This window comes from Bidens hawaiensis, unplaced genomic scaffold, assembly GCF_021521415.1.
Source record: "Bidens hawaiensis isolate Kalapana, Puna unplaced genomic scaffold, B.hawaiensis_p1.1 tig00021504_1, whole genome shotgun sequence".
In the NCBI taxonomy this organism is placed as follows: domain Eukaryota; kingdom Viridiplantae; phylum Streptophyta; class Magnoliopsida; order Asterales; family Asteraceae; genus Bidens; species Bidens hawaiensis.
The window spans coordinates 66,277-210,455 of record NW_027493340.1 but is presented as its reverse complement, the minus strand read 5'-3'; the positions used below and the strand labels follow the sequence as shown (position 1 = coordinate 210,455).

At 36.4% G+C, this 144,179-nt stretch overlaps 10 protein-coding genes, 1 long non-coding RNA gene and 2 pseudogenes across 12 annotated transcripts; 6 read left to right on the top strand and 7 right to left on the bottom strand.

Moving 5' to 3' along the window:
* Positions 1-4,527: 4,527 nt before the first annotated feature.
* LOC143563654 (auxin-induced protein 15A-like) lies at positions 4,528-4,884 on the top strand. Its single transcript, XM_077051149.1, has one exon. The coding sequence runs from the start codon at positions 4,528-4,530 to the stop codon at positions 4,882-4,884; it is 357 nt and encodes a 118-aa protein (XP_076907264.1).
* Positions 4,885-11,160: 6,276 nt separating this feature from the next.
* On the top strand, positions 11,161-19,255 carry LOC143563663 (kinesin-like protein KIN-5C). The gene is made up of 23 exons (XM_077051158.1): positions 11,161-11,238; positions 11,332-11,461; positions 12,341-12,499; positions 12,595-12,941; positions 13,020-13,158; positions 13,238-13,335; positions 13,408-13,564; positions 13,798-13,867; positions 13,961-14,037; positions 14,151-14,204; positions 14,282-14,362; positions 14,470-14,581; positions 14,662-14,748; positions 15,569-15,744; positions 15,836-15,997; positions 16,078-16,185; positions 16,880-17,038; positions 17,130-17,213; positions 17,296-17,501; positions 17,586-17,687; positions 17,818-17,927; positions 18,025-18,176; positions 18,834-19,255. Exons 1-23 carry the CDS (start codon positions 11,186-11,188, stop codon positions 19,029-19,031), a joined length of 3,021 nt encoding a protein of 1,006 aa, XP_076907273.1. The 5' UTR covers positions 11,161-11,185; the 3' UTR covers positions 19,032-19,255.
* Positions 19,256-21,981: 2,726 nt separating this feature from the next.
* LOC143563653 (beta-fructofuranosidase, insoluble isoenzyme 3-like) lies at positions 21,982-23,979 on the top strand. Its single transcript, XM_077051148.1, has 4 exons — positions 21,982-22,969; positions 23,109-23,267; positions 23,360-23,619; positions 23,709-23,979. The coding sequence occupies exons 1-4, from the start codon at positions 22,109-22,111 to the stop codon at positions 23,977-23,979; spliced, it is 1,551 nt and encodes a 516-aa protein (XP_076907263.1). The 5' UTR covers positions 21,982-22,108.
* Positions 23,980-25,623: 1,644 nt separating this feature from the next.
* LOC143563648 (uncharacterized) lies at positions 25,624-27,630 on the bottom strand. The gene is made up of 3 exons (XR_013140706.1): positions 26,728-27,630; positions 25,860-26,076; positions 25,624-25,821 (listed from the first exon to the last, which is right to left on the bottom strand). It is a non-coding gene; the product is annotated as an uncharacterized LOC143563648 (long non-coding RNA).
* An 8,616-nt stretch (positions 27,631-36,246) lies between these two features.
* LOC143563647 (protein ORANGE-LIKE, chloroplastic-like) lies at positions 36,247-40,392 on the bottom strand. Its single transcript, XM_077051145.1, has 8 exons — positions 40,203-40,392; positions 39,022-39,139; positions 38,829-38,942; positions 37,863-37,949; positions 37,702-37,778; positions 37,495-37,622; positions 36,631-36,767; positions 36,247-36,539 (listed from the first exon to the last, which is right to left on the bottom strand). Exons 1-8 carry the CDS (start codon positions 40,382-40,384, stop codon positions 36,462-36,464), a joined length of 921 nt encoding a protein of 306 aa, XP_076907260.1. The 5' UTR covers positions 40,385-40,392; the 3' UTR covers positions 36,247-36,461.
* Positions 40,393-61,974: 21,582 nt separating this feature from the next.
* LOC143563652 (uncharacterized) lies at positions 61,975-63,475 on the top strand (annotated as a pseudogene).
* A 6,515-nt stretch (positions 63,476-69,990) lies between these two features.
* LOC143563646 (ATP-dependent zinc metalloprotease FTSH 12, chloroplastic-like) lies at positions 69,991-70,958 on the bottom strand. Its single transcript, XM_077051144.1, has 5 exons — positions 70,845-70,958; positions 70,687-70,761; positions 70,494-70,601; positions 70,321-70,401; positions 69,991-70,225 (listed from the first exon to the last, which is right to left on the bottom strand). The coding sequence occupies exons 1-5, from the start codon at positions 70,950-70,952 to the stop codon at positions 70,148-70,150; spliced, it is 450 nt and encodes a 149-aa protein (XP_076907259.1). The 5' UTR covers positions 70,953-70,958; the 3' UTR covers positions 69,991-70,147.
* A 2,086-nt stretch (positions 70,959-73,044) lies between these two features.
* On the bottom strand, positions 73,045-75,652 carry LOC143563651 (transcription factor MYB64-like). Its single transcript, XM_077051147.1, has 2 exons — positions 74,690-75,652; positions 73,045-74,055 (listed from the first exon to the last, which is right to left on the bottom strand). The coding sequence occupies exons 1-2, from the start codon at positions 74,858-74,860 to the stop codon at positions 73,045-73,047; spliced, it is 1,182 nt and encodes a 393-aa protein (XP_076907262.1). The 5' UTR covers positions 74,861-75,652.
* A 2,493-nt stretch (positions 75,653-78,145) lies between these two features.
* On the bottom strand, positions 78,146-81,460 carry LOC143563662 (uncharacterized). The gene is made up of 4 exons (XM_077051157.1): positions 81,326-81,460; positions 80,729-81,033; positions 79,569-80,650; positions 78,146-78,715 (listed from the first exon to the last, which is right to left on the bottom strand). Exons 2-4 carry the CDS (start codon positions 81,020-81,022, stop codon positions 78,469-78,471), a joined length of 1,623 nt encoding a protein of 540 aa, XP_076907272.1. The 5' UTR covers positions 81,023-81,033; positions 81,326-81,460; the 3' UTR covers positions 78,146-78,468.
* A 15,398-nt stretch (positions 81,461-96,858) lies between these two features.
* On the top strand, positions 96,859-100,749 carry LOC143563645 (cell division control protein 6 homolog B-like). The gene is made up of 16 exons (XM_077051143.1): positions 96,859-97,226; positions 97,310-97,442; positions 97,672-97,892; positions 98,197-98,271; positions 98,352-98,461; positions 98,592-98,698; positions 98,781-98,840; positions 98,958-99,031; positions 99,153-99,203; positions 99,307-99,356; positions 99,472-99,538; positions 99,638-99,727; positions 100,002-100,064; positions 100,155-100,250; positions 100,341-100,430; positions 100,521-100,749. Exons 1-16 carry the CDS (start codon positions 97,056-97,058, stop codon positions 100,551-100,553), a joined length of 1,491 nt encoding a protein of 496 aa, XP_076907258.1. The 5' UTR covers positions 96,859-97,055; the 3' UTR covers positions 100,554-100,749.
* Positions 100,750-106,381: 5,632 nt separating this feature from the next.
* Positions 106,382-111,500, top strand: LOC143563661 (anthranilate synthase alpha subunit 2, chloroplastic-like). Of its 2 annotated transcripts, none has more exons than XM_077051155.1 (11): positions 106,382-106,566; positions 106,708-106,895; positions 107,189-107,378; positions 107,596-107,747; positions 107,844-107,959; positions 108,060-108,306; positions 108,416-108,472; positions 109,159-109,311; positions 109,380-109,460; positions 110,713-110,799; positions 110,871-111,500. In XM_077051155.1, exons 1-11 carry the CDS (start codon positions 106,392-106,394, stop codon positions 111,192-111,194), a joined length of 1,770 nt encoding a protein of 589 aa, XP_076907270.1. In that variant the 5' UTR covers positions 106,382-106,391; the 3' UTR covers positions 111,195-111,500. The 2 variants fall into 2 exon arrangements, with proteins under 2 accessions (XP_076907270.1, XP_076907271.1); XM_077051156.1 differs by having other exon boundaries at positions 106,711-106,895; positions 110,871-111,499.
* An 871-nt stretch (positions 111,501-112,371) lies between these two features.
* LOC143563644 (zinc finger CCCH domain-containing protein 25-like) lies at positions 112,372-115,518 on the bottom strand. The gene is made up of 4 exons (XM_077051142.1): positions 115,322-115,518; positions 114,080-114,189; positions 112,944-113,131; positions 112,372-112,853 (listed from the first exon to the last, which is right to left on the bottom strand). Exons 1-4 carry the CDS (start codon positions 115,492-115,494, stop codon positions 112,461-112,463), a joined length of 864 nt encoding a protein of 287 aa, XP_076907257.1. The 5' UTR covers positions 115,495-115,518; the 3' UTR covers positions 112,372-112,460.
* A 1,076-nt stretch (positions 115,519-116,594) lies between these two features.
* Positions 116,595-120,529, bottom strand: LOC143563643 (cis-prenyltransferase 4, chloroplastic-like; annotated as a pseudogene).
* Positions 120,530-144,179: the final 23,650 nt, after the last annotated feature.

Below are 144,179 nucleotides of genomic sequence, written 5' to 3'. Positions count from 1 at the left end.
TTGATAAAAGGTTCGAGTGTTTAATGTGAAAGTTTAATGATGATAGAGGTAATTAATAGAAGTAGATTATATGCCGTTTAATAATAATAATAACTACATAGGTATAAACGAAAAAAAAGGTTACTTACATAAACCGTCATTAAGTAACATACAACTCAATTAACATTAACATGCATCATATAAGATTAATGAAAACTTTATAAGATATTGTGTATTATTGATTAACTATTTATATGAATAAAATGGTGTTAACCACAAAAACAACAAAATTAAATTGTATTGTCTACCTATTGTAATGCTATAACTATAAACTTTAACTAATGTATTATCTCAAATACTCCATACACTTAGAGAAGGAGGAAATCGAATTCTCAGATCGAAGCGCAAAAACAATGGATATATGGTGTAAAAGAACATATAATTAAAAAAAAAAAGAACATAACAAAAACTCATAAGAAAAAAGTAAATAATTCCACGGCAACAAGAGGCATAACAACGAGGTTACGGCGACAAGAGCTATGAATGCGGTGACAGGAGCTACGACTACAATGACATGATCTACAATACACAATGACAACATGGTAAAGAAAATAAGAAAAGAACCTTGAGACTCTAATATCATATACAAATCAAGTATTCTTGTGAAATATCAAGGATTATTGATCAACTATTTATAGAATGAAATAGGAATAATTATAAAAGAAACATGATCAAATCATATCTTATAATTATGATAATTACAGTATATAACAATAAATCAAACTAATATACTCTAATACACCAAAATTGGTGAAATCACTACGAAAGGTCGCCGTTGAAGAGAGCTTCAATCTTAACATGGGCTAGGTTAGGGATAAGCAAATGGTATTGAGTACCAGTGCCGGACCGTACCTTACCTAGTCATTTTTAGTACCCACTTTTTACGCTTTTCAGGGTCATTACTACAGGTACCAATACAAGTTCGATACACTACCAGTATTTTGAATTTATTTATTTTCGAATACTGAATCATACCGGCACCGTGTCAAACACTTTTGACACTAGTACTGATACCCAACTTTAAAATCGATACGGTACTGTGCTCATTCTTAACCTAGCTAGAGGGAGATGGATTGAGCTACCGAAGTGGGTGACAGTCAAACTAATAATCATAATATTATTATTTATATTAAAGTGGGTTACATACATACCCTACTAATTTTCTTTAAATCTTGTATTTGTACACTTGTAAATTGGCTTTGGAATATTATGACAATGGAAGAAGTCACTTAAAGTACAAAGAGTACCACCCCAAGATTTGTTGGTGGAAGGTTCTTTCACATATTTCTCTTTCAATCATGCACGTTATGGTTGGTTGGAGACGGGACCTCCATTTTCATATATTTATTAATCATGCTTATCTTATTTTGACTTATCATTTAATTAGTTTTGAACAAATAAACAATAATTGAAGTGTTTTGTTTTAATTCCTTATTATTCTTTTTAATTAATTTCTCTCTTTTATAACAGAATAACTCATTAAAAGTTAGTTTTCTGAATCTGATCTAGTTAGGGGTGCAAATAAGCCGAGCTGCTCGCAGGCTACTCAAGATCGCCTCGTTAAAAAGCTCGATCAAGCCGAGCTTTATTGAGCCCAAGCCCGAGCTCGAGCATAAAAATAAGCTCGTTTAATAAACAAGCCCGAGCCCGAGCTTTACTTATCGAGCTCGAGCTGGCTCGCGAGCCTAAACGAGCTTGCCATTTATATAACTTTTTTAATATATATATATATAATAATTATTAATTAATAAATATAATGTTATGAAAAAAATAAAAATAACTAAATAATATATATATATTCTTTTATACATAAAATTATAATAGAAAAAAATACATAAAATAATTATAATTATATAAAAAATAATTGATAAATATTAAACGAGCCGAGCTCGAGTTTTGAAAATAGAGCTTGAAACGAGCCGAGCTCGAGCTCTGTGTAAGTTAAACGAGCCGAGCTCGAGCCTAGTCGAGCTCGGGCTCGGCTCGGCTCGTTTGCACCCCTAGATCTAGCTTTACAAGCACGAGATCAAGTCAAAACTCTTTTAACTAACTAACTCAAGTATGAGCATCATATATGAATTTGATTAGGTTTGCGATCGGTGATTAACATAAGAATGGTATTTATTTTATAAATACGTAATCACATAAAAATTATTATGTAAAATTAAGTAAATAATGTGAATTTTTTTGTATATATATTCAAAAAATAAGTACGTGTGTGTATATATATAATAAACTTGTCAACTTCGAACTAGTAAAATTACTTACAAGCCAAATTATGATCTAGACGACTAGACTTGAAGTTCAAAACGATTCGGACTCCAACTTGGTTGAATTCAAGCTCAACTCGGCTACTTTGCATCGATGACAAAAAGAAGATTGGAATTAAATGAAGATTGTGAAAATATGAACAGATCTTTCAAAAGTTTATTTCTTAAATATAATAATAATATTAATAATTGATTTGATTGATGATAATAAACATATCGGATTCACGTATTTAATGTTTTTATTTGATGATATATTTTGTTGCAATGAGCCAATAATTGTAATGAGATTGAGTGATTGACGGAGTAGTAGATATACCGTTGCGTACACAAAATAAACATAAATAATAACATTATGAACATGTGCTAAATTTATTATGAAGTTTATAGTAATTCAAATATTAAAGAATGAAAATAAACTTAAAAACTAGTATGGGCAAGAGTTTCCCTCCATCACATTCCCTACACGAGAGTCAAGACATGTCGTTTATACGAATTTCACTTCCCCTCTCGTTGTCGCGTCTTCGTTGATCCTTTTACTCTTTTCCATAATAGTCATGGATGCTTCTTCCCCTCTTATTAATAACAAATCTTGTATATATTTAGGTTTTCTTACTAGAGATTTAATAGATGTTTAATGAATTTATATATTCTTTAAATAAGGAAAATTAAATTTTGAAGTTTTTTTTTTCTTGAGCAGCTGTAAATTTTGAAGTTTATAGGTGAGAATAAGTAACATTTATTATGTCATCCACCATTCATGACATTTATATATCATGTTCATTAAGACTGGTCGCTATGGGGCGCTCATGGCTGAGGGGGCGGGCGCCGTTGGGCACCGAACACCGCCGTGGGGCGCTGTGGTGCCCAGCAAGCCAACGGCCGGCGCGGATGGAGAAAATAAGGTGGCCCCCCTACAACGGCTTTAATCCCAAATTTGAAATGTGGCTCGTCACCGGTGGCTTCTTTCTTCTTGTCGGGTTTGTTGGAGAAAATAAACCGGAGATGGTCGGAGGTCGGAGGTGGTCGGAGGTCCAGACAAAACCCTTTTCATCTCAGATTTGCTTCCTTTTCTTGACGAGATTGAGATGGAGATGGTCGGAGGATGAGGATGGTTTGGGTGTTTTGGCAGAGGATGAGGATGGTTTGGGTGTTTGGGTTTTTAGTTAAATAAAAAAATTAAAGGGGCTTCGAAGCCCCCGCACCATAGAGAGGCATTTTTGGGGTGGGGCTTTGAAGCCCCAGTGCACACGTGACGCTGACGTGACACTGGAGAGAGGTTTCGAAGCCCCTCACCATAGTGACCAGTCTAATAAACAGTGTAGATACATACCAACCACGCATCCTCAAGCAACCGTAAAAATTTCACGTCTTTTAATATGATTTTATGAATATTTGAGGAGATTATTATATGTATTTGTAATTCAAACTCAATATGAGTATCTTCGTTTATAAGCAAAGATAAAAGTAATAAAATCTTTGGAGATTATTTATGTATAAATAAAGAAAAATAAGAAAATGATATTTTATATATTTTGATAAATAGCACATTTGAATTTCTACAATAGCTTCAAGTCCTAGAAAAGGCCAACGGTATATTATTATTTGGTGTAAATAGAATAAATATTTTTTGTATAATATTGTTATGCATCGTCTTTTCAAATATTTGGATGGCTAATCAACTTGGTGATTATTTTTTTATTTTTTTATCTTATCATGTGTTAAACCGTATCATCTATATATACATATATCATTTAGAATAATATATACAAAATATGTTTATGTTTTATGTGTTCTTTGCAATTCTACTTTTAAATTGGTTATTTACTAGTGATTTTATACTTCAAATTTACGATGTTTACATGAAACAGCCTAATATAAGATTCACCATACGCGCACATATACGCTAATGAATTTAATTATACATTTAGTTTCTTAAACAAATTGTAGCTAATCAAACAAGTGAAAGCAAGACAAAGAAAGATGATACGTAAAAGTAAGATAAAGAGATTCCCATGACACAAGAATACCAACACAATCATAACTCACAAGGCTCACAAGTCCTTATTATAAAGTCAATAAGTTGACCATACTTGAGCCTCTTGCTCTACTCTACATATAGCATATAACAATATAACATTCTTCCTCATTTTCATTATTCATCTCTCTCTATCCAATTAATCTCTCTTTCAATTCTCCAAATAACAAGATGTTGGGAAAGATGGGTTCGGTCAAGAAACTAGCCAAGAAAGTCAAAGTGAAAGTTAGCAGCGGCACTGATCAGTCGCAGTACCATGAACACTTACTCAAGGACCAAGAAGAAGCATGTTCAACCCCAACAGGGTTTCTTGCACTTTACATAGGTGAAGAGAGGCGTAGGTTCGTGGTTCCAACCGGCTACTTGTCGCACCCTTTGTTCAAGATGTTGTTAGATAAGGCTTCAGACGAGTTCGGGTTCGAGCAAAAACATGGCTTGGTGGTTCCATGTAGTGTCATGGCTTTCCAAGAAGTGGTAAGTGTTGTGGAATGTTGCAATGGCAAATTCGATATTAGTCATCTGGTTGAAGAGTTTATTTAGTGTAAGTGTGTATGTTAAAAAGAGTGAAGTTGTGTTTTGGCAACTCCCTTTCTAGGATTTAAAGATTTATATTAGTATGGGGTTATAAATGAATTAATCCTTCATGTACTTTCCATATTTAATATTTAGAAGATGTGTTTATGCTAGTTTTGATACAAGATCTCTTTGTCAGTCGAATGCGTGGCTGTAATGTGACACTAGTAAAAAAAAAATTATGTGATACTTATACATATTTAACAGTCGAGTGACATCGATGTATCAATTTTTTTTAATTTTAAGAGTAATAAATATGTATTAGATGAACAAGCTTGAAATATTCTTGGTACCAACCCCATAAAACAATATTTTCATTCTTATTCTATAAAATAATTTCACATATATATTGCTAGTAAGTTGGTTTACCTGCTCCTTATTGGGTATCAAGCTACTTATGGATATATGTCTCTTAATCTATGTTAAGAGGCGATTATTAATTAGTTGGCTCTTCCTGTAGCCTTTTTCTGTGTCTTTATATTGGTTGGTCATGAAAGTTACAAAATGTACAACTTGATATATCAATATTATTGTAAATTTATACAATTTACTTTGTGGCTCTAATGATTGATTGTATGTTTGGTTAGTTGTAAGATACTCTCCATAAGGTGTTTGCATCTAAGGATTTTAGTATTTCTTTGCTTCCAACTTAAGAGAGGGTATTGGGTCACAATCTCACTCGTTTTCTCACCACATGGAAATTATTTTTCTTCACAAGATTGCATCCTATAAAAGTAATATACAGAAATTTTTAGAAGTACTATGCAAAAGAAAAAAAGAAGTGCTAGAAAATCAGATGAAAATTAGTTTTATTAACTTTATACATAAATAGTTATATGTAAATATCATATATTGGATTAATATTTTATGAGATTTACGTCAAACTAAGACGTGCATGGTAAAGCTGAGGTGAATGCGATATTGACGCTCAAATTTAAGTATTTGAAATTGAACTTGAAATCAGGAATTTGATTAAGAGTTGTTGAACAAAGTTAGGGTGAACAACAGGGGTGAAGTTTAGTTAGACACCCTTCCGTTTCAAGCCAAGATTTGAGATATTTTCCGTACTAAAGAAATTAAGGGTTTCTCATGAATTTGATATCCTTGAGCATTTGAATTTCAACATTACATATACTCATAATCCAACAAGTTATCATATAATTTATCGTTTTCAAGTTCTATTAAAAATCAAAAAGTCAAAAGTAATGAAAACATATATATTATCATTTAGTTATTTATATACTTTCTAATATATTAATAAATTAATCATGTATGAGAAATCAAAAAACAAAATCAACGAGTCAATCCCAAGACATAAAACAAAACCTGTTTTGACCATACCCATTTGTCACTTACGATTTTGAGTCAAACTTTCAGGTATTAGGTCAAATATTTCAACTAAACCAATTTGAGGATTTGTCAGCATTCGATATTCTAGAATCTCTAGGTCACCCATGTTCTTTGTACGTGCTTTAAGCCTTTTAACTCTCTTGATTTGGTTGTAACCAATGAAATAAAAACACCCTAGGTTACTAAACAAATATCAATTCTATGATATAAAATCTCCCATATATATAGTTAGCAGTATATTTATATGTTGAATTATAAAAATAATTAAATTTGCTATATTTTTTTTCTTATTTTCTTATTTAAATAAACATGGTAGGCAAATTGCTTTAGTAAAATAATAAGTGTTACCAACCAAAACCTGTAGCCACTAGCCCACTAGCCGGTTACGGTCTTCCAATGTGGAAGAATTAGCCTTGGCATGTGGTTTGATATTTGAGATGTTGACTAGCTAGTTGATAATGATTAATGAGAGTAATTTACCAAAATATTCCTTTTGACTTATTGGTTTTAGTAAACTAATCTTTTACAAAAATATTATTTTTGATTCAACTAAAACTATTTTAGTTTCTTTATTATTATTATTATTAATATAATATATTTAAGTTGATCGTCATAAAAATCCGATATCATCTGACGCTGTTAAAACCCTGGTAAACTCCAATTCGAACAAATAGAACTTAGACGACCAAAGGTAAAGTTAGATGTCACCTCGTGTCGTCATAACTTGCACATTTGATTTGATTCGGGGTTAATGTTTACTAGGTAAAAGCAAATCAAATGCATATTACAAATTTACAATTACCGGAAACGCTAACGAATTGAGGGTGAACGACGAATTAGGGCTTACAAATCAAACTCGGAGTCAAAACTGGTCTTGTCGGCTTCATAAATTGAAATTATGTTAGGGCTTATAGCCGTGATGTTGGGAGGAAGGTGTGGTAGGGCTCAATTGCATTATGGACGAGTTTATATAGTGTGATAAGATTGTATAAGACAATACAAAATTAATTAAATTGGCTGTCAATCTGTGATGTTTTACCATGATTAGGGTGTTGGTTAGCGCGTTTTTGATTGCCAATTGATTTGGTATAATCAATCATGTTGATTTAGGCCGAAAAATGAGGAACAGGAAGGGGGGAGGGTAACATAGTCAGTGGTGAATGAGAAGAATGCGAAAAAAATATTTTTACGTTAATTTTGCAATTTGGACTTTGGTCTTTAGTTGTGGATGCAAAAGAGGTTGTAGGTCCTATGGACTAGGGGTAAGCACAGTTCGGTTCGGTTATTGGATGAAACCCAAACCTAAACCTAAGCTATCGGTTATTTTAGAATACCAACCAATCGGTTTTCGGTTATTCGATTATTCGGTTATTCGGTTTTCGGTTGCGGTTTAGGTTATTTTTGGTTTTTTTATTGTGAGTAAACATTACCAAAAAAAAATAGAGTACCTCATATATATATATTCAAAATACAAAAATAAGCACGTGTTATGTGGAACCAAACAAATACAAAGTTGTTTGAGTAGTAGGGTTTAAAATTCAACAACGTTCTTAATAAAAAAAACTAAAGGTTTCCCGAATCTTCATTCATTGTCTTATTCATCAAAGTTTAGACCCAGTCTTGATCATCTTCATAATCTTCATCACCATCAACGGTAGATTCTTTTGGTGTTTTGTTTCTGGTCATAACATCTTAAAAAAACACGTAGAAAACATAGGTTCAATTAATCGGCTCGGTTCGGTTTTTTTAAAATGGATAGCCTAACCTAAACCCAAAAATCGGTTTTTTGAAAAACTAAAAAATTAACCTTCGGTTAATGCTTCGATTTTTTTCGGTTATTCGGTTTCGGTTAATTCAGTTTTATGCCCACCCCTACTATGGACGGACCAAACAACAAACAACTAGTGTTATTGGATCAATCTCACTACTAGCTAGCAAAAATTACTAGTAGGGAACCGAGATCTCGGATCTTATTTGGGTTTATTATTACCCGTTGTTGAAAGGTTAGAGGAGAGAAGATTAGGTGAGAAAATAAGGTTTTCAAAAGGTTGGCGAGTGCATGAAAATGTCTTCCTATTTATAGGAGAGGCATGCCATGCCACTTTGTATTATAAATGGCCCAATGGGCTCGACATTACATGGCCTCGGGCCCATACATACAATAAAGAAACTGACAAGCTAACTAAAATATATCATAAACAGTATAAGTAAATACAAATAAACAAAACAGGGCCCTACAAAGGTTTAAAGTTTGATGGAGGGTATATTATACATTTTCCACATAGTTATTTATCAGTTTATTATACAATACCCAATTACTAATTTAAATTAGAGAATTAATTGAAATAAATATACTAATAAATATGAGATTTTTATTGATGAAATACCTGAATACAAACTGGGTTGGATAAAGATTACAAATATGAGGAATAGAAAACCCGAATGTTACAAATGTTAGTGACGAAACGTAGCTCCACATATGAAAATGTCTCAAAGTGATAAGAAAAGGTAAAGCAGAATCCGCTTAACGTATTCTAATTGACTAAATCATTAAGAAGTTGAAAACATGAATTGTGATAAGATGAGAATCACGGAAAGGTGAAAAGGTCATTTAGTATGCTAATCTAAACACCGCAAAGATTGTGTACGAGAAAAAACAAGTGATGAATGTCAACGAAGGACTATAATGGTGGAGACATGCCGAACTGGAAGGTTGTGATGGTGGTGCATCTTGGTTCGATGTCTGAGACGTCGTTTGAGATATATATTTTAAGTTTTATTATTTTTTAACTAAAAGGCCAACAAGGTCATCTGATACGAATTTAACAGAAAATTCTTATTGTCATAAATACCAAAGACGGTAGGTGTGCAATTTGATTGATCTGTAAGGAATAAAGCCGTGGAAGTCTCATACTTGAAAATGAAAGCTGCACCAGCTACAACAACAAAAAATTAACCCCAAAATACATATTTAGTATAATAGTTTATACACGAACATCAATAATCTAACAAACGACACATGCAACAAAACTCGGCAACCATCCAGCCACCGAGACTGTGAGCCTAAGATTCAAAAACTAAAATATACAACTACAAGATGAGTGAATTGCGAAATATAATTAAGTTACAATGATTAATGCAATCACTACAAGATTATCAAGTTGCTTTAGACTACTACACATTCCAATCGAATCAAATACAAAAACACACATATTACTTATGTGTAAACAATTTCATCTCACCATGAAAAAGAAGGCAATGTTTATGCTCTTCCATGTTGCTGCTTACGAGTTTGAATCTACCTTAACACGCTTCTTTTTACGGTGTTAGTTGAAGAAATGATTTGTCAGGGTTTATGTTTTGTGCAATTTGATTTTTTTATTTTGTGATTCATATTGCAATTTGAGATCATGTGATGATAATCTAATTCGATTTGATATGATTGTTTACAAGGGCGTTTAGTGATGACGAGTTAGCTGAAAGAATTTACGGTTTCACATAATATTGTCGAAAAACAAGTCGATTGGATTTTCAGTGTAACATCCCGACTCTCGTACCACCAATATTGTCCGTCTTGTCCCCAATGGATGACTTATTTAGGAACTCAAAACTTTGTTTTTGTTGCCCCAGAAGAATCTTCCTAAGAGGTCACCCGTGCAAGTACCATTTTCACCTGAGAATGCTTAACTGCGGTGCTCTTCTCCCGTCCACTAGCATTAACCCCATTACGCGTTGATGGTTTAAGAGGCAGAACCATTGCTTATAAACCAAGAATTCCTCTTTTCCACGGCCGACATGAGATTTGCCTATAGTGTTCAATTGGTCCATGTTAATCTTCTTTATCGTTTGTGTATTGTTTCGTTCACATTTTATAAGGTACATGGAAAAAACATAATCTAAATAAAGTTGATTAAACTAAACAATAATCATGCACTTCTTCAGCTTATGATATTCATGTAAACATTACATAAATCAGAAGTTCGTGCCAGCAAACCGAAGATAAACATAACACTTGACATGATAAATCATAACAAATAAAAAAATACTTGTCTTTTCAAACATAAGCACAATGCACAAGGATGCACTTAAAAGATCAGTATCGATTCAATGGTACCCGACACCATTTGCTCATCCCAAATCAATATTTGGTGGCAAATATGCATCACAACATTCTTAAATTGTTTGACGATGTAGCTGTGTTTGGGATTCCTTATTTTCCTCTCCTTATGACTTATGATGGTTGAATAAATCTTTTTTTGTGTTAACAAAGTGTTTGGGAACACATAAGGCATTTTCCATTTCTCCTTATCAACAAAGCTAAAATAAGGGTTTTCAATATATGATTAGAATACTCATTACACCCTTCTAAGTTCCATTTCACCCATTACTAACTTATGTCATTTTTGATCATTTAAATCAATAAATTAAGACAAACACTTTTTAAAAAACAACTTATTTTCTTATATTAATCTAAACACTTTTTAAAAGACTTCTTATTAAAAAACTATAAGACATGTTCAACTTAAAAAAAAAAAAAAAAAAAACTTTTACCTTAGAAATCCCAAACACTCAATTATTTTTTTCAATTAATTGTAACATTAACTTAACATGTAGATGCTTTAATGTGGGAGGAGAGCAACAAAACGCACAACTAAGGGCATTTCCGTCATCTCACAACCACGATCCAGATCTTAACACCACACACACCGTCAGATCAAAACTAACAAATCACCAACCGTCAGATCCATTAACCAAGAGCGGCCTTCAAACAATTCAAATTATCAAACCCCAAATCCATCCCGCTGCTTCCATTTCATATTATCATTATTATTATTTCATTTTTTATAAACTCTTAACGGTTCAATCCAATCAAATTATCAATACACAGTCACTCACACACTAACTGTGTGTAATAATAATGTCTACTCGTCAAGATAAAGGAGTTAATGTTCAGGTTCTTCTTCGTTGCAGGTATATTAATTTATTCGTAGTTTAATTAATAAATGAATAGCTAGGGTTTGTGTTTTGGTATATATAATTAGGTTTGATTTGATTATTAATTAGGCCGTTTAGTGACGATGAGTTACGGAACAACGCTCCGCATGTGGTGACGTGTAATGACCAGCAGCGAGAGGTTGCGGTTTCGCAGAGTATTGCCGGAAAGCAAATTGATAGGGTTTTCACTTTTGATAAGGTACCGGATTGATTTATTTAGTTGTTTGTTGCTTATTGATGTTAACGGCTAGTTTAACTACTATATGTTATAGCTATAAGACAGTTTTGAGTTTCGTGTACCAGTAAGGAGAAAATGATGGAGCCTAACGCGCTAACCTACTAATTTAAGTTATTTAAAAAAAATAAAAAAAATCACATGGCGTACTTTTTTGATTAATAGGTTTTATCGTGTTTTAGATAGGTGGCCGATTGACAGTGTTGTAATTTGTAGCATGGGAAGTTTGTGATTCCATGATGTTTAGATTTTAGAACTAGAGTTTGTTGTTTAGTGTACATTGTTCTGATGATGCATTGATTGATTTGTAACTGTTACATGGAATTAGGTTAATTATGAAGCTTTTGGAGTAGAACTGGCTTACTATGCATCAACTAGTTGTCGTTGATCATATGTTGGTGTTATATTAACAGTATGGTTGTGAAAATCATGCATAGGTCGATATTTGGTCAAAAGCGGTCAAAATCGAAAAAATTATTTATAAATTTTGGTATATATATGGATATGTAAAAAGTTATATATAAATTCCAATCCGATTAATCATGTTTAATCGCTAGTCTCTACCCCACCGCCCGACTAGCGCCTAGTGTGTGATACAACACTGAGTAACAATCAATCATATCATTGTAAATGAGTTATATATGTTTTTGTAGTGAAATGACACTCTTGTGTACTATGTTAGTTCAATTCATGTATGATTTTGGGTGCTAGAGGAGTCATGAACTCATGACTCATGAGTTTTGAGGTTTAGACTTATTAGATATAAGAAGGTATTGATCTTTAATAGTCACATGGTGCTGTACAGTTTTTAGTAATCAACTATGATTGTGTTCTTGTATGCAGGTTTTTGGACCTAGTGCTCATCAAAAGGATCTATACGAGCAAGCAGTCGTTCCTATTGTGAATGAAGTTTTAAAAGGTTTTAATTGTACTATCTTTGCTTACGGACAGACAGGAACGGGAAAAACATACACCATGGAGGGTGATATCAGGAGGTCAAAGGTAGCAGGTCACATATGTTTACAATTAATCTTATAGTTGGTTTTATTACTTTTTTGTTATTAACAGCTGACATTCAATGGTTAATGTGTTAACAGAGTGGGCCAAAAGGAGAGCTGCCTTCAGGAGCAGGAGTAATCCCTAGAGCTGTTAAACAGATATTTGATACCCTGGAGCACCAAAATGCAGAATACAGTGTTAAAGTAACTTTCTTAGAGTTATACAATGAAGAGATAACTGACTTACTAGCACCTGAAGAAATCACTCGAGTCTTTGAAGAAAAACAGAAAAAGCTTTTGCCACTTATGGAAGATGGTAAAGGGGGAGTTCTTGTTAAAGGATTAGAAGAAGAGATTGTGACGAGTGCTAGTGAAATTTTTACTCTACTTGAAAGAGGCTCTGCAAAACGTAAAACTGCAGAAACCTTGTTAAACAAGCAATCAAGGTATTGAGTTATTCTGTATTATCTCTAATGTTAATGTGAAAACTTATTGATATTCTTTAACAATCAATTGTTTTTCAGTCGTTCACATTCCTTGTTTTCGATAACTATCCATATTAAGGAGGCCACACCAGAAGGTGAAGAGTTGATTAAATGTGGCAAACTGAATCTGGTTGATTTAGCTGGTTCTGAAAACATCTCTCGATCCGGAGCTCGGGAGGTAGTTTTTTCACTGAGTTTTTTTTAATAATCAAGGTTGTGAAATACCTTTTATCTTAACGCCATTTTTATATGTTTAGGGCCGTGCAAGAGAAGCAGGTGAAATAAACAAAAGTTTGCTTACTCTAGGACGAGTAATAACCGCTCTAGTTGAACACATTGGGCACATCCCTTATAGGTTTGGATGATTCTTAAAGTTGTTATATTTTTATTCATTCAAGTATTAACTTTCGTGTTTTACTTAATCTAGAGATAGCAAATTGACTCGCCTGCTACGTGATTCATTGGGTGGAAGGACCAAAACGTGTATTATTGCTACTGTATCTCCTGCTGTTCATTGTCTTGAAGAGACCTTGAGTACATTGGACTATGCTCACAGGGCAAAAAATATCAGGAACAAACCAGAGGTTAGCCTCTATTCTCACATATTGATGATCAAATGATTAGTAGTTTAGTTTAAAACCCTTAGTTTATCCTCTTATCTAATAATCTTTATTGTTCTTAACGAGTTTAGATAGAACCATTTGCTTTTGTATTCATACATTGTTGTTCTTGGTTTCATAGTCTAGTTATGCTTTAAAGTGTGAACCATCTCTTATATTTGATATGTTTAATACTTCTTTTCTGACTTCCTCTCCAGGTAAATCAGAAGATGATGAAAACGACTCTCATCAAAGATCTTTATGGTGAAATTGAAAGGCTCAAAGCTGGTAAAACAAATGTTTTCTTTCGATAATGCTATGGCAAGATTAAAAAAATAAACTAGGCAAAAATGACAGTTTGTCTACTTATTTTACTTGCAGAGGTTTACGCTACACGTGAGAAAAATGGTGTTTATGTACCAACAGAGCGATATTATCAAGAGGAGTTGGAACGCAAGGTACATACTAGATAGTTTTTCCGATTTCACTTTGTTTTTTGATGTTAATATTATTATCATATTTTCTTTCATATAAGTTTAAACTGCATGGTTTAAATTTCTGTATTGTTTAGTCAATGGCAGATCAGATTGAACAAATGGGAGTTAAGATAGAAGACCAACAAAAGGTGTTTTATAAACTTTGTACTTTTTTATGCTAAGTAAAATTGTTCTCTTGTTTATTTGTTACTTTCTCTTTCAATAGCAATTTGAAGAGTTGCAAACTAATTATGATGCTCAAGTTCAAGAGTGCTCTGATTTGAGTAACAAGCTTGATTCAACCCAGGTAAATCAAACTAAAATTTAACATTTTAACATGCATTGCTGCTGAACTTCTTATATTATTATATCATACTTATTATTTGCTCTCTTTCTATTATCTATATTCTTTAGAATAAACTTGATAAAACCAGCAAGGAGCTGTCTAATGCTCAGGAAGAAGTAAAGAGATGTCAATATGCTATCAAGGAGCGGGATTTTATAATACGTGAACAGAAAAAAGCAGGTATATGTGGTTGGTTTTAGATGTTAAACTTTATGATTTTTTTATAAAATATATGTATTCTAATAAACAAATTGTTACAGAAAATGCACTGACTAATCAAGCTTGTGTTTTGCGGTCTAAATTAGAAAGATCCCTCAAGGACAATACTTTATTGCTTTCGAAGATCGGTAAGTGTTTTCTCAATCTTTTGTCTTTGACCCTTTTACCAGAGAACTAGTTGTTTTTTTTGTCAAATGGGTCAAATGAAAGATGTACAGGTACATGTCAACTGGTTATAGTTGGGTTGAAAGGTGTCTAAACTCTAGAGTCTATTTTTATTGCATATACACTCTTTTTGTTTAAAATTTCAGATTATTACTGCAAATCTGCAATAACTTTGCTTTTGTAATCATATCTAAAACATTGTCTACAATTTATTTATATTAGAAGTGAGCAGAAAATTAGGCATGTAAACCAACGTTCAGTGAACCGTTTGGTGAAAAAGTTCATTTGTTAACTAAACAAATGAACATTATTTTTTTTGTTTATTTAGTTAAACGAACGGACATGTACACATGTCAAGTTCGTTCATATATGTCCGTGAATGCTTGTTCTTTTACGCTTGTTTGTGTTCAAACAAATTGATGTTCATGTTTACTTTCAATTGGTTTTACCTTGAGTATGTTTGGTCATCTATTTCAGCTAGTCCTTTAGTTTGTGCTCATTTACCTTTTTGAACCGTTCGTTTATACTGTTAACAAATGAACATAAACAAACACTGACACCCTAATTTTCTACAGAATGAACAAGAACAAGAAAACTTTGTTTGTTTAATTGTTCGTCTTATATCGTTTGTTCGGTTAAAGTTGAACGGACATGAACATGCACCATTGTTCGTCTTATTGGATTAGACCTCCTTTTGACATGTTATACAATCTGACATCTTGCCGTTTCTAATAATCAATACAAATCTGATTAAATGCCAATTGTTTTTTGAGTTTTATGCAGCAAGAGAAGATAAAAGGAACGCTAGTAACAGATCTGTCGTGAACAAATTTGAATCCGAGCTTAAACAAGATGTTAAATCTCTTTGCAACACGGTCTCAACATCAATGTTTCAACAAAATGAACAACTTCAATGCATCGAGAAATTCTGTCACACTTTCATGAACCTTAATGATAAGGTACTATTTAAGTTTCATCATTCTATTTTAATAGGTTATATGCTTCAATTTTATCATTAAATTGTTGATTGTCTATGGTTTATGTTTTCAGGGCATGATTGACTTAAAAAAGAAAATCGGTGGTTCAAAAGCATTGTATGTATCTCACATTGAGGAGCTGCAAAATGTTGTACTTTTGCACAAAGCAAATTCCAATGCAAACTTAGAGGAGGTTAAATCCTTGGTTTCTTCAAATGCAGGTTCTGTTGAAGAAGTAAGTAAAACCATATTAATGTTTTAATAATTTTTTTTAACAACATAAGCAGTGTATATATTCACTACTTTTTAAATCAGTTACTAGCTGAAGAAGCTGTTAAAGGACTTTCTATATTTAATGAGCTTCAATCCTCTTTATCAACTCAACAAGGAGAAATGGCACATTTTACTAGAGAGCTTCGACAGGTTGGTGATTTTATCTTTTGTTGAAGGTGACAAAATGGTTCATGTTCATTTATGTTTGTTCGTAAAGAGTATTAACGGACATTTGACGAACGTAAAATGAATGGACATAATAGAAAATAGATGAACAAGTATTACCGAACTAAAACTAGTTAAAAGTAATGTGAAAAACAATATGTTGGGCCTAAAGGTTGTTATAAATAGTCTAAGTTGTTATAATGTAGTGGGCCAAAAAGTTTAATGGAATATAACGTAAACTAACGAACTTAAACAAAATTAATATAATGAACTTGAACGAACAAAAATAAACGCATCTATATAAATGGATTTAATTGAATGAATGTTTACGAACATAAATGAGCAAAGGAGACATGTGTTGATGTTCTTTTGTTTAACTAAATGAACAGCTTTTTTGTTCATGTTAGTTTGTTTATTAAAAGGGATTAAAATTAACAAACTTTCCGCCACACAGTTCACTAAACAACATTTTATCTAAATATTTTTCTTGAAGACAGATAGTATGCCAATTGCAAAATATGATGACTAAAAAATATATAGTTTTAATAATAAACTTGGTTCTAAATTCATTTTATTAGGTGTTTTTAATATCACTGATTTGTCTGTGTTGATTCTTTTAAGGGATAAAACATAAATCAGATGGCCTATTAATATTTTGTTTTGGTTTTTGAATTTTCAGAGATTTAATGCAAGTGTTGGACATACAACAGATATATCCAAATCAATCCATGAATTCTTTAATAAGCTGATGAAAGAATCAAAAGAGTTAGAAAGTCATGCCATTCAAGTTGATGAGACACAAACCAAGAACATTGATGAGTTTAAGAAGGCATACGAGGTATATAATGGACAATGTTAACTGCAATTCCATAAAAGGTTAACACAATCAATATATCATTACATATTATGTTGTATTTTGGTATTTTCAGGAACATTTAAAGTCTGATGCACAGAAACTCATTGATGAAGTTACAAGTTTGGTCTCAAACCATGTTAATCGTCAAAAAGAGATGGTTTGTTTTTTCGTAAAAAGTGAAACTTATGTTTTGTTTTCTTTAGATTGAATACAAATTTATGGTTGAGTCATGCGTACAGGTGGATGCTAGGCTGGCGACTATTAGAGAAACTGCTGCAGGAAGCAAAACAGTTTTGGAACGGCATGTGTCATCTTTTGACAAGATCACATCAGGTGCTAAAAGAAAATGGCAAGATTTCTCTGTGCAAGCAGAAAATGATGCAAAAGAGAGTGCAGATTTTGTTGCATCAAAACACTGTCGTTTTGAGACTGTGCTACAAAAATGGTAAGTAAAAGCTGACTGCAGCTTGCAAGTTGTATTCTCATTTGGTTGATTATTTTATATTCACTCATTATCTCTTTTATTCAGTTTTGATGCTACTGAATCGGCTGTAAATCATTCTAAAACGACACATGAATCTGTGATTGAATTGGGAAAGCAACATGTGACAGCAGTGGACACCCTTATCAGGTTAGTTAATTATCTTAGTTAATGTCAACTTCATGTTCCTTGCACTTACTCTAATGATGAACTTACTCTAATCATAATATAGTGCAAACATGCAATGTTAAATAACTAATTATGATGTTGACTGTTGCAGGAGCGCGTTAGATAGTAATGATGATCATGATCGTGAGGTTAACTCTTTAAAAGAGACCGCTAAAGATGATGTGTTGAAGACTAGTGAAGATTTATCAAAGCACACAGACAGTAAGTTTTTGTGAAACATGTGTTTTTTAACTTTCATTCTTTTAATTTTTAATTATTTTTGTAATGATGTTTTTTGTGTTTTGAATATTCTCTATAGGTGCATCGGAACAAGAAAGAAATGTCATTTCTGCCATTCAGGAAACCACAAAATCTCACATGAAAAATATTGAGAGCCTACATGAAGATCATGCAACACAATCTTCTCTGATAGAGCAGAAGGCTTATGATACTTTCCACCAGAAATACATGGTAATGGGCCGGGTCGGGCTGGGTTGACCTTGGGGTGTGCATGTATCGGTGTTGGGCTCAAATTTAACCAGAAACTGTAAATTCAGTTTTTGAAAACCGTTATTTTTGGTTTCTGGTTTTTTACAGTGGATTTGGTTCGGTCTCGGTTGTCATTTGGGCTCGAAAATTTTGGGTTGAAAAATGACCCAAAATAATGAATTTGGGTCTGAAACTTTGGGTCTAATTTTTATTTTGTAATCAATGATTAATTGATAATTACACATTTATAATCCAAAATTCAATAACAAAAGTCGGTGTTTACAGCTTCATTTAGGTTTTTTTGGCTTTCAGTACATGTGAAAACGAACCGAAATCTTAGGTTTGGGTTGGGTTCGATATTTTGGTTTGGTATGTCAGTTATTTCAATTTATTTCTCTTTCAAAAAGTTGATTATAACTTCTGCATTAAATAAGGTTATATAATAATATGAAACTGCATAAAACGATTTAAGTAGTTGTGTATCAAAAATATATTTTTTGGTTTAATTTCGATCTTTTTACGTGTTTACTTTTAGAATAAGTTTCTCATAACCTGATTTGACTCGTTTGTAAACTGGTCAAAACCATCACTTTTACTGATGTGTAATTATTTTAAATATGTTGTTACTTTGTTATTCAGGATTATGAGCCAACTGGAAGCACCCCTAGAAGAAATGATACTGATGTTCCAAGTATAGTGAGCATAGAATCGCTTAGAGCAATGCCAATGGAGAGTTTATCCAAAGAATTTAGAGAAAATAACTCGCTTGAATCATTTACTGGGAACGAGTCAAAGATTAGTTTGATTCCACGATCACCCTTGTCACAAATAAACTAAAATGGTGTTTGTTTCAATGCAAAGGTGAACTTCATGTACAGAAGTAACGGAATCATGTTTTGTACTCTTGTTATTGTCTGTATATGATTTGATCAATGGTGGATGGATCAACTCAGAACAAACAAATCCATTCTTTGGATTTAATGACAAGCATAGGTGGTGGTGGTGGTGTTGTTTAGTTATATATTAGTCCAGTTTTGTATTATTGATGGTACAGCTTGATATTGTTTAAGATGGGATGGTGTCAAATTGTGTTTTTAAATATTGCATGACCTATTGTTCATTCGTATTTACACTTTGACCAGTGATAATCGTAACTTGTTTTCAAGGGTAGTACCAGTAGCATAATTGTCATAGCTTTATACTTAATACTTTTATGAGAAAAGATCCAATACAATAATAGCTTATCGTACACTAATAGTAAAAAATATATTTGTTTAACTGGTGTCAAAGCAAAGTTAAATAGATTTTTCAAAATTGATATTCTCTAATATATTGGAAATAGCTGTTGATTGTTGTGTTTGGGCAGTCTAATATATTTAAGACCTACAACCATTTGTCTAGGCAATGGTGTATGTTTTACTATCAAATGATTGTGAATTCTAGTCTCAATTAAAGGTGAATGTAAACCGTGTGATAGGTAGAAAAAAAATTATTAGCTGTTAAAAAATGAAAATTATATTTAAGACCTACCTTCGATATGATTTTGATTGAATGAATGAACGCTATAATTTGATTGAATAATTATTTTTGGGTTTAATTTGTTGGTCTAAATATATATTGATTTGGCAAAAAGTATTTTTTAGTTGATTGGGCTAAAAGTTTTATTGTTTTGAAATTTTAAATATAAAAAAATTAATGTTTTAAAGAAGTTTTAAGTCCCCACTAGATTGGGCCCACCCCAGCATAGCAAGCAGGATGTCTCTCTTCAGACATAAAATTATAACTTGAGTGAACAAATTATACATGAAACGAGTCTTCAAAAAAACACATTGAGAGATCTTAAAGTTCCTTATATGATCTGGTTTTGATCATTATACGAAGTTTTCTTTCTATGTATCTAAATACAATGTTTTTAGAAGATGGTTTTCATATTCTTGATCATTGATTTAAAAGGAGGATGTTAGACTAATATATTCACCAAATTACTTAGTGTTTTTGTTTTAACATGCATCGATGTAGTCCCAGTTTTCTAAGAAGTTATGATTAACAACCGTAAGAGGGTTTGGTTTATTAATTATATACAGATGTTAGGAAAAATATTTTAAACCAAAATAATATTAATATATTGACCCAAGTAACTTTAATAAGTAGATATGTGGACATACCCACCATATAGAGTGTTCGGTTATCCTACCCTATAGTTTTTTTTTCTATAACGTATAATATGATTTATTGACATATTGACAGACCCTAAGAAATTTATTTAAAAAAATCACTCTACAATGTTGCATTTAAGAAACAAAGTGAAAACCAATAAATAAATAAATAAATAAAAGAATTGTGTCATTCTAAGTACTTTAATTATACTTTCCAAATACTGCTGAACATATAACTATACTTTGGTGGTAATGCTTGCCTAAAACTCTCACTGTAGTTTGTAGTTTTTGATAGCGACAATATCAAATTATCATTATTATGCGACTCACCAGATAAAAGCTGAAAATTCACGCGTCAAAATTAAGAGAATCAAAGTACACCATGGGTCCACAACTTTGAATTTATTAGAGACATCAAAGTACACCATGGGTCCGCAACTTTAACTGTATGTGTATGTGGGTGTGAGCTGTGGTTAGTTAAATTATAGATGATATAATAAATGTAAAACATCTTATATTGTAAATTTATAATAATACAAAATTTATGACATTTACATTTCGTATTTTATTAATAATTAAAACATACAATGCTTCTAAAAAAATTTACAAATTAAACCAAAAAGTAGTTACAAACTTACAATATAAACCGTATACATAAAAAAAAGTATATATTTATAGACCATATAATTTAACTGCCCTACAAAAAAGGAAATAGTAAATTATTACAGTTTGAAGTTGTAAACCCACTTTGAGAAAAATAAGATCTGGAAGAGTAAATCTATGGAGATTTGTTCTCAATAAATTCCTCCAAAACCTCAACTAATTCTTGCATTCTTTGTATATATATGTTCCTTTGAGTGTTTTGTTCTACCCTCTTGTCACATTTCTATACACAACAACCTTGAATATTATTGTTTGTCATAATGAGTGGTTTCACAAAGATTGCATGGGCTTTAGCATTATTGTTATGTCTAGGCGGTGTCATGGCGGTCGATAGTAATCACCAAACTCAAACGCGTAATCATGTGAGAGTAAAGCAGGTATACCGAACCGGTTTTCACCTTCAACCCAAGAAAAACTGGATTAACGGTATCTCTACTTCTTTTTCTTTTTTCCTCTACATTGTGTCTATGATTAGTTGTAACTTAGTAAGTGATCTTCATTGTATGTATGATATCATACATGCGTACTTTTGTTATTTATCATTCTCAAAATATAAGCTTTGTTAATGAAAATGCAAAGATACCATCAATATTGTTTTAACAAATAGATTATTCCAAAATAAAGATAAATAAAATATTGATATATTATAATTAAAATCTTGATGTAAAATCTTATTTTTTTAGTGTTATTCATATGTTAAAATCTCGATGTAAATAATATTTTTTAAGGTCTTATAAAATAATTACATTGTACTGATTAATTTGTTATAATTTGTACATTATAAGCTTAGTTGTGGTTTTTCATGTACTTCACTATTTTGTAGTGTTAACTGTTAATTAAGCAGGTTGACTCTGTTTATAATATATTGAATTATTCCACTGTGTTTCTAGTTAACTATTTATTATCTATTTAATATGTAACTAACTTAACAACATTTTCATTTTTTTTTTTGCATGAAAATATGAAATCTATGTGGGCACTTATGCTAAATCTGAATATATAGATCCAACTGGTAAGTTTCTCCTTTGAAATTTTATTAATAATTTAATTAAAGTCAGTTACATAAATCTAATAAAATGAAACTAAACAGGACCAATGTATTACAAAGGATATTATCATTTGTTCTACCAATACAATCCCAAAGGTGCAAAATGGGGCAACATTGTGTGGGCGCATTCGGTGTCGAAAGACATGGTTAACTGGATCCACCTCGAGCCAGCAATCGTGCCATCGAAGCCTTACGACAAATACGGGTGTTGGTCTGGATCAGCCACAGTGTTACCAGGCGGTAAACCCGTGATCCAGTACACAGGCATCATTGCACCAAATCCTAAACCCGGTCATCAAGTCCAAGTCTACGCTATACCCGCCAACTACTCAGACCCTTACCTAAGAGAATGGATCAAACCCGACGATAACAACCCGTTCTTAACCCCAACAAGTGAGAACATTTCAGCTTTTCGTGACCCGACAACTGCTTGGTACAACAAGGGTCATTGGAACATGATCATTGGTAGTAGGCATAATAATAGAGGGATCGCTTATTTATACCGAAGCCAAGATTTTGTTACATGGGTTAAGGCAAAACACCCGTTTCATAGTAAGCGTGACACGGGTATGTGGGAATGTCCTGACTTTTACCCGGTAGCGTGTAAAGGAACACACGGGTTGGACACGTCAACACATGGTAAAGGTGTTAAATATGTTCTTAAGAATAGCCTTGAAATGACGAGGTACGATTATTACACCATCGGGAGGTATGACCTCGTTAACGGTAGGTATATTCCTTATAACACGTCTGAAGACGGTTGGGGTGGTTTACGATATGACTATGGTAAACTTTTTGCTTCCAAGTCATTTTATGACCCGAGCACGAAACGTAGGATTGTTTGGGGTTGGGCTAATGAGTCAAGCACAGAAACTGAAGATATTAAAAAGGGTTGGGCTGGAATTCAGGTAACAATTTATATTAATAATTTATAATGTGTATATTCGTATGTATATATATATATATTCATAATTTCATATGATGCAATTTTTGTGATTTTTAAATTTTATTTTTTTAAATGTCTGATTCATCGCTTATCGTATGTAGTTGATTCCACGAAAGGTGTGGTTGGACCCGAGTGGACATTTGTTGGTACAATGGCCAATTTCCGAGTTGGAAACGTTAAGGCGTAAAAAAGTGGAGCTAAACAATGTAATGATTAATAAAGGGAATACCATTGAAGTGAAAGGAGTCACTGCAGGACAGGTTTGTATTTTAGAACAACTATTAAAAGTTTGCAAATATATTGAATATATGAAGTTGATAAGTTATTTATTTGATGTGATGTGTTAACATAGGCGGATGTTGACGTTACGTTTACATTTTCAAGTTTGGAAAAGGCGGAGTTATATGACGAAAAATGGGCGAAATTCCCACAACATGATATTGGTAAAAGTATATGTGAAGTTCGTGGTGCAACGGTTCAAGGTGGGCTCGGGCCATTCGGTCTCTTGACCCTGGCTTCACACAATCTTGAAGAGTACACTCCTGTATTCTTTAGAGTATTTAAAACCGTTCACAAGAAACATAAAGTTCTCATGTGTTCTGATGCCACTCAGTAAGATCCTTAAAATATCAGTGAAAATATATATACGCGGTTTTTTGAATTATATGAACTAATTAACATTGATCTTTTTATGAACGCAGTTCCTCATTGAACCGAAAAGAATACAAGCCATCATATGGAAGCTTTGTGGATGTTAACTTAGCTGAAAAGAAGCTTTCGCTTAGGAGTCTAATTGACCATTCAGTCGTAGAAAGCTTTGCAGAAGGAGGAAAGACGGTTATTACATCAAGGGTCTATCCTACATTAGCTGTTAGTCGTAACATTCATTTGCATGTATTTAACAACGGACATGAGCCCATCACCGTCAAGAAGCTAAACGCGTGGTCTATGAAGACGGCTAGCATTAATTAGACCTTGCAACTTTTATGAAAGTATGTAATAAAATGGTTGTTAGTTAGCTTTTATCATGTTAGTGTTTAAGAGATGTTATTCTAGACTTCTAGTTTTTCACATATTATGAGAAATGGAAATATGTTTAGTGTATTGTTTTGTTACTTCTGTTTTAGATGACATGAAATTAATGAGGATGCTTCATATAACCTAATGGATGAATAATAATAATAATAATAATAATAATAATAATATGAACTTTGCTTAAAAAAGCGATTTTGAAGGTTTTATGCGTTTAGATACATTTTGGACGACTTTCAATGTTTTGACCCATTTGACATGTTTCCTTTTCGGTTAACCCATTTGGCCCGTTAGCGATAAGTCATAACCCAAATCGACCCATTTGTATATAACAGGTTTGTTTATAATAGGATGTCGTTTTCACCTTTAGCACCTCCTCCAGTGACAAGTTTTTGGGCTTGTAAGTATCAACCGGGCCGGTTCTTGAAATCACTCACCTGCCCTGCAATAGATGACTGAGCCCGAGTGCTCCAAACACGGTTAGTGAAATCATGGGAAGGCCGTACCTGATAAACGGGCCTTTTCTTCCCCATCTTTTGACGCCCGAAGCCTTATTTGTGGGTCCAACATTATTAGATTGAGGTTGTTCCAATTGTTGTCATCCTTAAACACCACAAAGTAACAATGCAGTATGCCAAATCACTTTAGTGTGTAACTTATTTGTTCAGTCCATAAATTTATCGTTTTTATAAGTACGCAAAGACGACTAATGCAACTTAAATAAGATGTTTTGAGGATCAAGATCTAATCATAATGAATCAAACACAATGATCAAATTGTTCCAAAACGTGTTGTTCCGGACACGTAAACCGTTCCAGGCCCATCACGTGAGAGGTAAATCAGCCTCACTCAGCTACAAGGCGATTGACGCTTAGGATCGGTTTCGAACCCACGACCTCTAGGTTATTGTTCCAAGTCTTACGTCCCCATAACCAACTGAGCTACACGGCGGGGACCAAATTGTGTTCAGCATGTTTTTTTTCCTTTTTCTTTTTAAGCTGTGAACACAAGGTATTTGATGAAAGTACTTAACCAAATTAGACCAAGTAAACAAACAAACAAAACAATAGTAAGTGCTCCTTGAACGAAATTGGTCTATTATGATTAATTGAATTGAGGTGTGATTTGATTCTGATTTTTTATCATCATAATTTAAGGCTTGGGTTATACACACACCAGGTAGGTTATTCATACACCAGGAGAGCCTATACGAGTCGTATAGGCTCTATACGGCTCGTATAGGTGCATAGTCAAGTCATTTTCAAGCAGAAGTGTCAGGTTTTATTCTTTTGTAATATACGGCTCGTATATGGCTATATGACTCGTATAGGGTCTATTTGACTCGTATAGTTTTTTTTCTTTCAATTTTTAAATTACAAAATATTAAAAATAACACCCTAGTTGGTTACAAAAGAAAACACGTAACTCAAAAGTAAATATTTTGCTTCATACATAACCACCTACGTACAACATGAGCGTTTCGGGGTAACGACTTTTTAGATGTGTTAATACAATCCATTTTGGTTGACACATATATGAGTTATCTAAGCTTTTAAAATATAATTGCTATACAAATAGTTCATTTGTTGGTGTAGATGTTTTGGCTCGTGTTAACTCAGCTTTTGAAATATAGCCTTTATAATTTATAATATTATAGTTGTTTAATGCCTTATAGACACATGACAAATGAAATAGAAGTTGTCGGGTGACGCATTATTTAACGTATTTAAATACTTTATCTTCATTTTTTTACTCTAATTGATTGCGCTTGTAAAAGAAAAACTTTTTAAACATAAATAAGCAAAGTTATAATAATCCACACGTGATAATCAACTAAGCAACGAAACAAACATGTAATCATAAGGACCAAAACATAATATCCAAAACAAAAGGTCCCAAACATAAGGTCCAAAAAATAAAGTTCAAAATACAACATCTAAACACCCGATGATAAAATAATGACTACTGTGGTGGGGGCTCCTGTGTCTCTGGCGGCGGTGAACCAAGTATGCCCGACTGTGTTGGAACTGTACGACCCTCCTCCCTCACCCGCGTAATCATCCACGCGACCCTAGCATCTATAAGGCGAGTGATAGCAACAATATATGATCTAGACCAAAATTTCAGGGGTAACGTTCACTTTTTTTTATCGTATTTCACGTAAATGGAATATTTTTTTGTCGTATTTCATACAATAACTGAAATTCTTTTTATCCTTTTTCATGCAATACATTCCTTTTTTGTTTGAACTTGGTGTTTGACTTATATCGTCATTTTCTTGAAATTTTCGTTCAAAAAAACTGCTAATATGACTTCGTCGTATCATCTTTTAAGTTCCTTAATTTTAAAAGAAGCAAAATTTAAAATGTAAAACCATAATCAATTCTAATTTACACATAAACCATAAATCTCTAGTCAATTACAATATTTCCAATTTACATTATCCAAATATCCAATAAACCATAATCAATCATTCAAATATACAATTGCCTATAAACAATTCCAAATTAATAATTTATATAAAAAAATTAACAATTACAACTATAGATAAAAATAGAGGAGGATTAAAAAATAGGGCTAGAAATTTGAATGTAGTCTGGGCTAGTTGAAAAGTATTTGTTGTGTAATTATTGTTTTTATTTTTTGCCAACCCCTAGGTAGTAACTAGATCAGCTCCTGGGTAGCAACAAGCTCACGTAACGTATCATCCACATGTATTGGGATCGGCGACACTGGTCTAATCACATGATGGTGTGGCGCTGGGTGCTCGAGCTTTGGCTGTGGCTCTTGCACCGCAATGAAACGAGTCTGCCTCCCAACCTTTTTAGTGATCTTCATCAGCCCACATGTCTGCTTACCGATCAGATTCTGCTCGTATTTCTCTGTCATAGAACGCTTGATTCAATTCTGAAAACAATCGAGCCCCATAACAAGGGTCGTGACATAGGCGCTGCACGCAATCGAGGACTCCTCCCTAAACTGGTATCTGGTAGCAAAGTATGAGGCAATGCAATGCGCTAGGTTGCACCTAGCTGGTGCAAAAAGAGAATGCAAGAAGAACAGATCAGTTTGCGTGACCCACTCTTGGCGTAGAACCCAAGTGCAACCGCAAACCGCGGTAGAGTAAGGTCAAACACCCTACCGCATAACCGAAAGGATACAGCAACATCGGTATGAATCGACTCGATCGGCACCGGATTAAAATTGAAAGTGGATAAGAACTCTAGTGTTATTTCTCGATACCTGATTGCGTTACCGGCATCAAACATGCGCCTTCGAGGAGTGTTTACCCAGATAATACCCTCAACATGGCTTCTTTGAGCCACTTCCTCCAAGAAAGGCCACTCAATAGTGCGGGGATCAACAAAAGAGTAAAGACATACGATAAAACCTAAAAAGTCTATCACGTTCTTCGGTGTTACGGGGGAACTGGAGAAATACATGACTATCCAGAAAGTCAGGTTGATCCTCCGGGTCTGGAGTGGGTGAACGCTCTCTTCAGGGTGGCATAATCTGCAAATAAGCGAAATATTATAATGTTAGGCATATAATGCAATTAATAATAATTTGAAATAAAGTTGTAGAATTGGTTTTAAAATTCGTCTAAATGTACAAGAATGATTCTGGGATATCAACTGGAAATGGAAACTGATGACTCATTGTTATAAAGATGAATGAAGCATATTATGTTTGTGGTAATTTTTTGTTTTGTTTTGTTTTGTTGTGCAGAGGCTTCACCATTGCACACAACTACATTTATAGATAGCATTTGTTCTTGTATTTTCATTTTCATAAACGTGAGCTCTGTAGGCAACCAACTTTCCATCTATCCATTTTACTTTGATAAGCATCTAGTCTTAAATTTCTCACTTGGCATATCTCTAGATTGTTACAAAATACTTGAAGGCAAAGACAAAATCACACAATAGAAAATCCCAGTGAATTTCAATTCATAAGTCATAATAATCCGACTAAAAAGTTCCAAATTGGATAGATGTCAAAGTGTCAAACTATGTTAGATGCATACAAATGTTTAAACACATTCAAGAAAACAATCCCACTAAAAAGGTCTTTGCCATCCCCACAATTTAAACTATTAATCGGGTTAACCCAAAACCCGATTTTTTTCTAAAACGGACCCGAAACCCGACCCTAATAATTATTTGGGTTAACCTGATTAATACTATTTGGGTTAACCCAATTAATACTCTTTGACCCGACTAACCCGACCCTAATAAGTCAATAACTATAGAAACCTACTCTTATTACATATTAAAAGATGTTGATAACTATAGAAACAAAAACTAGCATTTGTTTATTAATATAGTTATTATAAGTGTACATCTAAAATAAAAATCTAACAGCTCTATTATTTTTTTACTTTATGCATTTTATATAACTATATGAGCCCAAAAAAGCCTAAACCATAACACTAAAACGTTAGTTACGGTTCGGTTTAGTGCGGTTTAAAATTTCAAACCGAAATGAACAACAAAATCTTGTTTGTTTCGATTCACTTACAGGCTTACGACACTACATAATCATTTGCTTATCTTACCTCAGAATATTCCATAACCCGCGTCTAAAAACCTCCGCAATAGACGTGAATAGCATTACATGCGCAACGCAGATTGTTTTGGAGTGTGCGGAAAAAGATTGTCTATCCATAACAATCGTAAAATGAGGTTTATAAACCTAGATATAAAGTATACGTCATAATATATATATATAGGATGTGAACTCTTGTTATTAGATTTTTTTTCAATAAAAGATAGTACTTTTCATTTTTTAAAGAAAAAAAAAATCATAGCTAAAAAGTCCATGTATAAAATGGTAATATGCAAAATTGTAAATAACTTTTTTAGTTTTATCAAATAATTAATAAATATATATGGGCAAAACATTTCCTTCCCTTTCCTTTCCTTTCCTTTCCTTTCCTTTCTTATCCTTCCCTCTCTTTTCCTTTTCTTTCCTTGGTTAAAAAACTCAAGAACAAGGCGTAAGTCTACAGACAGCTGTAGCACGTAGCAGGAAAGTAACGTAATAGTTGTCCTAGTACAGTGACGTGTGAAAGGGTTGGATGTGTCAACGAAACACTTTCACCTTGATGGGATAGGCTAGAAAACAAGTGCGGTGCTCTAGCTCCAAACACTCGAAATTTCGCAGTATGCCTCAAGTGTGACTTGTAGTAGGATTGGCATAAACTATTGGTTTTAAATTGAGATTAATTTTAGAATTACCGAATATAGTAAAAGTCAAATTTTACTGTATTTATTATCGGGACAAATTGATGAACCCTTTCATCTCTCATGACACTTAGTTTTAAATAACCTATTAAAACTAAGTTTGTCGCGATACGACTAACCAATTTTAAGTTAATAGAAAAACTATTAAGTTATTAGTTTTGGAAATCAAAACGCTTTTAATTTGCAAAACATAATTGGTTAATAGAAAATGTTTATTTTCAAATTTATTTGGTATTTATCGGTGATATTATAATCCTATTATAAACAATCCAAGCAACCACAATAGAAAATAATAATATGTAAATCCTTATGGCCAAAAAGGTGATCGGTCTCGCTAGAGCCAATTAGGGAGACCGATCGAGTTAAGGGGTTCACAGCACAAAACAACCACAAGGATGGACTTCTTCGTGCATCCTGTCATCTTGTCCGAACTCCCACTAACTCCAAGAAATCCTTGAGCTCGTCCTCGGTTATCTTCGCGTAATCTTTATTACAAATTTATAATACTAACATAATTTGCCCTATTACAAATTTGAACCATCCAAATGGCCAAAAGAAAACCGAAAAATAAAATAAGAACCGTTTACAATTTTGAACCATCCACATGGCCAAATAACAAGCTCAACAACCAAACACAACCAAACAAACATAGGTCGGGGCCGAATTTAGACATTCAAAATAAATAAATTTCTGGTCGTTTTAACTTGGTCAAATAAAATAAACAAAACTTTGACCAAATCTAAAATCACCCGAAAATGAATCTAGATCAAGAAACTTTAAACGATTTTTAGTTTGTGATGTAGATCCGGTTTAAACGAACCGGGATCGACTCGTACGTTGTAACCACGGCTCTGATACCACAGTTGGGTTTCAACGGTGGTTCGGAACAAAACGTTTAAACAATTTTAACCCGTTTTAACATATTATATTCGTTTAAGTAATTATTAGTCATTTAATAATCAAAACGAACCAAATAAAAGCAGCGGATAATATCGAGTAAACACGAACCATTGAACCGAAACCCGAACTCAGATCCGATTACAACATATACGAGTACGGTTAATAAATCAAACCATAGATTAAAGGTTAGTTTTATACCCCGGTTATTAAAACCGGGAAGAACACCGAGATCTAACGAACCGAAGCTAGATGAACGACACAATCGATGAACTCAAGTACTTACGGTGATGGTTGCAACTCACGACGGCGGCGGCACAGCAAAATGAATAGGGAGAGGCTAGTCTCCATTGAAAATTCCCACAAAAACGAACCTCCGTATACCACAATATCTCTCAATCGTCGCTCGGAGCCATTTACCAACAACAGAGACAACATCCTTAACAAACATAGACTAGCATGTTTGTTAAACTGGGCACAAGGATCAAGGTGGGTGTAATAATAATAATAATATATGAATGGAAAAGTATATTTTTAAAAACTTTAGTAAGTACTAAGTAATAAGATATTAATATTATAACTACTTTCATCAATCTTCACCTCAACCCTAGCCTGGCCAAATTGTTTATGCAAAATATTAGTTATTCAAATTATATAAATATTTTTTGAAAAAAAAGGTTTTACGTAATTGCTAATACCCATTTGTCAATTACATATTGCAAGTCAAGAATTTTAATCAAAAACCTTTATACCATATTTGTTTTATCATGTGGGGCCATGTTTGTTTGGGGAGAGGGAGGGTGGGTCCCGGCTGACGTTATAACAGAATCGCGATACCGTACGACAAAAATAAAATAAGGAATTCGATTCAATATCATCATCAACATCAACAAAGATACAGAAGCAATATTCATATTATCAAGAAACGATATATTCATCATCAAGAAACGATACAGCAGCCTCATACACAAAAGTAAGGTACCAAAGATTCAACATAAACATAAAAACATAAACATAAAATTAAAATTACGAATTCAATTCAATATCATCAACATCGATACAGCAGCAATATTCATATTATCAATCATCAAGAAACGATAGTCTTTCATACACAAAAGTAATTAAGGTCCCAAAGGATTCAACATAAACATAAACTTAACTATTTAACCTGATTATTAAATAGAAACTTAGCAAGCTGCCGGTATGGCGGTGGTGAGTCAGCAGCAGCAGGTGGCGGCGGTGGTGGGTCAGCAACAGCAGGTGGTGGCGGCGGGATAGCATGCGGTGAGATAGCAGCAGCAGGTGGCGACGGTGGGTTCTCCGGGTACTCACGGATGTGCTGCCGGAACAAGGAAATCCGGCCATACATTTCCGAGCAAAAACGGCACTCAAAATACGGTATCGGTAAATGCGGATGGCCGAAGGCTGGTATGGCTGGTGGTGGAAGTGGTGGTATCGGACCGACATCACCGGGATCCATGGAGGATTCTGGTTAAAGGTGACTGGGGGAGGAATCTTTGAAAGGTGCTGGAAAACCGGGTCGCCGGAAAATGGTGATGTTAGGGTCTAGGTTATAAGGTTATCTTCTCTTGGACATATATTATTATAATATATATATATATATGAGGATAATTAGGGTTTAATTTTGGGCTCATTGATCAACCAAAAGCCTTGACCACCATTCTTACTTGTTAATTAATTGTGTCGGCCAGTTAATGATTAAGTGAGCATATAGTACGTTAATCTCTGTGTAACTCATACCGGGTCATATTCGGGTCGGTCCGCGTTGACTTCACCTGAACCGACCATATATTCCAACATGGCCAAGTTTTATACATACGATAAGAGTAGTGAGATTTTAACCTATTCCGAGACCACCTATTCTAACGAACAGAGATAATAGCAGCCATGGAATCTTATAACAAAAGAGTCTTCCACAGCAACACAGCTTCATCGGATCCAATGGCTAGCGACTACTCAGATCTAGCTTGCACAAAGACACACACAGATCTAGCATCGAACCCTAGAAAATAGAAAAAGAAAATGGTGAAAACTAAAATGGTGGATTAACTGAGGGGAGATGCTTCAAGTTGGGAGATGGCCAAGGCTCTTTTATATAGTCGAACTAAAAGGGTGAAAACGACGGATCAATGGCTCTCGGCTTGATCTTTGGGATTTCCTGAGAGTAAACATTTGTTTTTCTTGTTGGTTGTAATGATGAATTGAATAACTTTCATTTAAGGCTCAACCTATTACATTCCACGTCATTACAACATTATAAGCATTGATGGATCTAGACGTTAATTTAGGGGTAACGTTTCAAATTCTTTTTACAGTATTTCACACAATGTAAACCAGGGTCGTCTCCGAGAATCGTGAAAAATTTTAGGTCAATTGGGTCTTAAATTAGTTGAGTAGTTGAGTTTAAATATTAAAAATACATATATTATTATTTCATGAAAATATATATAATTAAAAAAATAAAAAGTTCAGGCCTATCGGGGTGTCGGGCCGGAGTCGGTCGACTACCGGGCCTTGCTTCATAGCCGACCTTGATGTAAATGGAACAAAAATAGAAACACAATAATAAATGAATGTAAACACCTGAGGTGCAAATTTTTCATATTCGGTTTCGAAATGATATCGAGTCATTACATCCTCTTATTTTACTTAATCAAACGTTTTAACTTTCGACCACACAACTTAAAAGCATTGTTCAAATACTCATCACCCATTCGGTTGCACAAATCCGTCTCAATAAGCTTCATTTTAGAAAAACATCTTTCAACGGTTGCGGTTGCAACCGGTAAAACCAACGCTAGTTTCAATATTCTATTAACCAAAGAAAAGGTGGCGTGCTTTCCAGTTTTCACCATCATACGAGTAAGGTCACAAATAACACCCAAATTTGCAAATTTATCATATTCCTTTAAAGTGTAATAAACAGTCGTAAGATCATCGCCCAAAATACAACGTATTTCTTAATACTAAAATCATTCGGATGCATCTCATATAATGTCACTATCTTAAATATATCAAAACTTAGAAATTGAATCGCAAGGATTTAAACCAGACATACTTTCTAACAAACTAGTTTTGTATTAAAGTTAAATCTAAAAAGTCAAAATATACAGTTGTATCTGTTTTACTAAGATTTCGAATATCGAACAATTGCAATTTACTCCCTCTATTATTTAATACCTACCTAACATATACGTAGTATGAGTTCTCAAAACAGATATTAGTTTACTCGGCTAGAAAACTTGCCTTGATTTGCTCATTTGTTAACCTCCTAAAATGCCCTCAACATCCAATTATCCAAACAAGCGAACCCTAGTTTCTCACTTTTCCATTTTTTATATTCATCCGTCAATTTTTGACTACTCTGTCTAGTCTTGAGAAATAATTTCAACACACAAAATTAATATTACTTTTAAAAACGTTTTTTAGAGAGAATTATATATTAAAAATTCTTTGATAACCCCTTTTGGAATCTAAATGAACTCTATAAAAACTCTTAACTAAAAACTCTTAACATATTACAGGTTAATCCATTTATAAATATAATGTGTTTGTGTTAACCTATTTATTAAATTTGGGTCTACCTGTTCTATAAAATGTTTCGTGTTAACCGATCAAAAACCTATTTTTTTTATTGTTTTCAGGTTAGGTCAAGAACTGACAAACAAACATGCAGACACAAACATATATAAAAGGTTCTCACAATTCCAATCATGAAAAAAAAAATAAGTATCTAACCACAACGACTGTCAAGTGACAGTCGACGATATGATTTACCGGGAGAACGTCCACGTCAAATTCGAAAGACAGTGTGAGCTCGGTTAAGACAACATAATCTGGCCATAGTGGGGCAGCGGACCTCTTCAAATTAGAGCGTGTGATGGCCTAACGGCCCTAACACATAAAATAGTCGCCGTTAAAAAAAGAAAAAAAAACTATCAATGAATATTTAAACATTTAATGTAAGTGGAAATTTAGTTGGAAATTCAACCCTAAAAATTTGGTGTGAACCAAAATTAACATGGAGACTTGTAGAGTTGACTTCTTGACTTTTAAGTTTTAAGTCATGTACACCACAATTTAGGAGTGTTATCCGGGTACGTGGGTAATTAAGCTTAAGGTTCTCGGGTTTCTTTTTTGTTGCTGTAGATAAAAATCGGCTAATTGGTATTCGGGTTTATAGGGGCCGATTATAATTGGTTATCGGATTTTATACTTACTTTAGATGAGCATCAAAACTTGGCATAGAAACATTAATAAAGTCAACTCGAAAATTATATCACTTATTCATTCTCAATAATAAATTAATGCTTGGGTTATACATACAACAAGTAGGTTATTCATATACCAGGAGAGTCTATACGAGTCGTATAGGGTCTATACGACTCGTATAGGTGCATAGTCAAGTCATTTTCAATCAGGAAGTGTCAGGTTTTATTCCTTTGTATCGTATAGACCCTATACGAGCCGGCCCTATACGACTCGTATAAGGTCTGTTTGACTAGTACAATTATTTTTTAAAACTTTAAAATTACAAAATATTAAAACTTAAAACTTAAAACTTAAAACATCTCTTTATATTATTTTCACTAGATTCTTAAATCCCAATATTACAATTAGTCAAACAATTTTTCTATAGAAAATCATAAATCATTAGACAAATCTATCATGTTTTAGGCTTATTATCATGTTTTAGGCTTATATCCTAATGTTACAATCAGCCATACAACTTTTGGTATTATCTTACAAAGCAATACACATATCTTACATGGTTGGAGAAAAAAAAGCTGATACCTGGTCTATACGGGTCGTATACCACCTATACGAGTCGTATAGACCAGAAAATAATTATAAATCTCGTCATAGTACATGCTGACTATACGGCTCGTATAGGTCAGACACATTACGTGGGCTATACGAGCTAGAAAATCTATACGGCTCGTATAGACTGTATAAAGCTTTTGCACGCATGTCAATAAATTAGGGCTATACGACTCGTATAGGCCCTATACGAGCCGTATAGCCTTAATCACACACCAGGGGGCTAGTGTTTGTATATAGCCACCCTAATTTAATTGTTTCGCACACCAACTGTTTGTTAATATGCCAACATTATTATTTATTTAGCATATAATATAATTTGTGTATCAAATAAACGAAGAAATACGAAGTTCGAATCCAAACGTACGCGCTGGGCTGAAACGGCCAGTAATATCACAAGACAAATATCATCAATATTATATTTAAATAAATTATTATATAGTATTTCTTTTTTCTACAAGTAACGGTAGTTTTACAACTAAGTTGAAATTGTAGTATTTACAAATAAGTGAAATTGTAGGTGTGTAAGAGACGGATTATGGAACGTAGATTTGCGATTAAGTTTGTCTCCCCCAGGGCGCCACCTAAGTGTGCCATTTCCATGGGCGATTAAACGATAATCGGTTAAGGTAGTGTCGATTAAGGGCTTTTCACTGGAGGGGCATTAAGCAATTAACATCAAATCGTTCACATGATTCTTTAATTGAATACAGATGCCCATTTATGTGAAGGTTATCATAGCAAAATAAGAAAGCAAGTGTGCGATCAAATCATCACGTATGCATGCCTAGGCATCTGTATTCAGCCTTCACATGATGATTTGATCTAATAGTGGCATCACGTGATGCTTATTTTGCAACTACAAACGTTTGATCAAATTTTCACATTTAGCCATAACGTTTGATCAAATTTTCACGGTTGATCTTTTATTCGCAACCATCCTTTTTATAAAGGTTAAAAGTTGTTTATAAAATGTATATTTTACCCACAAAATTTACGCCAATAAGCAAAGCAAGAGTCAAAACTCCAAATCGTAGAAAATGAAAATAAGCATTAATTTTTCAAAAAATAACTGAAGAATAAACAAATCAGGTTATTTGAACTTTTAGTTTAAACTTTTTTAAAAACATGAACCAGGCCCGATCGTTTTAAAATATATTCATACCCGGTTAAATGAACAGGAAATTATATCGATATTAAAACCAAATACAAACAAGACAAGTTGCAAGTCTGACCGTATAATCATATATCAGAAGTTGCTATATAGTATCAAGAGCGTATAGACACCAAGTATACAAGCTGGTATACATATAACCGAAAGTAATTTGACCGCTGAATATACTTAAAACGCATATTTGTTTTACTATAAACCTCGGTTTACCAATATAAGTTACATCATTTCCCTATAACCGGGCTGCAATGGTTCGAGTCAGCAATTTAGTCAAATGGGTCTATTCGATGATCATGCTCACTTGCCATTACCATTCCCGTGCAAAGACACGTGGGGCACATTACCTGAATCAATGTAGTCGCAATAAACAATAAAAGACCAAACAAAAAAATGGACCACCAGAATGAAGTTTCATGCATATATAGTTTTTGGTACCTTTCCTGCCCCAGAACAATTAAGACACCTTCGGGTAGTTGGAGCGCGTAATGGACTATCAGAAGCATTAGCTACAGAAATTGGCTCTACGTTTAAGCACACACCGCTAGAAGAACAACGCGCACATGTCAAGTATCCTGTGTTTTAGTACATCAACACCCCTAATTAATGTGCGTATAATTGAGATTAGAAATTTTACCCGTTTACTGATGAATGAGTCGATTTGGGTTGTGTACTTGTTCATTATCTCAAATAGGTCTTAAAAACAAGAATAACAAACAGCCAACTTAACCAAACGCAATAAGAAGTCGCTTTGATTTAATGATTTTTGAAAAACCAAATTTTCGGTTCGGTTTTCGTTTCTAACCAAAAAAGCCGAACCAGTTGAAACCAAACCAAACAGTAAAAACCAAAAAAAGAACGATTTTAAATAATTTATAAAAATTAATAAATGTTCTAGTAAAAAATTTTTAGGTCCAAATGTGTAATAATAGATAAACAGTTAACTAACAAAAAAATCAGGCCAAAAGTTTCAAACCCAAATTCATTATTTTGGGCCAATATTTTCCCGGCCCTATATTTTAAAGCTCAAACGATAAAGCCAAAAAACCGAAACTGTTTTCAAAAACCTACAAATTGCATTTTCCGTTTATGATTCTGCTGAAGCCCAAAATCGGGGACTCAAACCAACTCATGCACACACCTAGCCCAGAGTCTATTAATGCATACAACCTTCTGAATCATTTTATTCAAAGAAACTGATTGTTATGGTAACGATATTTCACTTTGTAACAATAATTAAAACATTTTTAATTCATAGTTAAAGAAAAGAACAAACAACAAAGTGTTTGCAAGACTACTTACCAGTTCCATGACAGTATCTGCACCTTTTCTTCTCTTGTTGCATGACATTATTAGCTTCAAGCAACATCAGAGTTGAAATTACACCAACTGCCCCACCCGAAAAGGATGCCACTATTGGATCAACCTCACTGAAACAAATGCAGAAATATTATGTGTTAACATTTGCTTAAATGAACTGCATACATTAACCGGTTTTGTATATCACACCTCAGTTGCATAGGCAGATGCATATTGGTTATAAAATCTTTATATGATGTGCCACCCAAACCAAGTTTTAGTTCCAACTGACATAAAAATAAGTTTCCATGTTACAAACATATATATGACAACTCAAAAAAAAGGTATAGTCATTAAAAAAATGAACTTACGACTGGTGCAAGAAGGCCACCGAAGACTATAATTCCTGATATGAATGAAAAACTTGTCAAGTAGAGTTGCTTCAATGTCTTTGGTGTCTATCTCAAATAGAAAGAAAAATAAACATTAGTAAGAAAAGTTTTTGCCAATAGGAAGATACACATATTGAAAAGTAGGCCTGTAAATGAACCAAATGATCAGTGAACCGTTCGACAGGCAGTTCATTTATGTTTGTTTGATTTGTAAACGGATGAACATGAACTAAACTTTTTGTTCATTTATGTTCTTGAACGTTCGTTTATTGCACTCCTGTATGTTTGTTCATATAGGTTCATTAGTTATGTGTGCTGAAGTCCGTTCATTTACGTTCATTTATATATTCAACTTTTTAGACCCATTACCATTTAATCTAGTTTAATGACTTTTTTAGGTCTGACAGACTCATGTTCACTTTTAATTTTAATTTGTGTTCGCTTGGTTATGCTTGTTCATGTAGGTTCAGCTATGGCCGTTCGTTTATGTTCATGAACCATTCATTTATACTATTAAAAACGAACATAAACAAACACGCTCATTTTCCTAACAAACGAACATGGACAAGAAAACCCTGTTCGCTTAATTGTTCATGTTCGGTCATTTGTTCAGTTAAATATAAACAAATGAACACCAACATGTTCCGTTTGGTTTGTTTACAAGCCTATTGAAAGGCAATCAAAATACTAGCTTTTGTGTACATATAGAGTAACATGCGGCTTCAATACTTCACTAATGTTGTGATATATATTACTATTGTTATCTCATTACAATGTTTGGTGAATCTCTATAATAATAGTATCATGTTTTCAGAATAAAAAAGATAAGTATCAAATGAATTAACTACTGTAAATGTGTCATACATTTTCTGAAAAATTAACACTAAAGCCTGCTTTAAACAAGCTTTTGACATCAAATTATAAGCAGAAGATAATATAACTTACCACTGAAGGTAGAAAGGGAATTGAAGATGGAATATCAGGCATTTCATTGTCCTCAACACTGCCCTCATTAACTTTAATGTTTTTTAATCGTTGTTGCACTCTTAACCTCCTCACCTGTGAATACGAACAAATGTCAAAACAACATGATATTCATATGTGTGCAGTTGACAAAGCATTAAGGTGAAGGCGTTACCTCTTCCATTAGGAGAAAGATTTTATTTCGCCTACTCCTTATATTATCTTGGATCTCCTTTGTCTGCATCTTAACAAAATCCTGACCAGTCTCCGGTCCTTCAATAATACAGAAGTTGCTGCATTCATAACAAAACTTAAAATCAGCATGTGTTCACCTTCTTTAATACTTTTGGAAGCACGGTTTGCTATATTAATGTATTTGCTTTAACAAATACTAATTTACTCAACCACAACTAACTTGTATCTACGATCATTCTTGCTTTTTTCAAACTCCGAGTATCTTAACACCTACATATCTACATAGCCCCAGTGTCGTAAAAATCACAATTTGGCGCCGATTAATCGGAAATCGGAGGGTTAGCGATTCAATTTCACCTAATTGGCCCCGAAAACGGGTGAAAATCAATCAAACTTTTGGTCAAAATTGGTCACAATCTTTGAAGTGTTTGAAAATTTATATTTATTTTTAGAATTATAAATAATTTTTTGTGTCTATATGTATACATAATTTTAAAAAATTAAATATATATTATTAGGCTATGTGTAGTGGAGGGGCTACAAAATGGGGCGACTTGCGCCATGTGGCGCCCAGTCAGCAAATGATGGGTTTTTGTTTTAGGGGTGTAATGGTGTTGTAGCCCCATATATATACACATGTGTATATATATATATATATATCACATACACACAAATATAATAATAAACACACACACAAACAGGAGACAAATAGTCCTCCCCCCCTCCTCTCTTATCGCCCCTATTGTCGCCTGTGGGGGGGGGGGGGGGGTCACCGCAAATATTGCCCCTTTTTTCTTGTTTTGTCGCCCCACTACGGACAGCCTTTAAGGTGTGCAAACGGACTGCAGAACAAAAGTTCACCAACAACTGGATCTCATATATGCATACATCAATTATTACCAGTTTAAAACTTTAAATCCAACAAAATAAAATGAATAATCCTTAAATCCTTATGTATACAACAAGCACAATTTCTTCATTTCAATTTTCAATTGATGAATACTAGTTTCTACGTTTCTAATTACTCAGCTAAAATACACAAATAACATCAACAGGCTAATAATAATCTCTACGATGTGAATATTAATTCATATAAACTAATAAACATAATTAAGAAACAAAAGCTAAATTAAAACAAGCGTGAATAATACATAAGCAGACCTAGATATATTATAAACGGAACCGGATGCAGCCGCGTCATCTGAGGAGATAACGAGATGACGTCGGTTAGGGTTTGGAGAATTGAAACGAACAGTGGATTTGGATGAGGAGGCGTTAATAGAGTTAGTGTTGTTGATAGAATAATAAGGAAGATGATAGCATTTGAGAGTAACAGACGCCATGTTTAGTTGCAGGTTAGAAAATGGGATCTTTTGATGGATGAGTTGAAAGCATCTGTTTCTTTCATCAACTCTACAAAGCGTTTTCGTCGTTATTCCGCTTTTGCTTAATCGATTGACTGAGTCGGTTTTAATTATTTTTAACCTATTTTCATGATTACTACGTTAGGTGAGCTACATAACATTTTCGTATACATAGGTATACTATAGTGTGTATGTGTATACATATTTTTTTTATTATTCATCGAAGAAACAACCTGATTCAACCTAAATGTTAAGCCGGTTTAAATTGCAAAACAAAACAAAACAACGTGAGCTCATTACAACCATTGGTCGGGGCACAAATTTTGTTTATACATATTACATATATATGTTTTTTTGTGTTAAAAATAAGGTTATTTGCAATGCATGGTTTATGAGATAATGACATGCTCAGAATAGTTTCTACTTATAATAAATCGGTCGATAAAAGTTTTATCCATGTACTGGTTGTCGCCTTTTAAAGAATCTTGGATTGTGATTTATCTGAGTATCATTTGTTATGTGTTGTTTGTCTCCTTTGTAGGTGGCAGGTCTTTTGCCACGACTGGAGTTCACAGATGCCTTGTTTGTCTCCTTTGTAGGTGATAGGGTTAGGTCTACGGTTGCAATTCAAGACCATCTTATGGTTTACTTGGGCCCGTGGGTTAGTCTAGTACCCTATCTCTTCAACCTTTTAAGTGGTGTTAAATATACTATAGTCTAAACTCCATATATCTAACACCCTAAGTCATATACACAAAATTTTCATAATTTCTATACTTAATTTGATTTGGATGCAAACATTTGTAACACTAGTACACTACAAGTATACTTTTTTTTTAATAATTGATTATTTAGGTAACCAATCAATTCAAATTACTATTTCCGTTACTTTCCCCCTCTAGAAGATTATGCAAATAATTCATACACTCTGACTTACAAGTTACATATTAATTCCAAAACACAAGCTAATTAACTAGCCCTGCTTGCGGTGCGCACGTATGATGTATATATGTGTGAACCCTCGGGTGGGCAAAAGTGAAATTGCACTAATTTTGACGTTATTTTACTAATCTCGTGAAAATAACGTTAAAAGTGACGGACGGTTAATCAGGCATCATGTAGTGGCGTTGATAGCTGAAAGATAAGGGTACATGCACCGATCAGCCGGTGTCCCGATGATTGAGTGCTATGTGCCTTATGTCCAAGGCTTGATGCAAAACTACTATCGAGCCGGGGGTCTCACCGGAAGCAGCCTCTCTATCCCTATGGGGTAGAGGTAAGGCTGCCTACATCTTACCCTCCTCAGACCCTACCATAGCTTTGCTATTGGTGGGATATACTGAGTACGATGATGATGATGATGATGAAGCTAATTAACAAACACCATACATCAACACCACCTTGAATTTAACAAGTGAAAAGACCCACATACCTAACATGATACAATCAAGTATTCGTGGGGTACAAGGATCTCCACATTATTGTGTAAACCACAGACAATGTTCAACCAATAGGCCAAACATTCTCCAACCAACTTGGGTACAGAACACATGAAAAAAAAAACCGTACATGCATAACATTGTGTCCTAAAATACCCAAAACACGGCTTCATCATATCCTAAAAAACACCAAGAATTACAAAATCTAGCGACTACCCGTCATCCACATTGGAATAAACACAAACCGGATGATCTTATTGTTGGATTTGAACAAGAATTTAACAAGAAACGGAATTTGATCTTGTTAAGGTAGATGAAGAGTTTATAAACTCGATACAATCATCGATAGCTTCTGCTTGTTGAGAATCAATTGGAGCTACCGTCGGTTGTTGTGGTGTTATAGAGGAAGTAACCTTGGTGGAAGCTCGTTTCGACCATAAATAACACGAAAAACTATTATCATCTTGTCACCCATATGTTTAATGTATTTAACGGGCGATATTGCGGATCTTTGAGGTAGAAATCTACAAGTTCTTGTAAACTTTGTTCCATTGAAATCAACCCTTTTGGTTGAATCTTGTTCACTAGACATTGTGGTGTGGGTGGTGGTGGTGGTGGTGGTGGTGGGTGGGGGGGGGGAGTTAAATTGTTAGTATGTAGTGAAATGAACTAAATGGTGTACATATAAGAGTGGGAATGTGAAAGAATGATTACCTTTGGGCCCTAATGCATTGTTGACTTGTACGGTACTAAACATATTTGACAAAGCACATAGAATTCAAGATTCAAAGATGCAATCTAATATTTTCCTAATGTGTAATGGGAATCAAGCAAACTAAAGCAGATAAAGACACTTTTAGCCTTTTCCTCTTGCTTAGATTAATGAGGTACTCAAGTTGATGCATTTTAGATTAGTGACTAATGAGATAATAATTACTATTCTCTTGAAATAATTCTAATGTTTGATTAGTTTAAAAACATATCTAGAAGCTATCTCGTCTATTTGATGTAAGAAAGAACGAGAAATGGTCCTTAAACTGATAAAGCTCGTCTCGGAATATTATTACTGCTACCGAGAAGATATTGAGAATGAAACACTTACAAGAAAACAGAAATTATTCTATGAGCGTCGTGCGTGAAACATATTATTAAAGTCCTTTGGTACTATAGCGATACACTCTATTTAGATTTATGGGAACCCTAGTAATGGATTGAAAGGTCTCAACGAGCTGGATGCCATAGGCAATTTGCTCGACTGTCATGTCCCAATTTCTTCATCTGGAGCCCTAATTTCGATTTCAACATATTTTCCCTGATTTTAGTTTTTTTTTATATAAAAACACGTAAATTTTGTATTTATCAAAATTATCTAGATACTTAATGTCATTCCTAGACAGTCAAGTTAAGAATTTCCGGAGTTTGATGTATTGATTTGGGCACATGTATCAATTTTCCTCCCAACTATTTTCACATGTTTTTATGCTTCCGCTCTGCGTCAGACTGCCATACATATGTTCATATGTTTGTAGAAAGCATTGGGCACGATTGCAGGAGGCAAGATGTGGATTTAAATACTCGATCTATCACCGAAATCATTCATTGAATCATAGAAAGCATATGCTAAGTAGTGAATATTAAAGAATGTTAGAAAGAAGTGTAGTAGGGCTAAAGAAGCATTTATTTTGAAGTGACATTAAAAGGGAGGAGAATGTGGAAGCGTGGGGAGGTTGGAAGAAAATATATATACAGAAAAAGCTTCAATTTTATATAAATAATGTACGAAGACGAACCTTTCGGTTAGTCTAACTTTCTATAAGTCTATACAAAGATATGTGAATGCTAGTGCAAAGTTTTCTTATATGTATGCATATGTTATAAACTAAGTGGGACCCGGCCAGTGTTGTTATCCTTTGGTAGTCTAGACGTCTTGAAACAAGAGAGCACTAAAGAGATTACATTAAGGATTTAAACTTTAAAATGTAATCGAACTGAGTTGTTTGCAGTGACGGATCTAGGAATTTTGTTCAGTGGGTTCACTGTTCGGTTCGGTTTAACGGTTTCGGGTGGTTAAGGTTTATCACATGATAAAAATACAATACAATAACAAAAAACAAACATCATTATTAGAGCATTCACATATTATTGAATTATAGATTAAGATGAATTGTTAGTTTGTTACTCTATTAATAATGTTTAGCAAGCTCTTAGTAGTTTATCAAGTATTTTACTACAAATAATTGTTATATGTATATTAGATATTCATTATACATTTATACATGCACATTGTTCTATACTTCTATCCAATTACCACAAAATAACTTTATAACTTACACATTTAGAATCCCCACCTACATGTACACTAATTAAATGTAAAAAAGGAAGAAACGGTGTGCAACTAATAATCGAGCCTAGGTTATTAGATTAGCAAGACGGATTGTTTACCACTAGGCCAAAGTTCCACTTTGTTTATGCGTTCACTCATAAAATATACGTGGGTTCACTTTCATATTTTATATAAACGTTCTATATAAAATCCGAAACTCAGTGAGTTCTCGTGAACCCGGTCTCGTACACGTAGATCCGCCCATGGTTTTGTAATATACTCGAGATCGACTTGATAAAAGTTTGAAGCGTATTGAAATAAAGTGAGTTTCATTCTAAAATAAACTCGTTTAATAAATGAGCCCGGATTTTATATTCACTTGTTAGCTTGCAAGCCGAAACTAGTTTATTATTTATGTGTTTTTATTTAAGATATATCAACTATATTTACGTGATTGTGATTATATAAAGAGTAATATGTAAATGGACATTGATAGATTAAGAAAGTTACAAAATGCATATAACATTTGTGTTATGACTCTTAACTCAGTTTAGATCATATTTATATTTATGTCATCGCATGAATTTATTATTTATGTATGGTAAAAAAAAAACTTTGCACGATAAAGGATTATTGCATGGTATCCTCACCCATTATTTTTAATATAGATAATTTATTTTGGCAATTGGGCCGGTGATGATAAATGATATTGGGTCGATGGTATTAATAAGGATTTTTGATTAAAAATGAAATGGGCCGGTTGTATATTGAACGACCTCATGATGAAACCATATAATCTGTTAAAGCCCGTTTAACATGTTTGCTAGTTAGTTATCAAGCTTCTTTTGAACCAATTATTGATCACAACTCACACCAGTTTTGTTATGCAAATATTATATGATGTATTAAAGTTTCAACATTTAAATATTTGTAAAATTACCGTAAACAAAAGCAAGACTCCTGCTACGTATTTTTCCAAAATATTAGAAATGCTTGCAATATATAGAAAATAATTAAGAAAAAGGGAATGAATAATAAAAAAAGTAATATAGACGTATGGATGGAGAATAAGATGTGAGAGGTTAAAAAAATCTAGAGATAAATGTGAAATTTTAAAAATAGAGATGGAGATTCAAATGAGTATGCTTTTAAGACAGAGTTGCAATACTCGTGTATCGCATGAGATGAAATTTAAAAAAAAAAAAGAAAAAAAAGAAGGCCAACATGATGAATTCTCAAGGGAAGTAGTATATCACTGAAAACATTATATTATATTATTCTTCGGGAAATTAAGAAATACCTTAAATACAATAGCTAAAATAGAATAAGTTATGTGAATATATGACTTCAAATATATTAAACATTAGTAACTTATACACAAATTCAATCATATCTTAATTCAAAAAAGATCGTGTTATAATTCTTAATTCTTTATTTTGCTAACTATTTAATATTTATTAATTCAATCCATGTAATACACGGGTTTCTAACATATTAACCTAAATAAACGTGTAAATTAAGACAATCAATGATTTACGTATGTTACACTAAGGCTATGTGTAGTGGAGGGGCTACAATTGGGGGGCGAATTGTGACACGTGTCGCCCAGTCAGCAAAGGGGGCGAATTTGTTTTTTGGGTGTAATGGTGTAGGGGCTACAAGTTGGGTCCACAGTATCTTTTTTTATTATTTTCTTTTTATAATTAAACTAATCAAATAAAAACCAATTTATTCATTAATAAAATAAAAATGCATTAAAATTAAAAAATATATAAAAAAATACATAACTAAAAAAAATAAATAACTAAAAAAAATACATCACTAAAAATATAAAAAAAACATATAGCTCGGTTGGCGTACATGTTTAGTTTCGGGTCAGGAAATTGAAACGGATAGCTCGGTTGGTTTAGGTTCATCGGGTTCCATTGTAAGTTCACGTTCGGTTGGTTTTGCGAACCATGATGTTGACCGAAAGGAGGGAATGGGTGGTTCGGTTGGTTTGGGTTGTTTCTATAATTCATTTTGCATATACATATATATACGCACACACAACATATATACATATACATATACATATATATATCACACACACAACATATATACATATACATATACATATACATATACATATACATATACATATATACACACACACAACATATATACATATACATATACACACACAACATATATACATATACATATATATACACACACATACATATAATATAATAATAATATTTATTCTTCTTCCACGGCGATAAAAACACCCCGCCCCTGCCCCTTTTCGCCCAAAAATCGCCCGGGAGGGGGTCGGTGTACGCGCTCAAAATCGCCCAAATCTACGCCCCATTACACATAGCCTAAAAATAAAAGATTTAGACATGACTAAAGTTATTGCAAAGTATCATTGACGAAATCAATGTTATAATTGATGGAATTCAGGTCGACATATGAGAAATTTTCTCCGTTACACATAGCCCAAATCTACGGCTCACTAGACCTTTCACCAATTGCTTATGAGAAGGATTAGGCTTGGGCCGCTTGGCTCAAAGCATGTAACCAACTTTGACCAGTTCTTTTTTAATATTTATGAACACCATCACCATGAATCACAATTCACAATCCTACTACTCCATTATCATTTTATATAATTTTATAAATTATAATAACATTTATGTATAATTGATTCGGTTCAGTTAATTTAACTTAACCGAGTGTTGAAAAATCTCCGATACTATTTTCGGTTAATTTAATTAGTTTCGGTTCGATTTTATTGGTTTTCAGTTCGATTTCAGTTAATAATTCGGTTATTACCACCTCTAATAGAAACTTTAGGTTACAACTAGTTAATGTTTTTGTAGGTAAAATTTATCTCCTACATAAAATCATTAATTATTCAACCATGCGTTCAGAAGTATATCAGAATTGTATATCTTTATCACAGATTTAACACATGGTCGTTTATTTAACTTATGCATGTTGTTTGATTGGATAAGTGGACAAGAATTTGAGTTGTCTGTAATTCCAAGATGTGAACCTTTATTGAACTTTTTTGAAGAAGAAAACAAAACAATAAAGTAGGCCAGTTGAAGAGGTAGGTCCCAGCAGAGCCCAGTTGGACCCGCAAGACTCACCTTAAACAGGAACGTCTGCGCAGAGACCAACTGGATCCGCAGGACCAACCATGCTCAGAGAAGTGACGTCCTTACGCGCAGTATGCAAGCTGGTCCCGCAGGAAATGCCTCCCATGGTGAAGGACTCCGCCTGTTCCCGCAGCCTCGGATACAAGCCATGAGGGAAGGCCACCCGCGCAGCATGGCTACACGCACTAGGTACTTAGCTCTCGATCATTCAGTGTCACCTGAAGGAATGAGCAAAGCCGGGAGCAATCCCGCACAGAGGCGGGAGGGGGAATACTCCCGCCCAAATAAGCCAGTCTATACTGAAGGACCTTTCACTGTACCTGACGAGGTATGGGCGAAAGATCTGATCAGGGATACGACAGCTCACTGATACAGTATGGCGAGCAGCATGCTCCTGTACTGTATCACTATTAAGCCGCTGCCTACTCACCAACTACTGTCATACCACGTGCGTAGCCGGCAGTTGGTGGAAAGGGAATAGTATACAGCAGGCCTGGTCGCTATCAGCCGCTGCCTACCCACCAACTACCAGCAGGGCACGTGCGTAGGCTACTGTTGATGAACAGGAACACTGTTGCAGCCGGCCATACCTCCTTGGAAACCTACCTTCGGCTATAAATACCCCAAATGGTATGATCATCTGGTATTATCCAACAACATATCTTACTACATTATCATCATATTATACCTGATATCTGTTCTAGCAATCTCTTAATATACTTTTATATTTAAAGAGCAATCTAGTCTGATTCTCACGCCGGAGGGTGGTCACAAGGAGGAACCCCCCCCCCTTCTCAGTGACGAGCTCACGGTGTCTGTTTTGCAGGTTATCAGAAGAACCATCTTCCAAGGGTCTAACCCCTCGTGGGAAACAGCTATCCAACCCCCAGGTTACCAGTAATCTGCCCGGGGTCCGGTTAGTGTTTCTTCATTGGCGCCATCCGTGCATAAAGCTAGAACTTTATTTTTCTCCAGTTTTTTCAAACTTCTACAAAGATGGTTAGAGAAATTCCGGTAACCACAACCCCAGCTACTGGGGGGAATACCGGCAACACAGTTTTTACGAACACTACCCCGGCTATGGTAGCCGGGGCAAGTGAAGTAAATTTTACGAACACTACCCCACTTACCAAAGCTGGGGCAAGTGCAGTAAATGAGCGCCTACTGGGATCCACTGATACCCAGGTTGAGAAACGAAGACTCCCCCGCCAGACTCTCGATGAAGTTAAGGCATGGGCGGAGGCACGACAAAAGGAATTCCAGGCTGAGTTGGACGAACGCTTGCGTTCCGTGCAACAGGCCGACGAATTCGAATACTGGGAGGATGACTCGGAGGAATCCGACTCCGACGCGAACCCTCGCCATAGGGCAAAAGGGAAGCGTAAGGAAACGGAATCCCAACCGAAAAGGCATTTTGGACAAGCCTTCAAACCAAAAAGCACAGGTGGAAGTCCACGAGACTTCTCTAAAACGTTCAGACCAAACGTTGCAAATGCAGGAACGTCCAAATTTGCAAGGGACATTGCTGAAGCAATCGCCCCAAATAGTGCCAAACAAATGCCCAACATAGGCACATATGACGGTATATCTGATCCAGACGATCATTTGAACAGGTTCATAGCAGGGGCAACCGTCAGCAATTGGACGGAACCCACGTGGTGTTACATGTTCCAAATGACGCTGGTTGGGGCTGCTAGAGCATGGTTCGATCGTCTACCGGTCAACCACATCTACGACTGGGCAGACTTCCAACAAAAGTTTAGCCAACACTTCAGGCAGCAACGGAAGTATACCGAGGAGCAATGGACAATCCTCAAATGCATACGAGAGGAAGACGAATCTCTGCCAAACTTCATCACTCGCTTCAACTCAAAGAAGCTAAGTTTGGGCAATATCAGTGAAGATCTTGTTCGCGCTGCCTTCATCCAGGGCGCACATGACCCAGAGCTCATCCGCACCCTAACGGGTAAAGATGGCATGCCATCCACATGGGATGGCATCATGACAGCAGCAAAACGCTATGCGGAAACAGAGAAGCAACTGGGTAGAGATCTCCCACAGAGCACAAACCTCTACACCCAGAGGACGAGAGAAGACAACGTCCTCACCGCCCGATTAAATAAAAAACGAAAGCTAGGCATCTGGCAGTCAAGGGTAAACTTTGACACCTCATCCGGCTTGCAAAATCGGTTGGGCGGAAGGGATAATGTACAGTCGCACCGGAACTCCAGATGGACGCCACTCACCAAAAGCGTCACTGAGATATTCGCCACTGAAGGGCTCCCATGGCCAAAACCGCCAATAATCCGACATCGTCACGATGCAGATCGGAGCAAATACTGTGACTTTCACAAGACAAAGGGCCACAACACTGAAGAATGCATAGATGTAAAAGATATGGTCGAAGCATTTGTCAGAGATGGGACGCTCGCGCACCTCGTGGCGTAATAAAGGCTGAGCAGGCGGGTGCGTATAGAACCCCATCTGGGGAAAACACGAATCAATTCCAGCTTCAAAATCGAGACTACATGCTGCGTAAAGAACGAGATCCCGAACCAGGTGCGTATCGGCTCGATGGCACTCCCATCCCAACAAGGAAGGGAGCTCATTTACACATTTTGCATGTAAATCAATTCCAATTTGTAAAGAAAAGGCCAAGAGCCACTTCTAATGGAAATGATTCTCTTAAGAATATCAAAGCTGATGATTTTACATTTAATACTTTTCTGGACACTAATATGCCGGTTTTCACCGCATAATTACGTGAAGTCATTGCATGGGAAGGCGGTCCTACCCGCACGAACCCAATAACGTGACAAACCTTCACGCAGGTCAGTTGAAGGGGAAAAAGTTCAGCACCCAAAAATGAAAGTGCCGGTCTATCCGCATGAATCATTAACGAAACTGAATAACCTATCAACAACCGCGCGTCGAACGGTTAAAACTATCCAACACTGGTGACGGCATTCACATTACGTGAAGTCGTTGCGTGGGAAGGCGGTCTTACCCGCACGAACCCAATAACGTGGCAAACTTTCACGCAGGTCAGTTGAAGGAGTTCAATTATTCCATTAAATGAAAGTGCCGGTCTATCCGCATGAATCATGAAAGGAAAATGAACACTAACCTATCGACAACCGCGCGTCGAACGGTTCAGAACAAAATTCTTATAAAGGTAAGAAAAACCTACACGCAGGTCAGATAAGGGTATAGTTTTGCCATCCTACTAAGTGCAAGTGACGGTTCTACCCGCACAATCACGAAAGAGGAAGCAAAACTTCACACCTATTATCAACCACGTTCAAAGGTTAACTTATCCTCAAAAGGTAAGAAAAACCTACACGCAGGTCAGATAAGGGTAAAGTTTTGCCATCCTACTAAGTGCAAGTGACGGTTCTACCCGCACAATCACGAAAGAGGAAGCAGAACTTCACACCTATTATCAACCACGTTCAAAGGTTAACTTATCCTCAAAAGGCAAAGAAAAACCAGCACGCAGGTTAGATAAAAGTTAAAGTTTAGCCATCCTACCAAGTGCAAGTGACGGTTCTACCCGCACAATCACGAAGGAGGAAGCGAAACTTTAACCCACTATCAACCACGTTCAAAGGTTCTTATTCTAAACACTTGGAAAATTGCTAATTTAAACTAAGTATGCAAGTCATAAGTTTATAAAGCAAGGAACCCAAAGAAGGAAATAACAATCTTATACGCAAAAAGATTAATATTTCAAGAATATATTACAAGAATGGCCGGGTAACTACCCGCCTAAAAGAAAATAAAAAACTATACAAGTCTTAGCAATGGGAAGGGATCTTCAGGATCAAGCCTCAGGGCCGCTACCACTTGGACCCGCTCCGTCAGAACGGGGTGGTTCGAGGAACGCTTTGAGGACAGCTAACCCATCATCAGCAGCAGCTACTTCGTCCACCTTCTCCACCACTGGATGCGGGAAGGCGGCGTATTGGTTCAATGCTTGGTCATAAATGGCTTCAGTATCCACATTGAACAAAGGGAAGTTGGAAGGCGGGACGCCTTTCTCAACAAACCCTAGACCAAGCATGAAGCCGGCCTTTTCCCCATCATCATGAGAAGCGTTGAGGGCTGCGGTCATAGCATCATCGTAAGAGGTCTCTGAAAAGACCCGACGCACAACCTACAAAGAAAACACAAGTATTAGAACCTTTTCTTACAAAAGAAATGCGTGAAGATAAATCTAAACATACCTGAGGCAACGCTTCTCGAAGTAGCCATTGGAGGGTAGCTTGCACTTCGTCACGGGCGCGTTCGGCTTCGCTTTGGTTCAGATTGGCAAGTAATACTTCCTTTGCGGCAGCCTCTTCGACGCCCTTAAGCTTCCGCTCGGTTTGGTCAAGCACCCCCCTCTGGTCAAGAATCTCTTGCAGCTTCTTGGCATCTTCCATTGCCAAGGCGTCATGAGCATGCTGAAGAGCCTTTAATTTGCATTTAAGCTGCTCATTCTCCACACGCAAAGGCTCAGCAACGGCTTCAGCCTTGGCAGCCCTCTCGGTTGCGTTTCGCGCAGTCTCCCTGGCCAACCGAAGCTGTTCATTCACAGCTTGGGCAGCCTTGGAGCGGGCCTCGAGTCGCGCCTGAACTTCAACCTCGAGGGCCTTGAAGGCCTTCTCCTTGTCGGCGGCAGCTGCCGCCAGCTGTTGGTTCTCCTCCCGAAGAGCACGCGCCTCAGATATGTCCTTGGCGTGAGCTGCTTTCAACTTGTCGTTTTCACGACAAAGCAGCTCGACGCGCGGCTGCATCCGGGCCTGGAGAACCCGAAGCTCATTAGTTAGCCTACCCTCCTGGTAGCTAACCATGGCTTCCCCCAACGCGCCCGGAGGAGCAGCGTGGCGAGCCCAGTCCACGCACTCCACGGGTGTGCGAAGGGTTGTTCCTCAGCGTATGTTCCATCGCGGAACATACACTTCATTGGAATCCGACACTGCAAAAGAAACAAAAGCAGTAAGGAAAAGATGATGAAAAACAAGGGAAAAAGAAAGGAACCCTACGCACCTGTAGGGTCAATGACAGGCCGGTAGCCGCCAAACCCATCACCTGAACCTAAAGGAAATCCATCCAACAGGTCAGGCAGACGGGAAGGTGGCAAAGATCGGCGTGAAGCCCTGCGCGTACCTGATGGTCCGGCCATTGGTGCCGGTGGCGCGGGCATGGTGGCAGCCGCCGTGGTCGCCGACGTTGTCTCCGCCGCGGTCGCCGCCTCCTTAAAAGCAGCAGTAACCGCCGGTTCCGTGAAGGATGCTGTAAAAATCGCACTCACGGCCGGCGGTGAAGTCATCCCGGCCGGAACAGTTGGTTCGACGGAGCGACCAACTGGACCAGCGGATGCAAGCGCAGGCGACTGGGTCGACGCCTCAGGAAGGCTGACCGAGCCTACCATCATTGGCGAGGAAGTACTCCCCTGCGTTTCACCCAGGATTGCGTCAACATCCACGCCTGCACAAAGAAAGTGTTAAAAAGAAAATTATTGACAAATCTACAAAGGCATTATGATTATACTTACGGGTTTTCTTGACCCTGAACGTACGGACGGGCGGGGAGGAACCCGATGGAGCCGGCCTCTTGGTACCGGTCACCGTCGTCTTCGTTGGTTCTCCGGAGGTAACGGTCGTAGCCTCCGGAGCAGTGGTCTTCTCACCACCGGGCTTCCCCGCCACCTCTTCACTATCTGACTCCGTGTCAGATAGAACCACTGGATCAGCTGTGGCTTTCTCCTTCCCCTTCACGCCGGCAGCAGCCTTTTTCTTCCGCACCAACGGAGGACCTTCTGCGGATTCCTCAGAAGAAGAAATGTCAAGAACTCCAGCAGCAGGCACAGCATTGAGGGGTTCAGGGTAGAAGATAGGCTTACCAGGCCGTCGGTGGCTCAGGATCTCTTGACTCGGCGGGTAAACCTCCACGAACCGACTCGCAGTTTGCTCTAGGATGGGCAACTCGTTCTCGTCCAGAGCACGAGTACCCATCCGTGCGGGACCATCTTCCTCCCGCGGATTCAGGAGCGACTGTAGGTCGTTCCCCTCTGAAATAAACAGGAAAGTTAGAAAAAAGTCAAAATCAACAAAAAGAAACAAGACATACCATAAGGGACAGAGTTCGAACCATATTCAAGGACAATCGGAACCTTCTGCGCATTCGCCGCCTTCCACACTCGGCTCATCCCCAGCATTACCATCGCTGACTCCGGAAAACGAAAAACCGGGGATTGGACCCGGGATATCTTCGAGAACCATTCCGCCTCCTCGTAGTTGAGGGCGTGAAGGCTCTGAAGTGCCTGGCCGTTCTTGAACTTCATGGCAATGGGGATGGCGCGAGCGGATATGAAGAAGAACTCTCTTCTCCACGAGCGAAGACTCCGCTCGGTGGTACAAATCTTTAAACCCTTAATCCGGGTTGTAAGACTGTACCACCCCTGGATGCACCTCCAAGTGTAGAAGGTCATCAGGCGGTCCACATGGGGCTCGATGCCCAGAATCCGGCACACCCACTCAAAATGACGAATCTTGGCGATCGCCATGGGGTGCAGCTCGGTCAAATGAACGCTGTGCCTCTCAAGGACACGGTACACAAACTTTGTCAACGGGAACCTAAGGTTCCCGTAGATAAAGAATGCAGCATAAACCCCGATCTTGCCACTAGGGGCATCGTACACAATATGGTGGGGTTCAGGAAACTCAGGCTCGAGAGACTCGAGCATGAACTTCCTGACGATATACTGGTACAGATCGACAGGAAGAGAACACTGGCACTCGCCAGCAGTCTTCTGATCGTCGGCATCATGAGAAGACATTTTTGCAGAAAGAGAAGTGATTTCGGGAAAATGCTTGCCTGAAAAAGGGGAGTATTTGCCGGAAATCACTAAGAAGAAGAAGAAGAAAGGGGAAAGTGTGAATTACAAATAACCCTCTTCCCCTTTATATAGTAATCGCAATTAATGCGGTGAATTTAATGCGGAGGAGAGAGAAATCAAAGGTGCAATGAAACTATGACACGTGGCAAAAAGCAGGCTGGCAACAGCTGTTGAAAGGACGTGTGCCAGTAATTTCGCGGCCACGCGCCCGAAAAATCACGCCCACGCGCCTGAAAAAGCGACTGGAATGACCATGTTCTGTCACGTCACCATAACTTCCTGCACGTCCTGACACAGTCAGAAGAAACCGTCGCACGACGTTTCAGAGGTTTGGACTGTTCTTATCTTTCCACCAACTCTTCGAATTTCAAAATTCAAAATTTAAAAAATATTAAAAAAGTAAGCGGGAAAATACCCCTTACCCCTTGGCAAACAAGTAACCGTTAGACGGATGCGGGTACAGTGTAAAGGCAAAACCCTTCACATACCTAGCACCCGCAGGGAATTGAAGCCAAGTAAACCTTGGCAAACAAGTAACCGTTAGACGGATGCGGGTACAGTGTAAAGGCAAAACCCTTCACATACCTAGCACCCGCAGGGAATTGAAGCCAAGTAAACCTTGGCGAACAAGTAACCGTTAGACGGATGCGGGTACAGTGTAAAGGCAAAACCCTTCACGTACCTAGCACCCGCAGGGAATTGAAGCCAAATATTCCTCGGCAACCAAGTAACTATAAGACAGGCGCGGATACAGTGTAAAGGCAAAACCCTTCACGTATCTAGCACCTGCAGGGAATTGACGCTAGGAATACCTTGGAAGTAAAGTAACCGTAAGACGAGCGCTGGTACAGTGTTAAGGCAAAACCCTTCACATACCTAGCGCTCCGCTGGGAATTGAAACCAGGAAGGATCTTCTGGGCAATGCTTGCGGAAACGGAAATAACATCCCCGCATAGCGGGAACGTTGAGAACTACGTTGTTTGAAGCGCCAGGATGGAATTGGTGGTTTTAACATAATTGATCACTATGTTCAAAACTACCAAAACCTCATGGAGAATCCACACAACTGGGACTCAATGCTCCTGACTTGCGAGGAGGTTACAGACCTACCCGCATCATACCCAAAGACCAAGCAGGAAACTCGGGCATTTCTGCAAGTGACAAGGACTTCCCATGGAAAACCTTACAAAACCCTTTTCAAAACCCTTTGCTTAAGTCCAAAAGTTCACCTCACTTTATTAAACACGCATGAGAAGAACATTGGACTGGGGGGACTTGAAGAGGTAGGTCCCAGCAGAGCCCAGTTGGACCCGCAAGACTCACCTTAAACAGGAACGTCTGCGCAGAGACCAACTGGATCCGCAGGACCAACCATGCTCAGAGAAGTGACGTCCTTACGCGCAGTATGCAAGCTGGTCCCGCAGGAAATGCCTCCCATGGTGAAGGACTCCGCCTGTTCCCGCAGCCTCGGATACAAGCCATGAGGGAAGGCCACCCGCGCAGCATGGCTACACGCACTAGGTACTTAGCTCTCGATCATTCAGTGTCACCTGAAGGAATGAGCAAAGCCGGGAGCAATCCCGCACAGAGACGGGAGGGGGAATACTCCCGCCCAAATAAGCCAGTCTATACTGAAGGACCTTTCACTGTACCTGACGAGGTATGGGCGAAAGATCTGATCAGGGATACGACAGCTCACTGATACAGTATGGCGAGCAGCATGCTCCTGTACTGTATCACTATTAAGCCGCTGCCTACTCACCAACTACTGTCATACCACGTGCGTAGCCGGCAGTTGGTGGAAAGGGAATAGTATACAGCAGGCCTGGTCGCTATCAGCCGCTGCCTACCCACCAACTACCAGCAGGGCACGTGCGTAGGCTACTGTTGATGAACAGGAACACTGTTGCAGCCGGCCATACCTCCTTGGAAACCTACCTTCGGCTATAAATACCCCAAATGGTATGATCATCTGGTATTATCCAACAACATATCTTACTACATTATCATCATATTATACCTGATATCTGTTCTAGCAATCTCTTAATATACTTTTATATTTAAAGAGCAATCTAGTCTGATTCTCACGCCGGAGGGTGGTCACAAGGAGGAACCCCCCCCCTTCTCAGTGACGAGCTCACGGTGTCTGTTTTGCAGGTTATCAGAAGAACCATCTTCCAAGGGTCTAACCCCTCGTGGGAAACAGCTATCCAACCCCCAGGTTACCAGTAATCTGCCCGGGGTCCGGTTAGTGTTTCTTCACCAGTGCTATCTTAATTTGATTATATTTATTCTTTAAACTTACGGTTGTCCTCCTTGAAGTGTGTTCGATGTGCACATCGTTCATTTATAGTAATTAAAGAAAACTGTTTTTATTAATAACGTTGATCATTTAAATACTATAGAATTTTACTTTCATTTCTTATATTATAAAGTATTTAATTATATATAAATTAAACTTAATTTCGTTACCTTTTAATTATGTTATCTAACATAAACCTTAACTCAGTTATTAACAAATTTAAGTATAATAAAGACTATTAGAAATATTTTTTGATAACTTATACAGTTATACCATTTTGAAGATCTATTTAATACACATTAAACTTAACCATTATTAACAAACATATCTTTGTCATTTATTTTAGTATAATTAGTATATTCTTATAACTCTAGTTTTTAGAATTATTTCATCATACACCATATGAAAACATTATTCAAATTCATTTAATGTTTGTATGAATATACAAGTAATATCAAAGTATCAAACAAATATGTTACATACATTTTCACTTGTATTATAAACATGCAATGATCTAGTTAATAAAATAAACAAATCTTGCTCGGTTGCTCCATAAATAAGAACCTCGAGAAATATTTACATAAGTTTGTTCTAAGACTAGAAAAGATGACATAACTTTTAACGCCCTTAAAAGTCTAATCTTACTCTACCCAACCCAAATAACAAGACTTAAACCAAACACTTTTCATGCAAAGACGAATTCCGGTGTTTATTAGGATGAATTCCACATACATGTTAAGACTAATAAATAGTATGTCCGATATTTAAATGTCTAGCACATGCCTAGGCCCGACTTTGAGAACGGTTAAAAATTTTTGGGTCGAAGGCGAAATTTTTTAGACCTTAATAAAAATGGGTATCTTGTTGGGTTTAAACAATTTAATTTTTAATTAAGCCTTAAATTTTTAGGCCTTATGATTTGGTTGTGTAAAAACTCTTTTTTTTTAATAAAATAAGGTTAAAAATTAAAATGTCTCAAGTGAGGTTAGAACCCACAACCTTTTGGTTGAAAGCCACACCCCTTTGCCACTAAATAAAGCTAGTGATAGTGTAATTATTTTTAAACATTATATATACATATCGTGTTTCATAAAAATATATATATATATAATTTTTTATAAAAAAAATCCGGGCCTATCGGGGTGTCGGGCCGGGGTCCGTCGACCACCCAGCCCTCCCTTATAGCCGGCCCTGCATGCCAACTTTTTACTACTAAACATTGTTTAGATATTTTTTTTTGTGATCTATATAAAGAATATTTTGAGTTAATATATAAAAACCTTACATAAATTTCAGCTATTTTTAATAATCTACTTGCAGAATATTAGAAAAAGTAATATTCTCAAATCTGCATATATTCTTCTGCTATAACCTTTATTCCCCACCCAATTCACCCGAGAGCTCGTCCGTGACCGTGAGTACCAACGCACACCTAAAATCCTCAATTGTATTGGAATGCTATTAATTACAAATGAAGATTTTATATAAATTAACAGTAAATGTTAGTTTTCATATTTAAGGTTTTTATCAACTTTTCCAACATTTTCTGATCTCGTCTCTAATATAAATTTTTTAAGTATATATATTTTAGATACTACGATTTAGGAAAGGGTTATTGTTCAAAAGCTCTTTATCATAAAAAGCATTAAAAGAAAGGATAACTCTTAATTTCACTCGAAACAAAAACGCAATAACATAAATTGTAATTAAAATAAAAAATACGCACGCCGCCTTATTTTCTTCATGTGCAACTACCCCACTTCATGCGTAATTACTTTTATCTCATGCATAGTTATTTTACTCTATATATTACTATGGCATTCACATTCAATCAGCGTAATTACTTTTACCTCATGCATAGTTATTTTACTCTATATATTACTATGGCATTCATTCAATCACTGGCGGAGCCACACTATCACCACCGGGTTCGGCTGAACCCGGTCATTTTTGTTCTATATATAACATATAGTCTTGAATCAACGAGCGAACCCATTCTTTTTCGACGAGCGAACCCATTATCGTTTTAAAAAAGTATATTCAAGCCCATTGATTATAAAAAGTTTAGATAATTAACAAATAAAAACACCGGCCATCGACTCAGCAACCGATCAACTTTTTTCTTCGTCGTTCGCCCAAGGTTTCAACAATCGCCAACAACCAATACATGTTGTGTCACACCCCAACCTAAGGCAGAAATGCCGGGGCGCGAACTGAATGTCACAGCTCACAAGGTACTATCATGCAATTGTAAAGCGACAATATCTAATTAATTTATTAATTGTCAACGAACATTTAAGTACAACAAAAATAGAGAAAATTACAATACAAAACCAACTATTCTTGTTTATGTTTAACATCCTAAGGTTATCTCTACGTGAGCTTCAGTTCGATAATCTATAACCTGCAAATGCGTACAAAATATATATATTTGTCAACAACACATGTTGAGTGAGTAGATTCACCAGTTTTGACACGAACAAAATGATAATATATAATGATATAAATAATAGAGTAAAAATAAGCAAAACTGTTTTCTGTGAGTATAAACAATGAAAGTGTTAAGCAAGTAATGAGTGTCGGTGAAACCATTGCCAATGCGATCGGGCTCCTGCCATTACGACGGTCGTATGATCATACTATAATGAGATTATGTTGGACCACTCCGAATGCGATTCAAGTAAACAAATAAGCAAATAGCAAGTAACAAACAGTCATTCAATTGATACACAACACAAAGATCACAGTTTGCGTTTGAGAAATAATAAGATAAATAATTTGATAAATGGTACGCAAGTGTCCCCAAAACATTTGAAAACAAGAAAAATAGCAGAGTGATTACTCACCTAATAAAGTGGAACAAGCGATAATGAAACGGTGATAGAAACTAAGTTAAATGAGTCCGAGCTTCTCGGGATGCGATGACAAGCGTTCCTAGTTATTAATGATAATAAGATTAATTATAAGAATATAACGTGATTTAATAAATTAAGGTTTCGAGGTGATTAAGTTATGCTTGGGGTTGTAATGTTATGTTTGAACGATTGATCTCTTCGGATTATTTGTTGTTATGAAAACAATATTATTAGTAGTTATTATTTAGTTAAAAGAATTGTTCGTATATCATATAATTTAATTTATGAATAATTAGCTTAAATAAATATGAGTTGCGGTAAACTATATTTGATGTAAGATAATAAAATACTAATGAATAAATAAGTAGATAATAATGCGTAATTATTTAGTTATGATATGTAGTAATGTATAAATAAATATTTTGATAAAATCCATTTAATAAGTTTATTAAATATATATATATATATATATATATATATATAATATAAATATGAGCAAGTTTAAAAGGACGAGAAACATTAAAGTGTCGAGTTTTAAATATAAAGAATATGGTCTACTATAAATACATACTTTTAATTCATACATACATAAATATATAAACAAAAGCTTTTAACGAGATTCGACAAGAAACGATGACTTAATGATGTCGTTTAAAATAAAAAGATGTTTATTTGATAATTAATACTAATTATATTTAAGTTATAAAACATAAAAAAAAATCAATATAGCAATTAAAAACAAAGGAAGTCAAATAAATAGAAAGGTTTTGCGCTGGCCGGGGCTCGAACTCGCGCCCTGGCCGGCTAACAGATGATAGCACCAACACAAGCAACCAGTTGGTCTAGCTGGTCTAATGGTTAAAGATTAAGAACAATCATTTACATCTAACAATCCAGATTAACCCCAAATTGATATAAACCCTAGAGTTCTACATTCGTTCAATCCATTGCTTTTGATCCAATTAACATTAGGGTTAATAATCAGTGATGGAAAACGATCGTGTTACATGTATGTATTACCTGATTAGAGGATGAACTGATGGTGAACAGCGGGTTGAGGACAACGGCCAAACGACGAACAGATTAGATACTTGCAGGCCGATATAACCTAATTGTTTATGAGGGTTTAGGTCACGACTAGTTAAGGGTGGATTCTGCAGCTTTAATTGAAATATAATGATCGTTATGGTTGAAATCTCAATTTCAATTAAGGACGGCCTAATTATAAGCGAAATACGTATAATAACGATGTTGTTGCTTAATTGGTGGAGTCAGTTAGGCCGCGTATAATATACAAATCAAGAATCCCATATAATTTCCAAGTTAGACGCGAGAATTGCGGTTCAAGCTAATTAAGCAGGTTATCGGGTTTTAGTTCCTGGGTTATAAATAAGAGTCTGGATCAGGGAAACGGGTTTGGATCTGGAGCCTGGTTATTATTGTATATATTATTTAACCAAAATTGCAAAAAGGCCCCTTAACTTGATAGATGGGTCCAATGAGAGCTAAAACTAAGGTTTAGGGTAAGAAGTGTAGATCGAAAGTTATTTACATGTATTAAATAATTATAATAAACAATTTATAATTAATAATAATAACTCAATAATTGTAGTGTGTTATTGATTAAAATTTACCCGAAAAATAAAACGGGTCGGGTAAAGAATATAAAATCTGGGGAATCCGAGTTGTTACATGTTGGTCTATCGTTTGAGATGTGTTTTTCTTCAATAAAGTATGTGAAGTCAGATTTGTATAATCATTTGGGTGACGATTATATAAATGATGCTTTTATTTGTTGTATTGAGAATGAGTTCTTTTTCAAAGTTGCGTTTGAAGATTTTTCAAATCATGAAAACACGTAAGGAAAAATTATAATACGCGATATCTTTATATTTAATGACTTGTATTTTACTGAATGTTAAAGATGTATTTTTGTTATGATAGTGATATTGCACTTTATCTATCTAACCGAATGATCAACCCAACCCGACCCGACCTATTCGGGTGCAAAAACTTTGACACAAAAAAAAATTTAAGCATCGAAAATTCCGAACCCATAAAAAAAGTTTATGGCTCCGCCAATGCATTCATTGTTCTATCTCTAAATCTAAAATTACACTAAAATATCATTACATTTTCATTCTTCTTTAGATTAAATAATACTTTTTTTTATATATATTTATCATTACCATTTATCTTTCCTTCAGTCACAACCACTTTCAAAATATATTAAAATTTTATAGAGTGTGAACAGTAACTTTCCAAGTATACAGAAAAATTACTAAATTTCTCTTTTTTTTCTCTCATAACATTCTAAACCACTCCTTACATTATAAAATTTTTACTCACAATTTTTGATGTATTAAATATAATGCTCTTATATAATAAAGAGCCTTTGTATTTAACCACTTCCCTTATAATTTAAAACATTGCATTATTTCTTTTCAACAATTAAAAAAACACTTTATTTTCACTTAGATGTTATATTCAACCTTTATGAAGCTTATAAAAATTTAGGACGACTTGACTAACATAGATTAACTAGAATTCAACTAAAAATACATTTCATAACTTAATATATTTATTTTAATGAGTTCTCATAATATATAATACACCTTTAAATGGTGTAAAGAAAGTGATGGTAGGGCTAACATATACGTACGATATCATGAAGTTGCATTCCACCTAATAATCTTCACTCCCCCTTTATTCCATTCCCTCACTACACACTCCATAATAATAATAATATTATTATTATTATTCCGGCCATCAATGTCCACTTTCCGGCCAGTTTTTACCAAACTCATCACCTTCTTATTCATCCTCTTCCACCTCGGCTGCTTCCTCATCCACCCCACCACCACCACCACCGCCGTAAACCACCATCGTCACCACTCCCACTACTCAAACCCAACAAAACAACACTCTCATCCACATGGTCTTTAATAAAAAAAATATTCTCTTCAAAATTAAAACCCGCTTCACAAACCGAAACCACTTCCATTATCCACTACGTACCCGCATCACCCGCTTCCTCAACCCGAACCCTGACCCGACCCGGATCACTAACCGACTCCGACTTCTTCCCTTTACGTAATGATATCTACCCATGCACCAACTGCGGCGAGATCTTCCAGAAACCCGGGTTGTTGGAGCACCACCAGTCGGTTAAACACGCGGTTTCCGAGCTACCAGAAGACGACCCGGGGAAAAACATAGTCCGGATCATTTTCCAAACGGGTTGGCCCGGCCCGGACCCGGACCCCGGGTCCGACCCGAATGTCTACCGGGTCATGAAGATCCATAACTGCCCGAAGATCCTGACCCGGTTCGAGGAGTACCGTGAGCAAGTGAAGTAGACGGCGGTGCGATTACGGTGGCGGGACGAGCGGTGCGTCGCGGACGGCAACGAGTTACTTCGGTTTTATTGTGCTACGTTTTTATGTGACCTAGGGAAAAATGGTAATTCTAGCGTGTGTAACCATCAGTATTGTAGCGTGTGTAGGATTATTCGGGTCGGGTTTTCAGCTAAGATGGATGGGATATCAACTTATTCTACTAGTTGGAAAGGACACGTGGCGCTGCCAGAAGACATTGAGGAAGAGTTTCGGTTCATGCACGTGAAACGTGCTATGTTGGTGTGTCGGGTCATAGCGGGTCGGGTCGGGTTGTTCTGGTGTGAACCGGGGGATAAGGATGACCCGGGGTATGATTCATTGGTTGGGAGGGCAGGATCTTGTGGGACGGAAACCAGGGTGGACGATGAGGATGAAATAATTGTGTTTAATCCAAGGGCTGTGCTTCCTTGTTTTGTGATTGCGTATGGGTACGGGTACAAATAATCAATGCAGCTTCAACAGCTCCTGGTCAACATAATTTAAAAAAACTCAGTTTCTTTTTGATTTGTCAGTTTCGGGAATATCCCCGTTCATAGATCCGATATCTACATCTATGAATTATTGGAGGTTTTGTAAGGGTAGGGAGAAATGTAGAGGATTAAAGCTTTTGCAACAAGATCCTAAGAACTTAGTTGCTTTATGGGAGGACAATGGAGAAGATGATTGCACCCACGTTGTTGTGTTGTGGAGTTTATGGTATTTGGAGTTATCACTTGTACTTTAATGTTTAAAGGTAAAGGTTATTTATTTTAAATATATATATTTTTTTAATTTTGATTGGGTCTTCAAAAAAAAAGTACTACTTTTAAACTTGTTACATGTTCAATAATAATTTGTATGATCCTATCATGTAAGAAGATATCTTGAGTTTGGTATCATTTTTCTTTTTTGGTTAGTTAGGGAATGGTTGATTTTTATTAGTAGAAAGATTTATATCAAGAAACTAGGAGACATATTTTAACAAGTTCTAGCGATTAATCTCGTTATGTTTTTCACACAAATGTTCGCCTTGATGACTTCGATTAATTTGAAGAGTTAGGGGAATTTGTTGTTGAAGACCCGATCGTTCTTTTCATTTAACACGAACCAGCATACCATACATGTATACACTTGATCCCTCAAACGTAGTCCAGTTGCTGTTTATATTGTTAAAAATCAGTGTTTCACGAACGAGATAAGCACATTGAACTCCCTAGTCATCAATTACACACAAAACTGATTTTTCACGTTGGGGTTGTATGCACCTCCTATTTAAGGGGGTTTTATATGGATTATTAGTTCATCCAAAAGTTGTTTACTCATCCGGATTTGATTTTCAAGTTGGGGTTGGCTCGACTGGTGGCTCGGTCAAGGCTTGGTTTGTTGGTTTGGCTCATTGGGTCGTTTAAAATAAACCCCACATTTTGGTACATAATAATAACATACAAAAACACAAAAAAAAATTGTATATATATAATATACCACTCAATCTTGAAAATTATTAAAAAAAACAACAATAATGCATGTAATGTTATAAATTATCTTGTTTAAAGGCTTTGTAATAATTGTACCTTAAAAATTATATTCATGTCTTTTATATATCTTTATTTAAAAATAATAATAAAAACTAATGAGCTAGCTCGACGAGCCATTAGTTGGCTCTAGCTTTTAAAAAATCAAGCTTGAGTTTTATTTTTCAACTTGTTAAAATAAACTAGCTAAGCCTGAGATGACTCATTTAAGCTCGAGCTCGAGCCTGAGCTCTTGGCACGACTTGTGAACAACACTATCCAGGAGGTCACTATATCCGAAAGTTAGGATGTCGTCCAAATCTTACTAAGTCATCCAAAAGTATCAAGTTCATCCGAAAGATCAAGCTCATTTAAAAGTGACGGACTTCATGATTGTTAGTTTGTGTATATATAGAAAAACAGTTGTAATTTTGTTTTGAATTAATTAAATCAACAAGAACGTAAATATATATTTAGAATTTTAGAAATAAACAAGTCAGCCTTGGAGCATCAACATAACAATGACCATTTAGCTAAACGTGTATGTGGGCTTGATTTGGAACCGTTTAGAATAAAGCCAAACTTATGAATTTCGTGTTAGGTTTGTATCATGTACATATGAAGTAAGTTGTATCATATTTGAACGCAGTTTGGTATGTATGACATCTTTAGAGCAACTTAACCATCCACACACTCGTTTATCAAGCCATCAAGTGGCTAAAAACGGGTATAAGGTAGAGGTGTACAAGGTTATTGCAAAATCAGGCGTAGAAATCCCTTGTCTTGGTCTAAAAACCCAAACCATATAACACATGTACCAAAAAACTGGTCCTTTTGGGTCTCAATGCATGGGTCGAGCCAAGTTTTATAGAAGTTAAATAAATTTTATAAATATTATGCTAGACATTATGAATAACAGCATAATGACAGAATAAACTAAATATAAATGATTATGAAACTTCCAATTTTGTAATTATTTGAATTAGGTTCGAGAATTTGCAATCCTATTTTAGAAAATAAATATAATTTGTAGATCAATTTCTGTTTATATTATTAAAAGTTTTATTTTTAATTTTGAAACATTAGCAACGAACGACCGATGCCCAATCCTTATGTAAATCCACACTTTGGCCAGATAAGTGCCCATAGGTAATCAACCAGTCAATAAAGTATCTGTTTGTGAATTCGTCGAAAATATCTTTGGTGTTCCATCAGAAAGAGCATCATATACAGAGAGATAGCTTAACTAACGGATTCTCATGGGTAATGACTTTCGATACAGTATTAAAACGAAATCATCCTTGGTGAAGCCCCTGTTTTCTAGTTATTGTATGTCGATATGATTGATCCAAACAAAGTTTTTAGTTCACGAGGTGGATGTTACGATACAACTTAGATGACATAGATTATGCAAAAGAAGATATGATATATTACCATTTTAGGATTTATGAGCAAGATCTTGATTATGGTCTAAGGGCTCTTGGAAGTACATTTGATCTTAATTTGTAGAAGTATGTTAAAATATTGAATACTGTTGACATATTCAATGAGCATGAGATAATTGGTTTCAATAATCTCAACTTAGTAGAGTTGTGATTGAACAGCATTTGTTCTTGGCTTGGCTTCATAATTGTTAATGGATCTCAATAGCCAGGTATGCTGTCAACTACTCTTCAACACATTGGAGTCCAACTAACAATTCCACAATTCAATCATGGTTGGTCGTTTTCAAACAATTAGGTAAAAGTTAAAATGGAAAGCAAGAAACACGCTTAAAGATCTAGTGCACAGTGTTGTACAAATCGTTAGTCGCTAGTCGGGCGATGCGTAGAGACTAACGATTAATCCGACACTTTAATGTATAATTTTCAGTAATATACATACACACACATTTTTATATGTAATTTTCTGTTTTATGTATACACAAACACATGTGGCCATAAATTGGTTGGAATCTTGCTAAAAAATGCTGATTTTGGCCGGAATCTCGCCAGAAACCGCCGATTTTGGCCAACACCTCTTTATAATAAGCCGACTAAGTCCGATTAATCTTGATTTTTGCTGGATTTGACCATTGACCGATTAATTGACCGATTAACCCAAAATTAATCAGCGGAGTAGAGACTAGTGATTAATCGGTGATTAATTGACGTATAGTCGGGATTTTTACAACAATGCTAGTGCAACAATAACATTGACACCAATGTGTTAAGGATGTCTAGGAAGTGTGAATTGATGTAGGAGCACCAAAAGATTTTTATGGTTTGAAAATGATTAGGGGGTTTAAAGATTGGCATGTCTGTACCGATGTTAATGGATTTGGATTTGCGCATCGTTGTTTAGAATATAGACTTAGTAGGATTTTAAAAGACTGACCTAAGACTTTTAACTTTAATTAGTAAATAAAAAGATTAAAATGCCCCTCGTGGGAGGGGCACGTGAATGAGAAAAAATTTACATTAGCTATGAATAGCGTTAAAAGCGTAGAGTTGATTGAAACAAGAATGGAACTAATTAATCGACTTACAAAGACAAAATAAAACTTTTTGACTAAACGAGTTATTTTAACAAATCACGGGTATTAAAAATGTAGTTTACTTTTTCTTTAATTGCATTCTTTATAACTTGTATGGTGGTTCTCCTCTAGTAGCTCGAAGCAGAGTCGTAATGGAAAGGTTATTTGTAATCTAAAGTCTTATACATGATTATAAATTGTGTTACAAATTATCGGTAACCCAAATACGTCAGGCATACCCCGATTGTGTTAAATTACCCATTGTAATTTCTATTTACATTTCTTATTATTATATATTTTTTATATTACTCAAATAAATTAGAAACATAAAAAGAAAAAAACTAAAAGTCAATGGAATAATACACTTCTTCATTAGTTAAGGATAAATAAAAATATATATATATATATATATATATATATATATATATATATATATATGTAAAACATATATTAATTCTGGGTTAGACTGAGTAATACTTGTACCATACCGGTCTTATGTCATAAAGATTTAAAACTAGTCATATATTGATACGTGTATTCCCACGTTTTATTCTTCCACTAGTTTAGTTGTTAGTTAGTTTAGTAGTTTGTTTATTATGTTTAGGAGATCATGGGTCGTATAATGGCTTAGTGGATAATCTGGTAGTTTCTTTGTATGCCTATAAAGACTATGTAATTTCTATATGAATTATGAATGGAAATATAATGATTTAAGAATCAAGTCTATGTTCCATCTAAATTTCTAATCTGAATATGCTGGTACATGATGTCAGTAGTTCAGTATCGAGTGTCTGTAATAATGTTAGTTTGGTTTGTATTGGTGTTTAAGCGAAGTTGTCTCACAAGTTCGCCTGTTATAAGCGAACTTGTGGACAAGCGAAGTTATCAACAACTTCGCCTAGTCTGTTAGGCGAAGTTGTCGATAACTTTATATATTAGGTTTACGGCTTATTTTGTATTAAGGATTTGGAAGAACGGGTAATCAGTGATTGTACATCACGTGTTATTAGTTGCAATACAACGTGTTCTTTGTTTATTGTAACGTGTGTTTGCTTGTGTTTAACGTATATCGCTTCTACGCTCGTATCGTCTTACGTAGGGATTCCGCACCTACGTAGAACGAGATATTTCCAAGTAGATCCGGCTGGGAACCTACAGAATACTTTCTATTTTCTTTAGACCATTTGATTAACGAACGATGTTCGTAACAGTGGTATCAGAGCTGCCGTGATCCCCCGGACTTATGGTTGCTCAAACACTATCCAGACCCGAGTTCCGTTAATGGAGAGAATCCTTTGCGCGACTCGAATCCCGGTTTGAAACTGTCTTCGCCGAGCTCCGATCAACCCGACCCGCGTTCGAAGCCCGCCACACCCATGCACCGCCACCACCGGTTTACGCTTCTGCACCCACGACGCCAACACCGGCCACTTCCGCCTCACGACCACTAACTGCCATCAAACCACCTCCACCCTTGCAAACCATGACACAAGTCATAACCTGAATACTTCAGATATCATATTATTTTTCAGTTTTTCAGGTTTGTGATCAATTTGTTTGATTTTTAGGATAAAAATAAAGCTACATATATTTTTGTTTTCATTTTGAAAATAAAATTTACCCATTTGTAGATCTTAGTATCAAAATTGTAATACCATTTTATTAAATCTAAGTATTCAACATCAGTATACAACCTTTAGATACAGTTTAAATTATTCCTTAGTGTACTTATATTTCATGCAATGGATCGTGTTTGTACGCATCTTTGGTTTTTTATATAAAAGGAAAGCTATTTCTTTGCATATCTACCCATATAAAATACACTTCCATTAGTGTCCAAAATAAAAATGATCGATGGTGGTACGTTAATTAATCTCTTTCCATTGTCACATGTTTCCTATGCATACAATTATACATGCGTAGTGATCACTGATCGATCAATAAGTGTCTGATTATTAAAATTAAAATGAAAATTAAAAGAAATAGATTCTACATTGCCAAAAAAAAAAAAAAATAAGACGTACTTTCAGTCAATCCAAAGAATTCAAACAATGAAAGATTAAATGTAAACATAATATATACTTAATCGAAGAACTCGAGTTCTTCGATCAAGTGATGATCAATTAGTAGAAAGCTGAAAAGATAACACCATCTCCATTAGATCCATCTCTTTCTTCACACTTGACGAAGACCCAGAACCCGAACCAGAACCAGAACCAGAACCACCACTTTGTTCGGCTTCAAACACCAACTCACTGCTAGAGTTAGACAATGTAGTCCCTCCTTCCAGGAGATAAGATATGAAAACATCATAAGGGAGTCGGGTTTTCGATGAATCTTGTTGGTTAAAATACATATTTGAGTTTTCATCATGAAGAGTAATTGATGAAGATGAACCATACCCATATTGCAAATTGCCACTAGACCCTATGGGGCTCATGTCGAAATATAGAGAAATGGAAAAGAGAAATGGAATTGCAGAGAAATGGAATAGAGAAATGGAATTGCAGAGAAAGGGAATTGGTCTGGAGAATGAGAATTGACTGTTCTGTTTGGTAGTACAGAGATTTCAGTAGAAAAATATAGCTGAGAATCATTTCTCTTGTTTGGTACATAGAAAATAAACAGAGAATTATATCAACTTTATCATTAGCACAAGTATTTTTTTCATAACAAATATTTATTAAAAAATAAAAAACAGTCAGATGAGAGTGGTGGTGACATTACTTGAACAATAGGTACGTTTACTATGTGCCATGAAGCAGTCAAGTATCTGAAGAAAGGAGGACCTGGAAGAAGCTCAGATGAGAGTGGTGGAATAATATTGAATATCAGTGCTACTCTGCATTACACAGCTGGTTGGTACCAAATTCATGTAGCTGCTGCTAAGGTTATACAAAAAGATTCTAAATTTAAGTAAACATTATGTTTATATACATTCATGTATGTATGTTTCTTTAATGTGTAATATTATAGGCTGCAGTAGATGCTATTACAAGGAATCTGGCATTGGAATGGGGTACTGATTATGACATACGAGTCAACGGGATTGCGCCTGGGCCGATAAATGACACTGCTGGCATGAGAAAACTCGGGTCAGATGAAATAAAAGCCGAGACCAGGGCGAAAAGAGGAAGTGAAAACGCTTTCTAGAATTGTGGAAAAACGTTCTCGAGCTGCACCCACCGGGGTACCTTCTAGCAAACTCTAGCCTACCGGAAATCTGATTAATATGCATATTTGGTGATAACAACTTTTGGTATTGATGTAATTTTCTTGAAAACATTTGTGATCATTCTAGCTGTTTATCGGTCAAAAATACAATAAATATAAGAAAACAAAAAATAGAAAAGCATGTTCCTTTGGTGATACAAATTTGACTTTTTGTTGGTCAACATCTATGAAGAGGTGCAGGGTAAACATCGAGTGGTTGGTATCTCAAACGGTCATTGTGAGGTATCGGTCCTTCCTGTAAAAACAAACAAACCAAACCCGTCAACTACATTTCACAAACTACTGAATTGATATTATTAATATTTTAACTTAAAAATATATAACACGTACGTCATCTGGATTTATTTGGAAGGGCTTAACGAAATCTTCAAACATCTGTGGGGATAATCCGCTTATCTTATCTTTAACTTCCTGAAATCATCCAATCAAACTTTAAAATGTAAACATGACCTAATTTCAACTAATCTGTTAATGATATGTAAAATGTAACATGTAAAACTTACCAGCTCGGTAATTCTTGAGTTCTTTAGTAGTTCATTTGTAATCAAATCCAGTATGTGCCTATTATCCATCAATCCCTTCATTGCAAGCTCTTCAGTCTCTTCGATATACTGGAACCCACATCAGAATAACATTAGGTAACAAATATAAGTCGAGTATATTAACGAATTATATTAAATAAAAAGTTATGCGTACTCTTGTCAATTCACGAGTGAAGAGCTCTGAAACTTCTACTGTCATATCAGCAGGAATTACATGCGGGTCATCCCACTGAAATATAATTCCAAAGCAGATGAATTAATCAACGATAAGAATGGATTAAAGGCGATGATAAATAATTAAATATTATATACCCTATATTTTATAAGTTCTCCATCAGTACTATCTGCTCTATTGGCCAATCCGACTCGGTGTGTCAATGTTGCATACGCTAATCTTGCATTTCTAGGGCTTATCACCATTTTTCGAGCAATCTAACAGATAATAATCAATCACATGTTAAAACCAATGTGATTATTAATTTGAAAGCAAAATAAAACAAGTGAAAACATATACACCTTTGTGATCTTTTCTAGATCATCAGCTCCACCATCCGTTATATCATCACCATAAACAACACGTTCGGCACATCGTCCACCATGTGCAACCACCATTTGCATCATCATGTACCCAAATGTTGTGTAACCTTGGTCCACCATATCTTCTCTAGGGTAAAAAACAGATATTGCAGTTTCCTGCTCAAATATGTTAGATATTAACAAACATAAAAATATAAAATTTAAACGAACACTTTAAAAGTCAAAATTCCGATATTATAACCATACCTTACCACCGGGTAATAACTGAGAAAACGCGTGCCAATCGTATCGAGGAAATAAATGTGCTAACAAAATATGACCGGCTTCATGTACTGCCAACAGCCTCTTCTTTTCAATAGATACCTTTCACGTTTTAACAACATGATTAATGACTATACTACCCTTACAAAGATGTAAGATTCTCAAATGTCAAGAGGGCAAAAAGGGCATACGCTTTCTTCACATTTTTGTTGCTCTTTCTCTGTCAAAAGCACACCCATTCCCTCAAGCAACTACTTATCTAACACATCAACAATATCTTGCTGGTATATTTTTGTATGTCCTTTTCTCACCTTCATAAATTTTATCATTTAACCAATTAATTCATATGAACAATATTAAGTAAATTATATAAAAAGTAATACTTACAGCCATTATTCCAGCTTCATTGACAAGATTTCCTATATCTGTCTATTATCTGTCTATTAATAAACGGAGCTCGAACCGCCACGAATATCCTTTGACACGAAACAACCGTCACCAACAGATAAATTGCCAACGCACCTACTCTTGTGGGATCCCAATTATTAACATCCTGCAAAAAGACAACATATTTCCCAAATGTGGGTAACCCCGAACACCAATAAACTCATTTAAGCACAATGTTATAAATACCCCGACTAGGCACCGATTAATCCCCATTTGTCCAAAATCGGTCAAAATTGAAAATTTTACACAAATTTAAATATATATTCCAATCCGATCAATCTTGACTAATATCTATTAATCCTGATTAATCACTAGTCCCTATCCCACCGTCCGACTAGCGCCTAGCGATTTCTACAACACTGTTTAAGCACAATTTAGGATTACAACTACCTTCCAACGCTCCCATTCATTCCAATTCTTGAATTCAGCTTGAGACTTCAATACAGAATCTTGAAACTCACCCATAAACCCATAAACCTTAGAACTTGCATCTTTCAAATCAACCCCAGTTTCTTTCTTCAACGAATCCCCTAAATAATTAACCAAACCCTCTGAATTGCGACGAATCGACTGCGAGAACCGGGTCCAAGCCGACCCGGGTTCCGACCCATCTGGGTTCACGGAAGCTGAAACACGGAAAATGGGTTTTCTTGATTTGATTCGATTGTAACGATGAAGTGGTAAAAAGACAAGATTTGGGTGGGTTTGATTTAACAAGATGAACCCTTGTCTTGTGGGTTTGAGGTCTAATTTGAGATCCATTTGTTAGTTGCAGGTGGGATGATGAAGAACCCTAAGCCATTGTAGCCTCCGAGAGTGAAGACAGTAGGTTATTGAAGGAATAGGTGAATGTTGCAACCGATTGGTGAGTGACTGTCGAGATAACGATTAACAGGAGGCAATTGGGTTGCGGTGCTATCCTTGCTGAAGGAGGAAAATGGGAGAAATGAAAAGAAGGAAAATGGGAGAAATGAAACCCAATTCTCTCCAATTCTCCGCTTTTTTTAGAGAAACAAAATCAGAGAAATGGAAATGGTTTATTTCCATTTCTCACCTCTTTCTTTCATAAACAAACAAGAGAATTCTTTCCAATTCCATTTCTCACCCCTCAATTCCCTCTACCAAACACCCCCTAGATTCTACATTGCCAAAAAAAAAATAATAAGACGTACTTTCAGTCAATCCAAAGAATTCAAACAATGAAAGATTAAATGTAAACATAATATATACTTAATCGAAGAACTCGAGTTCTTCGATCAAGTGATGATCAATTAGTAGAAAGCTGAAAAGATAACACCATCTCCATTAGATCCATCTCTTTCTTCACACTTGACGAAGACCCAGAACCCGAACCAGAACCAGAACCACCACTTTGTTCGGCTTCAAACACCAACTCACTGCTAGAGTTAGACAATGTAGTCCCTCCTTCCAGGAGATAAGATATGAAAACATCATAAGGGAGTCGGGTTTTCGATGAATCTTGTTGTTTAAAATACATATTTGAGTTTTCATCATGAAGAGTAATTGATGAAGATGAACCATACCCATATTGCAAATTGCCACTAGACCCTATGGGGCTCATGTCGAAATACGGATCTTTGATGTGGAGCGACTCATTGGAGATTGATGAAGATGAAGCTAGCCCATGTTGTGAATTGCCACTAAAAGATAAGGGTTTCATGTCTAATAAAGAGGATTCTGAACCTTTGATGTGAGGTGACTCATTGGACATTGATGTGTATGATGCAAACTCATAGTGTGTTTTGCCATTAAAACCTATGGGATTAGTGTCTAAAGAGGATTTCGGATATTCGACGTGGATTAAGGAATCATTGAAGGAAGAGTTTGATACTTGTCGAATGTTGCTGTCTCCAAAGAAGCTTTGCATGAAAGTTAACTCGTCATCACACGATTGGGTGATGATGTCGAATTTCATAGAAGCCTCGTTGGATATGGTGGCGGAGCTGCACTGAGTTATATTAAGGTTGGTGGTGGCGTTGACGGTAGTGGTGGAAGCAACAACCTTATGGCCACTAGGATTTGTAGTAACTTTGCTTCTGATGTAATCCTGTAAAATAGAACACCGTGACTTCTTGTTTTTGCCATCATCATTCTTGCTATTACGACGTGATTGCCTTCTTTTTGTTGCATTCCAATGGTTCTTGACCGCGTTCTCTGTCCTCCCGGGTATTCGTTTCGCAATTTCAGCCCACTTGTTACCAATCTTCTGATGACTTTCTACCAGCATTCTCTCTTCATCTTCATTCCAAGTATCTTTCTGAAAACACAAGAAAACTACAATTATATGTACCTTAATAAAAACAAAACAATTATGAAATGAACATAAGATTCATAATCTAGACACCATTTGCAACCATGGATGATGTTGAGTTGGTGATACTCAGTTTTAGTGAGTCTTGAGCAACTACCATTTGTCATATAATTAACTTAAAAGTAAACAATAGCAATGGGCAAACATACAAAGCTAGATATGTTTCACAAAGTTGATTAAAATAAAACCTAATTAGAAGAGTATTTTCCGACCAAAACGACTAACAAGGTACATTTCTTAGAACCCCCTTCAAGATTCAAGACAATAACTTATCACTTAACAAAATGAGAGTAGGGGTTAAAAGAAGAAACAAATATGTGGGATGAAATTAGGGTTTGATAATTAGAAACAAATTGTTGTATAAAATTAGGGTTTGTTGGGGAAAAAAAGTTGAATAAGACAATTAGGGTTTTTTAGATAACCTAATGAGTCATAATCCCACAATATCTTCACCAAATCCATTGTTGGTAGATCATATAATATTGTCATGTCAGAACTTAGGGTTTTGACAGTGTTTTAATTTTAGAAACTTGTTGACTTGAACTCCAATAAACAAAAAGAAATTAGATAAAATGAGAACCTTGATATCAGGGCGCAAATGATTATGCCATCGCTCACGACACTGTTTTCCAGCCCTACCGATCATTTGCTCAGCGATCTGAGCCCATTTCCGAACTCCAAGTTGTTTCACGAGCCGAAGAAGTTTCCTACATAACACGAAAATTAAGAAATTTATTGATTGTTCATGCATGGATCATGAAGTTTCAACAATTTTACAAAAATAAAGAATTGAAACCAAGAGAAACAGTGTGTTTATTTAACCTATCTTCTTCATCTGTCCATTGCCCCTTGATCAAATTCTTACGACATCCGCCTTTGGATGTACTTTTCGCACCCGATTTGACCATCACTTCATTGTTAACTTGTATGTTTTGATAGTTCTTTGGAAAACCACCATGACAAGCAATGTCCATGGGGTCAAATTCATCATACACACAACCGATCCATTCATTCGAGTACGAAGAACATCCATAAACCCCATTTGAAGGCATGAATGTTCCTGAATTCTTCATCAAATTGTGATGACTTTGACCTTGCAAGAACCTTCCAATGGCTGTTAATGGAGGAGCAACAGGAGGTTGCTTTTGCTTTTCTAATTTCACATAACTATGAAATCCACCACCTTCCATAGGCTTCACGATCAAGATTTATGCAAATTATAAGCAATTTGTTTCTCTCTATATATTTAAGTATTTGTTCTTTGTTCTCTCTAAGAAACTCCATTAATATACTGACATGAAGTATATGTATCCACACAATGAAATGTGAGCCGTTGGATTAATCTTAATCTAACCAATGAGAATTGTTTCTGAGTATAACTCCTAAACTTCCTCTCTTGGACAAAATGCACCAATGACAATTTAATTCCTGATAATTAATCATTTTTACTTTCTCATTTATTACTAGTAATTATTAAGGAGGAGAGTATTGCGGAGAGCATTAAGCCTTGATTGAATTTTTTTTATAAGTTTTTTGGTTTACTGAATTACAAATTGCAATGCTATATCAAGCATAATGCGCCCTAATTTCCTTTGGTTTCTACATTTGCATTTAAATACTAAATTATTCAAGAGTTGACCTTGACTTGACTTTGACTCGTTACCACAGCATAAATATTGAATAACTAACTATACTCAAATAACCAAAAAAAAATCAATTTAGAAACCGATGGTTCAGTTTTGACTATTTTAGCCAATTTTGTTAGTTTGATTCGAGGTCGTCTCAGAGAGCTCAAGGCCTTCGTGAATATGTATAAGTTATAAAATTTGGCCCTAAAAATAAACATAATAAATTAGTTTATTAACTTAATTAGATTTAAAAGTTAGCCATTAATAGTGGTAAAACGGCATCTTGAGAGTCGACTCCTAAGAACCGGCTCTAACCAATGCATCAAATGGCATTTTATGTGCACTCCTTGTTTTGTACACATGTATATATTTTTTTGTAAAAACTTTGGGTCACTTGAGATTGTGAACCTTCCACGGTAGCCTACCTTGCACATGATCTGAGCGTGGGTTGGTTTGATTATAGTTATGTGTGATAATAATTGATTTAACCAAACCAAAAAAATATTAGTTGTTGTTTACTCTCTTTTACTAATTTAAATAAGTGCTTATATTCTACTTGACCTAGTTATAACTGAAATTAGTTTGAATCTACGTGTGTCCTAAGCCAATGGTTAGCCTAATTAACCAAACAATATCATAATAATTAAACTAAATGCAAATTAAGAAAATACTTAATTGTGCAAATTAAGAAAATACTTATGGTGGTGGGCGCACAATCCAATATAAACAAATTACCTAAGCTTCCAACTATTCACATGATGACAACTCAAACTACCATAAACTATCCTAAATTGTGCAAGGGGTGGTGTAACTTCTTTCAATTACCCTAAAGAATTTATAAATTGGAAATGATGAAAACTTAATGGAAATGATAGCCATATTTGTTTGATATGAGCGGTAGCTGAACCCGGAAACGAAAATGAAAGGGGTGCCGGTGATGCTTCCGCTCCACATGGGGTACCCAATGGCACAGCATGTGGCCCACCCCACCCTTATGAAGATATAAAAAAAGCATGGATGATTAGTTTGTTTTTAACCCATAACTGAATTGCACCGTTTATTCTCACCTTATTGTGATATATGCTACATTGGGTTCTTAATTAGTGACAATGTTTCTAAAGCAAAAATCCTGGTTAGAGTGTATCATGTGATCAATGATTCGCTTGTACCTTGTAGACTTGGTTGATCAATAACCACATTCCAATTTCTATGTTAAGAAAATAAAAATTCAATTAATGATTTGTTGTTTTATTAATTGTCATTATAATTAATTCATTAAATATGGAGTTAATAATAATATGCAATGCCTCTAGACATTATCTTAAATTAGCAAACAAAGAAAAAATATATACCTTTAAAAGGGATGTCGAATTTGTTCATTAATAACTGATTATGTTTTTATTAAAAGAAAAATCACATCAGATTGTTTTGTTGTCAATATATGATGATGGATATAAAAATCATTGGTTGAATAATGTAACATTTTTTTTAATGTTTGTGTTTTTTTAATCAAAATTAAATATAATAAAAGGATCCAACTAAAATAAAGAGGCAGGTAAGCGAACAACAAACTGTACAAGTAATAGTTAATATATTCAAAATCATGTTTTTCTTCAGCTTGTCCAGTAACATGTAGGTAATAAAAATTAACTATGTAAGAGGGGATGCAGTTTACATGGGAACTCACGGGGAAACCCGGCCACAGCCGGGAATACCGCCCTCCAGGTTTGTCCCAGGTATTTTTATTTTTATTTTTGTTTGCCAAAATCCGGTGATTACTCCAAGCTTACTCCCGGATGATTTTGTGTGAGGTGGACTACTTCAACAGTCAACTTAAAAAGCACATTAAAACAAATATTTAACCTTATATATATCACAAAATTCATCATACATTTTCACATATTTCTACTCAATCAACTCTCTACTCTTTAAATTCATTAAAAGTTTCACATTAAAATATACTTTCACACAATTGATCATTTTCAATCTTTGTCAGTTGCGTACGACTCCTCTCATTTCAAGGAAGAAAATATTGAAACGAGTAGGCTTTTGAATTTTCAGCTAAGGCGAACACTTTCACGACGAAAATCAAGACACCAGTTAAATAATTAGTTTTTTTTATTAATAAGTTGTTAATTGTTTTAACTTATTGTAATTTTATTGTAAAACAAGTGAAAGTGAAAGTTGTCTAGTAATGTATTAGTTGAAAGCTAACCACATGCATTATAAGATTTTAATCGACTGAACTGAACCACGTAAATCAAGTATTCTTTGAAGGAAATATAACTTTTTAATCAGAAGGTCATCATAATTCACAAGGTTACTTTCTCAAAGATTCAACTCATGTTTTTTTTTTTAAAGAACGACATTTATATACGTTTATTTTTTTTTTCCTTTTCTTTTGTGACATGCTTAGTATATATAGATTATAGTTTGTTTATAAACATAATTAATTACAATTGTTGGCCCCTACAAAATCACACTTTGTAGCGAAAACAAAATAAAATCAAACTAAAACTTGAAAGGACCTGATCAAAACATCACCACCACCACCACCGTCGCCTCCACTGCCACCGTCCATCATATTCGTTGTTCCTTAACCGGCCATCACGCAATCTTTAACCACAAATTAACCCCCACCCATAAACATTGACTTTTTTTTCTTTTCATCCTTATTATCTGTTACACGATCCACTAACCTACAACCGATTATGCAGTGGATATATAAAGGTTAAGAAGTGGCTTTTTCAGGTGAATCGAATGGGAAACAAGTGTCGTCAGGCCCGTTGGCCCAGAGAAAATTTGCATAAGTGGCTGCGTAAAATGGGTTAACAGGGTCAACAGCAATGGCTTCTAAAAGAGTTTGCTCAGCAGCCCATAAATCTTTTCTTACTTCCCATAAGAAGTTTGCGTATTTGCTTAGTGCTTCTGCGTCCTTCGGCTCTACCTTAGAAGCCCTTTTGAAGTAGTCTTCCGCTCTATCCACATAAAATTTAACTTTTATTGCATATAATTTCCCAACTTTGTACAAAAAACTAAACTTATCTATCTTTGCTTACATACTTCAAAAAATATAAACTTATGAATAATTTATATAAATCATGTAATATCTATTAAGTCAGATTATCTAGATAAATATGTGATGCTAAAAAACCAAGCAAAAATCATGTATCAGGAAACAGAGAGTTATGCACACATCATATTTTCTTTATTTAAATATTATTTGTGTTTTTTGTATGTGCATGAGAGAGATACATCATACATCTAGATGATTTCTTTTAATGCAAGAAACCATACCACACAATTTCTCCTTATGATCTTATCCCTTACTTGAATATGACAGCAAATTGGCTCTTCACTTTATTGAAAAAGAAAGCTTGAAAAAAGATGCCTAGTATGCCTTGGTGTCACGTTTCGCAAGGAAAAGATATTTTATTATCAAATAACACAATGTGAATGGGTCCAACTTAACTCAATCTACTTGCATATCAGATAAAAATTGGACTTTTATATAAATTTGGTATATATGATTTAAAGATGGGACTAGTGATAATCTAAATCCTTTTTTTGAATGGCAAAGATGTCCCAGACACCCAGGATCATCCTTCTGTTCTAAAAATATAACGTTGTGACCTGGCCCACCCACCTGGTAACCCACAACTGGAAAACCCCCCGACTTAACCCGGAACAAATTGTTTCAAGCGAGACTCGAACCCACGACCTCACATTAAAAAAAAAGTCAAGGGACTACCGCAGAACTGACTGTTCTTTGGCAATCTAAATCATATTAAGGATTAAGTAAAAGACTGATTAAGAATAAAAGGGTTGTACCTGTCATAATCATGCGCGATGAGGAACAAGAACTGAGCATAATTGGCAAGGAGAAGAGAGTTATCGGGTTCTTCTGATAGACCCGTTTGGTATAGAAGCTCTGTTCTGAAATGGCTTTCTGAAAAATTGTCTTCTTCAATAACCATTCCGGTCACCGGAGAAACAAACATTTGCATGGTTTTATGATCTAAAATTCCATTTCTTAACACATCTTGCATACTGACAGCTTCTTCCACAATAGATTGCCATAAACCTGATTCATCTTCTTGACCCGAAACCGATGGGTTTATTGTATTTGTTGATGACGATGATGATGAAGCTTCATCTGGAATAACTTTCCTGTGATGTGCAACAGTCCCATCAAAACTCTCCTCACCGTCCGTGCCACTAGCTACGGGTCTGGTATTACCACCACCACCGTTGATGCCACTAATTGATGTGTGCTTCCCACTTGAGGTTACCGGGAAAGTTTTAATCGACGAAGAGTCAATTTTGGTAGGCTTATGGTCTTGAATAGATGTAATGGACTCTACTGTGGCGCTGTTTGACGCCAGCGCTACACTGCACGCGATGTTGTTAGACATCGCGTGCACGCTGTAATTGGCTAAAAGAATCATGACATATACCATTAATGTTGGAGTGTGTGAAAACACTTGTTGAAATAACCATACAAAAGATGCATTCATCTCTTTCTGTACCCGCACCAAAACCTCCTGTAAATCTTCATAAAACAGAATCTCTCTCATTTGGAGCGTGTAACTTTGAAGTTCACGAATTATGAACACCATTGAAGAGAAAGCTTTCTTCACTGAACAATAAGCAGACTCCCCTGCTTCTCTGAAACCTTCCTGCCATTGCTTCTTCTTCTGTATCATTCGTAACGAAAACGGAAGATCTACACTGTTCGCCTTCCGCTCTATACTCGCTGGAATCATGTCCCCAGTCCACTCCGGCGGATTCATTTTCGAATTCACAAACGGATCTGAGTTTTGTGAGTTCTGCGAGTCTGATTCCGCTACGATTTCACTGTTCGTGGTGTTAATATCATCTTCATCAGTTAGATGAAACGTAAGCGCCAGTTCCTAATTTTAGAAAATTATATTTGAATTCCAATGATACAATACACTTACAACATTAATTCAAACAAAATCTTCTAATACCTGAATCTCTCTACAGAATTCTTCGTCTGAAAACTGTGCATCTAAGCTCGCTCTAACGACATGTTTAGCAATTTTCCGATCGGTTAATTCAATTACACAAGATCGGTTCAACTTCGTTCCGAATATTGCCGGCCGATGAACGTACCGGAACACGACCGCAACGTTCGCTAACCGCCGGCGTCTGGCTGACGGTGAAGATATCGCGGAAGCTAGGGTTTGAGGCGAGGAACACGACGGCCAGTAATTTGACGATTGAGACCAGTTCAAACAACCACTCGCCACTCTTACTCCCATTTCCTATACACCTAAACAAATTATAAACACGTAAACGAACAAATTCAGCTCAAACACGAACAAAACCTAACAGATTTTGGATCAATTGATTCATTCAGCCAGCAACTAATTAATAATCTGATCAAATCTCAATAAAATTGAACATAAATCATTAAATCGTCGTTAATAATAACGAGCTAAATAACACATATATATATACACACACACATTTTAGGGCATTAAACTCGGATCACATAACATACGGAAATATGAAAGTTATAAGCGAAAAGAAATAAATTAGATAAGTGACTGAAATATGCAGACCTATAGATACAGTTATCTGTAAACACGGCGGTGACTGAGTGTATTCCGGTGAGGATTCCGGCGAGAGGCTACCGGAGTATGAAGTGTGTGTCCAGTTGTTTAAGAAGAGAAATAAAGGTCTTCTGTTACATGAAAATATCTTGGATGTATGTATATACACATTTTCTGTGTGTGTATTCTGTGTATTATCTCTGTGGGACCGTATACGGAGAAGGAGATATTTGAATTTTTCACTTCTAGTCCTCGGAAAAAGTTATTCGGTATTTTGGTGCTAAAATGTTCAGGTTAATGTAATTTTTTAAATTTATTTATAAAGTGGACTTCTTTTTTTTGTATTTAAGTCATTGCACTCTTTAATTTGGAGAGTTCAGTTGTCTCACTCTAATCAGACTATTTTGTCTTAACCAGGTTTACGCTGCCTTAAGAGTTTGACTGGGCGTTCCCCTAGAAAACTATACCATTGTGGTGCAAACGAGCCGAGCTCGACCAGGCTCAAGCTCGGCTTGTTTACCATTTATAAGTTATTTTTTAAATAATATAATTATTTTTATATATTTTTTCTATTATAATTTTTTGTATAAAATAATATATATTATTTAGTTATTTTTATATTTTTTTGATAACATTATATATATTAATTAATAATTATTAAATATATATTTAAAAAATTATATAAATGACATGCTTGTTTAGGCTCGCAAGCCGGCTCGAGCTCGATAAGTGAAGCTCGGGCTCAGTCTCAGGTTCGTTTATCAAACGAGCTTACTTTTAGGCTCGGGCTTGGGCTCGGCCTTGATTAAGCTCGGCTTGATCGAGCTTTTTAACTAGCCGATCTTGAGTAGCTCGCGAGCAGCTCGGCTTGTTTACACTCCTATATACCAAAAGCTGCCACTTGACAATCGTTGTACCGCCACAAGAACATAAGTCTTTTGTCGAGTAAGTATATATATATATTTATATAAGAGTAAAAATTGGTTAATTTTTTTTAAATGTACTTATCGTGATTCATCAAAGTGTCATTTCAGAACTAAAAGTCTAAAGCACTGCCAACATCATACAATTTGTGTTGCATTTTCGCATCCATGACATTGATCATGAAAAATCATTCCTTTAGGGTGGCGATTTATTTTTTAATTTCTTATTTTACCACCTTTCTATAATTTTGTACATTGTGAGTTTGTACCTGCAATCCTTCATCCATGATCTTGATCATGAGAAAACAAACACATCTTTCTGTATTGTACCTGCTTTAATTTACAGTATCAGTATCAATATCACTAAGTATTTGACTCGGTTGCGTTTTTTTATCTACTCCAGGAAATCACGGTTATCACAAGCAACAATTTAAAGCATTGTTCTATAAGTGAGCATCAAGACAAGTATGGACTTTAGAAGGATTAGTTACTACTTTTGACACCCTTGTAGTTGGAACATTTGTAACTTTAAACTTTATAAATTAAATTAAGACTTATAAAATTTTGTATTATTAATTTGTTATCATTCTTTTAATTCTCTGAATCGAATATGACAGCAAAAAAACAAGAATCATATTGGAAAAAACGAGAGCAGAAACATTAATTCTAAATGAGTGACGGGAAAGGTGTTTGGATACGAAACCAAGTATTAGACTGATTATGAATTTTTTTCCACGGGTATATGACAACTATTGTATTATGTGATACCCATCCGATTACCGGGAACCTTCTCATACTCGTTTGTTTATCCGATAGGGAGTGAATATATTAACATAATTCTATAAAGTTAGGAACTTTCTTTACATTATTTTAAAATTCGTTAGAAACTATAAAATTACTAAACCTGAAATTGTAATAAACATTATGATCATTTGCTACTTTAGTTTTGTTTCTTGAGTGATTTTAACAATTGAAATCTCAATAGATCTAAGACACAGAATTTCAAACCGCAAACAATTAATATCATTAATAACTAGGTTTAACCGCAAACACAATCATCACCAAACAAACTAACTTTTCATAACTAGTCAATGAATCACTAAAAGTAAGTAAGCAATGACTAATCCAGTACCATCTGTTCTTGTAATATTAATTCTTCACTGATTAAACCCAGACATCAAGAACTGTTGCCATGACCGATCAGACGGAAAACAATACTGCTGATCCATTAACGAACTGAAATTGTCACCATCATAAATCACATTATCATTATAATGATCTTCATTCAACATCTGCATAGTCATCATCATCGAAGAATCAGACGGCCCCATAATATTATTAATAGGATCCACCATCAAACTAGGGTTCCATGGTTGCATCATCATCATCATCATCATCATCATCATCATCATCATCATCATCTTGTTATTAATAGTATTATTATTATCATATAACCCCAACCCCACATTATGATCATATTCAACATCATCATCATCATCATCATCATTATTATTATTATTCTGGATACTCTTCAAACATTCAATCCTGCTTTGGACATCAACAATCTTATTCTCTATCTCAGATATTATTAGGGTTTGATCTCTTTCTTCTCTATCTCAGATATTATTAGGGTCTGATCCCTTACTTCTTCGTCTTCGTACATTCTGTCCTTACATACTCATAACATACATATACATTCTTTACTCATTCATACATATTCATATGTTGTACATATATCCATCATACACATTCATCTATTATTTACATACCTCCCTTGTCAACACGTGCAATATATGAAAATCGTTCACGTACCAACACGCTTTCATTCAATTCAAAACATACATACATAAATAGCATATCAATCATACATGACATACACTTACCATTTAAGGTAAGTGTATTAACTATCACGTTGAGTATGCACACAGCCCCGAAAACATAACAAGAAAATGGGGCTAGAAACTCACATGAATGCGGTAACGTTCACCGTTAATGGTTATTCCCTTCTTGAGCTGTGCACGGCTAACTGTATAATATTTAGATGTATCAATTAACTATTACTACTCATATTGTATTTCTATCTTTATATAACCCACAACGAACGGGGGTCCGGAGGCAGCGGGGTTCTAGGGGCGGCAGCCCCTAGTGGAGTCCAAGGGGCAGAGACCCTGGCTGGGGTTAAGCTGTCTTAACACATTTTCCGTTAGGATTTTAAATTATTTCTAATTCGTTAACTCATTTGCTATAACGAATTAAGCCTGATTCGCTAACTAATTAGTTACTTTCATAATCTAGTTCGTTAACTGATTCGTCATCTGATCATCATCTGATTCGTCATTCCAATTCGTTATCTGAACAAGCCATGATTCGTTACTTTATTCTTAACGAATTGGCGAGTAACGAATCACCTGAATCATTATCTGGTTCGTTAACTGATTCGTGATTTAGTTCGCGAGTTCGTTATTTGGGCATAACGAATGGGTGAACTGATTCGTTGTTTGGACATAACGAATTGGCGAACTGATTCGTTATCTTTATTTAACGAATTGGTTAGTTGATTCGTTACCTTACACCAATCTTATCCAGACTTTAAATCAGGGTCAAAGTCAAAATTGTCAAGAACACGAACTGGTCAACATATCTTAGATCTACGATTAAATCTTCGTTTCTTAATGAAACATCACGATTCGGGTATCAATAAACTCATAATCAGTGCGCTAACAAACCCTAATAGTCCATTCATCCAAATATCCGTGTTTATAGGGTGCGATTTATGCATCTATATCACGGGTTTCTTTAGGTTAACAATTAACCTATCAAATGTTAACCATTTTTAGTAAGTTTTGCTTTGTTAAATTCGTTTTCACAAGACTCAGACATATCTATGATTTCTAAACAATTTCGAACCTATATGAACAAGTTCCAGATATAAACGTACCTTAAACGAGTCGGTTCGCGAGCACGAGCTGGTCTTTGATGTTGTTTTGGCTCGTCACAACGATCTAACACCAACGAGTTCGGGTTTTCACCTTCGGATCTTGGCTCGGGCTATAGGATAGTGTTGTGTGTTTTTCAAGGTGTAGGCAATGGTGTAGAGATGGATAAAAATGGAAATATTAGGGTTTAAGGGGTATTTATACTCCCTTAAGACTATGGACCTAAGGCCCATTCCATATCTCATTCCATATTCTAAAGTCCAAGCCCGCCTTCTATTAGTTTCTTTTTCTAAACCGATAAACGACACACTATAAAATAAACGAAATTTATTTTATTATTATAACCGAAGGTAGGATATTACATTCGATCTATTCATACACTCAAAACATTTTTATTTTCTTGATCGGATGCAAATCCTTCATTCATCAAAACTCGGTTATCACGAGCCAATCAAAACAATCTATACTCTATTATTAAACTGGTTTTCACATATTCATCATATCACGTTAGTACATTATCATAATATCAAGTAATGGCTTTCTTATACTCATGGTATCATATACATAAACTATTAAACATGTTTCAAGTATTCACTTCAAATTTTAATTTGTTAAAACATATCAAACTTTGATAAAACTCATTCACTCATCAAATGAACTCATTGATTATCAATTTAGATTCTAACTTATCCTTAAGTTATGAATAAACACTAGCTTAACACATTTCAAATTCATTTTTCTTAATAGCTCATATGAAGTTTACACAACTCATCAATCATTTCTTGAAAATCGCGTCGTTATTAACCATAGTTTGCTTTAAGCAAGAAATCCTTGTAATCAAAATTAATCAACTGTTTTCTATAACCGTTGTTGGTGACTCGTATAGTAACTCCAATTCATAACGTAAAAACTATCAACTCAATCTTGTTCATTAAACTAATTGTTGGTAATTTTGATACATTTACCAATTTTTTTTAACTAAAATTGGCTCATTTTATATTTCATAGAAACATCCAAACGATTTACAATGAAGTGGCAGGTAAGCGGGCAACAAGCTGCGCCGCAACCCCCTTTTGGATAGCAAACCCAATCCGACTAAAAACAAAATTTTGATTCTTATGGGCTGATACGTTACTATACACAACTTTCTGAACCCTATTCAAAAGGTCCACGACAACCGGAGCTAAGAAACCAAAAGTGTCAAAGGCGAAGGGGATAAACACGTGTTGATTCTCCAAACAAGGTCTCTCGTGTTTAGCAACCTTGCCCGATGTCGCCTTCAATGCTGACTGGCCTGCTACAAATCCAATGTCTCTAATCCCAACAAGAGGGGACACTCCTGTGAGGTCGACACAAGCGTGTTTCCCCCCTACCCACCCAAAAACAAGTATATCGGCCGGTCGTAATGTAGATCTTCCTTCTTGAGGATCCGTAAGAAAGTTTACGGGGGCTTCCTTTTTAGCCGAAATTCCGGCTCGTTTAAGAACATCGCATAGAACGTCCCTCACCAAATCATGCCTGTACTTAAACCCAGGCAACTCTTTGCAGTGAACCGCATGCTCGCCAAAAGAATCCAAACAAACCTTACGACAAACCGGGCACGGCTCATCTACCGGAAACAAAGGGATCATTAACCGATACTTCAGGATGGCCCGGTACTCCAAAGCCGACATATGTTGGCCCAATCCTTCAATAGGGAGAACACTTAAGAAATCTTGAGCCCGAGGAGCCCGAAGACACTCAAACACCGCTTTATGACGAGGGGATAAATCAAACTTCATTTCCAAACTCTTGATGGTTCCACTATAAAGGGCACTCGCCAAAGCATGTTGGCCTTTAGGGGGGGCGGTGTCTTTATTAGAGAAACCACTAATGTCAAAATCGGGAAGTGAAATGTGCAACCAATTGTTGGTAATTTTGATTCATTTACCCCTACTCATTCTCATAACAACAACAATAACAAACGCAAGTCTAAACACCAACTATATGCTATTAATCAAATTAAAAATTAATCTCAACAAAATCATAGTGTCTCAAACAAGAAACTTTACGCCAAAATTCACTCGTTATGATTCACGTGCCACTATCACTAATCAATTCAATGCTCATATCGTTTTGTACCCAATGTAAACATTCGGTTATCTTGTTAATACTTATCGTGTACCACAAATCTTTCCACAACGGTCTATGATGTCTAATTCTAAAACCCACGCTACGACGTTTGCTCTAATTTTATACCATGCTACCTGTAATTGCTACAACTATGGAAATCCTAATCACCTACGCCATGTGTGTTCTTGATTCAATAATGTTCTTCAAGCTCAAAATTTCCAAACTTATTCTATTAAACCATACTTTGCAACCTAATCAAAATACTTCAATCAACTTCAATTATTCAAATTTTTATAGATCTAATTTAATCAAGTTATTTAAATTAGATAAATAAAATCAATCATAACTAAGTTTATCAAAGAAGATGTTTTTGTCATTTTTATCTACATATTTTATCTTTCTCAATCGTATATTATAACAAATATTTATTTGATTTTTGGAGTTAAACTTATACAATAAAATTCTTTTCATAGATAACTGTTTGCAATACTATATATTCAAAAAATGTTTTGAAATATTAATATTAAAACAACTCAAAAATTCAATTCATTTTTAGCAATATTTTACACAATAACTATCTTTTCTTTATAACCAAAACGTATAAAAACTTTTGTTTCCTCAAAATCATGTGTTTTCAAATCTTTTGTAACTCACATGATGGGACGAGTTTTGTGAACCATCCGACGATAATTATGGGCCCTACATAATTATCGAAATCCTCACATAGAAATCATAATGCGTGCAATTGTTTGTCATAATATAGACTCGAAAATAGTTGGGATAACGGTACAAATGTAGAGATGATAAGGACACGGTGGATACGCCACTGGTACATCCTATATATAAGTGTTTTTATCGAATTTTCATTTGTAGCGATGTTCCGACTATTTAAAGTTCTGTGTTATGATTAATTTTTAAATTATATTTAAAACTTTATTTTCCTAAAAAAATTTAATGGTGTTTTTTAGTTTTCTCTAATTTCAGAACGAAATTCCCTAAAGTATGGGAGACTGTAACAACTCGGTTTTTCCATATATTATACCCGACCCGCTTTTATATTCGGAAAATTTACCAAGAAATATCGCGCTATTCGAGTTAATATTATTTTATAAATATTTGTTTATTATATTTGATTAATATATATAAATAACTTTGATTTATATTCAAATTATACCCTAAATTAAACTTTAATCCCTTATTGTTTCCACTTCCATACTACAAGGACTAAACTGCAAACCATGTTAATTATATTCACCCAAACCTTTAACCCATCAGTCAAACCCGTATCCATGATCCAATACCAAACCTGGAACTCGTTTTGTATTTATATAAGAGCATTCACATCCCATTTCATATATTTTCCTTATAATTTAGCTAAAAAACACCATTCCATAAATTTATCTATCATTTTTCAAAATTCTTCCACATTCTATTCCTTATTCATATCCATAAATTAATTCTTTATTATTTTTTTCTCTTTTGTCTTATTATATAGTAAATGGTGATTGGGAGATATGTGATATATTATATGGCATGGATAAAAAATGAGTCCCTATATTTAGGGATTTACTTTAGTTGCCATATAACTCATCCATATAATAAAGAATGGATTGGAGAGGTGATTTTGATGGTTTTCTTAAAATTTACCCTAAATTATATGGGTTTGACAACTTTAAAGAATGAGTTGAGAATGCTATAAGATCGTCATGTTGATGATCTAAAGTGTGTCTTCTGTTTGTTCTCGGGGTTAAACATTTGTGGTTTGGGTTAATAAGATGAGATTTACCATTCTTGACACTCTTGAAGGTATCACAAGCAACAAATTTAAAGCATTACGTTCTATAAGACTATAAGTGAGCAACTGAGCATTAATATAGCCAGATAGGTATGGACTTTGGTACAGTTATAGTTACTACTTTTGAGAACCTTGCAGTAGTTGGAACTTGGAACATTACTTTGTAACTCTAAAAGATTTTTGTAAAAATTAAGACTTATAAAAACTTATCATTATTTCAATTCTCTGAATATTACTGAGAGACAAGAACTTATGTGGAAAACCGATCATGAGCCGAACATTCATAACGGGTGATAGGAATGGTGTTAGGATACGATTATCATACGAAGCCAGTCATGAGATTGATTACAAAATTTTTTCACATTACGACAACTATTGTATTAGGGGATACTCATCGAAAAAACCCGGCTGGCCACAATCTCATACCCAAACTCCAATGGAAAATATTGAATTTTGTCAAGATTTTTTTTTTACAATATTTTAAGAAAACTAAAAATTTCTTATGAGCAATGAGCAATATTTGATACTTTAATTTGGTAATAATTTTGAGTGATTTTAATAATTGAAAACTCAATGGACAAGCGTACACAGAAACCGCAAGCAAGTTAATATCATTAACCAGGTTTAACCGAAAACACAGCCGGCAAACTAGCAAACTAATCATAGCTAACTAGTGAATTAATAATTCACTAAAACCCAGACATCAAGAACTGCTGCCATGACTCATGCGGAAAGCTATATTGTTCCATTAACGAAGGAGGTTCAACAGTACTGAAATTCTCACCATAAACATCTTCATTCAACACCGTATTCATCATCGAATCAGACGGCATCATATTCATCATCAGCGAATCAGACGGCCTCATAATAGGGTCCATCAAGTTAGGGTTCCATGATTGCATCATCATCATCATCATCTGGTTATTATTAATATTATTATCATATAACCCCACATAAGGATTGTAGAGGTATGGTACTAAACCCGGTTTTACGACCCTAAATTTATTATGTTTGGCTTATTTTATTATATGGACTAATACAATATTATTGGGCTGAGGGGGTTTTGTGGAGGTAAACCTAACTGGGCTAGGCCCATTAGGGCACCATGATGGTGGCCATGAGGCTCTCTATATAAGGAGGTCTCCACCTCCTTATTAAGGGGTCATGCTCAATAAGAGCCACAACCACTTTTTTGTGTCTGTAAACAAGAGATCTTTGAGATTTCTTAGCAGTCACCTCCACACCCCCGAAAAACCATTGTAGGTCTCAAGCAACCGGAGAAGAAGATCAAGACGTGGTTCGTTCATCTCGAAAATCCGTGGAAACACCGTCATTGGATCAGGTCAGATTCATTTCATGCTTCGACATTGGCGCCATCCGTGGGACGGCAACGAACTACCCTTCGATCTTCGTCTCGGCTGTCAGATCTCTCCCAGGAAAAACCCAGATCTGGAAGTTTACAGAAAAGGGCTTCAAGGCTTGTTCTATTAAAGCTCAAAAAGATCCATAGATCTAAAAGAGGCTTCCAGATCTGTGCAAAAAGAAACTGCCTGATTCGAATGATCAAGTCTCCGGATCTGTGATGGTTTTAAATCCGCTCCGAGCTTCAGATCTATCTAGATCTGATTTACAGATCTAGATCTAGATTACAGACCTGGATTTTAGGTTTAAAATTGCAGATCTAACTCTTAAATTGCAGATCCAAAAATTACCAGACTTCCGCCGCCATGTACGCGCGCCCGCGGATTCTCACTCCGCAGCCATGCATGTGCCGCCGCGGGAACCACCATGTGGGTTTCGCGCAAAAGACCTCCACCATGTGGGTTTTGCGCAGAAGACTGCCACCACGCATGCTCGCCAGCGGGTCACCATTCCGCCGACATGCGTGAGCGCCCGTGGAAACCACCGCGGAAACCACCATGTGGGTTTTGCGCAAGAGACCTCCGCCACGCACGCGCGCTCGCGAGTCACCACCCCGTCGCCGTGCATGCGCGCATCAGGCCAAGCGCCAAACTTAAAGGTTGGGAATCCTCATAAACCCATCAGGCCAAGCGCCAAACTTAAAGGTTGGGAATCCTCATAAACCCATCAGGCCAAGCGCCAAACTTAAAGGTTGGGAATCCTCATAAACCCATCAGGCCACGCGCCAAACTTAAAGGTTGGGAATCCTCATAAACCCATCAGGCCAAGCGCCAAACTTAAAGGTTGGGAATCCTCATAAACCCATCAGGCCAAGCGCCAAACTTAAAGGTTGGGAATCCTCATAAACCCATCAGGCCAAGCGCCAAACTTAAAGGTTGGGAATCCTCATAAACCCATCAGGCCAAGCGCCAAACTTAAAGGTTGGGAATCCTCATAAACCCATCAGGCCAAGCGCCAAACTTAAAGGTTGGGAATCCTCATAAACCCATCAGGCCACGCGCCAAACTTAAAGGTTGGGAATCCTCATAAACCCATCAGGCCAAGCGCCAAACTTAAAGGTTGGGAATCCTCATAAACCCATCAGGCCAAGCGCCAAACTTAAAGGTTGGGAATCCTCAAAAACCCATCAGGCCAAGCGCCAAACTTAAAGGTTGGGAATCCTCATAAACCCATCAGGCCACGCGCCAAACTTAAAGGTTGGGAATCCTCATAAACCCATAAGGCCACGCGCCAAACAGGTTGGGAATCCTCATAAACCCATAAGGCCACGCGCCAAACTTAAAGGTTGGGAATCCTCATAAACCCATACGGCTTCGCGCCGAATACAAGACCGAACGCGGCTCCGCTCCGCTCAACGCGCCGTCATAATTAAACCTATTAACACAAGTCACGTCGCATGCGCGCCACCGCGGATCAACCATTCCGCCATTCTACATGCGCACCGCCATGATGCTTGAGCGCAGTCGCATATCATATGCTCACGCATCAAGTATGCTCACGCATATTACATATGCTTACGCATCACATGCTCACGCATCACGTATGCTCACGCATATTACATATGCTTACGCATCACATGCTCACGCATCACGTATGCTCAGGCATATTACATATGCTTACGCATCACATGCTCACGCATATTACATATGCTTACGCATCACATGCTCACGCATATCACATCAGCGCACGCAACATCTGCGCGTGGCGCATGACACAAAGCCTATGCGCACGCGCATGCAACATCTGCGCGCGTCGCATGACGCACAGTCTACGCGCACGCGCATGCAACATCTGCGCGTGGCGCATAACACAAAGCCAGAGCCTATGCGCAAGCGACATAACAAATGAGTAGTCTAATCCCAAATCAGGATAAGGACAACCTCATTTAGCAGCAATGAACTAGGGGACTGTCGTGGTATACCACCACCACGTTATCGCAATAGAAGACATCCGAATCTTAGGGCGGGAGCCTAATAATATCCCACATGGCCATGCGCAAGCTTCATTATTATTATACCTCGTAAGCCGCAACTCGCGCAAGCTTTATTATTCTTATAGCTCGTAAGTCGCCACGCGCGCAGGCTTTATTATTATTATACCTCGTAAGCCGCAACTCGCGCAAGCTTTATTATTCTTATAGCTCGTAAGTCGCCACGCTCGCAGGCTTTATTATTCTTATAGCTCGTAAGTCGCCTCACGCGCAGGCTTTATTATTCTTATAGCTCGTAAGTCGCCTCACGCGCAGGCTTTATTATTCTTATAGCTCGTAAGTCGCCTCACGCGCAGGCTTTATTATTCTTATAGCTCGTAAGTCGCCACGCGCGCAGGCTTTTATTATTCTTATAGCTCGTAAGTCGCCACGCGCGCAGGCTTTATTATTCTTATAGCTCGTAAGTCGCCTCACGCGCAGGCTTTTATTATTCTTATAGCTCGTAAGTCGCCACGCACGCAGGCTTTTATTATTCTTATAGCTCGTAAGTCGCCACGCGCGCAGGCTTTATTATTCTTATAGCTCGTAAGTCGCCTCGCGCGCAGGCTTTATTATTCTCATAACTCGTAAGCTGCCTCGCGCGCAAGTTATGTTACATTATTATCGAGATGCGCGCTCTACCTTTTATCAGGCCTCGCGCCACTATTGTTATGATGCGTGCTATATCTTATTCATGCCAGGGCACCATCATTATCATAAAGACCACAACATGTCACCATCATGAAGAAAACCTCCCAAAACTCAAAGACAATAAAGACAAGGCCGAAGAAAAGGGAAAAAACCGCCTCATGGCCTAACACACCTCATAAAGTCCAGCGCTCCACCTAGACACTTGCGCGCCCAGGAGCAACGCTGGACTTGGGGGGCTTGTAGAGGTATGGTACTAAACCCGGTTTTACGACCCTAAATTTATTATGTTTGGCTTATTTTATTATATGGACTAATACAATGTTATTGGCCTGAGGGGTTTTGTGGAGGTAACCCTAACTGGGCTAGGCCCATTAGGGTACCATGATGGTGGCCATGAGGCTCTCTATATAAGGAGGTCTCCACCTCCTTATTAAGGGGTCATGCTCAATAAGAGCCACGACCACTTTTTTGTGTCTGTAAACAAGAGATCTTTGAGATTTCTTAGCAGTCACCTCCACACCCCCGAAAAACCATTGCAGGTCTCAAGCAACCGGAGAAGAAGATCAAGACGTGGTTCGTTCATCTCGAAAATCCGTGGAAACATCGTCATTGGATCAGGTCAGATTCATTTCATGCTTCGACAAGGATATTCAACATTATTTTGGATACTCTTCAAACATTCAATCCTGCTTTGGACATCAACGATCTTATTCTCCAACCCTACCGCAAACTCCCTCAATCCCGCTTCCGAGAAATCATCCAAGAAACCGAACCACGAAGGAAACTTGGCCTCCAAGTTCTTCTTTTTCTCCTTCACAAGTTCTTCTTCAACCTTCATCTTCCTCTCATTGTAATAATCCGATAAAGTGTAACACTTGATGCTTTCAGGGTTGGTTCGTCGCGTACGGCTATAAACATCGATCGACCTGATGAGTTTGTCATGATCATCGGGTGGGAAGATCTGTGGGGTTTGTTGATCATCGGTGAAGATGATCATGGAAACCTTGGGCTTTCTTGATCATGCCGTTGTTTCGTGAGTTGAATGTGGTTTTGCGTTTTCTCGGGTTGGTGATCGGCTCCATGGGGATTTTTGCACGACCAATGAAGAATTAACAATGGTCGATATGTTAGCGAAGAAGAAGATGTTTGAGTTGGTGATTTGTTTGTATTGTAATTTGTATGTGTGTGTTTAACTGTATGGATCGATGTTTATATAAGGAATTGAGAGGGTGGTGTAGGGTTTTTAGAAAAAGGAAATGGGATCTAAACAATTAATGGGATGATCTTTTATTTTAAATTATATTTAACGGCTAACTAATTTTATGCTGGAGACAACCACCGGAATAGCGGTATATCAAAATTAACAGATTTAATACGACCAAACCACCCAAAGCCAAGTTATAACTATAGGTGGAAACAAAAACGGACAAAAAAAAAAACCTCGGGATCGGGTTTTTTATAACCGTGTTGTTATTATATGAACTCGTACCCGACCTTACCGCAGGGTAAGGATATAGTATGCCTTTTAGTACCAAAACCATTACCCGGAACCAGACCCGATTTGTACATGGTAATACCCGTAAACCGGAACCGGATCCATACCCGAAACCAGGTTTTTCCAATACCCCAAACCGGGTTTTTCAAATACCCAATCTACACTCGAAAAATGTCCAAAAAATACTCCAAAAAAGTGCAACCCCTTGAAAAACTCAATCTATACCTAAAATATACCCCAAAAAAATCGGGTTTATTCAATACCCGAAAACATGGTATTCATGTACCCGATTTAGAATACTTGATTCTATACCTGACCCGAGCCCGGTGGATAAAGTATGGTTTTTAGAGACAATGCCCGGACCCAAACGTGACCCGTGTATTGCCAACACCTGATTTTCCAATACCCGTCATACCTGAATCCGGTTCCATACACGAAACCAGATATTAGAAAACCCTTATTTGTATACCTCTAGTTATAAATCATATGGAATAATAAACAATATATTGATATTGAAGTATATAACTAAATGGGTCACAACTCAAAATAGGGGCACTTGACTAAAGTCTAAAACCATGACTGGGCTTCTGTCACGGGCACCTAAGGTGGCCACGGAACAAGAGCACGTTCAAATGGGGCTATGGACTAAAAAGAACGAAACCGCTTGCAACCCAAAGATTACCGAAGGCCGACTGATCAAGACGTTAGAAACCTAAGCTCAACTTTCCCTTGTGATCCGAGAACACTCACAACTAATGTAATGTCGTAATGTCTACCATCACTTCCAATTTTCACTTTATTTTCTTGTCACTCACAAACTAAACACACTAACTCCATTAGTTTTATTACTGATGTGACATTTTTTTTAATAATGTAGCATGCTTGTCTGTATTAAGTGTAAAATTCTGTCGTTAGAAAAAATCACCTCAACAGTAAAACTAACGGAGTTTGTGGTTAGTTTGTGAGTGTTAGAATAAAAATAAGATGAAAGTTGGGAGTGATGGTAAACATTTCATTACTTGAAGTTTTCTCGATCAACTACTGAAAGTTGGAAGTATTTAAACGACAACCGACATAACCGGTTAGTCGATTTAATAATTTTCAAACTAACGCGGGATGATTTTGGTTAAAGATCATCCCAAACTTGTCATGACCGAACCGACCCATTTATTTAACTGACAATATGCTTGGGTAACTTCCAAACATATTGTCATATTATACCATTTTGATGTTTTTGGTTTAATGTTTGCTATTGAATTAACTTGAACATCATTGTTGGATTATATAATGCCTTTTTTTTGTTTTTTTTAATATTTGATATTAATATTACGAATTATATATATCTTTGGGTCATTTCATGTGTTTTTTATTGTAATATTTGGTATCAAACTTTTAGGCTCAATTACATTGTTTTGGTTACGGTCAACCGACTCGCTACAACCTTTAATAACAATTAACCAAAACCGTCATGATGGATCAATTATAGTTATGGTTATCCATTAACTGACATCTCGATTATAGTTATGAATTTGATAAAAAAACCGACCCATGTACACCCTAGTTGAAATGGGGTGAACCCACCATTTTCTGCTCTCCTAGTCGCTGCCATGTTAATGGAAAGGCGGTGTTTGTGGTGGCCCCCCTTCTATTGGCGCCATATTAATTTGGACGGCATGGTTTAACATGCCTTTGGCAAATTAGGATGGTGGTTGGCGCCCTTAGCGTCAAATTATAACAAACCTTATAACCAATTGAATTTTCTGATATGATTAGTTGTGGGTGATGGCAGGCGCTTGGGATATTTATGGACTTAGGTTAAAAACCTGATCCAAGGAGGTTTTCCTACAATAGTGGGGTTCATTCTTGATGGTGTTCATGGGTGAGTAATGTTTGAAGCGTCAAAATCAATATAAACGGTTGACATTTCGTATCAATAAGGCCCACTCATGTATTGAGTACGATTTTATACTTTTATACGATGTTTAAAAAAAGTGTTTTGTTTTATGGTTAGAGTTGCAAGTTTATAAAAAAAGTAGTACATACGTGTACGAACAAAACAAATAAATGTCAAACAAATCGCATTTTAGTAAAAAAAAAATTATAAAATTCAGCTTTAACTCCATAAATAAAGTCCCTCCGCTAGTTTTACAATATATGTCACGGGCTAACTCTTCAAAGGTCTGATTGCTTGTTTATGCTTGAACGTTTAGGTTTGTTGGCTACACCTAGGGCTCTATATTCGGTGTTTTATTTATTTCGTTTCTTTGTTTCCCGCAATGAACATGGCGGGAAATTTTCACTTGCCAAAAGAATACATCACTTCCCGCGAAACTGACTCAAAGCAAACCCTATATTTCAGCCATTGCCTCCATTTTCACATTCAGTCATCAATCAATTACTTCCAATTTACACCAATTGCCGACAGATCTACACAATATGCCGTCAATCGCCGTTAACACTCCTTCTCCTCACAAGCGGAGGTTAAGATCCAATTCAGCTTCCATCGATAATCCGGTTGTTAATACTCCGTCCAAATCGTGTTCTCCGGTGAAGAGTAAATCAGCTCGTCGACGAGTTAATGACAGTCCGAGTACAAATCGAGCAAATGTGAGTTCTCGAATATTCGTTTAATTATTCAATTGATTTCATTACTCATTAGCTAATTGTTACAGTCAATTTCGATTCTACAGGTTGAAACCGGTGGTGTTGATGCTAGTTTAACGAAAGTGAATAATAATAATGATGATGATGATGATAATAATAAGCTTCCGGTGAAGAAGCTACTGGACAGTCTCCTGGATAAACCGATCTGGAATCCAACAGGTTAATTTGAAATTGAATTATACAATTCATTTTAATTACACAATTAACGTGTTAATTGTTAGAATCAAGTAATGCAATTATATTTACAAGTAGTGTAGTTATGTACTTGCATTGTAGTGTAATTACACTATGTTGTATATATAATTACACTACTTGGTTCTTACAATTAGTGTGTTAATTTAATATTATATTTGATCTAGACTCTTATTATTTAATTTATTTTGTGTAGAATTAGGGCAAATAAGTGCGGTGAAAGAGGTGTTGCATGTATCGACAGTGCAGTCAATGGTTGTGTGCCGTGAGGAAGAACAGAAACGGATAGTGGAGTTTTGCAGGCAATGTATTGTGGAGGAGAAGGCTGGGAGTTTGTATATCTGTGGATGTCCTGGGACCGGTAAATCACTTTCGATGGAGAATGTGAAGGGGTGTTTGGATGTTTGGGCTAAAGAGGTAATTAGTTTTGAAGTATTCAATTGTGGATAGTGAATCCATTATATTATGCATTTCTACTTGCTTTAGATTGCTGGTTAGTTTATGTTCTTAGATGTATTGAATTATGGATATGGTGCATATTACATTAGGGAGTTACTGGTTGGCATTTATGATAAAATGTTTGTTTATGCATTGATAATAAGGTCATGGTGTAGCATTATTAACATATATGCTCAGTGGTCTACTATTGTTTTTTGTTTAGTGTTCTACTATTCTGTGTATTACAGTCAGTTAACTAATAAACCATGGTTATTGTTTTTAGACTGGCGGTCTATTACCGGATATTTTGACTATAAATTGTACTTCACTCTCAAGCACATCAGAAATTTTCAACAAGGTGAAACTTTTTTTATGATATTGATATTAACAGACTCATATGAAAGCAACATTATGCTTAAAATTTCATTCATTTTGCAGATACTTGAAAAAAGTCAACCAAGTAAGAAAGTCAACTGTCGTTCTACACCCTTAAAACAATTTCAGCAACTGTATTCCCAAAAGCAGCAGTCACCTGACACTAAAATGATGTAAGATCTATCACTCAGTATGCACATTTAGGCTTTAGATATTAACTTTTGTTACAAACTTGATCAATGATCAGATTGAATAATTAGATGTTTTGCGTCTGATATATATTAATATATGTGCTGTAAGCAGGTTGGTTATAGCTGATGAGCTGGATTACTTGATTACTAAAGACCGAGTGGTGCTTCATGATCTATTTATGCTAACAACATTGCCATTTTCGAAAGTTATATTAATTGGTATGCTTGTCTGACCGTCTTTGAACTCAATACGTTTTGTTTTTGTTTTATTTTCAAATTCTCATACTAACTTCTTTTACAGGTATAGCTAATGCAATTGACTTGGCAGACCGTTTTCTCCCAAAACTACAGTCTCTAAATTGTGAGTATCTTCTTTATCTTTGTTACACTTTCAATACACATTCTGCTTCTGATTTCTTTTTTATTGTAAGTTATATACATCTCAATATTAATGTATGGTTTCCTTCTTTAATGCCAGGTAAGCCAACTGTTGTGTCCTTTCGATCCTACTCTATGGATCAAATCATCATGATTCTCAAACAACGGTTGACGGTAAGCATTACCTGTCTTTCTTTTCAGCTACTTAATTATACAATATTACAATTCTTTGGATTATAATTTATCCATTTTCTTCTAAAAAGAAGAGTTAATTATGGGTGTTTTGTTCCATCAGGCACTTCCTTACGTTGTTTTCCAGCCACAAGCACTGGAACTGTGTGCACGAGTGAGTACACCACAATGTTATCTACTGATTTAATTCATGTCTTTTGAGTATTAAAAAGTTAAGTTGTTATTAATTCTAAGATGTACCGCTTGAATATATGCAGAAAGTAGCTGCAGCATCTGGAGATATGAGGAAAGCTCTTGGTATCTGCAGGTTGGCATGTTTTTTAATTATTTTCAATTGTTTATAGTCTACAAATTCTTTTAAATTTTTCAAGGCATAAGTTAATCTTGATTTATAAATATTTTATTTATTTTTTTGTTTTCAGGGGTGCAATCGAGATGCTTGAAACTGAGCTTAGAGAAGCTACCTGCACTTCAACTTTGACATCCATGGTAAATTTTTTACATCAAATAGCTTATTAAATAATATCCAAATTTGAGTTTTGTTTAAATAATTATCTAACTGTCTCTATTTACTTTGTTTTGTTGTAGGTGAGGGTTGATCATATGGCTATTGCTTTATCAAAGGCTTACAAATCACCAATAGTTGACACTATACAATCTCTTCCACAACATCAACAGGTACCGTTTTCCCATCATTGTGAACGGGCCGATTTGGGTAGTGTTTTATCTCAAAATGGCTTAAATCAATGTTAACTGGCCAAATTGATCCAAATTTTTCTTCAATGATTTAGAATACCATTTGTTTTAATATTGCATTGTAAACATAACCAAACCGTTCATTATTTATGAAGAATGGTCAAAACTCAAAAGTCAAATAGGGCTAGCCGTTTAACTGTCAACTTGATATTCTATGAAGTAAAAACTAATCTGCTAGTGTCTCTTTTTGGTGTAGATTGTATTATGTTCTGCTGTGAAGCATTTTCGTAAAGGAAAGAAGGATACGACTATTGGAGAGGTATAAATTATAAATATATCTATCATTTGAAATTACAGTTTATGATTCTATAAATATCCATTTTTTTAATCAAAGTTTGTTACTTTACAGTTGAACAAGTTTTATATTGATGTCTGCAAATCAACATTGATACCACCGGTTGGTATAATGGAACTTTCATGCATGTGTAGAGTGCTTGGTGATCAGGTAACTAACTACCACAACACCTATCAATATAAAAGATTCAAAAGAATTGTTCTTTGCAGCAAATATTTATAAACTGTTGTCATTTTGTAGGGAATTTTAAAACTTGGTCAATCTAGAGATGATAAACTAAGGAGAGTGACATTACAGATAGATGAAGCAGACATCATTTTTGCATTGCAGGTACCAAAAACAACTTTTAACTTCCTTAATTCTTATTGCTATTATGCCGTTTGTGCCATGTATAATAATCACTTGATCTTTCTTTTTCAGGGCATTCGTTTCTTTAGGAACTGTCTTCAGTAAATTCCAATCGTCCACACCTGTAATATTTTTCAAGCTAATTGTAAAGGTTAGGATTCGGTGTGTTTTCAACCATCTTACATTTTATATAACTGCAATTTAAATGCTTATAATATTCTTTCTTATTACAGATTATTGCCATCGTGCAGACGTGCACTTGATCATAAAGGTTTCAAATTGAGCTTGTCAATGGTGCATGGAATAGCATGGAATAGAACAGCAGATCAAAACTCGGAATATCAGTATTGACTATTGATTATTATATTATGCCCCATTTGTAGGCTTGTTTGGATAGATTCGGTGAGCATGCCCTTCACTGTAAGGAATTGCCGGGATTCAAGTATCGTCATGACTGGGTTAGAGATGTGTTATGGGATGTGCTTAGACGTGCCGGGATCTCAGCCAAGAAAGAGGCACCTGTTAACTTTTTGACTGATCCGCGTGAGGGAAGATCTACCCTGCGTCCTGCGGATGTTCTTGTGTTTGGCTGGGCAGGGGGTAAGCATGCGTATGTTGACCTCACTGGGGTGTCCCCGTTGGTGGGGCTGAGAGACAGTGACTTCGTACCGGGACAGGCGGTTTTGAGAGCGAAGTCTAGGAAGGTTGCTAAGCATGTTGGGTTATGAAGGCCTTTGGGCCGGTTTTATTAGGAGGCCCAGTTTTGGTTCTTAATTATGTTTAACCCTAATATTGTTTATTATATATATCCCATCATGTAATTGTAATCTTTGTTCTGAGCTAATAAGAAAACCTAGTTGCAGCCCGTGGACGTAGGTCCCCTCGCGGGGACCGAACCACGTTAAATTCTTGTGTCGTTTATATTTTCGTTTATGCGTGTTTATCGTTGTGCATGTGTGTGCTGTTTCGCTTCCGCGAACCGCTTTGTACCTAACAAGTGGTATCAGAGCCTTGGCTCGTTGAACACACAGGTTGTTGCACTGGTTACGATTTCACATATTAGTTTTGGATTCCGTACGATTTCTGTTTTGTCGAAATAGAGTTTCGGTTTTGGTTTTGGCTGTCGTGTTCGAATCTGAGAAAGTCGTGGGTATCCCTTGATTTCGACTGTGATTTTCTGGTTCGTGAAATAAAGGTTGCAGGTGTGACTGTTGCGAGGTGGCCGGCTCATCAGTTTTCCGGCGATTCGGCGAAGGAGGAGCAACCGGAGTTGACCAGGTTATGTTAGCCGGATAATGCTTTAAGGTCGCTGAACAGAATCGTGTTAACGATCGCCGGTGACGGAGGCTGTTGGGCAGTTTGCCGAATGCCGAGCCACCGTGGTTCGACGGCAAGTGTGTTAACCAGATATGTGTAACAGAAGTTGCAAGTGCAGGTATCAATATTTTAAACCCTAGGTGGGCCATAGATTATTTTGTTCTTTTGCTGGACCATGTTTGAAAAACAAAAAGGAGCTAGTGGAGTTTTTTTTTTTTTGAAACTAGGCCTTTCTTGTTTCACTGTTTGTGCCAAAAAGAACATCAGGACATACAACTTTTAGTTTGTGTTCTTTTTATGGTTTTTGGGTTTTGGTAGTATTTCAAGTTTGGGTTTTGGCATTATTGTCAACCATTATTATTTTAACCCGGTTTTGTGAAGACCATTTAGGTTCGGGTTCAGATTTGTTTGCAAGAGATTAGTCTGAGTCATCTGTTGAACAATCGTCAAGTTTAGGCCCGTGCCCTTGTTGTGTCTGTTCACTGTTTTCGATTTGTTCTCGTTTGTTATTGTTATAACTGAAGACGAGGTGGTTATGATCGGAATGTTGACGGTTATGGATTTTGGTTGATTGGTTTGTCATGTGAACTTGGATATAGTACTGGTGATGGATAAACTTGGAGAAAATGGAACCAGCGGGTGTGCTGGTGACGGCATAAGTGAAAAAAAAAATGAGGTTAGTGGCAAGTCATGTGAACTATTGCTCGTTGGGATGATCTTTCGGTTAGGGTTTGCGTTAACTGGTCGTGTGTACGGTCATAGAACCCTTGGTACCGCTTGCTTTCCATGAAATTTCTACTGCTGTTTTAATTGTTTGCGTGTTAGCTGGTCTAGAATTGTGATTGTTACTTCTTGTTCGTTTGGAACTGCGAAGTTATTTTATGTTTGATAGTGATCAGTGGTACAACATTTGAGAGGATCGGGATCTTGTGTTGGGTAAAGTTATTTGCCAGGGAAATATGATTGGGTTCATCTCATGGAGTGTTGGTGTGGCATGGGTTGGGATAACAGAAACAGTGGGAGCTGGGCATAGTCGACTTGATAGGTTGCGTAGAGGTGAGACATTTTAAGAGTCGATGTCGAAAGGTTTGGAATTCTGCTTTTGAGAATGTATCTGGGGTTGATGCATTGGGACTCAGTGAAGGCGGTGACGACTCTTGGGTTCAAGATTATGGTATGCTTTATTTGTTACTCACTTCAATGAAGCATTGTTGAATCTTTTAATTAAAGACTTTTGGAAGATACGAGTTTTTTTTGTATCGTCGGAAGAAGTGAACCAACTTCCGAGTTATAAGGTCTTGGCTCGCTGAATCGGGTAGAGCTAAGGGGTTTCAGTTTGCAGACATGAAGCCTGGAGCCACAGTGATGTTAGTTTGAGCGTATTCGGAGGAGGTCTGAACATGTTCGGGGTTTTGGTAACAGTGGGAGCATGCAGGTGTGTTCTAGGTTTGTTTCCAAAGGGACGTTGGGTTCGGAGGACCAGGAATCCGAATGTGAAAATCTCTCCTGGTATAGTCTGCTGATTTGGAGAGTGTTTATCCTCTGGAAGTCTTTGAAGCCGGTTGTGTGAGTAAGTGAGGGTCGGTTAAGATTGAGGATGAGTCATTGGCGAGTTTTGTCATGGCTGGGTCTGGGATGACTGGATTGGAGTTCTCGGGAGCTTCAATAGGCCTTTCAGGTAACTGATGAGAAGGGCGGATGCAACCAGGGTGTGGATTGGTAGAAATCTTAGTTTGTTCCTAGAGAACTGGAGGCTTGGAGAACTTCTTTTGTTGAAGTTTTAGCTTGTTCTTGGAACTGGAGGCTTGGTAGATTTCTATTACTGAAGATTACTAGAGTTACTGGATGAGTGAGATTGTTATATTTACTTGGATGGCAGGCTGGAATTTATCGCAAGGCCTTCAAGTGGGAGATTGTTGGGTTATGAAGGCCTTTGGGCCGGTTTTATTAGGAGGCCCAGTTTTGGTTCTTAATTATGTTTAACCCTAATATTGTTTATTATATATATCCCATCATGTAATTGTAATCTTTGTTCTGAGCTAATAAGAAAACCTAGTTGCAGCCCGTGGACGTAGGTCCCCTCGCGGGGACCGAACCACGTTAAATTCTTGTGTCGTTTATATTTTCGTTTATGCGTGTTTATCGTTGTGCATGTGTGTGCTGTTTCGCTTCCGCGCGACGCTTTGTTCCTAACAAAGCATGAGACATCGTGTTTGGAAAATCAACATGTGTTCATTCCATTTGCCTTCGACACTTTTGGATCCCTAGCTCCCGAGGCGGTTCGCTTCTTGGAGCGGGTGCAGAAGGTGGTCCACAGTGACTCGCAGAGCCCGAGGAACCAAGGATTTATATTTAGTAGAATAGGCTTTGCAATTCAAAAGGGGATAGCGGCGCAGCTTGTTGCTCGCTTACCCATTATTCAGATGTAGTTCGGTTTGTGTTATATATAAAAGGATTTACGGGAAAAAAAATTGAAATAGTTCTGTGTAGACCATCAAACCCAACCTGATTAGCATACAACTCTACAAAATGTTTCTTTGTAAAATAGAAAACATATTCTGGATTAGTATAAATAATTATTTTGTTGTTTATTATGGAATGTTATATCCCATATTGTGTTAATAGTTAGTTTTGTATGTGAGTCACTACTAAGTTTTGATTCTGTTGTGGACTAAAACAAAACCTATAACAAGATCCAATTACTTGTTTTTCGGCATAGTGGAAATATTCTTGGCTGAATATAACCCTAAACTACCAAAACGAATAGGGAGAGAGGCTAGTCTCCACTGAAAATTCCCAAAAAACGGACCCCCATATACCACAATATCTCTCAATCGCCGCTCGGAGCCCTTTGTCAACAACATAGACAACATCTTTAACAAACATAGGTTGGCATGTTTGAAGTCCGAATGCCCCCATACAGTAGCGAAACAAGAGAAGCTCACATTGAGAGCCACGTAGGGAGTAAGACATCTCATTAGGTCCACTACTCTTGAAGCTTTGGTAAATCCAAAAATATATTGTGTATTTGATAAAAACGCAACGTCTAAAAACCATTCATTTTCATTTTATCAAGCAACAAATATGCAAGTTAGTGAAGTGAGACAACAAAGCACAACTTTATATACATGCATACACACACACATATATATATATACTAGCTGCGTGCCCGCGCAATGCGGCAGAGTATACACGCAAACATGACATCGGATGCGTGACCGGTGTTACTGGTGTGTATGTGCGAGACTTCACAATAGTACGCGTGTAAACCGAAGATAATATGTTCGTATTGTGGCATTGGAATCTTAACCGGTGTTAGTAAGCACGTCACACAACGGTTGTACGCACGCAATCAGGTGTCGGTGCGCACGTAATGCTACATTGAACTCGTCTTGACCCGCAACCCATACCGCTTGACACTGTTCTAACCCGAAATTTGCTATGACTTGACCCCTCTCAACCCAAACACGTCCCGACCCAAACCAAATTAACCTTTTAGACCCATGACCCGAACAACTGAACCTGCCCGATTCATTTGACTGTTTTTAATGGTAATCACGTAACATGTTATGTTTTCAAAATGAAAAAGTATAGCAATATCATACTCAAATTAAAGAGAATAAAATACTCGTTTTTATGGTATAATGCTTTTAAAAAATATTAGAGTGTGAAAAAGTTATAAACGTTTTAATATCGTCGGGGGTAGTTGGTTTAAAATAAGGGGTATATATGTAACTATTATATAAATTAACAAAATGTGATTAAAATGAAAGGACCATACTTGTAATTATTTTTGAATAGATTAAAAATTAACCATAACATGATTTATTTTGCTAGAAGACAAAGTTGTCAAAATACAAAATTGAACTTAAGATGTCTTAAACTTATGCATTATAGATTGTACTAAAAGCAATAAGTTTTGTACCTCTTAAAAATTAAGATGTTCCTCACTCATGCTTTATATATAGTATATATATATATATATAGGTGCGGTTACCGTGCGCTAATGCCTTAACGTACGGTAGGTACGCGAGAGGCTCAAAGGCAAAACCTAAAACGCTCACAAAAACTTAAACGCTAAAAAACGGTATTTGTGAAAAAAAGTGAAAAATTGATCGATTGACCATCCAAAACTGTTTTTTTCGGTGAACCAATGATTGATTGGATATGTATTGACGATTCTGAGATGTTTGGATGTGATTTCATGGATCAATACGTGAAAAAATGGACCCGCGTACCTATTGTACGTTAAAACATTATTGTATTGGATCATTTACCTATATATATATATATATATAAATAGTTATCTTTTACCATATAATAAAATTATAGATGAATGTAATATTTACTTTTTGAGACATGAACAAAGTTGTAAATTTTACACCTTAAAACAAAAAAAATCTCGTTATGTAGGTGAATAATTGTATATAAACTAACCATGTGTAATAATAATGTTCTCTCTAAAATAATACTCCATACTTTGACTAAAAATACGACCCAAAAATCCCGATAACTCATAACAGTCCAGCAGTTACGTTTTTTCGTCAGCAAATTCGTCAGAGCTTCCTTCATCAGTGCAGTTGTCCACAAACAAAACTCATGTCATATCATATTATCATTCAATCAATGGAAACCCTAGCCATCTCTCACCGTCCTCTTCCGCCGTCTCGCCGCCGTTCCTCCCTCCGCTCCGGCACCTCCTTCTTTCCTCCTTCCACCGTTCACTTCAATACCTCCGCCGTCGCCGCGGCGCCGCGTTTCGTCACTCTCAGATGCTCTCTTCAATCTCCAACCGCTTCAGGTTATTTTATACTTTTAATTAATTATTAATATTATATAATATTACTGTATTCGCATTAGTAATTATGTTTTGTTAGCTTTTAATTAGTTTAATTGTATTAGGACTGATGGATGATTGTTGTTGTTATTGTTATTGTTTTAGCAGTCGATCACTCGGTGAAGTTCAAGGAAGCTGCTAAGCATGGGAACTTGATTCCGTTATACCGGTCGATATTTTCCGATCATTTGACGCCGGTTTTGGCGTACAGGTGTCTCGTAAAAGAAGATGATCGTGATGCGCCGAGTTTTTTGTTCGAGTCGGTTGAGCCTGGCCTAAAGGCTTCCAATGTTGTAAGCACTGATTGTTATTGCCATTTGATTATTTGATAGTTTAGAAATGTGAGCATATTATTAGCAAATTTGTTCTCCGGATGGCAATTTAAGCCAAATTAGAGAAGTTAGAAGCAATAAAACATATTAGCTTTGTATTTGATGCATATAGATCTTAAGTTTTTCATGAAATTGGATAACGAGACGAGGCTTAGTACAGGGATATATACCTTTGATTAGTAAAGTTTCAGTGATCTTTCAGTTTTTGTTGATGCTGATTTATACTTGTTTAACTGGCGGATTTACTATGTTAGGGGCGGTACAGTGTGATTGGAGCTCAACCTACGATGGAAATTGTGGCAAAGGAGAATATGGTTGCAGTTATGGATCACCATGAAGGGCGGAAGACAGAGGAGTTTGTGGAGGATCCCATGACGGTTCCTAGGAGGATAATGGAGCAATGGAAGCCTCAAAGAATTGATGAGCTCCCTGATGCGTTTTGTGGTATGATTATGACAGTTTATTCTTTAATTCTTTGCCCTCTTCTGATATGAGTTTATAATTACGATAGTCACTTAGCTTTCATTAGGGCTTAGTTATGTTACAGACTTGATGGAATTGAAATCAGATATTAGTCTATATCTTTACAGTTTTGCTTGTTAACTAGACATTAGTTTGCACGTACACTATAATTTCCATTTCTCATAATTCATAATAACAGGTGGCTGGGTTGGTTATTTCTCGTATGACACGGTGCGGTATGTAGAGAAGAAAAAGCTTCCATTTTCAAAAGCACCGGAGGATGACAGGAACCTTCCAGATGTTCATCTTGGTCTTTATGATGACGTGATTGTGTTTGATCATGTCGAGAAGGTTTGACCTTTTTGTTCTCAACATGTCAACTTCCTTCATATCCTTAATTCTGTAATTTTTTAATTTTCTAAGTTATGTGGTTATTTGCTATCCCAGAAAGCATATGTGATACATTGGGTGCGAATGGATCAATATTCCTCTGTTGATGAAGCTTTTAAAGACGGAACAGAACGCTTGGAGACATTAGTGTCACGAGTTCATGATATCGTTCCGTGAGTACTTTATTTTAGTTAGTTAGTCACAATGTCAAACGCATAGATTCTGTTTATATTTCATTGGTAGTTCTGACTTCTGATATGACTTCCAGTACAGACCAAAACTTTCTCCAGGGTCAATTAAACTATATACTAGTTTATTTGGACCTTCTTTGAAAAAGTCAAGCATGACAAGTGAAGCATACAAGGAAGCAGTGTTGCAGGCTAAAGAACATATTTTAGCTGGGGATATATTTCAAATTGTCTTAAGTCAACGTTTTGAACGCCGTACATTTGCAGATCCGTTTGAAGTTTACCGGGCCTTGAGAATAGTCAACCCGAGTCCATACATGACTTACTTACAGGTTCTCTGTTCTTTTGATACTTCAAATTGGTATTTTATTGTTACTCACTTCAGGGGAAAAGTGGACGTAACGGTTATTTAGTTATGTATTTGTGTTTTCATGCATACAGGCTAGAGGGTCTATACTTGTTGCTTCAAGTCCTGAAATTCTTACCCGTGTGAAAAAGGTAATAAGCCATAATAACCTAACTAGAATCTAGTCATTAGGCTTGTGAACGAACCGGACGAACACGAACGGAGCATGCTCATGATCATTTAATTTCAACTGAACAAAAGATCAAACACTAGCAATTAAACAAATGGGGTTTTCTTGTTTGTGTTCATTCGTTAAGAAACTGATCATGTTTGTGTTTCTGTATGTTTGCTTGTTAATAGTATAAGTGAGCGATTCAGGAACGCAAAAGGACGATTATAAGTAAGCATAGATGAATGAGCATAACTGAGCTAAAATTAGTTAAAAGTAATGTGAAGAACAATGTGTCGGGCCTAAAAACTTATTAAAACTATACTAAGTTGTAATGAGCCATAATATTTAAATGAATATATTAATGAACGTAAACGAACGAAAACAAAAGTAAAATAATGAACGTACACGAACGAACATAAGCGAAGGTTCACGAACTTAAACAAACGAACATTATTGAATGAACGAGACATGTGTTCATGTTCATTTATTTAACTAAATGAACAAGTTTACAGGCCTGCTAGTTATTTATAAGTAAGTGGGGGTGAAATTGTCACCTCTATTTAGTTATTGATTCCAAAAAGAAGTCACATTAAATTAAATAAATGTTTTTTAAAGCTATATTAGTGTTGTTTTGTATGATTCATCTTTATATGCTCTTGTTGACAGAGAAAAGTTACAAATAGACCCCTTGCGGGGACTATAAGGAGAGGAAAAACACCTAAAGAAGACTATATGCTGGAAAAACAACTGCTTCATGATGAAAAACAATGTGCAGAGCATATCATGCTGGTTGATTTAGGGAGGAATGACGTTGGAAAGGTGGTTTTAATGTTAACATAAATTTTTATATTTCAATTATTTACTACTAAACAAGGATATTCCTGCAGGTTTCAAAACCTGGTTCTGTTAACGTCGAGAAACTGATGAATGTTGAACGGTATTCTCACGTCATGCATATTAGCTCCACGGTAAATTATTATTCTTACACGCATATTGCATAGTTGGTTAAGTCACAACTGGTTTATGTTTAATCTAGAAAGTGGTAATTCAGAAAACACAGGTCAAAGGTTTATTTATTTATTTGCAAAAATCATTTAAAATCAGAAACTAAAGGCAACAAGCGAACTTATTTCAGTCGTAACTCAGAAAACACAGGTCAAAGGTTTATTTATTTATTTGCAAAAATCATTTAAAATCAGAAACTAAAGGCAACAAGCGAACTTATTTCAGTCGTAATTCAGAAAACACAGGTCAAAGGTTTATTTATTTATTTGCAAAAATCATTTAAAATCAGAAACTAAAGGCAACAAGCGAACTTATTTCAGTCGTACTTAGGCTTGTAAACTAATCACACGAACACAAAAGGAGCATGTTTGTGTTTGTTCGTTTAACTTTAACCGAAAAATCGATCGAGCATGAACAATTCAAAGAATGTGGTTTTCTTGTTCCTGTTCATCCGCTAAGATAAAGAACATCTTTGGGCTCGTTTGTTAGTAGTATGTATGAGTGGTTCACGAACGAACATAGCTGTACATTGATCAACGAACATGACTGAGCTAAAACCAATTAAAAGTAAATCTGAACAACAATGTGTTGGGCCTAAAAATTTATTAAAACTAGAAAAATTTGTAATGGGCCTAAAATTATTAAAACTAGAAAAAACTGTAATGGGCCTAAAAATTTATTAAAATTTGAAAAATGTGTAATGGGCCTAAAAAATTAAATGAATATATTAACAAGCATAAACCCGCGAACTTAATCAAGCTTAAACTAACAAACATAAATGAACGTAAACGAACGAATAAACAGATTTATATGAACGAACATAATCGAACATTCGCGAGCATAAATGAACGAACAAAATGTGTGTTCATGCTTGTTCGTTTAACTAAATGAACAATCTTTTTTTTGTTCATTTTCGTTTGTTTATTATATAAGCAAACATGGACGAACTTCCGCCGAACGGTTTACATACTGTTCCTGGACATTCGGTTTGTTTATAACCCGTTGTGGGTAAACAAACGGGACACACCCCTTAGAAGGTTAAATATAGGAAGGATTATAGCATCTCTACCCCATGTCCCCATATGACTATTTTACTCTTTCTAAATTGTTATAATATTCCAAATTAAATGTAACTTAAAGTTAACTAGCTTACTACTTTTTAGATTTCTTTATTGCTATGATGCTGTCGGTCAATCCATTCGGTCTCTTTTGTAGGTTACGGGAGAGCTGCTTGATGAATTAAGTACATGGGACGCCCTACGTGCCGCTTTACCTGTTGGAACAGTTAGTGGGGCCCCCAAGGTTTCTAAAAAGTCGTTCTTCATTTCTTAATTCGCATGTGTTACGTGTTACTCAAAACTTGTATGCAACAGGTGAAAGCCATGGAACTGATTGATAAGCTGGAAGTGACTAGACGTGGACCCTACAGTGGTGGGTTTGGTGGAATCTCCTTCACTGGTGACATGGACATCGCATTGGCCTTAAGAACAATCGTGTTTCCAACAGCAGCAAGCTATGACACAATGTACAAGTATGACGATGCAAACAAGCGACGCGATTGGGTGGCGCACCTTCAAGCCGGGGCAGGTATAGTTGCTGATAGTGATCCTTCTGATGAACACAGGGAGTGTGAGAATAAAGCTGCTGCACTTGCACGCGCTATTGATCTTGCCGAGTCATCGTTTGTTGACAAATGAGATCGCGTCAACTGCCCTTGATTAACGAGCACACGGAAATAATTGGTTTCGGTGGTCGGTTATGTCTCTGGGTAGATAAGTTTTCTTTTTTGTCACTTGGTTTTTACTTAGTAGTGCAAAGGATTTTCAAGGTCTTTGTGACTATTGATTATTGGAGAGTGAATAATCTTTATGAAAATGGACATTTAGATGCCACGACACGCGTGAACTATTGTGCCTATTTGGCATTGAATGTTGTGAGTTTTTAGTTGTATATGTATCAAATTGTCCAAATTTAAGCTTAGAATTTGTGGCATGGCTAATTGATCTCAGTTAAAACTTGGCTTGTGAGAAAATGAAGAGAATAGCAGTTTTTTGGTGTGCTGTATTTACAGTCAACGTAACAACTTATTTTCTTAAAACGCTAAAATATTTTTACTACGCACTAACAATAGTACATACGCGAGTATATATGCAATATGGTGTGGTGTATATGTATGTAAATGTAGAATTGTGACTCTCAATAGTCTCAGTTACGTAACCCTAAACGAGTACTACGCTTAGTACATAACTATATAACATAAGTGTGGAGTTATTGTATTTTGATTCAGCCAAAAATAACATGTTTAAAATCTAACTATAAAAAGGTTACATGTTTAATATTATGAGATATGCGCTTCCTAAAGCAACTGGTTTAATGATCTTCACTTATCGTACATCAATTATGAAACACTACATTGTTTTAAGTTTGCCTAGGGATGTCATAATGGACACCTGTTTAGACACGATAAGACTTGTTTAGCAAAAAAGTACGCTACGCAATTTTATACCTTTAAACATAATTGAAATTAAGAGGCTAAAGTACATCATTGGTACATAAAACGTATATTGTCGTACTCATACTGCCAAAATCAAGTGTTAAACGAGTCGTTTTCATGTTTGATACTTGTATTAATTGAGCACCCGATTGAATTAAATATTTAATCTACCCATTATAAAATTCTTGATCATGAAGTTTATACTAATCCGCATAACCTCTCACTTGACTCGCTTTCTTTGTAGTTAAATCTTTTGTTTAACCCATAAGTACACAACTGGGTCAAATTTGCCCTTCTAAGATACCATAATACATGATCAAAAGTTCAAAACAACATATTCGCATCAACTGACTAAAAATGTGAAACTTTCACAGCTTGTGTTCACTTAGGAGAATAATTCAGTATCAAAGCCAAACTTGGTGTGAATCGATGGACCCAGTTAACAAACACGACAACTAAAACACGCGGTTCATCCTCTGTGTGATCTTACGCGGCGGTCCTCATCCTTCCTACTGTGGTCACGGCTCGTTCGTCTGTCAGATTCTCGATACTCTCTCCGATAAGACTCTGAGTCATACTTTGACCTCGTTTCATCCCTTCTATTATCATCTGCAGATTCATACCTTGATGTTCTATTCCCATAATAATCATCATCTTTTTTGTCCGGTTTCGATCTGCTGCTTCTGGTATCTTCGTCTCTTGATTTTGTTTCTTTCTGTTTGTTGTACCTGTCCCTGTCCTTGTCGCGCATCCCCCGCTGCGATGGGCCTGAGCCTGGGCCTCTTGTTGGGCCTTCATACTTGTCATTCTCCCATCTTGCATTTTTAGCATCTTGAGCACCCCAACCAGTGTTTGCAGCCCTCTGAATTCAAAGTATATGTGTTAAATAAACTATATTACCTGTTCATTATCTTGAACTTTTAAATATTATTATGATTTAAAATAATCTTACTTGCTCGTTATGAGAGAATTTGCATCCAGCGCCACGTGTACACTCGCCTCTCTGAAAAGCACGACACACTCCTCGTGCCTCTCTTTTCTGCTGCTCGGCTTCTTCGTCCTCTTCTTCTTTCTTTTTGTATTTAGCGACATGATCCACTCTTATTGTACGCCCAAGAACTTGGGCACCATTCAGATTATCTGAAAGAAAAATAAATGTTAAAAGTATTAATATTATTATAAATACAAATATTTTTTAAATAGACAAACCATGATGTCAGTAAAGCTTAATTTTATTATATCGTGAGACAGAAATTTAGACTAATTATGTAGCTTGTGTGTGTCAAATCAGTACATGCAAATATTTATGACGAGATAAAAGTAGTATACGGTATACTATTTCATGAAGTTGAAAACTATTTTATTATTTATATTTGTAGCTAGTTGATCATAGAAGGGACTGAGACTAAAAAAAGTAGGTTGTAAAAGAGTTTAACATATTTGCTTACTTAAATGGTTATGAAAAAAACATCATAAAAAAATAATAATGTAGATGTTAGGAGGAAATGAACTACATTTTGTAGTTTAACAAAGAATAACATAAAAGAATAAGAAACGCAAAATATGAGAAATGATATATGTCAAAAGATATTATGATGCAAATGGACAATAAATAAGAGCACGAGGTTTAATATATTACTGGAAAATTTGAGAGTAAAGAAAGATCTACAGGAGTATTGACCATTTTAAAACAGTTTTGATTGATAAATTCATCTCCTCTCAACCAAACCTAAATATTATGAAATGCGGGGTTGCAATCTGTCCTATAGAAAAATGTTGATGCCACATAGTTTTCTTTTATTATACAGAGTTAAAAATAACATAAAGATGAGATTATTATTGACTTACAATTAAACTCCAACCAGTCAAACAACTAAACTTAAAAAAATCTTTGAAATGGTATTAGCTCAAATGAGCCAAAAGTTGTCCACAGTTCATTTTATATAAACCAAAGTTCCAAATCATATTATTCTAAAATATATACTATTGACATTGTTAAGACTCATGAACTCAACCACTCATCTAGTCACCAACTATGAAAATTTATATAAATAATAAATCCAAACTCAGATAGATGAAGACACTAACCGACAGCAAGAATTGTACTTCTCTGGTCCTCATACGCAACAAAAGCAAACCCTTTCGATTTTCCTGTGCCTTTATCTCTAACTAGATTCACATCAACAATCTCTCCATACCTACATGTTAGAAACTAAGTTAACTGTATGATAACAAAAATGATATACTTCAATAATGTAACTCAATGCTAGTAAAACTGTAATATAACTCATTACATACAAAGACAAATTGTATAAAGCTCATCACATTTTCATGCACTTTGCCCAAAAAATTAACAGTCCATTTTGAAACCTCAAAAGGTTACAAGTTTACAGTCCAGTTAATTAACAAGCAAAATGGTGTACTTTGATAATAGCAGATGAAATCCCTAATACAAAACAATCTAATGGACAACAAGAAAAAATATCTTTAACCTAACAGGAAGTTAAAACGAGAGTTACTATTTTGCATGAACATGTATAGCAAGCAACATATAGATAAGCAATCAATGAAAGCACACCTTACCCCTATCCTATGAGATAGATAGGCTGCTCATAGCGAGAACACCGACTTGAAAAGCACAAAGAACTAAGATGAGGCAACTAAAAAACACATGCAAACGGCACTCAACAACACACACATAAAGCATAACACTTAAGTCCGTGCATAATGGGGCATTATAAGGGCGGATAAAGCCCCTACATCATCCCCCGGGGGCATTATGGGGCGTTACAGGGGCATGAGAACTTTTATCCATTGCACATGTTTTTTGCAAAAAAAAAGTGATGATAACGTGGCGCAAAATGTCTCTTAAGACGGATTAACCAATACACATGGCCTAACATCACAAAAACAACTGTCAATAGCAGGAGCAGCAAAAGATAAATACAAAAGCTATGCAGTCAATATCAGTGGGATATCAGTTATCCGTCCTCATGTGAAATATCGATACCAATAATATCACATCAACCGATATATCACCGATTTTCCTGATATCAGTGTTTTTAAGTCTTAACCACTTACACATATAACAAAAAAACCGAAGAATTTTCCATACCCAAAACCCCCCTACGCACTCCCGTACACGTAGAACTAAGCAAGTAGCATGCCTAATTCCTAATCCCTAATTAATGTCTATATGTTGTTATTATCCTAGAAATCCCTAGCCTTTTATCACTAGACACTAGCCTAATCCCTAATGGAACAAACATTTAGAAACAAAATAATAATAATAATAATAATAATAATAATAATAATAAAAAGAGAAGTTACTGAGCAAAGACAGCAAGAAGATCTCCTTCAGTGAGATCAAAAGGAATGCCACCAACATAGACATAGGCTGAGTCTTTGTACTTGGCGTGCCATGAAGCATCCTCTGATATACCTAAAGATGCTTCCTTTGAGTTTATGTTCTGAATACGCTTCACTAACGTCAGTGGATTCATTATTTCTTCTTCAAACTAAACCCTAACCCTAATCCTCTGTTTTGGGGAAAAACTAGGCAAAAAGCTGCAACCACGTCGTCAGTGACGGCGGTGAAGAGCGGCGTTTGGAGGACTTTGAGAGCGAAGAAGAGATGGCTGATTTTGGGAATAACTCTTTCTAAACTTATTATTATTATTATTATTGTGAAAAGATCCGATACAGTATATTAAGTAGGCAAATTCATTTTTTTTACGAGTCGATCCATGAAACCACATTCAAACATCTCGGAATCATTAATACATATCCAATCAATCATTTGTTCATCGAAAAAACAGTTTTGGATGGTTAATCGATCAATTTTTCACACTTTTCACGAAGACCGTTTTTTGAGCGTTTGCTGAGCTTGTAAGTTTTGTGGGCGTTTTCTGAGCTTTTTAGGTTTTTGCCTTTGAGCGTCTCGCGTACCTACCGTACGTTAAGACATTAGCGTATAGTAACTGCACCCTATTATTATTATAACATTTTTATTTTTGAGATTGAAAAATATCTTGTTATGGAGAGAGTTGCGGGTTTCGTTCTTATAGTTTGATTAATTTTGCCATTTCGAATTGAAATTTTATTTTTATTTATTTATGTTTTTAGATTTTTGTTTTCGTTGTGATTATCTTCCATCTAGTTAAACATAATTTGGACTGAAGTAATGGATTCCAACAAATCATAAAAACGAAAATTGTAACAAAAATGAAACTCTGTAGATGAAAATAAAAAAAATTTAAACTTTTGAATTAAAATAATAAATTTAAAGGACATTCAACAAGAAGCATTAAAACAATGTGAATTTTATGATCGCGTTTACTAAAAAAAAATATTTTGCTTCTATAGTTTAACTCACATCTTTTAAAACTACTTTTTAAATTTATGCCAAAATCTGACTAAGATCTTTAACCATTTGGGAAGAACACATTTGTCACACACCTTGATACCTTTAGGCTAGCATTTGGTTTTTGATATTATGTTATTATGAGATATCTGGAACACATGGAAAACCTGAGATTTTATTTCCAGTGTTTGTTAGTAACAAGAAGCAGATACTAGCTCGATAATATCATACTGTGGTAGCTCGTTTGCATATGATACAACAAATAAACTAGTAGAAAGATGTTAAATTATCAAAATAAACACAATCTATATGAACTTTTAAATGTTGAATAAGAACACTACATATGGTATCCGATAACTAACAACACAATATACTAGTACAACTTATTAGGCTATATCAGAAGTGCTAGCATAAAGAAAACCAACATTATTCGATTTGAGAACACATCCACTTTATTTTAGATTATCTAGCTAACACAAATGTCATTTTGTTCCTTGAAATGCAAGTAAAGCCTCAATAAGATCATTCTCTTCAAAATCAGGAAAGTATTTCTTGGTGAAATAAAGCCTGCTGTATGCCATCTGCCACAACATAAAATTACTAATCCTAATTTCTCCGCTAGTACGTATGACTAGATCCGGACAAGGAATTTCAGTACATTTCGAATAGAGTTGTTGTGCGAAAATCAATCAATCAATCAATCAATCATACCCAGTAAAATCCCACCGACAGCAGAGCTATAGGTAGGGTCTGGGGAGGGTGGGATGTAGGCACACCGTACCTCTATCCAAAGGAATAAAGAGGTGGCTTCCAGAGAGACCCTCGGCTCTAAGAACATGTGTATGAAGCAAAAAAAGGAAATCAAAGTTTAATAGTTATATAAAAAACTACTACTAATTATAATAATATTAATAAAAAGGTCACAGTTTAACCGCAATATAAAAGCTAATAATAATAATAATAATAAAATATGTAAGGGAAATACCATTATGGAATGTGACCTAAATAAGTTAAGTCTAAGCCCTCAGGTATTCAATTCTCTCTAAAAATCCTAAACTTTAATTCTACTTCTCCACGAATTCCTATCCTCAACCATGTCCTCGGAGAGGTTTAAGTCTATCAAATCATGCCTAATCCTCTCATCCCAAGTCAATTTCGGTCGTCCTCTACCCCTCCTCCCCTCTATAGTAATGTTTTCTACGGATCTAACAGGATTCGTCGTCTGTCTTCTCTTTACATGTCCAAACCATCTCAATCTCCACTCTCTTATCTTGTGCGAAAATGTAGTCATCAATTTGGTTTGGTAGAATAGCACCATCCTTCACTTGTATAACAAGGCTCTTGCAAGCTTTAAGAATGTCATGTTTACCACTATAGTTGATGGCAAAAATGATGTGAGTTCCTGAATGGGCACGCGATCTCTCCTCGAGTTCTGCGCATACTTCTTGTAGTGACTCCTAGAGCTTTCCCTTGTCCCCCATCACGCTTACTCGACAACCACGACTAAGTTGCATGCAAAGTAAATACATATAAAACAAGGAGTGATATATATATATAAATATATATATATATATAAGTTCAGTAAGATCGAAGTTTAATTTTTCTATATGGGTGTCTCTGCTGTTTTAGAAAAAAATAAAAATACTGGCTTTACGCAGAGGATACCAAAATTATTACGATTTAGGGTTTTTATCATGAGTGGCAATGAGATTTAGATCCATTTCTTCAATTTGTGTATTCGTAATGTTACCGGGGCAAAACTTTACAACAGTCATTCATTGATTTACAAATTTTTAATGTGGTGTTATACATATTACCATCAACGGTTACACTGTATTCTCGGGTTTAAAATACAAGGAAAATAAATGATAAGATTGGATAATGTAAGAAAAGGAAAGAAATTATATACTTAAAAGAATTCTCGAGTTAAAATAAAATAAAAGAAAAAAATGTTAATTACATTCTTGAGTTAGATCGGAAGGAAAAGATAGGGAAAAAAATTAACTTTACAATTATGTCTTCATAACAACATGAAAAATAGAATTGAGATATGATAAATTAGTAATACTGTAATGAGCTATAAACTTTTCATTCACAATTATGTCATATTTGACTGGAAAGTTTTAGAGGTAAAATGCCCAATTTTTATTTCCATTCTCTTTATATTCTTTAAAAAAAACTCAATAATGATAAAAGAACATTTTTCTTATCTTTTCTTTCCAAACATTTAAATAAAAAATTAAAAAATACAGTGTTAAAGTTTTAATCAAGTCATGGTTCATTTTAAGTTGTCAATTACCTAAAAAAAAAAAATTACCTACTGATATCTTAAAAACCCACTTAGTTGTTCGAATTCCTCCCTATTATCTTAATAAAAGTTTCTTTGCACGCCAAAAACGCCATCTATACCAAAGGGTTATTGGTTTGGTGGTATCAAATGTTGAAAAAAGACGTCTCTGTCTAAATAGTAAAGGTTCAAGCCTTATATGTTGATAAAAGGTATATATATATTAAGAGCTGAATTAAAGTATGTCTAAGTTAGCCACCCTAAAAAGAATTCACCATCTATGATTAATTAGCCTATCAACTGTTCCTAGTAACTAGTAAATATATGGTAGGGTGGGCGGTTCTATATTCTAGTATAGTCTCGTTTGTCATTCTGATTACAAGTATATCCACTTCTATAAACAATAACAAAACTACTTTTTATTTAGTTGTTTATAATTATAATTCTAAGTAAAATAGTCTTATGCAAAACATAAGTTTTTCTTCAGCATTTCACAACATATTGGCTTAATTCTTTTTTCAACTTTGAACCTTTTAAGAATTAAGATCGATACCTACAGAATTCATCCCCGTCTATCCTCAATGATTCTTCCAACACGTTCATTAGAAAATCAACTTCCTCCTGCACAATAATAAAACTACATACTTGATATTTATATCAAACTAGCTAGACATGTTATTTAGTGGGTGTTTGGATGAGCTTTTATTTTTTGCTTTTTGGAGGGGTAAAATGTCCAAAATGTCCCTCCAAAAGCACCTAAAAGCTTCAGGGAGTGTTTGAGATTGCTTTTTAAAAATGTTTTTTGTTTTTTGGAGATGAAAAATGTTCAAAATGCTCATCCAAAAGCACCTAAAAGCACCAATTTGATGCTTTTAGGTGCTTCTGGATAGGCATTTTGGACATTTTGCCTCTCTAAAAAGATAAACATTTTTAAGAAGCAATCCCAAACACCCCCTCAATTAGCTTTTAGGTGCTTTTGGAAGGGTATTTTGGACATTTTACCCATCCGAAAAGCAAAAAATAAAAGCTCATCCAAACACCCCCTTAATTTCATATATACATCAAATATATTTGCAGTAGTTTTGGTGATAAGTTATCATGTTCTTTCTTATGGAAATTGGAAAATATTCTTAGATTCACACTACTAAACAAATGAGCATGAATGATAGATTAAGGATTGATTCAATGGAATCTAAAAGAAAAAAAAGTAATTTTTAATTTTTTCAGGCTTAATTACCAACGAAATCCACAAAATATATAAAATCATTTTTGTTGGATAAATTATCGACGGTAAAAAGGTTATGTACGTATTTTAAATCCGTTGGTAATTCATTGATGGAAAATACTTTTTTTTTTTACAATTTCAAAAGTTAGTTGGAAAATCCATCACTGAAAAGGTCCGTAGGCATGCAGTTAGTCGCAAACCAGATAACCAACCGTCATATACTACATTCATCGGTAAAGACCTTTACAGACAGATTCAGGCGTCAGAATCTTTATTTTGTAGTCTTGAATGAAACATTCCAATCAAACAAAAGAAATGAAATAGAAACAAATACGAGGTATTAAAAGTAAAAGAAGTCCAGTTACTTACCGTTGGCCTACGCCAATTTTCAGTAGAAAACAGAAAAAGTGTCACAACTTTAATTTGAAGTTTTGAACATAGCCGAAGAAGGGACAATGCCACCATTCTACCCGCACTATGACCAAACATTTTGGGCAAACCTTTTTTCACTGCCCACCTTCGATTACCGTCTAATATCAATGCGACGTGTTTTGGCATTAGGTCTACCTTGAGCCCTGCAAGTAATTCCTCCGGTGTGCGATCTTCGTTGGACAAATCAGAAGATTCACTTGCACTTGTCACACAAGTTTTCTTGGAGTTCATCGTATATACCCAACACAATTTATTTTATTTTTATTTTTTATGATTTTATGGTTGGAAGATGCACACAAATTTGGGGTGTTATATACTGCTAGGAAAAAAAATGGGTTACAACAATCGTCCCTAGACTTTTAATTAATCGACTTTTTTTTTTTTACTATAAAACCAAGTTGTTTCTTAATGTGCATTCAATGTAATAGACTCTTTTAACTTTTTAGTTTCTTTTCGATCCAAACTTACACCATGAGTAGTCATAAAGGCTCACTTCTGGGCGTTATGTGTCACGTGACACTCAGTCAGAGTTATGACTTTTTACAAAAAACAAGTGTAGTCATAAAGCCTCCATAACTTTGTTTATTTGTTTTTCTTTTAATTCTTAAAGGTAAAAGTAACGGCTCTTTTATGATTTTGGTGCAATTATCGGGCGTTTTGTTTATAACTTGAAAAAAAAAACCCATAACTTGAAGGGGGCGATGTTTCCTAAAGTTATGGGTCATAAAGTCGCCCCATAACTCTCCACTACAAATGATCTTACTATCTAGTTACTAGTTAGAAAACCCAATTTTTGAGAAAACCTATTTCCTTATCATTTAATGACTTTTTGGTAATGAAAGAGTAGCGAGTATTAATTTATTAGGGTAAATGTTAGAATGAGAAATTATTTTGAAAACCAATATATATAGTTTTTGTTATTCTCTCAATAATTTGTTAAACAGTAAAAACCTCTTTACATGTTAAATTTAGAAAAAAAAATTGAATTTTTTATTTAAAATAGCTTGGAATCGATACATTGTGTTGTTTTGATTTCATATTTTGCTTTTGTTCTCCCTCACGTCGCCGCCACTATGCCACATGACCATCACCGCCACACCGTCGCCACCGTCCCCCTTAACCACCACTGTCACCATTGTCATTTTTTATTTTGTAAATTTTTTTATGTTGAGATATAAATATTTTTGTCATTTGTATTGCATTCTTTGCGGGTTTTTTTGCTAATAAACAACACAAAGTAATAATTCATTTCATTTTTATAAATATCCAAACAATACAAAATGATCTATTTCATTTCATCATTTATTAATTACATTCTACCCTCGTAAGAAAAGACAAAAAGTATATTTATTTTTGAAAATATCTTAACCTTTTGAAACTTTTATAAGAAAAGACAAAATATTTATTTTTATTGTATTCCCCTTTATATTTTCTATATTTTCAGATACATCTTAAGGGTGTATTTGGTAAGAGATAATGGAACGAGGGTAGAATGGAATTAATAAATGATGAAATGAAATAGATCATTTTGTATTGTTTGGATATTTATGATAATGAAATGAATTATTACTTTATGTTGTTTGTTAGCAAGAAAAACCCGCAAAGAATGCAATACAAATGACAAAAATATCTATATCTCAACATAAAAAAAATTACAAAATAAAAAATGGCAATGGTGACAATGGTGGTGGTTAAGGGGGACGGTGGCGACGGTGTGGCGGTGATGGTCATGTGGCATAGTGGCGGCAACGATAGTGATGGTCAGCTGGTAGTGGTGGCAATGGGAGTCATGTGGTGGTGGTGGCGGCGACTGTGGGAGTCAGATAGTGATGGCGATAGCGATGGTGGTAGTGAAGTGGTGGTGGTGTTGGCGGCATTTGTAGTGGTGGTAGTCAAGTGGTGGGTGGCGGTGGCGGTGGCGACAGTGGTAGTTAGGTGGTGGTAACGGTAGTAAGGTGGTAGTGGGTGTGGTGCAAGTGGTCAGGCGGCAGCGGTGGTGGTGGCAACGACAAAAGTCAGGCGGTGGTTGTTGTCAGGTAGTATTGTCTATTAAGTAGAGTGAAAAAAGAAAAGGGGGGCGGGGGGTGGGAGGAAATTGTTTTGATGGAATGAGATTTCTTATCTAATGGTTGATTCAGTTAGCCAAGCAAACACCTCTTCATTCATTCCCTCACAATGTTCATTCTATACGACTATACTCACTCTCAATTCTTCATATCAAACGTTATCTTAGTTTTTTTTAAATATAATCTTTTCTGTAACGTTTCACCTAAGAATTGTTTTAATAGAAGCTTAATTCCATTTGACAAAATAGCAAAACATGGCCTTTATGTTTTCATGGTTTTTCAATAGTCGTCATTTGGAAAACTTAATGACTGAAATCATATTCTGTGTTTCCAAAATGTTTCACATTACGTCCTTTCCCACTAACCCAGTTAGATTTTTTCGTTAACTTTGATCACATGACATGCACATGAGGGTAAATCCGTAATTTCATGCACATGACATGCACTCCAGCGACCCGGTTATCGTCTTAAGTGGCCGTCCGCATACCGGATATGAGATGTTTTATGAAGATGGATCTGGGTCGGGTTTACGCCCGGTATCGACTAGTATTGTCGGACTTTTTATTGGGTTATGGGTTTTGGATTTTTTATTGGGTTTTGGTTTTGAGCAGTTGTTGGATCACATGCGACAACTGATCGGCTTTCCGGTGAGGCGCTATCATATGGATTGTAGAGAGATTAACGATGAGGCTTTTCGGTTGGTGGTCGCTGTGGCAGGTGAAGAGTGGTGGTGGCGAAGGCAAGTGGTGGCGGTGGCATGTGGTGCTTGGTGGTGATTTTCGATGTTAGAGAGAGAGAGAAGATGATGATGCATATGGATGAGAGAGAGAGATTTGTTTTTGAATATATTTATTTAATTTATTTTTTATTAATAAATAAATATGTAAATTTACAACACTACCCTCACATGACCAAAGTTAACGAAAATTTTTAACTGGGTTAGTGGAAAAGGACGTAATGTGAAACATTTTGGAAACATAGAATATGATTTCAGTCATTAAGTTTTTCAAAAAACGACTATTGAAAAACCATGAAAACATAAAGGACCTGCTAAGTTTCCCTTTTCAATTCAATTGATTTGTGTCATTCTTATTTTGATAGAATGAGACGGTTAAAATGTAAAATAGAAAATCACATGTTAAAGTGTTAAACCATATAAAGCGTTGTTCAAAAGAAAAAAAATAATAATTCAAATGATTGACTTTCTAGTAAAATTGTTAACTTATATCTTTACACCACACCAATAAAATAAAACCATAACATGAAAATAGATCTAACTTAATTAGTTATAATCATAAAAATAAAACACGACCTTTCATATCTTTGTATTAAATAATCTTACTAATACACAAGTCTATCCAAATAGATCAGTCAGAAACATACGTGTTTTCTATAAATTCTTTTATGATTTTTATTGTCGTGAACAATCATCAAGTAACTTGATCCTATTGAAACATCAATAACATTCAACTTTAATACATAATATATATTGTATATCTGGCCAAAGTTGTCTTTCCAGTTATATGTAAACAACTTTTTATTTGGCCAAAGTTGTCTTCCCTATCATGCGTACATCATTCAGAAAGCCGATCTAAATTTCAATTCCAAGCTTGTAGCGACTTTTTGATGAATTTAGCTTCATGCCTATACATTAGAGAACATCTAGTTAGGTTGCTTAAAGATCTCACATATGAAAAGTAAAAAATATGATACCGAGGATGAGAAGATCATTTTTGCCTCTATAACATATTAATTTCTCATGTGTAATGTGTTAGATATTAATATATAATGTTTCGCGTGGGTAAGAATTGTAACACATAAAGACTAGGTAAAGAAATTACCAGCTCTAAGACAACTTTTTTACCATTATCCCGTCTTAACTGACTCCATAATCTTCACAAGCTCACGAGACTTCAATTGCGACAACCTTAAGTCTTTAAGGGATTTAAAAATACCCGTTATCGGGCATTTCATCATCCTTGTAAGTGTGATTATGTTTGGAGTCAAAGACAGAATATATATGTTGTGGGTATCTTCCCATCTAAAGCTCAAGAACATGTCATACTAACAACTTTCTTCAAACAGATGACGTTGAATTAGACGCCATTGAAGATTTGCTTGACAAATCCTAGTAAACCTCATCTTTGTAGATTTGCTTAAACACAAACAACAACTATAAATTAACCTAAAACAATACTAACAATTTATAAATTCTATGAACAATTGCTAAACTACAAACATATATTAATTTCAAAATTGAAGTAAGAACATATATAGTAATTAATACCAGTTAGTCCTGTGGCTAGGGTTAGGTTGATCATGAAGATAGTCCTGATCGGAGATGGGTTTAAATAACCAAGGGTTAGCTTAAACATGTGGTGCAGAGCAGGTATAAAGTCTTTGTCAACTTTTTTATTTTTCAAGTATTTTATTATTATTTTAGAAATAAAATGAAAGTTATGAAAAGATGCCATGATGATGGACTTGTTTTGACACGTATGTTTTGTTGTTGTGAACTATTATACTTTCATCGTCGTGATGTGTGACTCATTTTTAAATTAAAAAAATAGAAAATATAATTTGATATTAATGTGTATTAAAATAAAATAAATATTAAATTTACTCTGTGTGTATATTTATGCAATCTAGAATTAAATTAAAGTTGCTCATCATAATTTAAAACTTTTATAAAATACGTAATTTGTGACAAAGACGAGTTGTAACGGTAAAGGATTTCACATCCACAAGACTAAAAGAGGAAGCATTATTACGAAAGTTAAAGAGTTTATAAGAAATAATGCTAAGAGAGATTTCAGTGTCATTCAAGATATATGAACGATTACACGAGATCTAGGAAAGTCTTAAGAGTACTAAAGTAATGAGTGATATATTGTATAGAAGAGAACTTTTAATCGATCTGTTCGATCATTTAATCCATTCTTGGTGTAGCTACATGTTCAGTTTTGCTATTCAGTCTCTCAAACTTGCATGTTTAGCCAAACATCCATTTGGGTTTTCCCTTAGTACAATTACAAGAACTTACTTTTGAAAGGGGACAAAATATGATAGAAAATGAAATTTTCTATGAATATAACTGTTTTCATTTTAGATTCTCTTTATAGGTCGTAATTAGGGGTGCAAACGATCCGAGTCGAGCCAGAGCTCGATTAGGCTTGAGCTCGGCTTGTTTAACTTACGCAAAGTTTTAGCTCGGCTAGTTTCGAGCTCTATTTTCAAAGCCCGAGCTCGGCTCGTGAGTAGATTTTCAAGCTTAAACTTGGTTCGTTTATTATTTATCAACTATTTTTTATTTAATTATAATTATTTTTATATATATTTTTTTCTATTATAATTTTATTTATAAAAAAATATATTATTTAGCTATTTATATTTATCTTTTATAACATTATACATATTAATTAATAATTATTAAATATATATATATAAAGTTATATAAATGACAAGCTCGTTTAAGCTTGCGAGCCAGCTTGAGCTCGATAAGTGAAGCTCGAGCTTGGGCTCGATTATTAAACAAGCTTACTTTTAAGCTCAAGCTTAGGCTCGGGCTCGGTAGCTGGGCTACCCCATCACCCTTGTTTCCTTTTTTTTTTCTCAAAAAGTCCAAGCACCGCTATATAAGGGGCGTTTTTATGATCTTTTTGGCCTTCATGTTTTTGTCATGACGGCGTTTGAGGGAATGGGTTTGTTCAAAGGACCAATTGAAATACTATTTAATTCAATTTAAACTAGCAGTAGTGCCCGCGCGTTGCTGCTGGTTCGTGTAAATTATCCTGTCATGTGATGTGGAACGAGTTATCAGTGCGAGCGCGTTAACGCATGTGTAAATTGTTTGTTGGATATTGTTTTTTGTGCGAGGTTGCACACTTAAATATTGACTATGTATTGGATACATCGTGTTACGTGAAATATTTGTTAATAAATTAGGTTTGTGGTTTTGTGATTTATAATCAACATAAGGATTGACTGTGTGTTAAGGTTGTGTGTTGTTGTTAAAGCAATCTTATGGATTCATCCAGTAATATATTGTCATGCAGTACTGACTGTATATTTGTTGAGTCGCGTTTAAACCCTTGTTGAAGTTCACCTGAGCATGTTGTGGTTCAGGTGAACATGGGCTTCAAAGAATTTTATTTTATTTTTTTTTAATCATAAATTAACAATACATGTATACCGGAGTTTTTTTTATTTTTTTTATTTTTGAAGAATGAATTAAGTGTTAGGTTAAAGTTATAAATACACATATATTGTTACCCCAAATAATGAAGCCCCCCAATACCGGTTCTTCAAAACCCTTCGGTAATTTTTTTTTTTTTTAATTTATGAATTATAAAATCCACTAATATTCTTCAAAGCTCACCAAGAAAACTTAAATGTTAGGTTAAAGGTATAACTTATGTGATTCTTACTTCAATCCATTGTCTTCTCCAACAGTTCCAACACCCAGCAACACTCAACTCGTTCCAACGGTCATATTCCTCAATCGGGCCGCTAGTGGGGTCGCGGAAGGCCCATCACGTCCCCTCATCTTGTGGACATGTTATGGTGTGCGTGAACAACGTGATCGCGCCACACCCTCTCCCGCATGTACCAGCTAGCAAAGGGTAGCCTAATTGGGGAGTAGTTACACTAGATTTACTAAAGTTGTATTGAATTCCATTTTTTTTATACATGACGAAGCATTAGATTGACGTGTCAGTGAGAAGGAGGAACTTTTTTTAGTAATTGATCATGTGATGAATATATTTGTTTGGAATCCAAAAAGTAATGGTAAATGACTTGTTAGGTATTGTTTTTGGTTAAAAGTTTTTAAATCTAGGAATATGTTGTCGAGTGAATGGCACAATTCACAAAGATGAAATTATGGTTGTTTAAAAGAAATAACATATCATTTTTTTATCATAACGTGTTTACAAATATGATAACGATAGGCAAACCCGTTGTGCATTGGCACAAAACCAGAAAAAAGGTTATAAAGTAACAATTTTAAAAGACAAACAAATAAAGAAATAAACGACCACATAGTGTGAGCCACCGACATCGTGTCTTGCTATCTAGCTTATGTGAAATATGAATTTTAATCATGGCAGCTTCATGATATTTGTTTATCCATCAAACAACTTTGATTGTTGCTGGTTCTTTATTTTCATTATCCAAACACTTAAAAATTTGCCAAATGTATCAATTGTTGATTCCAACCGCGACAGTTGTGAAATATAACCATAATATTGTTAGTTATAATAATTTAAAGTTCTGTAGTATCGTCAAGCTGATCGTTTGACTTTAATTTGAGTCAAGATGTAGCAAATCACGAATATCTCCTTAATGTTTGGCAACACGAATAACAATTAGATCCTTGTATTCAAGGACTTCACCTCCATTTCTATCTCCCCATGCTTCACCTCCACAAACATTTTTTGCATTCTCGAAGGACAGAAGAGTAATTTAAATAGTAGGTGACGCATTATCAAGTTGCACCAAACACTTAAAGAATGGATTAGGGTATTCTCAAATTACTTTTCATGCCCAATTGTGAAATGTCTTTTATGTCCTCATGCTCTAATTATGAAATTATCTTCATTGCTTCAGTGATTATCACAAAGTTCTCTAGTTGAATCAAGAGATTAAATTACGATACATTAAATAAAATTTACTTATGTCACATGAGTTCAAAATCATTAAATTCTATTTTTACCATAAATTCAGCGCCTAATCACCTTGCTTCACTTGTATAGAGATCTAAAAAACTGGCTAAGATGATTCCTTGGATCGTAAACAACGCCACCTATTCGTCATTTACTTGGGCTTTTGGCTAGACAACTGTTTAAATGGGCGGAACATGAATAAATAAAAAAGATGACCAAATCAATTTGTTAAAAAAACTTAATTCAACTTGCCATGAAGTAAAAGAGGATAGCCCCGTCACTAAATCTACATTATAAACTATAGAATATATATAAGCAAACTTGAGAACAATGTACCCCAAAATAATCATGGCATAACGCCATAGGAATTCGGTCGGTAGGGTTCAGTTCGTTATGACACCAACATTTGTTATTGTAAATTTTTTAGTCAATGCAGTTTATGGTACAACGATAACAAATTTACATAACATTACATAAAAATAAATCAGATACAACTACGTATGTATCGATTTTTAATAAACATATTTATGTATTTTAAACACTTTCTAAGAAACGGTATTATAAAAATAGCTTAGGTTTCAAAAACGGGAAATTTTTTTTAATAATAATCTTAAGTTTAAAAATTAAACAAGGGGCATCTGTGTGTTTGTTGGTAATATTCTATATTTGAAATGTTTTCTCAGCCAGATTAGATATACGTAACGAACTTTATACCACTATTTTGAATATACAACCACACCTGAACTCAACAGAATAAATTCTAAATTTTAAGTTTATTAAAAGTATTAATAAAATAAAAATGTTGGTTTTCGAGCATGACAAGCTTTTAGATTTTTAAATTGCACGTGTTGCCATCCTTACCCAATTATGGGTTACATCCATGTGATGGTCATAGTCATTAGCAGTCTCCTGATCCTCATGTACTTCTTAAGCTATAGGTGAAGGTTTTTCAATGACTTGATGTTCACCATTACACCTGCAGCCTCTTGCCATTTTAATTCTAACTCGTTTAACCCCTTTCAGAAGTTCCTATTTTCTATTTATAGTTTATTTTTGCTTTAATCGCGCCTTCTCGGTAATGGGGAATTAGGATTGTTTCCTTGGTCTTAGTTGCAGTTGTGTCATCACCACCACCTATAATATAATTATGGAACTCTGTATACCACTACGTGTAATTTTCAAACACAGTGTTTTTATAGTTTGCTAAAGTGAAACCCGAGTCGCCCCCAACTACCATTTCCATAATGAGTCCGGTATGAGAAATCCCACCTATGAGAAAATCAAGCACTTGAACCATAATACTCACATACCCAACCCATATCCGTGGCCCGTAGTACAAAACACAAAACTGCAGTACTGCACAACGGTGTTGATTAAAATCACGGAAACGGTGGCGCCATAAATCAGCACGTGTAATGATATGTGGTCAGAACTGATGCAATACAAAGTTGTAGCCTGTGCACCAAAAAAAAAATGTAAAACCTTTTTTTGCAAATTAATATGTAATAAATGGCATTATTAAATATGAACTGATGAACTGGAAGTAAACTATCTTTACTTAATTACATGAACGTTCTTTTAACTTGAATAAAAAGTCTATTTCAGTTTTCAAAAACTCTCTAACAAGAATCTCATTTTTTAATTAGTTAACATGCTAAGTTAAGAAATGACATAATTTGTCAAATATTATGTAATCAAATTATCAGAGAAGTCAACAGTACATTTAAATATAATCTAATTATGAGGTATAGTGTATTAAAAAAATGACTTTAAAAATTATACCTTGTTGAAGTCATTCTCACCATTGTATGTGTTTTCCCAGACCACGTATGCAAAAATACACAAGTTGTAACCGTCCACATAACTAACAATCACATTTTTGTGTCAGCTCTTAATGTGGGTCTGATTCTACATTATACTCAAAGATTTACTAAAGCATGTAAAAAATAGTAAGATTTTTCTCCATTTTGATTACATTTATAAGCAACAAAATATGATATACCTTTTAGGTGTTGAACCATATTGTATGAAGTCATGTTTTCTTAAACAACCTAATGGTACTTCTATCTGTTTGTCCAAGATGAAAGCGGTTCTACTTAAACTACAACAATGACTCTTTATATCTTATTTAAAAAATTACCAAATCAAACTATTAACTTACAAAAATAAATAAATAAATAAATTGAATAGAAAAGGAGCTTGTTATCGTTAATAGAAAAGTACACAACAGCAACAACAACAACAATAATAATACATCCATTGTCATCAACAACAATCAAAGAAATGCAATATTGAAATAATACGAGAAACTTACAGGTCTATTTTGGCCATGTACACCACTAATACCGACAATTCATCTATTTTGCACTCAATAGAAACATTGATTTGTCATAAACAGGCACAAACGATGTGCATACAGTAAAAACATCTCATAACATAAGCTATCTAATCGAACAGTTAGCGTTTACCTTGTTGTGATTGAAGGGGTATGCACCCGCCTTAACATCGAGCGGGGCGGGTCAACCCACAAGATATAGACAAGAGGCTTGAAAACCTATGCGCAAGCGCATGGATGTCATGAAGACACAAAGCCAAAACCTATGCGCAAGCGCATGAAATATCTGCGCGTGGCGCATATCACATATGCACACAACACACACATTTAGTGTGAGAATAAAAAGAAGACCCTGCGCATCCCCGGGATAGGCGCATAAAGGCCGCGCGTAAGCGACACACAACAAATGAGACAATAGTCTAATCCAAATCAGGATAAGGACAACCATGATTGTACTCATCAGACAACCTTCCAGAAGGTATCTTTTAAGGAATAAAGAATGTGCTGATGTTGACAGCTGCCAATGAAGGGTGGACAACTCAGCAAAGCCCATGTGCCACCACGTGATGGCACATGGGTCAGGTGAAAGACCTTGGTCAGAGAATAATCAATGAAAAAGCACAAGGTGTCCTAAGTACACGTGGCGCGAAGCAACAGGAGGAGGCCAAAAAGGCCCCAATTGGGTCTGAGCCAAATCATTGGAAACCCTAATACTATAAATACCACACCACCTCCACAGTTGGAGGCAGGCAAGAAAATATACTCTAAGTCCTTTACTCATTTTCACATCTTGATTATCCTCTCCTACAATATCTGATTCTCACACCGGAGGGTTACCCCAAAGAGGACCCCTCTGTCCCTTTCTGAGGGGTAAGCTCACGGTACTGTTCGTTTTGTAGGTGGAAGAACTCGTATCATGGAAAACCATCGGTGATATAGCATACTCGTACCCGAGGAACGTTGATCGTATACAAGTAAGTCGATACACGCTTCTTCATTGGCGCCATCACCTGTTACAACGGCAACAAAACCACTATTTCATCAATTTTCTCTCTGAAAATCTTCACCATGGTTTCCGGTGTTCGAAACAACGATCAAGTTCTGGAGGATAATGAGCTTGAGGATGTTAATGAGGGACATCAGGTTCTGAGGGCGCCGCGTGACACTGCGCGCACCACTAGTAACCATCCCTTCAACACAACACCTCATAATCAAACTGAAACTCCCCCAGACGATCTCACGTTCCAAAATCTGACTGGTACAAAACAAAAAGGACCAATGGGCCCGGAAGTTGAAACCAATGACCCTAAAGAATGGCTCATAAACGAACAACGGCGTTTAATGGACAAATACAATGAGTTGGTAAAACACAAAAAGTTAGCCGATTTAACACAAAGGCTCGCATTTGATAAACAAACCATTCAGGGAACAACAAAAAAGACGCGCGCGCTGGAAGACGGTCATTCTGTTCACACCGAACAAGCTGATATTAGTGATGAGGAAGAGGTGCACAGCATGAAGAAGACGCGAGATACTCATGCAGGAAGTTCACAGCTTCGCGCACACATGCACATAGCACCTGGAGCCAAAGCTGATATGGATTTATACACACCATACAACCCACAAGCGAAAGGGCAATGGACGTAACCATACCATATAGGCCAGCCATCTTGGTAAAACATTCAAAATTCGCTGAGCGCATTGCGAAGGCTCCCATTCAACACAAAACCAAGATGCCAAGTGGTTTAGGCAAGTACGATGGTACAACAGATCCAGATGATTTCTTACAAGGTTTTATAACACTGGAAACTTAGAAAGCTGGACGATGCCAACATGGTGTCACATGTTTGCTCGCTGCCTCACGGGTGCAGCGCGTGTCTGGTTCGAAAGCTTGCCGACATGACAAATCGATGGGTTCGAAGAGCTATTGGAAAAGTTCCAGGCTCAATTTGTACAGCAGCGCAGACACACGCGCGACCCCGATGACATCATGCACTGCGTACGCAGGAATGATGAAACCATTGAAGACTACATAACTCATTTCAATCAGGAATCTCTTGCAATTGGAGGCATCACTGAACAACTCTTGCGCGTGGCCTTTATACAAGGTGCGCGCAGTGATCAACTCCGCAGAGCTCTCGTGAGCAGAGAAGGCATGCCAACCACTTGGGCTATGCTTATGGAAGCATCGCGAATCTTCGCGCGAAATGAAAAACAAATTGCCCAAGACAGAGCAAGAGATAAAGGGCATCAAACAGAAGCACCACGCAACAATGAAAGGAGGGGCAAACAAAACTCCATATGGTCCAGGTTGCAACAAACCAATTATTCTGCTGCAGAAAAGCAAGCGCAACAAAGTTCACCCCAACCCCAAAAAGACATTCTTAATCGCGGAGAAGGTGACAAGAAGGAAGGCGGCAGAGAGCCTAACAGACCTCTACCAAGAATATGGACTCCCCTCACCAAAACTCCTTCGCAAGTGTTAAGCACAGAGAATGTCCAGTTTAAAAACCCCAGGCCATTACTCCATAAGGGACCACCGAACAGTGGCAAATATTGTGAGTTTCACAAATCCACAGGGCACAACACCGATGCATGCCATCATTTGAAGGATGTGATCGAAAAAGATGTGAAATCAGGCAAGTTGGCTCATCTGGTAAAAAATCCAAGACCAGAGAACGAACAACCAGACGGAGCCTCAGCCAGTAAAAAATTCAAAAGAATCTGTGTAGCTAAAGGAAGAAAGCAAGGGCAAGGATCGAGGAAGAGAAGCGCGCAAATCCAAGGGGATTGGCGCGAGCAACAAGTAATCTTTCCAAGAATCAGAGGAGGCCCGTCTATCAGGAGTCCTCTAGTCATCACTGCACACATCGCTCATTATGAGGTGTCAAGAGTCCTGGTGGACACTGGTAGTGAGTCAGACATCATGTATGAGCAATGTTTCAGGAAGTTGGATCCAGCAGACCAAGCAAGGCTCGAAGTTGTGAGTGCACCAATCTCGGGTGTCTCAAACGAAATTATTCACCCCCTAGGTCAGATACAATTCGAACTAACTATAGGGGATGAGAAGCACAAGCGAGCTGAAATTGTCAACTTCCTGGTCTTGCCCACCACTTCATGCCATAGTATGATCTTGGGTAGAGGAACGATTGCCCAATTCAACGCCATACCGTCACCAGCGCATGGCGCGTTGGGGTTCCCAACACCAACAGGAGTAACATTTGTGTACCGAGATCATTTATGCGCAGTAATAAATATACCTCGAGAGGGGAGAATGAAGCTTCCAGTGGCAAACAACGCACCAGAGGAATGGATTCTCAACCCAAAATTCTCAGAACAAACAATCACAATCAGAGCTACGATATCAGATGACACAAGAGTAAGAATGAAAAGATTGCTCACAACGTATATGTCAGTCTTCGCGTGGCAACATTCTGATATGACTGGGGTTCCGCGAGACCTGGCGCAGCACTCTCTCAACACATTCAAGTCCGTGGAGCCAATTGCTCAAAAGAAAAGAGTCATGGGAGACGAGAAGACAGAGGCCATGAATGAGCAAGTAGAAGATCTACTGCGCGCGAATATCATTCGCCCAATACGATATCAAACATGGGTAGCCAATCCTGTGATGGTAAAGAAAAGCAATGGGTCATGGAGAATGTGCATTGATTTCAAGGACCTCAACAAGGCGTGTCCAAAGGATTGTTACCCCCTCCCAAACATTGACATGAAGGTGGACTCTGTGGTGCCATTTAAGCTCAAATGTTTCCTGGATGCCTATAAGGGCTATCACCAAATTCAAATGGCACCACAGGATGAAGACAAGACTGCTTTCAGAACTGACAAGGGTGTTTTCTGTTACACAAAAATGCCCTTTGGTTTGAAGAATGCAGGAGCCACTTACCAAAGACTCATGGATGCAATTTTCAACGAGCAGATTGGAAAAAACTTAGAAGTCTACGTGGATGATTTGGTGATTAAAAGCAGGGAGGAAAAACAAATGCTCAAAGACATCGAAGAAACCCTTCGGCGCCTAAAGGAAGTAAACATGAAGCTCAACCCGAGCAAATGCACATTCGGCGTGGAAGAAGGGAAATTTCTCGGCGTAATGGTCACCAAGGATGGTTTCAAGGTGAACCAAGAGAAGGTGGAGGCTATCCTCGACATGCCCTCACCATCCACCATGAAGGAAGTTCAAAAGTTGAATGGTAGATTGGTATCAATTAACAGGTTCCTAGCAAACCATGCAAGCAAATCTACTCCATTCATTAACACATTGAGAAATTGCTTAAAGAAAAGTCAATTCAAGTGGACGCCTGAGGCCGAGCAAACTTTCAGTGAGATAAAAGAATGTCTGATAAATCTGCCTGTGCTCACAGCTCCACTACCTGGTGAAACTTTAACGTTGTACCTTTCAGCAGGAGAACGCGCCATTGGCGCAATATTATTGGTGGATCGCAACGGAATCCAAACACCAATTTATCATGTAAGTCGGGTGCTGACAGATCCTGAGACGCGCTACACCATCATAGAAAAGTTAGTTTTATCACTAACGCATGCGTCGCGCAAGCTTCACAGATATTTCAATGGTTATCCTATTGAAGTCCTGACTGATTACAGCATCCAGCAAGTCTTGCGACGTCCCGCGCTCTCAAGAAGGCTGACAAAATGGGCGCTGGAATTAGGGGAGCACACGATCACCTATAAGCCTCGTCCAACAATCAAGGGACAAGTCTTAGCTGATTTCATCGCAGAAATCCCTGAAGGAAAAGTCGAAGAGGCTCAGCGCGAAGTAGACCCTCCGCAAGCCAATAATGAAGAAAACGTTTGGAGATTATTCACTGATGGAGCTTCAAACAACGAAGGGTCCGGCGCAGGCCTCAAACTGGTGGATCCAGAAAATCACGAGTATACTTACGCAATCAGGTTGGATTTCAAGAGCACCAACAATGAAGCTGAGTATGAAGCCCTGCTGGCTGGTTTGCGCATCGCCCACAAGTTCGGAGTTAAAAAGCTAGAGGCTCATGTAGATTCATACCTGGTAGCAGCACAAGTCAATGGCCTTTATGATGCCAAGGAGAACACCATGCCTCTGTATCTAGAGCAGGCGAAGAAACTCACCGAACAATTTGACTTTTTCAGAATCATACACATTCCGCGCAGTGAAAATAAGTCTGCCGACGCGCTAAGCAAGATGGCATCAACCAGCTTCGATCATTTTGGCAAAGATGTCAGGGTGGAAGTAATGAGCAACCCGTTAGTGGGAGCGAAGTCTGTTCTTGTAATTCATACAACACCTTCATCATGGATAACTCCAATAATGTAATTCTTGAAGGAGTGAAAGGTACCAGACGATCGCGCACATGCGAGGAAGATCAGACACAAGTCGCAGAACTACGAAATGCTCGATGGTACATTATATCGACGCTCTTATCTTGGACCACTCATGAAATGCCTAGACGCTGAGGAAGCAAGCTATGTGATCAGAGAGATACACGAAGGAATCTGTGGAATACATGTTGGCCCGCGCATGGTGGTCGCTAAGGCAATGAACGCAGGTTACTATTGGCCAGGCATGTACTTGGACGCGTTAAAAGAGATCCAAAAATGCAAAGCGTGTCAGAGCTATGCGCCAAATACCATGCGGCCAAAGAACAACTTGATCCCGGTGACCTCTGCATGGCCTTTCCACAAGTGGGCAATCGATATTGTGGGTCCCTTACCACAAGCGCCAGGGCGAGTAAAGTTTTTGGTAGTGGCAGTAGACTATTTCACAAAATGGGTTGAAGCCAAGTCACTGGCAAAAATCACAGCCGGTGCAATGAAGCAATTTATTTGGAGCCACATCGTATGCCGTTTTGGCCTGCCCATGGAAATCGTGAGCGACAATGGCAAACAATTCACTGACAGGAAGATATCCAGTTGGTTCAAGGAATTGCACATCAATCAGTATTCACTTCAGTATACCACCCTCAAGGGAATGGCCAAGTGGAACGCGCGAACCAAAGCTTGCTGAATGGGCTGAAGAAAAGGTTGGAGGGAGAGTCCCATGCATGGGTCGAGGAGTTACCTAATGTCCTGTGGGCGCACAGGACATCGCCCACAGGACATTAAGCAAAACCAGCAATGGCGAGTCCCCGTTCAGCCTAACCTATGGAACAGAGGCTATGATTCCAGCAGAGATTGGATGCCCATCCTATAGAGTGCTCATGATGAGTAAGACGGATAACGAGCAAGAAAGGAGGTTGGATCTCAATTTACTTGAGTGACGCAGAGAGGCGGCTATCATCAGTGAAGCCAAATACAAGAAAAAGCTAGAAAAATACTACAATCAGCGCGTGAAAGAATGCCACTTCAAGAAGAATGATTTTGTCCTTCGGAACAATGAAGCTAGTCGCGCAATACCCCCGGGAAAGATGTCTCCCAACTGGGAGGGACCTTATCAAGTCTCGGAAGAATTGGGAAAAGGCGCATACGCTTTAAAAGATTTAAATGGAAAGAAGATCCCGCGCACATGGAACGCAGCACAACTTAGAAAATGTTTCATGTAAAAGTTGTCAAGTTTGTAATCAAGGCTTTTTAAGCCATTACGAATAATGATACGCTCTACTTTTTCTTAATATGCGTTCTATTACCTTTTGCATACATGTTTCACACTTCCCTTTATTAATTTTGAGCAATACGACAACATTGTATTGACATCAAACTAAAAATAAAACGAAGTAAAGCATACATGCGCGAGCTTCAAGCTCAAACGCGTTGCTCAAACGCGTTAACGAGTTTTAACTCTAAAACGTCAGGGCCTTAGCCCAATAATATGAGCCTTAGCTCAAATTACTCATAGCATCCATCCTACGTATTGCGCAGCTGGATCATAAAAATACCTAAGCACAACTAAGGCAAAGCACATGCCAAAGCATAGTTGTTAAGGTCTCAGGTCGGGGCCGCGCATGGGATTATAATGGATATAGGCAGAGTAACACATACTTACACGTAAAGGCTAAAAAACTCATTAATAGTTCCCTATAATAAATGCACGATAACGTCGCGCAAAAGAGGAATAATGAAATGCCAAGGCACGTGTCAGCATATTCAGAATATCACAAAATAACTTGAAATATGACAACTGTTAAGGATTAAGTAAAAATAATTTCCTTACAACCTTGTTCAAGTTTCAATGTGTAAGCATACCTTATATTAAACAAGCACACACATGCAATATAAAGAGATGAATTGGGAATGCGCAAGATGCGAATAAGGGAAAAACAAAATTTCATTCCGAAACATAGAAGTTTACAAATTTACAAATGATGAGGTAGAAACTACAAACACAAAAAAAAAAAAAAAAAAAAAAAAAAAACAAGAAGGGCTTTTCAAGTCTCTATGTTAATATCAGCCTTTTCATCCTCCTCATCATTATTTCCTCCCTCAGCATCTGGCGCAACCCGCTCCTCGTCATCTCCAAACTTACCATAATCAAGCTGTTCGTCTTGAATATAGTCGTCTTCTGTCATGATAGCGTCAGGAGTAGGTCCTTTGGCCACGCCAGAGCCACTGGCAGAGGTAGCGTTGCCCGTGCCATCATCATTGCCACCAGTCCCTTCACATTCATCAAGTAATTTCTTTAAAGCGCCAAGATCGGGCTGGTCAGCAAGCGCGGCTATCTGCAAGTCACAAGGAACAGTATAAGTACCAAAGATTATGAAAATAAGTCAAGTAAACTCATTAAGGTTAAAATACCTGCTCAAGGATGGGAATTGGAGTATTCAAGTACTTCTCCCCCACCTCAGCCATGTCAGCGCAGACAGCGTCGAGCTGATAAGGGTAGTCGGATGGATTCTTCTTTAGCATACCATATTCATAACCATCCTTAAACCCCTCAGCCCGACCCACCAAGCGCGACGCCGCATTACAGTCCATCACAAGGGTCTGAAACTCGTCTGAGTATTTCATGGCATAAGCGCAACAAGTCACACCCTGTGAAATCAACCATTGACGGTCCTGCGCGAGGGAAGAAACAGACGTCTCAAGAGCAGGGATTTGAGAGTTTAATAACTTAACAGTTTCCTTGACTTGTTCTAGCTCTTCTTTGTCAGACGCTGCTGCCGCCAAGGCTTCATTCTTTTCCGCTCGCGCAGCATCGAGCTCTTTCTTCAGGCGCGCAACCTCAGTCTCCAATAAAGATTTTTCAGTATTAACCTGCGCAATAGTTTGGTCACGCGCCTCCACTGCCAACTCCAGGTCACGCGCTTGACGCGCGTACTTGGCCGCATCTGCCTCTGCCACTTGCAGTTTCTCCCGCGCAGCTTGCAGCTCAAGCCCGCGCTTCACAAAAGCAGCGTTGGAACTTGCTCGGTTCTCGCTAAGTTCTGCTTGGAGTTTCTCAGCTTTCTCTCGGGCATCAGAAAGATTCCAAGCAGAAATCTTAGCCTCTTGCTTGGCCTCCGCAAGGGCATCACGTACCTTTATATAATCATTGCGAAGCTCTTGGGAGGCAGCAAAAAACGCAGACCCAGCAAAAAGGTGGTCATTAAGCAAATCCACGCGAGCGCGGTCCTCTTGAAACCTCCTTTCAGCTGGAGGAACAGAGTGAGCCCAAAAGTCTTCACATACGCCCAAGGATTGGAATGAGCTCTCTTCAGTGATACTCCAGCTCGGGCGGTATATGTGATCGGCTCCCTACAAACACAAAGCAACGCAAAGAAACGTTTTAGTTATCTAAACACTAACTTGGAAGTCTGCACAGCGGAGCAAAATAAACTTATACCTGAGGAGAACCGGCAGAAAGATTAGCGCCAGCTGATGAGCTCCTGCCTGCCCCATGAGAAAAAGGCTGCGCCATGAAATCTCGTGGCGCTATAGGGCTTACGCGGCCACCATCAGAATTTTCAAAATTAACCTCCTCATCATCCTCTATAACAGGTCTCTTCTCCTGCGACTTGGAAGAATCAAAAATAGTCTCACGAGGAGGGCTGCGCGCATGAGGAGGTGAGGGAGGTCTTGACGCTGTTAGAGCAGCGCGAAAAATAGTCTCCTGCTCCTTAGTGATCCCAATGAGGGGAGATTCAGTACTTGTTGGAGCAGGAGCAGAACTAACGGCGCCAGCGCTAGCAGTGCCACCAGCAGCTTGTGTGCCAGCTATAATTCCTATGAAAAAACCAACAAGGAGAAATGATTCATGACTTGAACTAAAGGAAAAAATCAGACAATCAAAGCGCAATAAATACCTTGGCGCACCGCAGTCCGCGAATTAAGCATCGTCATGAAGTCCATTTTCCCCCTTTTTGAGGGCAAAACAGAGGACTTCAAAACAACCTTCGGCATAGCCTTGGCACCTTGCTGTGCCTGAGGTTGAGCCACCAACGTTGCCGGCTCTACAAACATTTGAGTGAACAAAGCTTCATTAATAACTCTATCGGAATCACGCTCATAAAACCACAAAATATAAACAAAGTATACCTGTTGGAGAAGACGAAACAGCAGGCGCAGCATCGCTTCCCTTGTCCGCCGCGCGCAGAGATGAGGTGGCAGCACCATACCTCGTATGGATTGGAGGATTGCCCACACCTTGAGGCAAAGAAGACGAGGAAAACTTGGAAGTAAAACCCTTGGTTTTCTCAAGTCCCTTCACTTGAGTAGGAGGAAGATTCTGGGCAACAGATGCATCATCTTTTTTCTGTTTTTTACTGGCCCCTGCGCCAGTCTTGCCTTTAGCCTTGCGCTTGAGTTTTCGCGCTTCAGCTTCTTCCTCCTCCCTTTCCTCTTCCACAGGCTCCAACTCATAATTAGCGAGCGCATCTACAATACGCGCAACAGAAATGTTAAAACCAAATTTGGTATTCTAAGGGCCTAAACACAAATACAAGGGCTTACCAGGCGCATCGCTGTCAAAGCAAAATTCTAAGTCGACAGGGATGAACATATCATCGAAGCGATCAGGGAAAGCAACTTCCCCAGCGTTCAGGGCGACAGAGCCACCTTCTGTATGCTCGTCATAGGCGGCGTGGATGTATTCCTTGCTTTCTGCATAAAACAAGACAAGTGATATCAACAAAACGAATTATACTCGCGCAAAATTAATGCAATGAACAAACAACCCACCTGAGCCATCAACATGGATGACAGGCTCAGTCTCGCTGTCAGTCCACCTCTTGCTCATACCAACCCCCACCAACGCTTCCTTGCAAATATTCTTGGCGGGGGATGGTTCAGCAGTTAATTTTTTAACCCACTCGCCAGATGGATTCTTAAGAACGTCATCATCCGCGGGCGCGGAAGTAATCGCGCGCACAGTCATACGAATGGGAATAACACCAGCCTTGATATAAAGAATTTTTCAGCCCAGTCATGAAGGCTTTTGAAGGCAACAGTGCAGCACTTAACCTTCTGACTGCGCGGTGTGAATGAGAACCATGAATCTTGGATTTTTGGCTTATAAAAATATTGAAAGCGCCGAGGGGTGGGCTCCTCGCGCTGAGCTTTGCACATGAACTCAAAATGAGTCATGCGCACTAATCCACAGGGATGGACTTGAGATATATGAATCCCGTAAAATTGGAGGAGCGCACCTATAAACCTCGTCATCGGAAGACGAAGATTACAATGGGTGAAAAAGTGAGAATATAAAGACATATAGCCGGCGGGAGGATCCGCCGCCGTTTGCCCGGTCGCCGGGAGCAGACAACCATACTCAGGGAGAAAACCCTGAGAGGCGACGAGATTATCAAAATCAGGTTGTTTCAACTTGCAGGGAATCTCATCCCATCTCTTCACCGCCTTGTTCTTCCCTCCCTCCTCCGACGAGGCCTCGGCAACCCGAGTACCCTTGCCGGTTTTCTTCAAAGTAGACATAACCACTAATTTTACATGGCCTTTACTAGGGGAAATTGTGGTGTCTGGGTTATCAGACATACAATTGCGAATCGAACAATATGGTTACTTTAAGCACGGAATTCAGGGACAAAGACGAAAGCTCTTGATCGGAATATAAATGATAGGCAAAAGCTATGAAAATGACAATGGAGATGAAGAAAAAACCGTTCAAAAGGTTTGGTTTTATAGGCCCAGGAGAGAGAGAGAAACAAGTAATAATCGGATCTACGCTCACGCGCCCCCACTCGCAGGCGTAGGTCAACATAAGCGCGACACGTGTTCCTGACACTGTATGAGGAGACGTGAAAAGCCACTGTAGCACCTCGAGCACACGAAAGGTCTGACACATAACGTCTCCATCTCTGATGCATGTCAACACCAACCAACCACGTGCATTGACGATTCGTTTTAACCAAAGGGATGGAATTTCGCGCAACGCGCGTACAAGAAAAGAAAAAGGAAAAACAAGCCCTATTGAAAAAGCAAACTATTAAGTCTAATATCTATCTTACCTCGCTCGCGCGAGACAAGACACACATTAGACTGGGGGGCTTGAAGGGGTATGCACCCGCCTTAACATCGAGCGGGGCGGGTCAACCCACAAGATATAGACAAGAGGCTTGAAAACCTATGCGCAAGCGCATGGATGTCATGAAGACACAAAGCCAAAACCTATGCGCAAGCGCATGAAACATCTGCGCGTGGCGCATATCACATATGCACACAACACACACATTTAGTGTGAGAATAAAAAGAAGACCCTGCGCATCCCCGGGATAGGCGCATAAAGGCCGCGCGTAAGCGACACACAACAAATGAGACAATAGTCTAATCCAAATCAGGATAAGGACAACCATGATTGTACTCATCAGACAACCTTCCAGAAGGTATCTTTTAAGGAATAAAGAATGTGCTGATGTTGACAGCTGCCAATGAAGGGTGGACAACTCAGCAAAGCCCATGTGCCACCACGTGATGGCACATGGGTCAGGTGAAAGACCTTGGTCAGAGAATAATCAATGAAAAAGCACCAGGTGTCCTAAGTACACGTGGCGCGAAGCAACATGAGGAGGCCAAAAAGGCCCCAATTGGGTCTGAGCCAAATCATTGGAAACCCTAATACTATAAATACCACACCACCTCCACAGTTGGAGGCAGGCAAGAAAATATACTCTAAGTCCTTTACTCATTTTCACATCTTGATTATCCTCTCCTACAATATCTGATTCTCACACCGGAGGGTTACCCCAAAGAGGACCCCTCTGTCCCTTTCTGAGGGGTAAGCTCACAGTACTGTTCGTTTTGTAGGTGGAAGTACTCGTATCATGGAAAACCATCGGTGATATAGCATACTCGTACCCGAGGAACGTTGATCGTATACAAGTAAGTCGATACACGCTTCTTCAGTGATCAAGAGCTTCTTTTTCACCGTTGAAAACAGTAAGCAATCTGTGTTGTCGAACGTGATTTCCTCATTGATGAGAACTCATATTAACGGCTTTATGAATTGGGAGTTGATAATGATCTTCTACCAACTATTATTACACCAAAATGACCCTAAAATTCGAATTAAAAAACTAACCATAACATGAATAACCTGAAATTGTGCTTCATAATAATAATACCTGGAGTAGGGCCACAAATGAAATTGAAAGCGAGGAAGATGATGATTCAAAGGCGCATGCAGAGCTTTAGGGCTTTTAGGGGTTCTTCAATGATGCGATAATATATATAGTATGAATGAATGCAACACAATTAAATGTCCTGTTAATGGGTGGAAGTTGAAGATTTGATAGTGTAATGGCATCGTAATTATTGTGCAATTAGTTGTTTCGATTCAATTGTGGTATTCAAAGGCAATATCAAATGAATTGATGGTGGAATTGATGCTTATGAAACACCTTTTGGGATGCTCCAAAATTATCTCATGTTATTTAAAACAGATGTACATTCAATTTATGGCATTCAATGTGAATGAGGGGAAATATATAATAATAATAACACCACATAAACCTTTTGAATCCAAAAGGATTGAATAGTAATTTTATAAAGTGTGAAGCTTTATCAAGTTGTACCAAGCGTTTTAAGAACAGATCGAAGGATTGCCAAATTACTTTTTCTACCCAATTATGAAATGTCGTTTATGTCCCCGTCCTCTAATTGTGAAATGACTCTTCTATCCATTACTTATGCTTAATAATATAATATAGATACTTTTTTATTTAATCTAACAGGTTTCAACTACTATTCATAAAGTCGGAAAAATAAGATGTGTTGACGAAATCTATAAATCCGATCGAAAGGTGCAATAAAGCATCCACTCACCAAAAGTTGAGTACTTTTGAAGCATTCATTAAAGATGCAATAAGCACAAAGGTGGTTTGTGGATTCTTGAACAACCACCATCGTTTTAAAAACCAAGGCCATTCCATTCAACTTGATATTTAATATTCTTTCCGACTTTTTACTCATTCTTGGCTCATTAACACATTGACTTTCTAGAGTAATGTCTTCAACATCAATTTTTCTTTTTAACATTTGAGTTTTGAAACCTGGTGAGGTGTTTGTTTTTGTTAGCATATACTTCTTTTGAGTGTATGATGTATGGCTTGCCTAAGGTGTTCTTGTTTAAAACTTCTAGTTTGATGATATTGTTGTTAGTTTGTAGAGATTTATTTTTTAACAAATAAAATAAAATAACTTTTTAACGTAGTCTTTTTTCCCTATGTATTCGATTTAAAACTAGAAGTATTCACTCTTGTTAGGATCTATCAGTCAATCACAACTAGCTAATGCTCTAAATCAATTATGAATCGTTTCGTTGCGAAATCAACTTACTAATTGATTCTAGTATAATTTATATGATTGTTTCATCATTAACACATCAAAATTTGAACAATTAATGAAGAGTAATCTAAGATAATCAACATGGGATAAAACATTTA

Excerpts from the sequence above, each read along its gene's own strand:
- LOC143563654 (XM_077051149.1), top strand. The coding sequence starts at position 4,528 with ATGGGTTCGGTCAAGAAACTAGCCAAGAAAGTCAAAGTGAAAGTTAGC.
- LOC143563663 (XM_077051158.1), top strand. The coding sequence starts at position 11,186 with ATGTCTACTCGTCAAGATAAAGGAGTTAATGTTCAGGTTCTTCTTCGT. Across the intron at positions 13,868-13,960 it reads AATTGAAAGGCTCAAAGCTG|AGGTTTACGCTACACGTGAG; the intron begins GTAAAACAAATG and ends TTTTACTTGCAG. Across the intron at positions 14,582-14,661 it reads ACGTGAACAGAAAAAAGCAG|AAAATGCACTGACTAATCAA; the intron begins GTATATGTGGTT and ends AAATTGTTACAG.
- LOC143563653 (XM_077051148.1), top strand. The coding sequence starts at position 22,109 with ATGTATTACAAAGGATATTATCATTTGTTCTACCAATACAATCCCAAA. Across the intron at positions 22,970-23,108 it reads AGGGTTGGGCTGGAATTCAG|TTGATTCCACGAAAGGTGTG; the intron begins GTAACAATTTAT and ends TATCGTATGTAG. Across the intron at positions 23,268-23,359 it reads AAGGAGTCACTGCAGGACAG|GCGGATGTTGACGTTACGTT; the intron begins GTTTGTATTTTA and ends GTGTTAACATAG.
- LOC143563647 (XM_077051145.1), bottom strand. The coding sequence starts at position 40,384 with ATGGCGTCTGTTACTCTCAAATGCTATCATCTTCCTTATTATTCTATC. Across the intron at positions 37,950-38,828 it reads TTCCCTTTCTACCTTCAGTG|ACACCAAAGACATTGAAGCA; the intron begins GTAAGTTATATT and ends TATTTGAGATAG. Across the intron at positions 36,768-37,494 it reads CAGATACTGTCATGGAACTG|GATACTTGACATGTGCGCGT; the intron begins GTAAGTAGTCTT and ends ACTAAAACACAG.
- LOC143563646 (XM_077051144.1), bottom strand. The coding sequence starts at position 70,952 with ATGGTGATAAGCCCTAGAAATGCAAGATTAGCGTATGCAACATTGACA. Across the intron at positions 70,762-70,844 it reads GAGAACTTATAAAATATAGG|TGGGATGACCCGCATGTAAT; the intron begins GTATATAATATT and ends ATTATATTTCAG. Across the intron at positions 70,226-70,320 it reads TCCAAATAAATCCAGATGAC|GAAGGACCGATACCTCACAA; the intron begins GTACGTGTTATA and ends TTGTTTTTACAG.
- LOC143563651 (XM_077051147.1), bottom strand. The coding sequence starts at position 74,860 with ATGCATGAACAATCAATAAATTTCTTAATTTTCGTGTTATGTAGGAAA. Across the intron at positions 74,056-74,689 it reads ATTTGCGCCCTGATATCAAG|AAAGATACTTGGAATGAAGA; the intron begins GTTCTCATTTTA and ends TTGTGTTTTCAG.
- LOC143563662 (XM_077051157.1), bottom strand. The coding sequence starts at position 81,022 with ATGGGAGTAAGAGTGGCGAGTGGTTGTTTGAACTGGTCTCAATCGTCA. Across the intron at positions 80,651-80,728 it reads AATTCTGTAGAGAGATTCAG|GAACTGGCGCTTACGTTTCA; the intron begins GTATTAGAAGAT and ends TTCTAAAATTAG. Across the intron at positions 78,716-79,568 it reads ATCGCGCATGATTATGACAG|AGCGGAAGACTACTTCAAAA; the intron begins GTACAACCCTTT and ends TTATGTGGATAG.
- LOC143563645 (XM_077051143.1), top strand. The coding sequence starts at position 97,056 with ATGCCGTCAATCGCCGTTAACACTCCTTCTCCTCACAAGCGGAGGTTA. Across the intron at positions 97,227-97,309 it reads CGAGTACAAATCGAGCAAAT|GTTGAAACCGGTGGTGTTGA; the intron begins GTGAGTTCTCGA and ends TCGATTCTACAG. Across the intron at positions 98,699-98,780 it reads TTCGAAAGTTATATTAATTG|GTATAGCTAATGCAATTGAC; the intron begins GTATGCTTGTCT and ends CTTCTTTTACAG.
- LOC143563661 (XM_077051155.1), top strand. The coding sequence starts at position 106,392 with ATGGAAACCCTAGCCATCTCTCACCGTCCTCTTCCGCCGTCTCGCCGC. Across the intron at positions 107,379-107,595 it reads GCTCCCTGATGCGTTTTGTG|GTGGCTGGGTTGGTTATTTC; the intron begins GTATGATTATGA and ends TCATAATAACAG. Across the intron at positions 110,800-110,870 it reads CAGTTAGTGGGGCCCCCAAG|GTGAAAGCCATGGAACTGAT; the intron begins GTTTCTAAAAAG and ends TGTATGCAACAG.
- LOC143563644 (XM_077051142.1), bottom strand. The coding sequence starts at position 115,494 with ATGAATCCACTGACGTTAGTGAAGCGTATTCAGAACATAAACTCAAAG. Across the intron at positions 113,132-114,079 it reads AAGTACAATTCTTGCTGTCG|ATAATCTGAATGGTGCCCAA; the intron begins GTTAGTGTCTTC and ends TTTTTCTTTCAG. Across the intron at positions 112,854-112,943 it reads AATTCTCTCATAACGAGCAA|AGGGCTGCAAACACTGGTTG; the intron begins GTAAGATTATTT and ends CTTTGAATTCAG.